Source organism: Pseudophryne corroboree, chromosome 11 (assembly GCF_028390025.1).
Source record: "Pseudophryne corroboree isolate aPseCor3 chromosome 11, aPseCor3.hap2, whole genome shotgun sequence".
NCBI lineage: Eukaryota > Metazoa > Chordata > Amphibia > Anura > Myobatrachidae > Pseudophryne > Pseudophryne corroboree.
In genome coordinates this window covers 289,425,857-289,570,035 of record NC_086454.1, presented here as the reverse complement: position 1 = coordinate 289,570,035, position 144,179 = coordinate 289,425,857, and the positions used below count along the sequence as shown (strand labels likewise).

At 46.7% G+C, this 144,179-nt stretch overlaps 1 protein-coding gene across 1 annotated transcript; it reads right to left on the bottom strand.

Moving 5' to 3' along the window:
• Window positions 1–33,702: 33,702 nt before the first annotated feature.
• On the bottom strand, window positions 33,703–141,367 carry LOC134968747 (5-hydroxytryptamine receptor 3A-like). The gene is made up of 9 exons (XM_063944241.1): window positions 141,172–141,367; window positions 121,371–121,528; window positions 84,394–84,438; window positions 80,393–80,502; window positions 59,030–59,202; window positions 49,870–50,030; window positions 47,348–47,555; window positions 34,069–34,275; window positions 33,703–33,977 (listed from the first exon to the last, which is right to left on the bottom strand). Exons 1-9 carry the CDS (start codon window positions 141,365–141,367, stop codon window positions 33,703–33,705), a joined length of 1,533 nt encoding a protein of 510 aa, XP_063800311.1.
• Between the last annotated feature and the right edge of the window lie 2,812 nt (window positions 141,368–144,179).

Below are 144,179 nucleotides of genomic sequence, written 5' to 3'. Positions count from 1 at the left end.
AGTGCATTGGTCCCCAAAATAGATTTCCTTTATCTCAAAAAAATACCCAATGGGTTCTTTTTATTAAGCCCATTAGGGGCCAAAGTCCCCAGCTTAAAAATCCATCTTGCTTCCAATTTCCTCAGGATAAGAGCACGGTCTCCACCTCTCTCAGGGTCTGGTACCCAATCTATAATACGGCATCTAAGCGCTGATACCTGATGCCCTGCTGTAAGGAAATGTTGTGCGACTGGTTTGTCTGACGTCCCAGATGTGATCACTTGATGAATTGAACTCCTGTGGTTAGCCATGCGCTCTCTGAATGTACAAGTAGTCATCCCGACATATGCCAGGCCGCACGGGCATAACAGCATATAGACCACAAAAGTCAGCCTACAGTGAAGCTTATATCGGATGTTAATCGGTCTGCCAGTGTGTGGATGTGGAAATGTGCTACCAGGTAGCAACGAGCAGCATGTCACACAACCCGTGCACCTGAAGCACCCTGGTTTTTTGGTGTTTAACCAAGTAGCACCTTCCTTCACCACAAGGCGTCGAGCTGGTTGCATAAGAATCTGCTTTAGATTTCTGCCACGTCGGTAGGCCATCATAGGTGGATTATCCAGAGTGCCTTTAAATTTCGGCTCGGTCTTAAGCAATGGCCAATGCTTTTTAATGGTTTTTTAAATAATAGGAGACATATCATCGTATTGTGTCACAAAAATCATCCGATTTTGTATGCGATCCTGTTTCTGGTTAAGCCTCAATCTGGCTTTAGTAAGACAGCTCTCCACAACACTCCTTCTGTATCCCCTATCGAGGAAACAATCTTTCATTTGTGCAATCTGAACTTCTGCAACAGCAGGGTTTGTATTGTTCCGAAGAACCCTCATAAATTGAGAGATAGGGAGACTCGCCTTGAAGGTAGGTGGATGCTTACTGGTGGCGTGTAGGAACGTATTCCTATCCGTCTCTTTTCTATATAATGTGGATCCTAATTTCGTTCCATCCCGGAAGACTGTCACATCCAGAAAATTGATGGAATTAAGATTACAGGTCCCAGTAAAGCGAACCGTGGAATCCAGAGAATTAAGTTCATTCAACATTGAATGAAACTCCCCCTCAGTGCCATCCCACAGTAGGAATATGTCATCTATATACCTTTTATAATAGGTAATCTTATTACCAAATTTTGGATAGATGTTATTTGTTTCGTAGTCATGCATAAAGATACCTGCGTACATCGGGGCCACATTTGAACCCATAGCGGTCCCCGAGCGCTGAATGTAATAGTCACCATGATATATGAAATGGTTATGGACCAATATTAACTCAAGTAACTCAAGTATACATTCACAAGGGGGATGCGTTTTTCCATGTTTTATCATCAATTTCCTAACTGCATCAATTCCTTCAGAGTGGGGAATAAGGGTGTATAATGATGATACATCTAAAGTTGCAAACAACACATTTTCATCAATATTCCCCAAACCAAGAATATGTTCCAAGAAGTCACTTGTATCACGGAGATAACTTGGTATATATGGGATGAGTTCCTGCAGAAGGCTGTCCACAAAGATAGCAAGAGGCTGTAACAAGGAACCCCTGGCGGAGATGATAGGTCTGCCAGGGGGATCCACTAGAGATTTGTGGACCTTAGGTAGTGTATAAATCAATGGACAGATCGGATAATCCACCTTTAAAAATGAAGCAACTTGTTCAGTCAACCAGCCACTCTGGACAGCCATATCAATCACCCTATCCACCCGTTTCTTTATACCTGGTATGGGATTCATGGTACACTTCATATATGTCGTCACATCTGCCAACTGACGCCTGACTTCCTTGTCATAATCCACTGTGTTTTGTATAACAATTGCCCCGCCCTTATCAGCGGGGCGAATCACAATTGTATCATTATCTCTCAGGGTTTTAAGCGCCTGCCTTAGTGAAAAGTTCAAATTATCAAAGGCCCTTTTATCCTTAGGTGTCCTACATTCATGTTCTGTCATCCTCAAATAAGTACGTATACTAGCATTAGTTGTCTGAGGATCACCAATACTCCAACTATTGGTAGAACCAATGCTGTATTTTGCCAGATTGAGGCTTAACCAGAAACAGGATCGCATACAAAATCGGATGATTTTTGTGACACAATACGATGATATGTCTCCTATTATTTCTAAGACCATTAAAAAGCATTATACAAAATAAAATTTGATATCTAATGCGCCCAACATTATTATTTTGTATATTGTTGCCTGTTCCAGTTTTGATAACACTGGTAGATATCCATTTGCTGCCTACATTATCCAGCGCAGGGGTCCACTTATTTGTTTTTTGCCATTAAAAAGCATTGGCCATTGCTTAAGACCGAGCCGAAATTTAAAGGCACTCTGGATAATCCACCTATAATGGCCTACCGACGTGGCAGAAATCTAAAGCAGATTCTTATACAACCAGCTCGACGCCTTGTGGTGAAGGAAGGTGCTACTTGGTTAAACACCAAAAAACCAGGGTGCTTCAGGTGCACGGGTTGTGTGACATGCCGCTCGTTGCTACCTGGTAGCACATTTCCACATCCACACACTGGCAGACCGATTAACATCCGATATAAGCTTCACTGTAGGCTGACTTTTGTGGTCTATATGCTGTTATGCCCGTGCGGCCTGGCATATGTCGGGATGACTACTTATACATTCAGAGAGCGCATGGCTAACCACAGGAGTTCAATTCATCAAGCGATCACATCTGGGACGTCAAACAAACCAGTCGCACAACATTTCCTTACAGCAGGGCATCAGGTATCAGCGCTTAGATGCCGTATTATATATTGGGTACCAGACCCTGAGAGAGGTGGAGACCGTGCTCTTATCCTGAGGAAATTGGAAGCAATATGGATTTTTAAGCTGGGGACTTTGGCCCCTAATGGGCTTAATGAAAAGAACCCATTGGGTATTTTTTTGAGATAAAGGAAATCTATTTTGGGGACCAATGCACTCTGTGATTTTTTTCTATTTTTCTTGTTTATGTGTAGGTGATTTGTATAACTGTTTAGGTATATATATGTATATTTTATAGTTTTGTTTATTTGATTCTGTCATATGAAGCACTTTCTTCCATACCTTACTGGCTCCTACTACCAATATACTCTAACCTAATGTAGGCACTTGGTGCCTTACATCAATTATACCTGGTTTAAACTTGAGATCTGCCTGGTGATAAACTTTGGTTATATGATATAGTTGTATTAATTATGCTTACCTATGGATTGGATTTGTTTCTCTAAAGTCTAAGTATTAAAATGTATAATGCCCTTTTGGGTGGGTGGAGATGTTTCCCACTGTTTAAAAGTGTAACTCCATGGGTATGTATTCCATATGGCTAAAGGCACGGAACAAGTACTATTTGTTGTGATTATTCTGTATAGACGCCTGGGGGGTTGCTTGGCAACTGCCCGATACGTCACTTCCGTCTACGCACATTGCGGCTGTAATGGAGCGTTGACGGATCGTGGTTGTTTCTGGTGATGGTAGCTTGGCAACCGTCAGTGAACGTCATCTCCGCCTCCACGTGGTGTGGACCACGGAGGCTGGAAGCAGTGGGGGCGCCCTGTTTGGGTGCACTGATCGCTACTGTGAGATCTATTTGGTAGGTGCATTGTTCTGGATTATGTAAGGGGAATATCTATTTAATAAGATGTGGAATATACTGAGGATGGTAACTCCCATTGGGGAGTAAATAGTCCAGGCTGGCTCCGCCCAGCCTGTGACGTCATTTTTGGCGCCGTTTATCGAATAGAGGGTAGAAAAGGAGCCGGTAAGGCAGGGTTAGATAAGTTGCTGGTGTTTTTAACTGTGATGGGACAGCCTCTTGCACAATTTTGTATCTCCTGATGACGGTCTATGTTTGACCGAAAACGTTTGAGAGGACATATGAATCTTTGGTGGACTGCAATGGACAGTCAGTTTATGCTGTCTGGTGAATAAAACCCTGCTGATGTTTAATTAGGTAGAGACTGGTGAGTGCTCCATTTCTTGTCTCTCTCTCTCTCTATATATATATATATACACTATATAATAGCCCAGATCTGTGACTCTCTGACTGTGTGTATAACGCTGGGCGTGGCTAGAAGCTCTCATTGGCTTAGCGGCAGGTCTATCACACCCAGTCCTCAGCTGATTGGGCGAGAAATGCCGTCATGACGTCTCTCCCATAGCAGCGCCGCACTGATACTAGGGGTCAATTTTGACCTCTAGCGTCAGTCAGCGATGCCGGCTTCAGCGGGCGCACACGGCGCTCGCTGCAGCCGGGGAGCGGGGAGGGTGGATTAGTAGCGGCTCTTGCCACTGTGGCGTTGGCGCCCTCAGGGTAGCGGCGCCCTGGGAAAAAAACCTGCTTGCCCGTGGCAAGAGCCGCTACTGAGCTCTGGACAACTGCTGGTATTCAGTGCTGTCTCCTGACCAAGGGCTGTTTCCACCTCTGCTAATAGCTGGCACTTCACAGATATTTGCTGCTCGTTATGCTTTGTGGCAGATCCACGGGCATAGACGCATTACTATCCAGGTCATGCTGATAGCACAGGTGTTGTTCGAGTCACAGGCCACACCTGTATGCATTTTGTCATAGGACTTCATCAGAGGGTTGGCCACTGTGACTCCACAGACTCTCTTTATACCCAAACTACCAATCATGTTTTCTTACTCAGTAATTAAGTAATTAAGTTCCCCTGGTTTCTGCTTTACCATTTGTTTGTGTACCACATTGTCAAGCAAGGTTATATGGTATTTATTTTTTGTTTATCCTAATATTGTGAACCATTAAACTAATGTATTGGACCAGGTTACAATTGTAGCAATGCTTGTTTCATAATAAAAATGTATTTTGTTTATTCAGCATATTCTCATGTTCATTCAACAATAAACAATAAAAACTCATGTTTCTCTGACGTCCTAAGTGGATGCTGGGGACTCCGTCAGGACCATGGGGAATAGCGGCTCCGCAGGAGACAGGGCACAAAAATAAAGCTTTAGGATCAGGTGGTGTGCACTGGCTCCTCCCCCTATGACCCTCCTCCAAGCCTCTGTTAGGTTTTTGTGCCCGTCCGAACAGGCTCACTGCATCGAGGGACTTAGGGGAGAGAAGTTCAACTCACCTGCGTGCAGGATGGATTGGCTTCTTAGGCTACTGGACACCATTAGCTCCAGAGGGAGTCGGAACACAGGTCTCACCCTGGGGTTCGTCCCGGAGCCGCGCCGCCGACCCCCCTTGCAGATGCTGAAGATTGAAGGTCCAGAAACCGGCGGCAGAAGGCTTTTCAGTCTTCATGAAGGTAGCGCACAGCGCTGCAGCTGTGCGCCATTGTTGTCACACACTTCACACCATAGGTCACGGAGGGTGCAGGGCGCTGCTGGGGGCGCCCTGGGCAGCAATGTATAATACCTTTTATGGCTAAAAAATACATCACATATAGCCCTTGAGGCTATATGGATGTATTTAACCCCTGCCAGATATCTCAAACTCCGGGAGAAAAGCCCGCCGGAATAGGGGGCGGGGCTTATTCTCCTCAGCACACAGCGCCATTTTCCTGCTCAGCTCCGCTGTGAGGAAGGCTCCCAGGACTCTCCCCTGCACTGCACTACAGAAACAGGGTAAAACAGAGAGGGGGGGCACTTTTTTTGGCGATATTTTATATATTTAAGCTGCTATAAGGATACAACACTTATATAAGGTTGTTCCCATATATATTATAGCGCTTGGGTGTGTGCTGGCAAACTCTCCCTCTGTCTCCCCAAAGGGCTAGTGGGGTCCTGTCTTCGATAAGAGCATTCCCTGTGTGTCTGCTGTGTGTCGGTACGTGTGTGTCGACATGTATGAGGACGATGTTGGTGTGGAGGCAGAGCAATTGCCGATAATGGTGATGTCACCCCCCAGGGAGTCGACACCGGAATGGATGGCTTTGTTTATGGAATTACGTGATAATGTCAGCACATTACAAAAATCAGTTGACGACATGAGACGGCCGGAAAACCAGTTGGTACCTGCCCAGGCGTCTCAGACACCGTCAGGGGCTGTAAAACGCCCTTTACCTCAGTCGGTCGACACAGACCCAGACACGGACACTGAATATCTAGTGTCGACGGTGAAGAAACAAACGTATTTTCAAGTAGGGCCACACGTTATATGATCACGGCAATGAAGGAGGCTTTGCATATCTCTGATACTGCAAGTACCACAAAAAGGGGTATTATGTGGGGGGTGAAAAAACTACCTGTAGTTTTTCCTGAATCAGAGGAATTGAATGATGTATGTGATGAAGCGTGGGTTAACCCAGATAGAAAAGTGCTAATTTCAAAAAAGTTATTGGCATTATACCCTTTCCCGCCAGAGGTTAGGGCGCGCTGGGAAACACCCCCTAGGGTGGATAAGGCGCTCACACACTTATCAAAACAAGTGGCGTTACCGTCTCCTGATACGGCCACCCTCAAGGATCCAGCTGATAGGAGGCTGGAAACTACCCTAAAAAGTATATACACACATACTGGTGTTATACTGCGACCAGCCATCGCCTCAGCCTGGATGTGCAGTGCTGGGGTGGTCTGGTCGGATTCCCTGACTGAAAATATTGATACCCTGGATAGGGACAGTATTTTATTGACTATAGAGCAATTAAAGGATGCTTTTCTTTATATGCGAGATGCTCAGAGGGATATTTGCACTCTGGCATCGAGAGTAAATGCGATGTCCATATCTGCCAGAAGAAGTTTATGGACGCGACAGTGGTCAGGTGATGCGGATTCTAAACGACATATGGAAGTATTGCCGTATAAAGGGGAGGAATTATTTGGCGTCGGTCTATCGGATCTGGTGGCCACGGCAACTGCCGGAAAATCCACCTTTTTACCTCAGACCCCCTCCCAACAGAAAAAGACACCGTCTTTTCAGCCACAGTCCTTTCGGTCCTATAAGAACAAGCGGGCAAAAGGACAGTCATATCTGCCCCGGGGCAGAGGAAGGGGTAAGAGAGGACAGCAAGCAGCCCCTGCCCAGGAACAGAAGCCCTCCCAGGGTTCTGCAAAGCCCTCAGCATGACGCTGGGGCTTTACAAGCGGACTCAGGAGCGGTGGGGGGTCGACTCAAGAATTTCAGCGCACAGTGGGCTTGCTCACAGGTGGACCCCTGGATCCTGCAGGTAGTATCTCAGGGTTACAGGTTGGAATTCGAGAAGTCTCCCCCTCGCCGGTTCCTAAAGTCTGCTTTGCCAACGTCTCCCTCAGACAGGGCGACGGTATTGGAAGCCATTCACAAGCTGTTTTCTCAGCAGGTGATAGTCAAGGTACCCCTCCTACAACAAGGAAAAGGGTATTACTCCACGCTATTTGTGGTACCGAAGCCGGACGGCTCGGTAAGACCTATTCTAAATCTGAAATCTTTGAACCTGTACATACAGAAATTCAAATTCAAGATGGAGTCACTCAGAGCAGTGATAGCGAATCTGGAAGAAGGGGACTTTATGGTGTCCCTGGACATAAAGGATGCTTACCTGCATGTCCCAATTTGCCCTTCACATCAAGGGTACCTCAGGTTCGTGGTGCAAAACTGTCATTATCAGTTTCAGACGCTGCCGTTTGGATTGTCCACGGCACCTCGGGTCTTTACCAAGGTAATGGCCGAAATGATGATTCTTCTTCGAAGAAGAGGCGTATTAATTATCCCTTACTTGGACGATCTCCTGATAAGGGCAAGGTCCAGAGAACAGCTGGAGGACGGAGTAGCACTAACCCAATTAGTGCTGCAACAACACGGGTGGATTCTGAATTTTCCAAAATCTCAGTTGACACCGACAACACGTCTGCTGTTCCTGGGAATGATTCTGGACACGGTTCAGAAAAAGGTGTTTCTTCCGGAGGAGAAAGCCAAGGAGTTATCCAAACTTGTCAGGAACCTCCTAAAACCAGGAAAAGTGTCTGTGCATCAATGCACAAGAGTCCTGGGAAAGATGGTGGCTTCTTACGAAGCGATTCCATTCGGCAGATTCCACGCACGAACTTTTCAGTGGGATCTGTTGGACAAGTGGTCCGGATCGCATCTGCAGATGCACCAGCGGATAACCTTATCACCACGGACAAGGGTGTCTCTTCTGTGGTGGTTGCAGAGTGCTCATCTGTTAGAGGGCCGCAGATTCGGCATACAGGACTGGGTCCTGGTGACCACGGATGCCAGTCTGAGAGGCTGGGGAGCGGTCACACAGGGAAGAAACTTCCAGGGAGTATGGTCAAGCCTGGAGATGTCTTTTCACATAAATATACTGGAGCTAAGAGCGATTTACAATGCTCTAAGTCTGGCAAAACCCCTGCTTCAGGGTCAGCCGGTGTTGATCCAGTCGGACAACATCACGGCAGTCGCCCACGTAAACAGACAGGGCGGCACAAGAAGCAGGACAGCAATGGCAGAAGCTGCAAGGATTCTTCGCTGGGCGGAAGATCATGTGATAGCACTGTCAGCAGTGTTCATTCCGGGAGTGGACAACTGGGAAGCAGACTTCCTCAGCAGACACGATCTACACCCGGGAGAGTGGGGACTTCATCCAGAAGTCTTCCACATGATTGTGAACCGTTGGGAAAAACCAAAGGTGGATATGATGGCGTCCCGCCTCAACAAAAAACTGGACAGGTATTGCGCCAGGTCAAGAGACCCTCAGGCAATAGCTGTGGACGCTCTGGTAACACCGTGGGTGTTCCAGTCAGTGTATGTGTTCCCTCCTCTGCCTCTCATACCAAAAGTACTGAGAATTATACGGCAAAGGGGAGTAAGAACGATACTCGTGGCTCCGGATTGGCCAAGAAGAACTTGGTACCCGGAACTTCAAGAGATGCTCACGGAGGATCCGTGGCCTCTACCTCTAAGACGGGACCTGCTTCAGCAGGGACCGTGTCTATTCCAAGACTTACCGCGGCTGCGTTTGACGGCATGGCGGTTGAACGCCGAATTCTAAGGGAAAAAGGCATTCCGGAAGAGGTCATTCCTACACTGGTAAAAGCCAGGAAGGAGGTGACTGCACAACATTATCACCGCATTTGGAGAAAATATGTTGCGTGGTGTGAGGCCAGGAAGGCCCCCACGGAGGAATTTCAACTGGGTCGATTCCTACATTTCCTGCAAACAGGATTGTCTATGGGCCTCAAATTGGGGTCCATTAAGGTTCAAATTTCGGCCCTGTCGATTTTCTTCCAGAAAGAATTGGCTTCAGTTCCTGAAGTCCAGACTTTTGTAAAAGGAGTACTACATATACAGCCCCCGGTTGTGCCCCCAGTGGCACCGTGGGATCTTAATGTAGTTTTGGATTTTCTCAAATCCCATTGGTTTGAGCCACTCAAATCGGTGGAGTTGAAATATCTTACATGGAAAGTAACCATGCTACTGGCCCTGGCTTCAGCCAGGAGAGTATCAGAATTAGCGGCTTTATCATATAAGAGCCCATATCTGATTTTCCATTCGGACAGGGCAGAACTGCGGACGCGTCCTCATTTTCTGCCTAAGGTGGTGTCAGCGTTTCACCTGAACCAGCCTATTGTGGTGCCTGCGGCTACTAACGATTTGGAGGATTCCAAGTTGTTGGACGTGGTCCGGGCATTGAAAATATACATTTCAAGAACGGCTGGAGTCAGAAAGTCTGACTCGCTGTTTATATTGTATGCACCCAACAAGCTGGGTGCTCCTGCTTCTAAGCAGACGATTGCTCGTTGGATTTGTAGCACAATTCAACTTGCACATTCTGTGGCAGGCTTGCCACAACCAAAATCTGTCAAGGCCCATTCCACAAGGAAAGTGGGCTCATCCTGGGCGGCTGCCCGGGGGGTCTCGGCATTACAACTCTGCCGAGCAGCTACGTGGTCGGGGGAGAACACGTTTGTAAAATTCTACAAATTTGATACCCTGGCTAAAGAGGACCTGGAGTTCTCTCATTCGGTGCTGCAGAGTCATCCGCACTCTCCCGCCCGTTTGGGAGCTTTGGTATAATCCCCATGGTCCTGACGGAGTCCCCAGCATCCACTTAGGACGTCAGAGAAAATAAGATTTTACTTACCGATAAATCTATTTCTCGTAGTCCGTAGTGGATGCTGGGCGCCCATCCCAAGTGCGGATTGTCTGCAATACTTGTACATAGTTATTGTTACAAAAAAATCGGGTTGTTATTGTTGTGAGCCGTCTGTTCAGAGGCTCCTACGTTTGTCATACTGTTAACTGGGTTCAGATCACAAGTTGTACGGTGTGATTGGTGTGGCTGGTATGAGTCTTACCCGGGATTCAATATCCTTCCTTATTGTGTACGCTCGTCCGGGCACAGTATCCTAACTGAGGCTTGGAAGAGGGTCATAGGGGGAGGAGCCAGTGCACACCACCTGATCCTAAAGCTTTATTTTTGTGCCCTGTCTCCTGCGGAGCCGCTATTCCCCATGGTCCTGACGGAGTCCCCAGCATCCACTACGGACTACGAGAAATAGATTTATCGGTAAGTAAAATCTTATTATTTCTCACCACGATTCAGACTTATTTCTTAAAGGTAAAAGTGTTTTACATAAAACTTACTAATATACTGGTGGGTTTTTGCACAGGCGTTTAAGGGGTGGCACTTGATATGCCGGCTGTCAGCATACCGGCACCGGAATCCCGACAGCCGGCATACCGACAACTATTTTCCCTCTTGGGATGTCCACGACACCCCTGTAGAGAGAATAAATAGCGTGGCGCACGTAGCGCCACCGTGCCCACAGTGCGGCGAGCGCTGCGAGCCTGCAAGGTTCTCTTTTTCGCTCGCCAGCTGCTGGCATACTGGTGGTCGGAATCCCGACCATTACATCTGACTGGCAGCTCTCACATAAGGACTCCGACCATTACATCTGACTGGCAGCTCTCACATAAGGACTCCGACCATTACATCTGACTGGCAGCTCTCACATAAGGACTCCGACCATTACATCTGACTGGCAGCTCTCACATAAGGACTCCGACCATTACATCTGACTGGCAGCTCTCACATAAGGACTCCGACCATTACATCTGACTGGCAGCTCTCACATAAGGACTCCGACCATTACATCTGACTGGCAGCTCTCACATAAGGACTCCGACCATTACATCTGACTGGCAGCTCTCACATAAGGACTCCGACCATTACATCTGACTGGCAGCTCTCACATAAGGACTCCGACCATTACATCTGACTGGCAGCTCTCACATAAGGACTCCGACCATTACATCTGACTGGCAGCTCTCACATAAGGACTGTTAACATATTTGTGGATTTTTAAAACTAAAGGGCCCTACACACTGGGCGATGGTGACGGGCAATATGAACGATATCGCTCAGAAATTAACGCTATATCGTTCAAATCGTTTAGTGTGTAGGCACAAACTATGCGCGTCCCCGCGACATCATCGTTGGTTTCCCTTCATTTTGCAATGCAAAACAATTTGGACGATAACGATCATCATTCAGATCATTCATCGTCCAAATTGTTGCCGTCGCCCAGTGTGTAGGACGCTTAAGATTAAATGAAAATGACTACAAGACAAAGGCCCTCATTCCGAGTTGTTCGCTCGCTAGCTGCTTTTAGCAGCATTGCAAACGCTAGGCCGCCCCCCTCTGGGAGTGTAACTTAGTTTAGCAGAATAGCGAACGAAAGATTAGCAGAACTGCTACTAAATAATTCCCTGCAGTTTCTGAGTAGCTCCAGACCTACTCCTAGACTGCGATCACCGCAGTCCGTTTAGTTCCTGGTTTGACGTCACAAACACGCCCTGCGTTCGGCCAGCCACTCCCCCGTTTCTCCAGCCACTCCTGCGTTTTTACCTGGCACGCCTGCCTTTTTTAGCACACTCCCTGAAAACGGCCAGTTTCCGCCCAGAAACACCCACTTCCTGTCAATCACACTACGATCACTCGAGCGATGATAAAACGTCGCTCGACCTTGTGTAAATCTACAAAGTTTTGTGTGAAAGTATTTAGCGCATGCACGCTGCGTACCATGCGCATGTGCATTTTTGCCGTTTTTTCACTTGATCGCTGCACTGCGAAAATCGTCAGCGAGCGAACAACTCGGAATGACCACCAATATACCATACATACCTAACTATTAATGCTGACTGGCAGCTCTCACAGCTAATGTATATAGGGAGTAATTCCAAGTTGATCGCAGCAGGAAATTTTTTAGCAGTTGGACAAAACCATGTGCACTGCAGGAGGGGCAGATATAACATGTGCAGAGAGTGTTAGATTTGGGTGGTGTGTGTTCAAACTGGAATCTAGATTGCAGTGTAAAAATAAAGCAACCAGTATTTACCCTGCACAGAAACAAAATAACCTACCCAAATCGAACTCTCTCTGCAAATGTTATATCTGTCCCCCCTGCAATGCACATGGGGGTCATTCCGAGTTGTTCGCTCGCAAGCGGATTTTAGCAGATTTGCTCATGCTAAGCCGCCGCCTACTGGGAGTGAATCTTAGCATCTTAAAATTGCGACCGATGTATTCGCAATATTGCGATTACACACCTCGTAGCAGTTTCTGAGTAGCTCCAGACTTACTCGGCATCTGCGATCATTTCAGTGCTTGTCGTTCCTGGTTTGACGTCACAAACACACCCAGCGTTCGCCCAGACACTCCTCCGTTTCTCCGGCCACTCCTGCGTTTTTTCCGGAAACGGTAGCGCTTTTTCCCACACGCCCATAAAACGGCCTGTTTCCGCCCAGTAACACCCATTTCCTGTCAATCACATTACGATCGCCAAAACGATGAAAAAGCCGTGAGTAAAATTACTAAGTGCATAGCAAATTTACTTGGCGCAGTCGCAGTGCGAACATTGCGCATGCGCATTAAGCGGAAAATCGCTGCGATGTGAAGATTTTTACCGAGCGATCAACTCGGAATGAGGGCCATGGTTTTGCCCAATTGCTAACAAACTTGGTGCTGTGGTCAACTCAGAATTACCCCATAGCTAGAAATTCATTAACGGAAAACATTTATATTGAAGGAAAAGTGTAAAAGGAAAAAAGAAAAGAAAAAATCACTATATGTATATAGAATACAGGTTTATTTTTTTAGGACTCTGAACAATTGCATAGCCCGATCTTAAAAAGGTCAATACCCTATCAGTGGACATTTTCAAAGGAAGGGGGTTATTTCATACCCTTCATTTAGTCCATTTGATTGGGGCATAATGTATTTAAAGTGATTATCCAAAACGTTTCTCGTATTAGTTGGTTTAATATGTCACCATCTTTTTTTAATCTGGTTCTATTACTTGTATTCCTTTACATTTTAGAAGATCCAGATTCCACTTGTGCTTTCTTTTAAAATTATAGGAAGATTGTTGTTTTTCAAACCATGTTTAAAATTCTAAGGATGGAATTCAATTGTTTGAGGAGTCAATTGGGTGTTTTTTTTCCTGTCTATTAGGGTATCCAGTCTCTAGATCGACAGTAACTAGGTCGAGAGTGTCTAGGTCGACCACCATTGGTCGACAGTAACTAGGTCGACATGTTCTCTAGGTTTCTAGGTCGACATGTTCTAGGTCAACAGGTTGACATGCTTTTTTCACAATTTTTTAACTTTTTCATACTTAACGATCCACGCGGACTACGATTAGGAATAGTAACCTGTGCCGAACGCAGTGAGGCACCTTGTCTGAAGCTCGCCATGCGAGGGGACACAGTGGACTAATTGGGGTTCCTGGTCACTGTACGGAGAAAACTACACCAAAAAAAACATAAAAAAACTCATGTCGACTTTTTGACCTGTCGACCTAGACCATATCGACCTACAGATCCTGTCGACCTAGCATCCCTGTCGACCTAGTTACTGTCGACCAATAGTGGTCGACCTGGACACTGTCGACCCTCCATGCCACACCCGTCTATTAGATAGGAAAAAACAGACACCCAACTGACTTTTCAAACAATTGAATACCCCTATAAGTGTGCGCTAAGATAAAGATTTTCAGAGCCCTTTTTGTCCTGTAAAAATACCGTAATCCACGCGGACAGGTTATCATATAACATAGAAATGTGGAGAAGTAGTGATGTGCACCGGAAATTTTTCGGGTTTTGTGTTTTGGTTTTGTGTTCGGTTCCGCGGCCGTGTTTTGGATTCGGACGCGTTTTGGCAAAACCTTACCGAAAAATTTTTGTCGGATTCGGGTGTGTTTTGGATTCGGGTGTTTTTTTCAAAAAACCCTCAAAAACAGCTTAAATCATAGAATTTGGGGGTCATTTTGATCCCATAGTATTATTAACCTCAATAACCATAATTTCCACTCATTTTCAGTCTATTCTGAACACCTCACACCTCACAATATTATTTTTAGTCCTAAAATTTGCCCCAAGGTCGCTGGATGGCTAAGCTAAGCGACCCAAGTGGCCGACACAAACACCTGGCCCATCTAGGAGTGGCACTGCAGTGTCAGGCAGGATGGCCCTTCCAAAAAATACTCCCCAAACAGCACATGATGCAAAGAAAAAAAGAGGCGCACCAAGGTCGCTGTGTGACTAAGCTAAGCGACCCAAGTGGCCGACACAAACACCTGGCCCATCTAGGAGTGGCACTGCAGTGTCAGGCAGGATGGCCCTTCCAAAAAATACTCCCCAAACAGCACATGATGCAAAGAAAAAAAGAGGCGCACCAAGGTGGCTGTGTGACTAAGCTAAGCGACACAAGTGGCCGACACAAACACCTGGCCCATCTAGGAGTGGCACTGCAGTGTCAATCAAGACAGGATGGCACTTCCAAAAAATACTCCCCAAACAGCACATGATGCAAAGAAAAAAAGAGGCGCTCCAAGGTGGCTGTGTGACTAAGCTAAGCGACACAAGTGGCCGACACAAACACCTGGCCCATCTAGGAGTGGCACTGCAGTGTCAATCAAGACAGGATGGCCCTTCCAAAAAATACTCCCCAAACAGCACATGATGCAAAGAAAAAAAGAGGCGCACCAAGGTGGCTGTGTGACTAAGCTAAGCGACACAAGTGGCCGACACAAACACCTGGCCCATCTAGGAGTGGCACTGCAGTGTCAATCAAGACAGGATGGCCCTTCCAAAAAATACTCCCCAAACAGCACATGATGCAAAGAAAAAAAGAGGCGCACCAAGGTGGCTGTGTGACTAAGCTAAGCGACCCAAGTGGCCGACACAAACACCTGGCCCATCTAGGACCACAGGTATACAATGTAGATGGATGGATACTAGTATACTTTATGGATGACGAGTGACGACACAGAGGTAGGTACACAGCAGTGGCCTACCGTACTGCTATATACAGTATACTGGACCTGGTGGACACTGTCAGCGAACTGCTAAACTAGTCTAAAAAAAAGGCACCACAGGTATACAATGTAGATGGATGGATACTAGTATACTTTATGGATGACGAGTGACGACACAGAGGTAGGTACACAGCAGTGGCCTACCGTACTGCTATATACAGTATACTGGACCTGGTGGACACTGTCAGCAAACTGCTAAACTAGTCTAAAAAAAAGGCACCACAGGTATACAATGTAGATGGATGGATACTAGTATACTTTATGGATGACGAGTGACGACACAGAGGTAGGTACACAGCAGTGGCCTACCGTACTGCTATATACAGTATACTGGACCTGGTGGACACTGTCAGCGAACTGCTAAACTAGTCTAAAAAAAGGCACCACAGGTATACAATGTAAATGGATGGATACTAGTATACTTTATGGATGACGAGTGACGACACAGAGGTAGGTACACAGCAGTGGCCTACCGTACTGCTATATACAGTATACTGGACCTGGTGGACACTGTCAGCGAACTGCTAAACTAGTCTAAAAAAAAGGCACCACAGGTATACAATGTAGATGGATGGATACTAGTTTACTTTATGGATGACGAGTGACGACACAGAGGTAGGTACACAGCAGTGGCCTACCGTACTGCTATATACAGTATACTGGACCTGGTGGACACTGTCAGCGAACTGCTAAACTAGTCTAAAAAAAAGGCACCACAGGTATACAATGTAGATGGATGGATACTGGTATACTTTATGGATGACGAGTGACGACACAGAGGTAGGTACACAGCAGTGGCCTACCGTACTGCTATATACAGTATACTGGACCTGGTGGACACTGTCAGCGAACTGCTAAACTAGGCTAAAAAAAAGGCACCACAGGTATACAATGTAGATGGATGGATACTAGTATACTTTATGGATGACGAGTGACGACACAGAGGTAGGTACACAGCAGTGGCCTACCGTACTGCTATATACAGTATACTGGACCTGGTGGACACTGTCAGCAAACTGCTAAACTAGTCTAAAAAAAAGGCACCACAGGTATACAATGTAGATGGATGGATACTAGTATACTTTATGGATGACGAGTGACGACACAGAGGTAGGTACACAGCAGTGGCCTACCATACTGCTATATACAGTATACTGGACCTGGTGGACACTGTCAGCGAACTGCTAAACTAGTCTAAAAAAAAGGCACCACAGGTATACAATGTAGATGGATGGATACTAGTATACTTTATGGATGACGAGTGACGACACAGAGGTAGGTACACAGCAGTGGCCTACCGTACTGCTATATACAGTGTACTGGACCTGGTGGACACTGTCAGCAAACTGCTAAACTAGTCTAAAAAAAAGGCACCACAGGTATACAATGTAGATGGATGGATACTAGTATAGTTTATGGATGACGAGTGATGACACAGAGGTAGGTACACAGCAGTGGCCTACCGTACTGCTATATACAGTATACTGGACCTGGTGGACACTGTCAGCGAACTGCTAAACTAGTCTAAAAAAAAGGCACCACAGGTATACAATGTAGATGGATGGATACTAGTATACTTTATGGATGACGAGTGATGACACAGAGGTAGGTACACAGCAGTGGCCTACCGTACTGCTATATACAGTATACTGGACCTGGTGGACACTGTCAGCGAACTGCTAAACTAGTCTAAAAAAAAGGCACCACAGGTATACAATGTAGATGGATGGATACTAGTATACTTTATGGATGACGAGTGACGACACAGAGGTAGGTACACAGCAGTGGCCTACCGTACTGCTATATACAGTATACTGGACCTGGTGGACACTGTCAGCAAACTGCTAAACTAGTCTAAAAATAGGCACCACAGGTATACAATGTAGATGGATGGATACTAGTATACTTTATGGATGACGAGTGACGACACAGAGGTAGGTACACAGCAGTGGCCTACCGTACTGCTATATACAGTATATACTGGACCTGGTGGACACTGTCAGCAAACTGCTAAACTAAAATGCACCACAGGTATAGGAATGTAGATGGATAGTATACTTAATGGATGACGACACAGAGGTAGGTACAGCAGTGCACTCTGCACTGTACTCCTCCTATATATAATATTAATTATACTGGTGGTCCCCAGTCCCCACAATAAAGCAGCACACTGTGAGCACAGATATGGAGTGTTTTTCAGGCAGACAAACGTATACTGGTGGTCACTGTCAGCAAAACTCTGCACTGTACTCCTGCTATAGCTGCTCCCCAGTCCCCACAATTAAGCAGTGTGAGCACTCAGCACAGAGATATCATGCAGCACACTGAGCACAGATATGGTATGGAGCGTTTTTTTCAGGCAGAGAACGGATAAAAAAAACTAAACTCTGCACTGTACTCCTCCTAACAGCTGCTCCCCAATCCTCCCCACAATTATAGTAATAAACAAGCAATCAAATCAACTGTCTTCTACTAAACGGAGAGGACGCCAGCCACGTCCTCTCCCTATCATCTCCAATGCACGTGTGAAAATGGCGGCGACGCGCGGCTGCTTATAGAATCCGAATCTCGCGAGAATCCGACAGCGGGATGATGACGTTCGGGCGCGCTCGGGTTAGCCGAGCAAGGCGGGAGGATCCGAGTCTGCTTGGACCCGTGTAAAAAAGGTAAAGCTCGGGGGGGTTCGGTTTCTCGGAAACCGAACCCGCTCATCACTATGGAGAAGATAATGCTGTGGCATTTTGAACATAAAACTCCTTATTTTCTATATTGGAGTGCTGTGCCTGGTGTGTTAGCTTTAGTTGCATAAATAACATCTGTCTGTCTGTCTGTCTGTCTGTCTATCTATCTATCTATTTTACATTGCTTACATCAAATCTTAGCCTGTATGCCCCACTTTGTCCACTTTTATAACCCTCTTCCATTCTAGTGTCAGTGTATTATTTACCATCACACAATATATTGCTAACAAGTCAGTCACTAACCATTAGGTTACTAGTCGGGATCGCTGTAACTGTGCTGGCTGGGCTTCAGGCTGATTGTGCTTCGTCTCTCTGGCTCCTCAGCTGAATGACATGACTCTGACTGTGGTGCCCTGCCAGGCCCGCCTCTTTCCTCCCTGCATTCTATGGCGTGTGAGCCCAGTGTGCCAACTGTTATAGAACAGTACTTTCTCAGCCAATGCTTAACAAGCTTTTATGTTCACATTTATTTATTATGGTACAAATAAATATTCCCAGTTTTCCAGATGCAATGAACATGCAAAGATATAATTATAATTATTGCTTTCAGTTCAGCTTCATTTACAAGACAGTGGTTTCTGCAAATGCATCACTATCTATGCCAAATAGCATGAGGAATTCCCACACCCCAAAAAAGGTTGCAAAATGCAGAGTCATAACTAGACATTTGGTGCCCTGTGCAGTGGCGGAACTAGCGAGTGGTGGGCCCATGTGCGACAAAATGCTTTGCCGCCCCCCTTCCCCCCCCCTCCCCCCCCCATCCCATCCAAGTCCAAGGATCTGGTGAGGGGGACCTGCTCAGGGGCAGGGAAATGGATACCTAGCAACAGTGCCATAATTAGACATTTTAGCGCTGTGTGCAAGAAACGGTATCGGAGCCCCCCCCCACTCCATGCAAAACAGGGGCAGTGCGCGCCGCAGGCTTTGTGGGGAAGGGGTGTGGCCACGAAATAATACCAATTCATATAACTGTGCACAGTAGTCTCCATTATTCAAATTACGCCGCACGGTAGCACCACTACACCAGGTAGAGCCCCTTTTACACCTTACGGCGGACAGATTCCCCTTTTACACATTACGCAGACAGCGTCCCCTTTTTTTTACACATTACGGCAGACAACGTCCTCATTTTTACACATTACGGAAGACAGCGACCCCATTTTTACACATCACGGCAGACAGCGTCCCCTTTTTTTACACATTACAGCAGACAGCGCCCCCTTTTTTACACATTACGGCAGACAGCGTCCCCATTTTTACACATTACGGCAGACAGCGTCACATTTTTACACATTACGGCAGACAGTGTCCCCTTTTTTTACACATTACGACAGACAGCGTCTCCTTTTTTACACATTACGGCAGATAGCGTCTCCATTTTTACACATTACGGTATACAGCGTCCCATTTTTGGCAGACAGCGTCCCCTTTTTCACACATCACGGCAGACAGCGTCCCCTTTTTTACACATTACGGCAGACAGCGTCCCATTTATACACATTACGGCAGACAGAGTCCCCTTTTTTTACACATTACGGCTGACAGCGTCCCCATTTTTACACATTACGGCAGACAGCATCCCATTTTTACAAGGCAAGAGATGCAAACTCAATATAAAAATAAATTATATATATATATATATATATATATATATATAATTGTGTTTATACATATGCAACACAATTAAAGACATTTAAAACAACTAATTCCTACCGGGGGCTGTTGCTGCAGGCAGCAGTGCAAGCAAATGGCTGACTCACCATGCACACAGAGAATGACCAGCAGCTCCTGCTCCTCTCCCTCCCTCCCTCCCTCCCATTATGACAGTGGGGGGCAGCATTTTATTACAATGCAGGAGGGCGTGTGGAGGAGGAGGCGCTGGAGAGAGGAGGAGATAGGAGAGTGTTCCCTCCTTACAGCAGCAGCCAGTGAGACCAGTAAGTTTGTATGAGGGAGGGACGGCCCCTCCTCCCTCTCCGGCCGGGACTCCTCTTCCCCCTTCAGCCGGTCTGCCGCAGGCGCTGACTGTGTTAACACAGGCGGCGGGCGGCAGCGTAGCTGGTGCCTGGTCTGTGTGTGACACGGGCGGCGGGCGGGAGTGTAGCTCTCGGCCGCGGCGGCATGATACAATGAGTCTGTGGGCCCCTTGAGTGCGGCGAGGCCCCAGTGCAATGAAGAGAATTGCCCCCCCCCCTTCCTCCCTCCCTAATTTTTCCAACAGGGACATAAGTTGCATGCCTTACAGGGAAGTGGCACGACAAAATTGATCCCAAAGAAAGCCCATGCTATAATGCCCATTCACACATAACACATTTCAGTATCCTGCCATACCCAGGGCTCAAACCCACAACCTGTTGCATCCCAGCCAAACACCCTACCCACAGATCCACTTGATCCTGCATAAAATCTATGAAATTTCTAACTATCTGAAGCTACCTGTACCCCATAACAAAAAAAAATAACCAGTACTATAATCGGGCAAATCTATTCAGTGTGCAGCCACACATCTAATCCCTTGCAGCCACACACGACATAGATCTGCCCTGCCACAACGCTGATCAACCCTTCACAAAGTACAAGGTGAGCTTTAAATAGTTAGAACTCTCCAGCTTGGAATTTTCTATCTTTCTACGCAAGGACATATGGCTTAATGAATAGAGTGTCCGACTGCAATTCCATAGGCAACAGGTTCGAATCCCAGGCACATCAGCATCCCGAAATGTAATAAAGGACAATGCAACTAAAGAACAAAGAGTAATCAAGTCAAGTCCATAAATTCTGTATAGGTATTAGTGACAGAAGTGATGGGGGTATGAGACAGGGCTGGTCAGGAGATGCTGGGTTTCAAAAAAGGGGGGAAGTTACAAGTGAAAGTAATTAAAACAGTTAATTGACAAGTGCTGCCATCCACGCCCCCTACCCTGCAGCGCTATGTGCGGTGCCCCTTCTGCACACACAGGGTCGGACTAGCCCACAGTGGTACAGGGGAAACCACCTGAGACCCCAATCCCTCCTCTAGGGATCAGGTTCCAGACTGTGCATTTGAATTATACATTATACATATGTTACCTTATACTGCACACTATGATGTGTTCTCTTCAGTGCATTCCTGTTATTAATCTGGTGCATTATCATGTAAGCACTAGCAGTACTTACTATATATATTTATCAAGGGGCCCAGACCATGCACTCTCTCATGGTTAGCTAATGGTTAGCTACGCCTCTGTGGTGGCTGGCCACACCCCCTCAGGAGACTGACCAAAAACCCCCTCAGGAGACTGAACACACCCCCTCAGGAAACTGACTACACACCCAAATCTTGTCCCAGTCCGACACTGCGCACACAACCTAGTTACGGCCCTGGCAAAATGCAATAAAAGCGGTAAACCATTTTTTAAAGTGCAGCTACACACACCTCTCTCAGGGCATTAGGTCCTATAAGACTCGCCCCACCAGGTGTCTCTCTCGCTGAAAATGTATAACAAAACTACATTGCTAGCTTGTGCGACATTAGTACATCTGTGTGTGACCAGGAGTTAAAGTGGAACGGAATGAGGTGGAACTGCGTTCCGGTTGCCCACTTCACACAGCACTACACGTGGAGAGTGCTCTACTGGGCTGCGACAAGTCAGCAGGCAGCCAATATCACCAGCGCCAGTCTGTTCAGCTGACACGGCAGCAGCGGCTTATTTGCATGTAATGTTCGGCGTGATGTCATGACGTCACGCCGCAAATTATAACAAGTGCAAAGTGTACTGGGGCTGAGCGCCACCGTAGAAAGACATGAAGACATGTTTGAGTGTGTGACCCACCTGTTCACCTCCCTAGCAGCTGAACAACAGATGGTAGACTCTGTATTTCAGACACTAAGGTTTCTGTGCATCACAACCAACCTCCTTCCTATGGGGTGAGAGTAACAAGCAGTGACATCCTAGTGTAAGGGGCACTACTACTGTGTGTATTATATGTAAGCGGCACTACTACTGTGTGTATTATAGGTAAGCGGCACTACTACTGTGTGTATTATATGTAAGGGGCACTACTACTGTGTGTATTATATGTAAGTGGCACTACTACTGTGTGTATTATATGTAAGGGACACTACTACTGTGTGTATTATATGTAAGGGGCACTACTACTGTGTGTATTATATGTAAGGGACACTACTACTGTGTGTATTATATGTAAGGGGCACTACTACTGTGTGTATTATATGTAAGGGGCACTACTACTGTGTGTATTATATGTAAGGGGCACTACTACTGTGTGTATTATATGTAAGTGGCACTACTACTGTGTGTATTATATGTAAGGGACACTACTACTGTGTGTATTATATGTAAGCGGCACTACTACTGTGTGTATTATATGTAAGGGACACTACTACTGTGTGTATTATATGTAAGGGGCACTACTACTGTGTGTATTATATGTAAGTGGCACTACTACTGTGTGTATTATATGTAAGGGACACTACTACTGTGTGTATTATATGTAAGGGGCACTACTACTGTGTGTATTATATGTAAGGGACACTACTACTGTATGTATTATATGTAAGGGGCACTACTACTGTGTGTATTATATGTAAGGGGCACTACTACTGTGTGTATTATATGTAAGGGACACTACTACTGTGTGTATTATATGTACGTGGCACTACTACTGTGTGTATTATATTTAAGCGGCACTACTACTGTGTGTATTATAGGTAAGCGGCACTACTACTGTGTGTATTATATGTAAGGGGCACTACTACTGTCTGTATTATATGTAAGGGACACTACTACTGTGTGTATTATATGTAAGGGGCACTACTACTGTGTGTATTATATGTAAGGGACACTACTACTGTATGTATTATATGTAAGGGGCACTACTACTGTGTGTATTATATGTAAGGGGCACTACTACTGTGTGTATTATATGTAAGGGACACTACTACTGTGTGTATTATATGTACGTGGCACTACTACTGTGTGTATTATATTTAAGCGGCACTACTACTGTGTGTATTATAGGTAAGCGGCACTACTACTGTGTGTATTATATGTAAGGGGCACTACTACTGTCTGTATTATATGTAAGGGACACTACTACTGTGTGTATTATATGTAAGGGGCACTACTACTGTGTGTATTATATGTAAGTGGCACTACTACTGTGTGTATTATATGTAAGTGGCACTACTACTGTCTGTATTATATGTAAGGGAAACTACTACTGTGTTTATTATATGTACGTGGCACTACTACTGTGTGTATTATATTTAAGCGGCACTATTACTGTGTGTATTATAGGTAAGCGGCACTACTACTGTGTGTATTATATGTAAGGGGCACTACTACTGTGTGTATTATATGTAAGTGGCACTACTACTGTCTGTATTATATGTAAGGGACACTACTACTGTATGTATTATATGTACGTGGCACTACTACTGTGTGTATTATATTTAAGCGGCACTACTACTGTGTGTATTATATTTAAGTTGCGCTACTGTGAGCATTATGTGTAAAAAGCACTACTACTGTGGGCACTATGTGTAAGCGCAAGGCCGACTTTGCAATTAGGCAACATTAGCCAGCTGTTCAGGGTGCCAGGATCTGAGGGGGCAGCCCTGAGTCTACTTATCACAAAATTAAAGATTACTCTGAGAGATGTATCCTTATTAAACTTAATTGAGACGGCATCTGTTGAAATTCTAAGATGCTACCTACACACTTTAATCTGACGGGCTGGAAAGTGGGTGCTGGTGTGTGGTTTGGGGGGAAAGGACCAGCTGAAGTTTTGCCTAGGGTGTTGAGAAACCTTGCACTGGCCGTGGTGGCGGGATGCTTGATGCGTCCCACCCTATGTATCATTCTAGGGGCATGTTGCTGCTGAGTCTATGCTTTGCATATAGCTTGATGGTGCTTTTGTATGAACATGAAACTTTGGAACCATTATGATGATAGCTACTGTGCTCATCTGTTAGTGACAGTGTCTGTCCTGCGAGTATGAACAAAGTGCATTTCATAATCTATATATACTGTATATATAAATGTGAAAGCCCTCACTGACTGAATGACTGACTCATCACTAATTCTCTTACTTCCCGATATGTTAGGAAGCTGACATTTCACATAGGTATTCTTCAGGTGGGAAATAGGAAAACTATGTAATTCAAATTGTAATAAACCTCCCTAAGGGGATGAAAAGGGGGCTGACATAGTGACATCATCAACGATGCATGGCTAGCATTGCGTGAACGATAACGCCCAAACGGACAATCGGATCAAAATTTAGATTGCACCTCCCGTGTGTAGAATCTAATAAACCAAAAAAAATGGTCCTTTTACTTTTTACCGTATCTGCTACGGGTGCTCCTCGGGTAACGCCAAGAACCATGGATTAATATTTACTTACATTAACATGTCTCAAATTTACATCTCTATAGATTTACCAAATTTTTAACACTCATTTATATTTACAACCGTGAACTTCAGAAACTCCCATGCGAAGAACGGTTAGAACAGCTAGTCTGTTACATAAAAGAGATGAGTGATAGAAATGACTACATACATAGCATTACACGCATGTGCACGTCGTCTTTAACATGCACGGTACTTGCAGTGGGAGATGACGGGCAGAAGACTCAGCACCAAGAGAAGAGGACTGGGAAAAGGGGCTAAGTACAATGGGATGGGACAGGACTGGGTGGGGTGGCTGAGGTGACCAAGCAGATGCAGCGTCAATTTAGTACAGGTTGAATATCCCATATCCAAATATTCCGAAATACGGACTTTTTTGAGTGAGAGTGATATAGTGAAACCTTTGTTTTTTGATGGCTCAATCTACACAAACTTTGTTTAATACACAAAGTTATTAAAAATATTGTATTAAATGACCTTCAGGCTGTGTTTATAAGGTGTATATGATACATAAATGAATTGTGTGAATGTAGACACACTTTGTTTAATGCACAAAGTTATAAAAAATATTGGTTGAAATGACCTTCAGGCTGTGTGTATAAGGTGTATATGTAACATAAATGCTTTCTGTGCTTAGATTTAGGTCCCATCACCATGATATCTGATTATGGTATGCAATTATTCCAAAATACGGAAAAATCCCATATCCAAAATACCTCTGGTCCCAAGCATTTTGGATAAGGGAGACTCAACCTGTAGTATCATAGTAGCAAATAGATTACTGTAATGAGGTACTGGTTATGCCTTTGGATACATACCCTATTTCAAGTAATTCTTATAATTAATTAGCTTGGAAGTTACAAGCCAAAGTAATAGCAATCACCCACTGAAGCTCCCAAAAGAACAAAGGCATTTTCAGACCCAAATCTGTGGAAAGGGCACATAGGGCTGGAGTGGCATAATGTCAGGAAGGGCAGACTATAACTTGCAACCTATTTTTGTTATTTATGTTCCTTATGTATAATTATAATCATAGAAAAATTAATGTTAATTTCTTTTACTAGTAGAATAAATGTATTTGTTTTTATCACATGGCATATAGGGTGGGTTGGAGTTAGTGGCTCTGCATGGGATGGCACTGTGGGCCCAAAAAAAGTGCCCTATGGGAATTAAATGTGGGCCTGCACAATTCCAAGTGGGTATGTACAACACCTACCCCAACAACTCCAATGTCTCCCTAAATATGTTGGTCGCACCATAGAAACTTGCACCAGCCCTATGCTATGTACAGATTCTCTGTCAGATTATGGCCTCCAGTGTGAGTAATGAAGTGTCTATGGGCCTAATTCAGCATGAGTTGTAGTTATGCAAAAAAATCACAAAAGTACAACTCTTTACACTAACATGCGGGGGGACGCCCAGTACAGCGCAAGTCCGCCCTGCAATGCCAGGTACTGGCCCCCCCCCCTGCTAACATGCAAACGCTTCACTAAGTAGCAAAGTGCTCGCATGATAAGGGTAGTCCCCTGCCTTCTAGCTGCGAAGAATGATGGCTTCCCGTCATGTTTAGGCTCGCAGCGGCTGCATGTGATGTCACACAGTCGTCGTGGCCCGTCCCACTAACGGTCCGGTCATGCCTCCGTTGTCCAGACTGCACCCCCCAAACGGTGCATCGATGCCTACAAAACTCGACATCGATGCCCTGTTATCACCCGCCAGGACTTAGACTGCATTCTGAAGAGAATGCAGTTCCAGACCTTGCATATGCGTGCACCTGTGTACGCGCATGCACACACGTGCTCAAATAGCGTTTTCAGCACAATAGCGATCCATGCTGAATTGGGCCCTATGTATGCACCAACTGTCAGAGACACACCCACGATACTTCCATATGGTGCAGCATCTCTGTGCGTCTGATTAGCCACCTCTTGTCACCCCATCACCTCCCTGTCACCGACCAGCAATGACCAATACATTTCTAATACGGACTTTGTGCGCTAACAATCAGGATGGATGCACAGCGCGACTTAGATGCATGTGCAGTAGAAAAACCACTCTACTGTGTCCGACTTAAGCAGTGCATGCGACTCCGAATCAGGACAAAAGAGTTTTAGGGTCAGTGTTTCGAAATGTCATTAACTTTTGGGAAGTCTAGAAAAATAGATGCACTGGTATCAGGGATGGACTGAAATGGTCCCCGCAAACTAGAACGTGTGCACAGCTAACAGCAGCGTTGCCTAGAGGCATGCCCCTGTCTTTCTGTATGTCGGGTGGCTTATGAGAGCACGCGGAGGCGGAGCTGCTCAGCCAGCCCCTACCTCTGAGAACCGGCAGCAGAGCGGAGCACCAGGAGGCAGGTTTACTTGGGCTGCCAAGAGAAATCCTGGGCCTGGGTACAACAGCATGCTGGGGGCATGGCCATACCTCTTTGTGGGCATGTCTAGCACATGATACACCCATTCACAGGAGCATGGCATGCCTTCCAGCCAGGGCTGTAGAGACCCTGGCTGGGCCAGGTACTTTTTAGGGTGCATGGCCTAATCACAGGAAGCCATGCACCCTTAGAAAAAAATACAGATTTTTATTTTTATTTTAAGCACTTCCCTGGCCACACTACATGCTGCTGTGTGCTGGGCTGAGAAGAAAAGTTGCAGCTGCTGCTTTAAGGTAAGATGTGTGTGTGGGGGGGGGGACCCTGGGCCTTCACTGGGCCCCTGCATCAGACCTGGGCCCAGGTAATTTGTACCCTCTCACCCCCTTTCTTGGCGCACAGCGGCCAGCCCCTGCCTCTGAGAGCCATGCAAATTAGCGGAGCTCCTCAGTGCCTGGCTCTCTGTCTGCCATATGGCTGAGCACAGCTTGTGGGTCAGAAATTTGAGGTGGACCAGCCCATCAACCCTTCTGGCATTTGCCAGAAGTGCCAGATGGCCAGTCCTGTCCTGACTAGTATCTTGTAATATCAATGCTCAATCAAAATTGCTTTTCAAATGGTGTAAGGGGCTCAAGTTATTTTTTTTATTTTCAGTGATTCTGAATATGCACTTAATGAATTGAGTCAATAAAGTCAATAGAGTCAATAAAGCTATGTAACTGAGACAATAACGCTATATGTCACATATAACTGAGACAATAACGCTACATGCCACATATAACAGAGACAATAACGCTATATGCCACATATAACTGAGACAATAAAACTATATTGTATCCCACATATAACTGAGGCAATAATGCTACATGTAACTGTTGAACTTTCAATATTTTCATAGTGATGAATAAAGGTGCCCATACACCTAAAGATTTATCTTCCAATCTGGCTGGTTGGAATGAAAATCTGGTAATGGATGGGAGCAAATGACATCGATGGGAGCAAATGACAGTTGACCATTTCAAATGGTCAACTGTCATATGCTCCCATCCATTACCAGATTTTCCAGCCAGATTGGAAGATAAATCTTTAGGTGTATGGGCACCTTAAAAAACTTTTCAAATGAAAGCGTAAACATAAAAGTCCCTTAATATGATAGTGCATAATAATATGTACCATTTCAGTGTTGATCAGAGTATGCCTTAAGGGCCCTACATACTTAGCGAGATTGACAGGCAATATGAACGATCTCGTTCAGAAATGAACGATATATCATTCATATCGTTTAGTGTGGAGGCATCGACGACCCCCATAGTCGTTCATCGTTGGTTTTCCATAGTTTTTCAATGCAAGTCAATTTGGATGATAACGATCCTCATTCAGATCGATCATCGTCCAAATCGCTGACATCGCTAAATGTGTAGGGCCCTCTATATTTGATTGCAGTTGGTAATATATAATAACTATGTGGACGCTTAGGTGGTTGCATGAGATGCCGTAGAAATAAATACACAATTCAGCCTTTATATATTAAGAAAATACAGTATGGCGTTATGGCTTCAAACTTATCGGTGTTGTAAGCAAGAAATTTTATATACTATGATGGAGATGTATCAAGCTATCTAAAGATGGCAAATGGAGAAGTTGCCCATAGCAACCAATCATATGTGAGATATAATTGATTTAGTTAATTCTATAAAGCAATAGGTAGAATCTGATTGGTCGCTATGTGCAACTCTGTGTATAGGGTATATATTTCCAGTCTGGACTTTCTGTATATATGCTACAGCAACTATCATACACTTTAATAGTCATGATCATAATACTTAAGTTGGGCATGCACTATACAATTAACTTGGTGATCCACCCAATATCAGTGGATTAACCAGATAATTGTATAGTGTATGCTGGTGACTGATCCTAAAATTATTGATTTGTTGGGCATGAAAGATCATGTCCGTACGATGTGATATTGAAATTCAACAATATCGGGTATTGTATGCCCTGCCGTGGCCGAGCGACAGACATCTCCCCTGTTCCTTCACGTTGTAAGGAGTGCTGATATTGGGTACCATACACTGTGACTTTATGGCTATGATATCTTCATTACATATATTTGCGCAAATGTGTGAATAAGCCCCAAAGCCGCATCAAGGCGTCTCTGTATATTTGGGGTCCCTAGCGCTATATCTAGGTGCAGGGTGTGGCACCCCAAAACACCAGCATAAGCCAGAAAGCCCAGCGTAGCATACCAGTGAAAAAACTATAGTGTTAATAAATTAGTATTTAGGAAGCCGAAGCTATAGAGAAAGTGATACAAAATGAAATGCAATTAAAATAGAGAAATAGTGTTCAAAAATTAATAAGTGAAAAGTGTTAATAGAATGTAAGGGTATGCCACACTAAGGCCATCCAGCTCAGCCAGTCCAGAGGCACCACACCTCACACCTCCATTACCCCAATCTGGGTCTAAGATTAACCAGCAAGGAGCCACATGATAATGGCTCCTTACTACAATATGTCTAAGCTAAGAGCTACCTACCTTGGAGCAACCCCATAATGCTCCATGTGGCATGTCAGGGCCTGCACCTCCTAATGCAGGAACCTCTCTGCCTCTCACAACAAACATATATATTGGTAGATGCTCAATTAGCTTAGTGATATCATTCAGGTGCTCGAAAGGGAGGGGTATTTCTAAGCAAGAAAAAAAACCATTTGTTTCCCCCAGCACCCTGAATGATAACCGTAACCAGATATAAATTCCACATAATAATAGAATTCTGGTTACAGTTACGGTTATCATTCAGGGTGCTGGGGGAAACAAATGGCTTTTTTTCTTGCTTAGAAATACCCCTCCCTTTCGAGCACCTGAATGATATCACTAAGCTAATTGAGCATCTACCAATATATATGTTGGTTGTGAGAGGCAGAGAGGTTCCTGCATTAGGAGGAGGTGCAGGCCCTGACATGCCACATGGAGCATTATGGGGTTGCTCCAAGGTAGGTAGCTCTTAGCTTAGACATATTGTAGTAAGGAGCCATTATCATGTGGCTCCTTGCTGGTTAATCTTAGACCCAGATTGGGGTAATGGAGGTGTGAGGTGTGGTGCCTCTGGACTGGCTGAGCTGGATGGCCTTAGTGTGGCATACCCTTACATTCTATTATCACTTTTCACTTATTAATTTTTGAACACTATTTCTCTATTTTAATTGCATTTCATTTTGTATCACTTTCTCTATAGCTTCGGCTTCCTAAATACTAATTTATTAACACTATAGTTTTTTCACTGGTATGCTACGCTGGGCTTTCTGGCTTATGCTGGTGTTTTAGGGTGCCACACCCTGCACCTAGATATAGCGCTAGGGACCCCAAATATACAGAGACGCCTTGATGCGGCTTTGGGGCTTATTCACACATTTGCGCAAATATATGTAATGAAGATCTCTGAATTCTATTATTATGTGGAATTTATATCTGGTAACGGTTATCATTCAGGGTGCTGGGGGAAACAAATGGCTTTTTTTCTTGCTTAGAAATACCCCTCCCTTTCGAGCACCTGAATGATATCACTAAGCTAATTGAGCATCTACCAATATATATGTTTGTTGTGAGAGGCAGAGAGGTTCCTGCATTAGGAGGAGGTGTAGGCCCTGACATGCCACATGGAGCATTATGGGGTTGCTCCAAGGTAGGTAGCTCTTAGCTTAGACATATTGTAGTAAGGAGCCATTATCATGTGGCTCCTTGCTGGTTAATCTTAGACCCAGATTGGGGTAATGGAGGTGTGAGGTGTGGTGCCTCTGGACTGGCTGAGCTGGATGGCCTTAGTGTGGCATACCCTTACATTCTATTATCACTTTTCACTTATTAATTTTTGAACACTATTTCTCTATTTTAATTGCATTTCATTTTGTATCACTTTCTCTATAGCTTTGGCTTCCTAAATACTAATTTATTAACACTATAGTTTTTTCACTGGTATGCTACGCTGGGCTTTCTGGCTTATGCTGGTGTTTTAGGGTGCCACACCCTGCACCTAGATATAGCGCTAGGGACCCCAAATATACAGAGACGCCTTGATGCGGCTTTGGGGCTTATTCACACATTTGCGCAAATATATGTAATGAAGATCTCTGAATTCTATTATTATGTGGAATTTATATCTGGTTACGGTTATCATTCAGGGTGCTGGGGGAAACAAATGGCTTTTTTTCTTGCTTAGAAATACCCCTCCCTTTCGAGCACCTGAATGATATCACTAAGCTAATTGAGCATCTACCAATATATATGTTTGTTGTGAGAGGCAGAGAGGTTCCTGCATTAGGAGGAGGTGCAGGCCCTGACATGCCACATGGAGCATTATGGGGTTGCTCCAAGGTAGGTAGCTCTTAGCTTAGACATATTGTAGTAAGGAGCCATTATCATGTGGCTCCTTGCTGGTTAATCTTAGACCCAGATTGGGGTAATGGAGGTGTGAGGTGTGGTGCCTCTGGACTGGCTGAGCTGGATGGCCTTAGTGTGGCATACCCTTACATTCTATTATCACTTTTCACTTATTAATTTTTGAACACTATTTCTCTATTTTAATTGCATTTCATTTTGTATCACTTTCTCTATAGCTTCGGCTTCCTAAATACTAATTTATTAACACTATAGTTTTTTCACTGGTATGCTACGTTGGGCTTTCTGGCTTATGCTGGTGTTTTGGGGTGCCACACCCTGCATCTAGATATAGCGCTAGGGACCCCAAATATACAGAGACGCCTTGATGCGGCTTTGGGGCTTATTCACACATTTGCGCAAATATATGTAATGAAGATCTCTGAATTCTATTATTATGTGGAATTTATATCTGGTTACGGTTATCATTCAGGGTGCTGGGGGAAACAAATGGCTTTTTTTCTTGCTTAGAAATACCCCTCCCTTTCGAGCACCTGAATGATATCACTAAGCTAATTGAGCATCTACCAATATATATGTTGGCTATGATATCTGCAGGATGTCAGGTTGCCAGATAAAATGGCTGTCGATCTGATAGGTGATTTAGCTGGCCATGTATTCCCAGCATTAGTGGAAACACAGCTATGTGTGAAAAGGACTCTATGGGGGATCAGGTCAGGATCCCAACGTTCAGGATCTCGGCTGTCAAAATACAGACGCCGGAATCCTGACACTGATCAGAATGCCTGTGCCGGCATCCCGAATGAAATCACAATGCTGGCACTAGCATCCAGGATCCCGATCGAGTGCCGGGCCGCCGGAGAAGTATGCTTCGGGGAAGTGGTGGGTGTGTGTTAGGTTTAGGCTGCGGGGTGAGGGTTAGGCTGTGAAAGGGGGGGGGGGGGGTTAGGTTTAGGCTGCAAGGAGGGGGGGTTAGGTTTAGGCACTATCGGTTAGGGTTAGGCTGTGGGGGTGGTGGTGGGGAAGGGTCAGTGGTGCAAGTGGGCGGGTACGGGTGGGTACGGCGTACCCGTAAGAATTTCGCCGTGGGTACGCCGTACCCACACCGACGGGCCGCCGCTCCTCTTCCTTCCCTCCCTCCCCTGCTCCACGCCGCACCCGCCGTCCCCGCCGCACCGCCGCTGATGTGAGGGAAGGAGAGCGCAGCCTGGACTCTCCTTCCCCTCAGTCTCCGGTGGGTGTTTCAGTTTACTTCAGCGCCGATCCGTGAGCCAATCAGAGCTCGCACCCGCGAGCTCTGATTGGCTCACGGATCGGCGCTGAATTAAACTGAGACACCCGCCAGAGACTGATGGGAACGAGAGGCCAGGCTGCACTCTCCTTCCCTCACATGACAGACAGGACGGCGACGGCAGCGGTGAGTAGGGGAGGGGGGCATGTTTACCTGGCACTGGGGGGGCATGTTAGACCTGGCACTGGGGGCATATCTGGCACAGGGGGGCATATATACCTGGCACTGGGGGATATCTGGCACAGGGGGGGTATATATACCTGGCACTGGGGGATATCTGGCACAGGGGGGCATATATACCTGGCACTGGGGGATATCTGGCACAGGGGGGCATGTATACCTGGCACTGGGGGATATCTGGCACTGGGGGCATATCTGGCACAGGGGGGCATATATACCTGGCACTGGGGGATATCTGGCACTGGGGGCATATCTGGCACAGGGGGGCATATATACCTGGCACTGGGGGATATCTGGCACAGGGGGGCATGTATACCTGGCACTGGGGGCATATCTGGCACTGTAGGGGCATTTCTGTATCTGGCACGGGGGGCAATGTATATCTGACACAGTGGGGGCATTTGTGTATCTAGCACTGTGGGGCAATGTGTATCTGACACTGTGAGGCAATGTACGGCACTCTGGGGGCATTTCTGTATCTGGCACTGTGGGGCAATGTGTATCTGGCACTGTGGGGCAATGTGTATCTGGCACTGTGGGGCAATGTGTATCTGGCACTCTGGGGACATTTGTGTATCTGGCACTGTGGGGCAATGTGTATCTGGCACTGTGGGGTTATATGTATCTGGCACTGTGGGGCAATGTATATCTGGCACTGTGGGGCAACGTGTATCTGACACTATTGGGGTCATACGTGTATCTGCCCCTCCCCCATATGTGTATCACGCCCCCATTTTCATTGGCCACGCCCCATGTGGCATTTGGCCACACCCATTTTTTTGCACGCGCGCGCCTTCGGCGCGCGCACACAGTACCCGTAAGACATTTTTTCTACTTGCACCACTGGGAAGGGTTAGGTTTGGGCTGCAGTAAGGGAGGGTTCGGGATTCTAATCAGTGGGATGCCGAGATCGGTGATCCCTACCGCTGGCATTTCAGCCTCAACCTTAATATGGGGTAAAGCTGTGGTTTGGCTTCTGGTCAGTGTTCTACTGTCAAGTGTGTATCATGTGACCCACATGCAGATGACAACTACAAACATGACAATGACAATGATGATATGTAGTATGAGGAAAAGCCTATCCACTATCAATGCTGCAATGTACCACCCAGACTTATCATCCGTGTTTCTAGAAAAGGCTAAATCCTGTTGGATCTGTAGAATTTCTGCCAGCAATCTTTTTAAGATGGTTACTTCCAAGTGGGTTCTACCCTTCTCCTCTATGTCCTTCCTCCACTGAAGGGGGGCAGCATAAGCTTTTACTCCATCATCATTGCCCCCTAGGAGAGAAGCAAGGGTTAGTAAGAAGTTATGTACTTAACCTTGCTCAACATGCTTATGGCTTGTGCCACCCATCCTGCCTGTACTTACCCATTCTGGCTCTAATGACATGAGCCTGGTCTTGTTTGGAGGACTGCACTCTGAAGCACAGGATACGGGCGAGATGTCTAATGATCAAGAATTTTATCCAGCCTGGAACATGTGGTTGAGTTTCAGACAGCATTAGCATGTAAGAGGTTGCAATAGTGCTCATTATACTGACTACCATGACAGCAAGGCACACACAGCAGAATATACCTGTGCAAAAACAACAAAAAGAAGCATGAAGCAAAACTGTGTACACAACTATTTTGTACAGTCAGAACTGGCAAAATGCTTCCCATATATATAGTAAGGCAAAAAATAAGAATTTACTTACCGATAATTCTATTTCTCATAGTCCGTAGTGGATGCTGGGAACTCCATAAGGACCATGGGGAATAGCGGCTCCGCAGGAGACTGGGCACAAAAGTAAAAGCTTTATGACTAGCTGGTGTGCACTGGCTCCTCCCCCTATGACCCTCCTCCAAGCCTCAGTTAGGATACTGTGCCCGGACGAGCGTACATAATAAGGAAGGATCTTGAATCCCGGGTAAGACTCATACCAGCCACACCAATCACACCGTACAACTTGTGATCTGAACCCAGTTAACAGTATGATAAACGTAGGAGCCTCTGAAAAGATGGCTCACAACAATAAACAACCCGATTTTTGTAACAATAACTATATACAAGTATTGCAGACAATCCGCACTTGGGATGGGCGCCCAGCATCCACTACGGACTATGAGAAATAGAATTATCGGTAAGTAAATTCTTATTTTCTCTGACGTCCTAGTGGATGCTGGGAACTCCGTAAGGACCATGGGGATTATACCAAAGCTCCCAAACGGGCGGGAGAGTGCGGATGACTCTGCAGCACCGAATGAGAGAACTCCAGGTCCTCCTCAGCCAGGGTATCGAATTTGTAAAATTTAGCAAACGTGTTTGCCCCTGACCAAGTAGCTGCTCGGCAAAGTTGTAAAGCCAAGACCCCTCGGGCAGCCGCCCAAGATGAGCCCACCTTCCTTGTGGAATGGGCTTTTACAGATTTTGGCTGTGGCAGGCCTGCCACAGAATGTGCAAGCTGAATCGTACTACAAATCCAACGAGCAATCGTCTGCTTAGAAGCAGGAGCACCCAGCTTGTTGGGTGCATACAGGATAAACAGCGAGTCAGATTTTCTGACTCCAGCCGTCCTGGAAACATATATTTTCAGGGCCCTGACTACGTCCAGCAACTTGGAGTCCTCCAAGTCCCTAGTAGCCGCAGGCACCACAATAGGCTGGTTCATGTGAAACGCTGAAACCACCTTAGGGAGAAATTGAGGGCGAGTCCTCAGTTCTGCCCTGTCTGAATGAAAAATTAGGTAAGGGCTTTTATATGATAAAGCCGCCAATTCTGAGACACGCCTGGCTGAAGCCAGGGCTAACAGCATGACCACTTTCCATGTGAGATATTTTAATTCCACAGTGGTGAGTGGTTCAAACCAATGTGACTTTAGGAGACTCAACACTACATTGAGATCCCAAGGTGCCACTGGAGGCACAAAAGGAGGCTGTATATGCAGTACCCCTTTGACAAACGTCTGAACTTCATGCACTGAAGCCAGTTCTTTTTGGAAGAATATTGACAGGGCCGAAATTTGAACCTTAATGGACCCTAATTTTAGGCCCATAGATAGTCCTGTTTGCAGGAAATGCAGGAAACGACCCAGTTGAAATTCCTCTGTAGGGGCCTTCTTGGCCTCACACCACGCAACATATTTTTGCCAAATGCGGTGATAATGTTTCGCGGTTACATCCTTCCTGGCCTTGATCAGGGTAGGGATGACTTCATCTGGAATGCCTTTTTCCTTCAGGATCCGGCGTTCAACCTCCATGCCGTCAAACGCAGCCGCGGTAAGTCTTGGAACAGACAAGGTCCCTGCTGGAGCAGGTCCTTTCTTAGAGGTAGAGGCCACGGGTCCTCCGTGAGCATCTCTTGAAGTTCCGGGTACCAAGTCCTCCTTGGCCAATCCGGAGCCACGAGTATAGTTCTTACTCCTCTCCTTCTTATGATTCTCAATACTTTGGGTATGAGAGGCAGAGGAGGGAACACATACACTGACTGGTACACCCACGGTGTTACCAGAGCGTCCACCGCTATCGCCTGAGGGTCCCTTGACCTGGCGCAATATCTGTCTAGTTTCTTGTTGAGACGAGACGCCATCATGTCCACCTTTGGTTTTTCCCAACGGTTTACAATCACGTGGAAGACTTCTGGGTGAAGTCCCCACTCCCCCGGGTGGAGGTCGTGTCTGCTGAGGAAGTCTGCTTCCCAGTTGTCCACTCTCGGAATGAACACCGCTGACAGTGCTGTCACATAATTTTCCGCCCAGCGAAGAATTCTTGCAGCTTCTGCCATTGCCCTCCTGCTTCTTGTGCCGCCCTGTCTGTTTACGTGGGCGACTGCCGTGATGTTGTCCGATTGGATCAATACCGACTGACCCTGAAGCAGAGGCCTTGCTTGACTTAGGGCATTGTAAATTGCCCTTAGTTCCAGGATATTTATGTGAAGAGACGTTTCCATGCTTGACCACAAGCCCTGGAAATTTCTTCCCTGTGTGACTGCTCCCCAGCCTCTCAGGCTGGCATCCGTGGTCACCAGAATCCAGTCCTGAATGCCGAATCTGCGGCCCTCTAGAAGATGAGCACTCTGCAACCACCACAGGAGAGACACCCTTGTCCTTGGAGATAGGGTTATCCGCTGATGCATCTGAAGATGCGATCCGGACCATTTGTCCAGCAGATCCCACTGAAAAGTTCTTGCATGGAATCTTCCGAATGGAATCGCTTCGTAAGAAGGCACCATCTTTCCCAGGACCCTTGTGCATTGATGCACTGACACTTGTCCTGGTTTCAGGAGGTTCCTGACTAGCTCGGATAACTCCCTGGCCTTCTCCTCCGGGAGAAACACCTTTTTCTGGACTGTGTCCAGAATCATCCCTAGGAACAGTAGACGTGTTGTTGGAATCAGCTGCGATTTTGGAATATTTAGAATCCACCCGTGCTGACGTAGCACTACCTGAGATAGTGCTACTCCGACCTCTAACTGTTCCCTGGACCTTGCCCTTATCAGGAGATCGTCCAAGTAAGGGATAATTAAGACGCCTTTTCTTCGAAGAAGAATCATCATTTCGGCCATTACCTTGGTAAAGACCCGTGGTGCCGTGGACAATCCAAACGGCAGCGTCTGAAACTGATAATGACAGTTTTGTACCACAAACCTGAGGTACCCTTGGTGAGAAGGGTAGATTGGGACATGGAGATAAGCATCTTTGATGTCCAGAGACACCATATAGTCCCCTTCTTCCAGGTTCGCTATCACTGCTCTGAGTGACTCCATCTTGAATTTGAACCTTTTTATGTAAGTGTTCAATGATTTCAGATTTAAAATCGGTCTCACCGAGCCGTCCGGCTTCGGTACCACAAACAGCGTGGAGTAATACCCCTTTCCCTGTTGTAGGAGGGGTACCTTTGATTATCACCTGCTGGGAATACAGCTTGTGAATAGCTTCCAATACTGCCTCCCTGTCGGAGGGAGACGTTGGTAGAGCAGACTTCAGGAACCGGCGAGGGGGAGACGTCTCGAATTCCAATTTGTACCCCTGTGATACTACCTGCAGGATCCAGGGGTCCACTTGCGAGTGAGCCCACTGCGCGTTGAAATTTTTGAGACGGGCCCCCACCGTGCCTGAGTCCGCTTGTAAAGCCCCAGCGTCATGCTGAAGACTTGGCAGAAGCGGGGGAGGGCTTCTGATCCTGGGAAGAGGCTGCCTGCTGCAGTCTTTTTCCCCTTCCTCTGCCCTGGGGCAGAAATGAGTGGCCTTTTGCCCGCTTGCCCTTATGGGGACGAAAGGACTGAGTTTGAAAAGACGGTGTCTTTTTCTGCTGAGAGGTGACCTGGGGTAAAAAGGTGGATTTCCCAGCCGTCGCCGTGGCCACCAGGTCCGATAGACCGACCCCAAATAACTCCTCCCCTTTATACGGCAAAACTTCCATATGCCGTTTGGAATCCGCATCACCTGACCACTGTCGTGTCCATAAACTTCTTCTGGCAGAAATGGACAGCGCACTTACTCTTGATGCCAGGGTGCAAATATCCCTCTGTGCATCTCGCATATATAGTAATGCATCCTTTAAATGCTCTATAGTCAATAATATACTGTCCCTATCCAGGGTATCAATATTTTTAGTCAGGGAATCCGACCAAGCCACTCCAGCGCTGCACATCCAGGCTGAGGCGATTGCTGGTCGTAGTATAACACCAGTATGTGTGTATATACCCTTTAGGATATTTTCCAGCTTTCTATCAGCTGGTTCCTTGAGGGCGGCCGTATCAGGAGACGGCAACGCCACTTGTTTTGATAAGCGTGTGAGCGCCTTATCTACCCTAGGGGGTGTTTCCCAACGCGCCCTAACCTCTGGCGGGAAAGGGTATAATGCCAATAATTTATTAGAAATCAGCAGTTTTTTATCGGGGGAAACCCACGCTTTGTCACACACCTCATTTAATTCATCTGATTCAGGAAAAACTATGGGTTGTTTTTTCACACCCCACATAATACCCCTTTTTGTGGTACTTGTAGTATCAGAAATGTTCAAAGCCTCCTTCATTGCCGTGATCATGTAACGTGTGGCCCTACTGGACATTACGTTTGTCTCGTCACCGTCGACGCTGGAGTCAGTATCCGTGTCTGGGTCTGTGTCGACCATCTGAGGTAACGGGCGCTTTAGAGCCCCTGACGGTGTTTGAGACGCCTGGACAGGCACTAACTGATTTGCCGGCTGTCTCATGTCGTCAACAGTTTTTTGCAAAGTGCTGACACTGTCACGTAATTCCTTCCATACGACCATCCAGTCAGGTGTCGACTCCCTAGGGGGTGACATCACTATTACAGGCAATTGCTCCGCCTCCACATCATTTTCCTCCTCATACATGTCGACACAATCGTACCGACACACAGCACACACACAGGGAATGCTCTGATAGAGGACAGGACCCCACGAGCCCTTTGGGGAGACAGAGGGAGAGTTTGCCAGCACACACCAGAGAGCTATATATATACAGGGATAACCTTATATAAGTGTTTCTCCCTTCTATAGCTGCTGTATTTGTATTATCTGCCAATTAGTGCCCCCCCTCTCTTGTTTTACCCTGATTCTGTAGCAGGACTGCAGGGGAGAGTCAGGGAGCCGTCCTTCCAGCGGAGCTGTGAGGGAAAATGGCGCTTGTGTGCTGAGGAGATAGGCTCCGCCCCCTTTTCGGCGGCCTTTTCTCCCGCTTTTTTTAGGAAAACTGGCAGGGGTTAAATGCATCCATATAGCCCAGGAGCTATATGTGATGCATTTCTTTAGCCATATAAGGTTTAAAACGTGTTTTATTGCGTCTCAGGGCGCTCCCCCCCAGCGCCCTGCACCCTCAGTGACCGGAGTGTGAAGTGTGCTGAGAGCAATGGCGCACAGCTGCAGTGCTGTGCGCTACCTTATTGAAGACAGGAACGTCTTCTGCCGCCGATTTTTCCGGACCTCTTCGCTCTTCTGGCTCTGTAAGGGGGCCGGCGGCGCGGCTCCGGGACCCATCCAAGCTGAGCCTGTGATCGTCCCTCTGGAGCTAATGTCCAGTAGCCAAGAAGCCCAATCCACTCTGCATGCAGGTGAGTTCGCTTCTTCTCCCCTTAGTCCCACGATGCAGTGAGCCTGTTGCCAGCAGGTCTCACTGAAAATAAAAAACCTATTTAAACTTTTACTCTAAGTAGCTCAGGAGAGCTACCTAGCATGCACCCTTCTCGGCCGGGCACAAAAATCTAACTGAGGCTTGGAGGAGGGTCATAGGGGGAGGAGCCAGTGCACACCAGCTAGTCATAAAGCTTTTACTTTTGTGCCCAGTCTCCTGCGGAGCCGCTATTCCCCATGGTCCTTACGGAGTTCCCAGCATCCACTAGGACATCAGAGAAAATAGAGATGCTGGAACTGTTTCAGCAAGTGCAGAAGTTGATGGAACCAGTCAGTTGGCCTTGTTAGTGGTGAATTGGGCCAAGTTGGCATTATTTGACCCAGATTTCTAAGGTCTTCTAGCAACCAGAAGTAGAACATGTACTGTACACTGAATGTCCTTTACTCATGTGTTTTCTAAAAGTGCTCTTCACACCCAGCGGAGCCATGCTGACGTTTGCTGAATATCATATACAGTATACACATGGAGTGTGTTCGGCAAATATGTTGCACATATGTCACTCAATATCCCACTTGATGGACGTCCAACACATCATAAAAAAACTTTGAGCTTCTTTCAGTCCAGAAAAACTTTGAGACTCTTTGAACTGCTCTGAACATGCTCAAGCCATGATTGGAAAAAAAATTGGGGAATTTCTATCAATACTTCAAATATTTGACAAGATTTAACAAATTAATTCAAGAACCATTTTTAAAGTGATTCTATCTTGTCCGTTGTAGAACACAAGGATAGTTACTTAAGAAGGTCTTGACCCCGTGGTGCAGTATGTGGGTATACAACATGTACAGCTGTACTGTTTTATAGTGCACACTTTCTACACATAGGTGCAATGGGCAGCCAAAGTGTGTGCTATTTATACAGGTTGAGTCTCCCACATCTGACATGCTTGGGACCAGAATTGTATTTTCCGAATTTTAGAATATTTACATATTATAATGAGATACAAGGGGGTATTCAATTAGCTCCGGTAATCTCTGAGCTAGTGAATTCACCCTCCATGCCTATTCAATAAAGGCCCGTTTTCACTTGTTTTTTTGCCAATACCTTTTCACCTTTTCTTCAGTGAAAATGCATTGGCGAAAAATCGTGTTTTTGCCGGCACAGGTGAGAAAACCTGTGGATTCGCCAATCCACATGTTTTTTGCTCCAGCTGAATTTTCCGTCTTTGTAAAAAAATGGTCCTGCTATTGAATAGGGCGAATCCCCATTCGCCCTAAAACTAGCGAAAAGTATTTTTTCGCCTAGGTAAAAAAAAACAGACCTAATTGAATACCCCGCCACAGTATCTTGGAGATGGGACTAAACACAAAATGCATTTATGTTCTATATACACCTTATACACATTAGGGGGTCATTCCGAGTAGATCGCTCGTTAGCAACGCTTTGCAGCGCTGCGATCAGGTTAAATCTCGGCAAAACTGCACATCCATATGCACTGCAATGCGCAGGCGCGTCGTACGGGTATAAAGAAGATCGGTGCTGGGCGATGGATTTAACGAAGAATCCATTTACACAGCCAATCACAAGGTGATTGACTGAAAGAAGGCGTTCGTGGGTGTTAACTGACCGTTTTCTGGAAGTGTTTGCAAAAATGCAGGCGTGTCCAAGCGTTTGCAGGGCGGGTGTCTGACGTCAATTCCGGGACCAAAAAGACTGAAGTGATCGCAGTGGCTGAGTAAGTCCGTAACAACTCAGAAACTGCAACAAACTTTTTCATGCCGTCAGCTGCCACAGCGTTCGCACACTTGCAAAGCAAAAATACAACCCCCCCATAGGCAGCGACTATCTGATCGCAGCGCTGCAAAAAGTTGCTAGCGAGCGATCAACTCAGAATGACCCCCATAGCCTGAAGGTAATTTTATACAATATTTGTAAAAATGTTTGGCATGAAACAAAACTAGTATCCAAAAAGTACTGATTACTGGTGTAATACCCCACTGAAAGGTGATCTGGTACAGTGCCGTAACTACCTGTGTGCCAGGTGTGCCTGGCACACAGCGTAGTTGCCCTCAGGGCTCACGGCCAGAGGCTTGTAATGAGTCAAATTTACTCAATACAAGCCGCCTGTTGTGTGCCGTGCGCCGCGCTGGAGGAGAGCAGCAGCGCCGGAGGCAGAGAAGGAGGAGGAGGGAGGGGGACTGGAGCCACAGCAGCGCTATGTCATTGGTAGTAGCGCCGCTGCAGCAGTCCCCTCTCCTTCTGCATTGTCTGCCCGGCGCTGCTGTGAATGCTTGGATGCGATTCCCTCATCCCAGCATTCACAGCGGCGGGCAGCCAATGCGGAAGGAGAGGGGGCTGCTGCAGCGGCGCCACTACCAATTACATAGCGCTGCCGCGGCTCCAGTCCCCCTCCCTCCTCCTCCTCCTCTGCCCGGGAATGGATCTGCCTGCACGAAGAGCCTGACTGCCAGCGGGGAGAGATGGTATCTCTCTCTCTCTTTCTCTATCTATTTCTCTATCTATTCTGTCTGCTGTAATGTGTAAAAAGAGGAACTGGCTGCCTTAATGTGTAAAAAGCAGGACTGTCTGCCGTAATGTGTAAAAAGGGGGACGCTGTCTGCTGTAATGTGTAAAAAGGGGGACGCTGTCTGCTGTAATGTGTAAAAAGGGGGACGCTGTCTGCTGTAATGTGTAAAAAGGGGGACGCTGGCTGCCGTAATGTGTAAAAAGGGGGACGCTGGCTGCCCTAATGTGTAAAAAGGGGGACGCTGTATGCCGCAATGTGTAAAAAGGGGGACGCTGCCTGCTGTAATGTGTAAAAAGGGGGATGCTGTCTGCCGCAATGTATAAAAAGGGGGACACTGCCTGCTGTAATGTGTAAAAAGGGGCCTTGTCTGCCCTAATGTGTAAAAAGGGGGACACTATCTGCCGTAATGTGTAAAAAGGCGCTCTACCTACTGTGCAGCGTAATTTTAATAATGGAGACTACTGTGCACCGTAGTATGAATTGGTATTCTTTTGTGGCCACGCCCCTTCCCCATTAAGCCACACCCCTATATATTTTCCTCGCGGCTGCGGCGCGCACTGCCCCTATCTTGCATGGGGGCGCCAATGCCGTTTCTTGCACACAGCGCTAAAATGCCTAGTTACGGCACTGATCTGGTGTGTGCGGGAGGTTGAACACCTTGCCGGGTTGCTGTAGTCCATGCAATAGGTACAGGTTCTTTAGATCTTCAGAGAGGTAGGGAGGATAAGTTGACAAAAAGAGTTTTACTAATAATTCTCTTAAATGAGAACACGTTTATTAAAGAAGGATTTTCTTCAGAAAACGTGCATGAAGATAATGGAAACAAGCTTGTTACAATAATATTCAATTGACAATTGGACATTTACAATAAATCACACAAGAAAACAAACAATTTTTATTTCACTGGAACTGTGGTTCTTGCACTGTCAGATTCTTTACAAAATGGTTAGTGCTTCTCATTAAAACACAAACACAGAATACCTTCGGCTCTCAGGATACCTTCCCTAATAATAGGTAAGTACTGTAGTTCTGTTATTCTCACTACCATTAGCTGCTTACTTACAAAATACCCTTACAGTCTAAGGTAAGTATTTCATCACACTAACGTTTACTTATAACACTAAGTAGCTTGAAATGCAGTTTCACAACTAAGGCTATAGGTGGGTATTCAATTACCCGTGAATAAGCATCGGGAGCGAAAAACGTTTTTGAGATATTTCCGGATTTGTCTTTGATTATTTTTTTTCATCGTATCCAATTAGATCACCCGGAAAAAAAATCCTTTTCACCTGAAAACACACAGGTTCAGTGAAACCTATGTGTTTTTGTTAGAAACATCCCTGTTTTTGCATGAATATGAGTCTATTCTTGAGGATTTTGCTTTGCCTGCCTGAGGCAGGTGAAACAAAATCCCCAATAAACCGCATCTCGCACCAGCTTATCAGGGCTAATTGAATAGCCTGGCAAGACAATTACCCACAATCAATGATCGCAGGTAACTGAATACCCCTCTATGTGTTCTGGCTTCTCGTTGATGCACATTAGATGTAATTAAAGGTATTATTTTTCCTAAAAGCAGATAAGGTTGAAGCTGTGATCCCTGTATGATAAGTGCTTCTCTGACGCAGATGTCTGATAATGGCTGACTTGTTTGCTTTACTGAGTGCTTGAATGGAGCAAACTAAATGAAGTAGATTCCTTCCTTAAAACAGCTGGGTTTTTAGCTACCCGGAGTATACGTCCTCTTTACTGTTCAGTCACTGACTACGTTGATTTCATTTACCTCAGAATAGATATGGCTGACATCTAAGATTGTCTTTTTTTTTCTGAGGGAGCTGTTTATTAAGTGAATAAGGGTCAGGCTTTCTTTATTAGCTGTGAGAGTTTATTCTGCTAATAATACTGGCTGTGCACTATTACAGTCACATACATAGAAGATAGGCTAGCTGCTCCTGAGCTCTTTAGGAGTGGACCTGTCTGAAAAAGTAATTTGTGTGCTTTGATGCAAGCTGTCAGACATGACCCTCGTAGCCAGTCAGAGGCGGAACTACCGGCAGGGCAAGCAGTGCGTTGCACTGGGGCCCGCCTCTGTCCAGGGGCCCAAGCATGTAATGAGTCAAACTGACTCATTACATGCCGCTGTGCGCTGCGGGCAACCGCTGCCCGCAGCGCACAGCCGCCCACAGAGGAGAAGAGCAGCGGCACGGACGGGTGGAAGGAGGAGGACGGAGGTGAAGGAGGGAGCCGCAGCAGCGCTTTGTTACTGGTGGAGGCGCTGCTGCTGCTGCCCCTCTGCTTCACTATAGGCTGTCTTCCGAGAACAGCCTATAGTGAAGCAGGGGGGCAGCAGCGCCTCCACCAATAACACAGCGCTGCTGCGGCTCCCTCCTTCACCTCGTCTACTGCCCGGGAATCGTCAAGCTGCACGAGGAGCCTGAGCCAGCGGAGAGGGTAAGTATGATTCTACTTTCTTTCTTTCTTTCTTTCTTTCTTTCTTTCTTTCTTTCTTTCTTTCTTTCTTTCTTTCTTTCTTTCTTTCTGTCTCTTTCTTTCTTTATTTGTTGGGACTGCCTGCCGCTATGTGTAAAAATGGGGGACTGCCTACCGCAATGTGTAAAAAGGGTGGACTGCCTGCCGCTATGTGTAAAAATGGGGGACTGCCTGCCGCAATGTGTAAAAAGGGGGGACTGCCTGCCGCAATGTGTAAAAATGGGGAATCTGCCTGCCGCAATGTGTAAAAATGGGGAATCAGCCTGCCGCAACATGTAAAAAGGGGGAATCTGCCTGCCGTAATGTGTAACAAGGGCACGCTGTCTGCCGTAATGTGTAACAAGGGCACGCTGTCTGCCGTAATGTGTAACAAGGGCACGCTGTCTGCCGTAATGTGTAACAAGGGCACGCTGTCTGCCGTAATGTGTAACAAGGACACGCTGTCTGCCGTAATGTGTAACAAGGGCACGCTGTCTGCGGCTATGTGTAAAAAGTGTACGTTGTCTGCCGTTATGTTTAAAAAGTGTACGCTGTCTGCCGTAATGTGTAAAAAGGGGACGCTGTCTGCCGTAATGTGTAAAAAGGGGGACGCTGTCTGCCGTTATGTGTAAAAAGTGTACGCTGTCTGCCGCTATGTTTAACAAGGGCACGCTGTCTGCCGTTATGTGTAAAAAGTGTACGCTGTCTGCCGTAATGTGTAAAAAGTGCACGCTGTCTGCCGCTATGTGTAACAAGGGCACGCTGTCTGCCGTTATGTGTAAAAAGGGGACGCTGTCTGCCGTAATGTATAAAAAGGGGGACGCTGTCTGCCGTAATGTGTAAAAAGGGGACGTTGTCTGCCGTAATGTGTAAAAAGAGGAATCTGTTCGCTGTAAGGTGTAAAAGGGTCTCTACCTGGTGTAGTGGTGCTACTGTGCGGCGTAATTTGAAGAATGGAGACTACTGTGCACCGTTTTAGGAATTGGTATTATTTTGTGGCCACACCCCTTCCCCGCGAAGCCACGCCACTATGTATTTTTGCGCGTGCCTACGGCGCGCACTGCCCCTGTTTTGCATGCAGGGGTGGGGCTCCGATGCCGTTTCTTGCACACAGTGCTAAAATGTCTAGTTACGGCACTGTTGCTAGGTATCCATTTCTCTGGCCCTGAGCAGGTCCCCCTCACCAGATCCTCTCAAGGGGTGAGGGGGTGGACTTGGATGGGATGGGGGGGGGGGCCCAAAGCATTTTGTCGCACCTGGGCCCACCGCTTGCTAGTTCCGCCACTGTAGCCAGTGGTATATAGTTCAGTACTATCAGGGACGGAACAGCGATTCTTCCTCCACTTGATGGCTCAGCTGTCACTTAACATGGAGGGTTGGCTCTGTAGGCGGCTACATACTTCCCTACTGGTGCAGCTCCCTGCCAATCTCTCTGGAAGTTCCTCACAGCACTGATAAGTAGCCGCAGTCCATTCTGAGGTAGCGCTCGTTCAGCGCATCTCCCCTTCTCTTGCCTGCTCCCTCAGCAGTTCTCCTGACAGGACTCATCACATTCAGGCTATATCGCTCCGCCCTCTCCTCAGGGTCAGATCACGCACACTGTTCTGTATCACTCCGCCCCTCTGTGCAGGATACATGTGTATATTTATGAACTTCAGTGTTCCAACAGTTTTTTTTTTATAAATGTATTTATAACAAATATATAAAGTCAGAGCCCATAGATTGCACATCATCCCTCTAGGGCTCCATCAACCTAATGGGGTGTCACACTGGCATCTTCAAGGTGGGTTATGATTCAAGTCAATTTGTAAGACTAAAACCACTTGCATGGTACAACAGGGTTGCACCTTGAAAATTCCATTTCATACTTGAGCATCATTTTCCTATCTCTAATTGATAAGAAAGCCCACATTCACCAATACTTGTGAGCATTTGCTTACTCCACAACATCCGTTGTTGATTGGCTGCTGACAACATGGATCCTAGTATCTATCTATCTTTCTTCTTGTGAGCATTTGCTTACTCCACAACATCTGTTGTTTATTGGCTGCTGACAAAATGGATCCTAGTGTAAATCTATCTATCTATCTATCTATCTATCTATCTATTTATAAACCTACACTACAGTATCAATCTATTTTTCTATCTATCTATCTATCTATCTATCTATCTATCTATCTATCTATCTATCTATTTATCTGTGTTTGTGTGTGTGGCATCCCTCTACAGAGCAGGGACTGATATGAATAATTTCATATTATTTATAAAGCACTGTGTAATATGGTTTTACAATATAAATAAATGATGATGTAATAAAATAATAATAATAATAATAATAATAATATGCATATTTTGCCCCATAAAGGTAAGTAAATGGCCTACAAAAGCACTGCAATGTCAAAGTGACATTGTAAATTGGAAATGAATGTGCTATTTAAAGTTACCTCATAGCCATAAAACACACTGTTTTAAGGATTGTAATTTAGTAACAGAATGCTAACATATTTGATGAGTCACTGACCAACTTTTCCCGCCAATAATGCAATTGTTCCTAGGGGGAAAAAAGATTGCACTGACCTAAAACTGGGGGCTTGTCCGAACTAGGAAGTATGTCATTGAGAATCAGCAGGAGCACAGAGAACCCCAAAATCACTGTCACTTTGAAGTTTAGTCTGGACCCATTTCCAATGTGAATAAACACGCTGATAATATCCAGAAGGACAAAGATGCATGCTGGGATAAAGATGTTTAGGATGTAGATTAGAGGGGTTCGTTGTAAACTGATCTAGAAAGGGGAATGTGAAAATAAAAAAATCAGTGACTGAATCTCTTTAGCCTATAGGTAACTAATTAATTTCTATTTTTTAACTTCTGAGTAAAAAAACCCAGTTGCATCATAATTGGGGAAACAAACCTACACACATATGCATACCTCTCAACTTTGATGATGAATGAAGAGGGACTCCTGCGCGGCATAGCCCCGGCCACCGTGAAGGGGCGTTGCTACAGACAAAAGGGGTTCGCAAGCCATACCCCTGTTCTCCGTCACTGTGGGGGCATGGCAAGCGCACAGTGAGCTGGTGGCATGCCCCCAGTCCCTCTGTCCCTGTGAATGCACACAGCGTCTCTTCACCACTGCTCTACAGCAGAGCAGCAAAATATAGGGAGCCTCCCAACTGCCTCCCCCCCCCCCACACACACACTGGCCCGTGTGGGGTGTGACAGCGAGACAGTCCCCAAAAAACGGGACTCTCCCGCAAAAATCAGGACAGTAGAGAGGTATGCATATGTGGTTATGCACTACTCACATTAGTTACACTAAACAGTATTTGCCATGACATTTACATATTGCCCCATGCTTCTTCCAGAATCTATATGATGACGCGTTTCCCCGCCTTAATAATGATCAGCAGCTTCCTCAGATCAGTATCGCGTCATCATATAGATTCTGGAAGCAGCAGAAGCCAGCTGTTGGAGCACAGTGGAGCCGCGGCACAACGCACACAGAGTGCCTATACAAGGAGTGGAGTGTGCTTCACTACAATATACAGCGGGAGTGCTGTATCCAAACCAATAGTGGAAATTTCACCCAAAACAAGTACAGCACATTGTGACGAGGAATTCTAGTGGAGACCTTTGTGAGAAGCCCTCTGGATATGGCCATTATGAAAGGTTAACAGCACCAGTGACCGTGAGGACTCTGTGTTCAATGGACTCAAGGAAGTGGTAAATACATCTACATTTCTCTCCATATGCACGTTGATAAATGCTAACTAACTCTTAGTGCTTTGCAACTGTACTATGTACTCTCGCTCATCAGCATTTTTTATACTAATTACTATTGTTGCTTTTTCTATGGTGAACTAACTGAACTTTTGGGCTCAATACGTGTTTGCTTCCAATTGCTTATAATTAATGTACAGGGATTTAAAACTACCCTTGCCGGATAATAACCAGTATTCTTATTGTTTGTCAGATTTATTTGTGATAACTTTTTAATATTACTGTAATTGCACCATAACTTATGTATTGTGCCGGCTGGCTAATGGCCCTCATTCTGAGTTGTTCGCTCCCTAGCTACTTTTTGCAGCCGTGCAAACGCATAGGCGCCGCCCACGGAGGAGTATATTTTCACTTTGCAAGAGTGCGAACGCCTGTGCAGCCGAGCGGGTACAAACACATTTTGTGCAGAACAAGACCAACCATGTAGTTACTTATTCTGTGCGATGTTTGCTGCGACGAAAGTCCCAGAATTGAAGTCAGATACCTGCCTGCATTTTTCCAAACACTCCAAGAAAACGGTCAGTTGCCACCCATAAACACCCTCGTCCTGTCAATCTCCTTGCGTTCGGCTGTGCGAATGGAATCATCGCTAGAAACAGTGCAAAACAACAATGCTCTTTGTACCCATACGCATGTATAGTTTTGAATTTTTTTAAATGATCGCTACGAAGCGAACAACGGCAGCTAGCGATCAACTCAGAATGAGGGCCAATGTTCATATACAAATTGTGGAATGTTGAGATATTTATATATCTTGATAATTGTTTTTTAAAATAAAACCAAATAAAAGCAAATAAAATAAAAGCAAATATATTTCTGACTAAAGGCCCATACACACTGGACGATGCACACGTCGCTAACGACCGTCGTTAACGACTTCCCTTGAACTTCCCTTGAACAGCTGAGCAAACGACATGAGCATACACACTACCAACGACCAAAGACCATTCATCGTTGAAGCATCCAAGCTGAACAGTTTATTAAAATAATGAGCTGGGAACAGGGCTGGTGAACAGTGGCTTGGTCGTTGGTCGATGGTCGTTCACACCATACACATTCAACGACGTCTCTGGTCGGTAACGACCATAGTGGAAATTGAGCATACATGCTCCACAGATAAGCGAGGGTCGTTAACGTCCCGCGGGGCCGCGCATCGGTGGTCGTCGGATGCATACACACTTGACGATATAATGAGCGACGTCGTTGATGAGGGCTGAAATGAACGACGTCGCTCATTTTATCGTCAAGTGTGTATGGGCCTTAACTCTGTAGCAGTGTTTTTTCTATTATCATTTCTGTACAACAGCTATCCTCACCGTAAAGATCACTTGGCTGTACCCTGACCCCTCACTCCATAGTGTTGTGTTGCTTACACTGATGTCCAACAGGGACCATTCTCCTTTGCTGACAAAAATATCCTGAGTGTTTTTGCCCACCTGAGAGGAATTGGATTTTGGACACATGACGATGTCTGCGACTGTGTAAAGAAGAAGGAATGCATCAGACATTTAGAGGTACGTTTACTAAGCAGTGATAAGAGCAGAGAAGTGACCCAGTGGAGAAGTTTCCCCATCAACCAATCAGCAGCTCTGTATAATTTTATAGTATGCAAATTATAGATGTTACTTCAGTGCTGATTGGTTGCCATGGGCACTTCTCCACTGGCTCACTTCTCCGCTCTTATCACTGCTTAGTAAATGTACCCCTTAGAGACATGCGCCCCTACAGAATGTAAATACAATATGTTACTGAATATTCCTTTCTGATAGGTTTCAAAATAAGCCTTACAATGTGACAGATGTACTACAGTAGGCACTGTGTTTATTTTCTTGATTTTATTACAGTACATTGGGTTTTGAAAATAGGTAAGGGGGGGAAGGGGCAATAATATTGTGCCTAGGGGCAGCCTGGCTCTTAAATCTGTCACTGCCTCCTGAAAGTTTCCCTTTGGGTTAATAGAAGACTGTAATATTCAATGTCCATAGGCCACTTACAACTCTTCCCAAAATTGTATTCTTGTTTTTACATACTATATTGTATTTGGACCTTTAATTCCTGACTATGGTAACACCATATTTGTTAAGTTGTGCTGGAAGGGTGCTTAAACCTATTTTTTTCTAAAATAGTATTAGGTGCTTTATACCACAGTATGCAGAGATCTGGAAATACTGTACATAAGAACAACAATGTATGTATTAAAATTAGAGATGAGCGGGTTCGGTTTCTCTGAATCCGAACCCGCCAGAACTTCATGTTTTTTTTCACGGGTCCGAGCGACTCGGATCTTCCCGCCTTGCTCGGTTAACCCGAGCGCGCCCGAACGTCATCATGACGCTGTCGGATTCTCGCGAGGCTCGGATTCTATCGCGAGACTCGGATTCTATATAAGGAGCCGCGCGTCGCCGCCATTTTCACACGTGCATTGAGATTGATAGGGAGAGGACGTGGCTGGCGTCCTCTCCGTTTAGAATAGATTAGAGAGACACTTGATTTACTAATTTTGGGGAGCATTAGGAGTACTCAGTACAGTGCAGAGTTTTGCTGATAGTGACCAGTGACCACCAGTTTTATTTATAATCCGTTCTCTGCCTGAAAAAAGCGATACACAGCACACAGTGACTCAGTCACATACCATATCTGTGTGCACTGCTCAGGCTCAGGCCAGTGTGCTGCATCATCTATTATCTATATATAATATTATATATATCTGTCTGACTGCTCAGCTCACACAGCTTATAATTGTGGGGGAGACTGGGGAGCACTACTGCAGTGCCAGTTATAGGTTATAGCAGGAGCCAGGAGTACATAATATATTATATAGTGAGTGACCACCAGACACACAGTGCAGTTTATTTAATATATCCGTTCTCTGCCTGAAAAAAGCGATACACACAGTGACTCAGTCAGTCACATACCATATCTGTGTGCACTGCTCAGGCTCAGGCCAGTGTGCTGCATCATCTATATATATTATATATCTGTCTGACTGCTCAGCTCACACAGCTTATAATTGTGGGGGAGACTGGGGAGCACTACTGCAGTGCCAGTTATAGGTTATAGCAGGAGCCAGGAGTACATAATATTATATTAAAATTAAACAGTGCACACTTTTGCTGCAGGAGTGCCACTGCCAGTGTGACTAGTGACCAGTGACCTGACCACCAGTATATATAATATTAGTAGTATACTATCTCTTTATCAACCAGTCTATATATTAGCAGCAGACACAGTACAGTGCGGTAGTTCACGGCTGTGGCTACCTCTGTGTCGGCACTCGGCAGCCCGTCCATAATTGTATATACCACCTAACCGTGGTTTTTTTTTCTTTCTTTATACATACATACTAGTTACGAGTATACTATCTCTTTATCAACCAGTCTATATTAGCAGCAGACACAGTACAGTGCGGTAGTTCACGGCTGTGGCTACCTCTGTGTCGGCACTCGGCAGCCCGTCCATAATTGTATATACCACCTAACCGTGGTTTTTTTTTCTTTCTTTATACATACATACTAGTTACGAGTATACTATCTCTTTATCAACCAGTCTATATATTAGCAGCAGACACAGTACAGTGCGGTAGTTCACGGCTGTGGCTACCTCTGTGTCGGCACTCGGCAGCCCGTCCATAATTGTATATACCACCTAACCGTGGTTTTTTTTTCTTTCTTTATACATACATACTAGTTACGAGTATACTATCTCTTTATCAACCAGTCTATATATTAGCAGCAGACACAGTACAGTGCGGTAGTTCACGGCTGTGGCTACCTCTGTGTCGGCACTCGGCAGCCCGTCCATAATTGTATATACCACCTAACCGTGGTTTTTTTTTCTTTCTTTATACATACATACTAGTTACGAGTATACTATCTCTTTATCAACCAGTCTATATATTAGCAGCAGACACAGTACAGTGCGGTAGTTCACGGCTGTGGCTACCTCTGTGTCGGCACTCGGCAGCCCGTCCATAATTGTATATACCACCTAACCGTGGTTTTTTTTTCTTTCTTTATACATACATACTAGTTACGAGTATACTATCTCTTTATCAACCAGTCTATATATTAGCAGCAGACACAGTACAGTGCGGTAGTTCACGGCTGTGGCTACCTCTGTGTCGGCACTCGGCAGCCCGTCCATAATTGTATATACCACCTAACCGTGGTTTTTTTTTCTTTCTTTATACATACATACTAGTTACGAGTATACTATCTCTTTATCAACCAGTCTATATTAGCAGCAGACACAGTACAGTGCGGTAGTTCACGGCTGTGGCTACCTCTGTGTCGGCACTCGGCAGCCCGTCCATAATTGTATATACCACCTAACCGTGGTTTTTTTTTCTTTCTTTATACATACATACTAGTTACGAGTATACTATCTCTTTATCAACCAGTCTATATATTAGCAGCAGACACAGTACAGTGCGGTAGTTCACGGCTGTGGCTACCTCTGTGTCGGCACTCGGCAGCCCGTCCATAATTGTATATACCACCTAACCGTGGTTTTTTTTTCTTTCTTTATACATACATACTAGTTACGAGTATACTATCTCTTTATCAACCAGTCTATATATTTGCAGCAGACACAGTACAGTGCGGTAGTTCACGGCTGTGGCTACCTCTGTGTCGGCACTCGGCAGCCCGTCAATAATTGTATACTAGTATCCAATCCATCCATCTCCATTGTTTACCTGAGGTGCCTTTTAGTTGTGCCTATTAAAATATGGAGAACAAAAATGTTGAGGTTCCAAAATTAGGGAAAGATCAAGATCCACTTCCACCTCGTGCTGAAGCTGCTGCCACTAGTCATGGCCGAGACGATGAAATGCCAGCAACGTCGTCTGCCAAGGCCGATGCCCAATGTCATAGTACAGAGCATGTCAAATCCAAAACACCAAATATCAGTAAAAAAAGGACTCCAAAACCTAAAATAAAATTGTCGGAGGAGAAGCGTAAACTTGCCAATATGCCATTTACCACACGGAGTGGCAAGGAACGGCTGAGGCCCTGGCCTATGTTCATGGCTAGTGGTTCAGCTTCACATGAGGATGGAAGCACTCAGCCTCTCGCTAGAAAAATGAAAAGACTCAAGCTGGCAAAAGCAGCACAGCAAAGAACTGTGCATTCTTCGAAATCCCAAATCCACAAGGAGAGTCCAATTGTGTTGGTTGCGATGCCTGACCTTCCCAACACTGGACGTGAAGAGCATGCGCCTTCCACCATTTGCACGCCCCCTGCAAGTGCTGGAAGGAGCACCCGCAGTCCAGTTCCTGATAGTCAGATTGAAGATGTCAGTGTTGAAGTACACCAGGATGAGGAGGATATGGGTGTTGCTGGCGCTGGGGAGGAAATTGACCAGGAGGATTCTGATGGTGAGGTGGTTTGTTTAAGTCAGGCACCCGGGGAGACACCTGTTGTCCGTGGGAGGAATATGGCCGTTGACATGCCAGGTGAAAATACCAAAAAAATCAGCTCTTCGGTGTGGAGGTATTTCACCAGAAATGCGGACAACAGGTGTCAAGCCGTGTGTTCCCTTTGTCAAGCTGTAATAAGTAGGGGTAAGGACGTTAACCACCTCGGAACATCCTCCCTTATACGTCACCTGCAGCGCATTCATAATAAGTCAGTGACAAGTTCAAAAACTTTGGGTGACAGCGGAAGCAGTCCACTGACCAGTAAATCCCTTCCTCTTGTAACCAAGCTCACGCAAACCACCCCACCAACTCCCTCAGTGTCAATTTCCTCCTTCCCCAGGAATGCCAATAGTCCTGCAGGCCATGTCACTGGCAATTCTGACGAGTCCTCTCCTGCCTGGGATTCCTCCGATGCATCCTTGCGTGTAACGCCTACTGCTGCTGGCGCTGCTGTTGTTGCCGCTGGGAGTCGATGGTCATCCCAGAGGGGAAGTCGTAAGCCCACTTGTACTACTTCCAGTAAGCAATTGACTGTTCAACAGTCCTTTGCGAGGAAGATGAAATATCACAGCAGTCATCCTACTGCAAAGCGGATAACTGAGGCCTTGGCATCCTGGGTGGTGAGAAACGTGGTTCCGGTATCCATCATTACTGCAGAGCCAACTAGAGACTTGTTGGAGGTACTGTGTCCCCGGTACCAAATACCATCTAGGTTCCATTTCTCTAGGCAGGCGATACCGAAAATGTACACAGACCTCAGAAAAAGAGTCACCAGTGTCCTAAAAAATGCAGCTGTACCCAATGTCCACTTAACCACGGACATGTGGACAAGTGGAGCAGGGCAGGGTCAGGACTATATGACTGTGACAGCCCACTGGGTAGATGTATGGACTCCCGCCGCAAGAACAGCAGTGGCGGCACCAGTAGCAGCATCTCGCAAACGCCAACTCTTTCCTAGGCAGGCTACGCTTTGTATCACCGGTTTCCAGAATACGCACACAGCTGAAAACCTCTTACGGCAACTGAGGAAGATCATCGCGGAATGGCTTACCCCAATTGGACTCTCCTGTGGATTTGTGGCATCGGACAACGCCAGCAATATTGTGTGTGCATTAAATATGGGCAAATTCCAGCACGTCCCATGTTTTGCACATACCTTGAATTTGGTGGTGCAGAATTTTTTAAAAAACGACAGGGGCGTGCAAGAGATGCTGTCGGTGGCCAGAAGAATTGCGGGACACTTTCGGCGTACAGGCACCACGTACAGAAGACTGGAGCACCACCAAAAACTACTGAACCTGCCCTGCCATCATCTGAAGCAAGAAGTGGTAACGGGGTGGAATTCAACCCTCTATATGCTTCAGAGGTTGGAGGAGCAGCAAAAGGCCATTCAAGCCTATACAATTGAGCACGATATAGTAGGTGGAATGCACCTGTCTCAGGCGCAGTGGAGAATGATTTCAACGTTGTGCAAGGTTCTGATGCCCTTTGAACTTGCCACACGTGAAGTCAGTTCAGACACTGCCAGCCTGAGTCAGGTCATTCCCCTCATCAGGCTTTTGCAGAAGAAGCTGGAGGCATTGAAGAAGGAGCTTAAAGGGAGCGATTCCGCTAGGCATGTGGGACTTGTGGATGCAGCCCTTAATTCGCTTAACAAGGATTCACGGGTGGTCAATCTGTTGAAATCAGAGCACTACATTTTGGCCACCGTGCTCGATCCTAGATTTAAAGCCTACCTTGGATCTCTCTTTCCGGCAGACACAGGTCTGCTGGGGTTGAAAGACCTGCTGGTGACAAAATTGTCAAGTCAAGCGGAACGCGACCTGTCAACATCTCCTCCTTCACATTCTCCCGCAACTGGGGGTGCGAGGAAAAGGCTCAGAATTCCGAGCCCACCCGCTGGCGGTGATGCAGGGCAGTCTGGAGCGACTGCTGATGCTGACATCTGGTCCGGACTGAAGGACCTGACAACGATTACGGACATGTCGTCTACTGTCACTGCATATGATTCTCTCAACATTGATAGAATGGTGGAGGATTATATGAGTGACCGCATCCAAGTAGGCACGTCACACAGTCCGTACTTATACTGGCAGGAAAAAGAGGCAATTTGGAGGCCCTTGCACAAACTGGCTTTATTCTACCTAAGTTGCCCTCCCACAAGTGTGTACTCCGAAAGAGTGTTTAGTGCCGCCGCTCACCTTGTCAGCAATCGGCGTACGAGGTTACATCCAGAAAATGTGGAGAAGATGATGTTCATTAAAATGAATTATAATCAATTCCTCCGCGGAGACATTGACCAGCAGCAATTGCCTCCACAAAGTACACAGGGAGCTGAGATGGTGGATTCCAGTGGGGACGAATTGATAATCTGTGAGGAGGGGGATGTACACGGTGATATATCGGAGGGTGAAGATGAGGTGGACATCTTGCCTCTGTAGAGCCAGTTTGTGCAAGGAGAGATTAATTGCTTCTTTTTTGGGGGGGGTCCAAACCAACCCGTCATATCAGTCACAGTCGTGTGGCAGACCCTGTCACTGAAATGATGGGTTGGTTAAAGTGTGCATGTCCTGTTTTGTTTATACAACATAAGGGTGGGTGGGAGGGCCCAAGGACAATTCCATCTTGCACCTCTTTTTTCTTTTCTTTTTCTTTGCATCATGTGCTGATTGGGGAGGGTTTTTTGGAAGGGACATCCTGCGTGACACTGCAGTGCCACTCCTAGATGGGCCCGGTGTTTGTGTCGGCCACTAGGGTCGCTAATCTTACTCACACAGCTACCTCATTGCGCCTCTTTTTTTCTTTGCGTCATGTGCTGTTTGGGGAGGGTTTTTTGGAAGGGACATCCTGCGTAACACTGCAGTGCCACTCCTAGATGGGCCCGGTGTTTGTGTCGGCCACTAGGGTCGCTAATCTTACTCACACAGCTACCTCATTGCGCCTCTTTTTTTCTTTGCGTCATGTGCTGTTTGGGGAGGGTTTTTTGGAAGGGACATCCTGCGTGACACTGCAGTGCCACTCCTAGATGGGCCCGGTGTTTGTGTCGGCCACTAGGGTCGCTAATCTTACTCACACAGCTACCTCATTGCGCCTCTTTTTTTCTTTGCGTCATGTGCTGTTTGGGGAGGGTTTTTTGGAAGGGCCATCCTGCGTGACACTGCAGTGCCACTCCTAGATGGGCCCGGTGTTTGTGTCGGCCACTAGGGTCGCTAATCTTACTCACACAGCTACCTCATTGCGCCTCTTTTTTTCTTTGCGTCATGTGCTGTTTGGGGAGGGTTTTTTGGAAGGGCCATCCTGCGTGACACTGCAGTGCCACTCCTAGATGGGCCCGGTGTTTGTGTCGGCCACTAGGGTCGCTAATCTTACTCACACAGCTACCTCATTGCGCCTCTTTTTTTCTTTGCGTCATGTGCTGTTTGGGGAGGGTTTTTTGGAAGGGACATCCTGCGTGACACTGCAGTGCCACTCCTAGATGGGCCCGGTGTTTGTGTCGGCCACTAGGGTCGCTAATCTTACTCACACAGCTACCTCATTGCGCCTCTTTTTTTCTTTGCGTCATGTGCTGTTTGGGGAGGGTTTTTTGGAAGGGACATCCTGCGTGACACTGCAGTGCCACTCCTAGATGGGCCCGGTGTTTGTGTCGGCCACTAGGGTCGCTAATCTTACTCACACAGCTACCTCATTGCGCCTCTTTTTTTCTTTGCGTCATGTGCTGTTTGGGGAGGGTTTTTTGGAAGGGCCATCCTGCGTGACACTGCAGTGCCACTCCTAGATGGGCCCGGTGTTTGTGTCGGCCACTAGGGTCGCTAATCTTACTCACACAGCTACCTCATTGCGCCTCTTTTTTTCTTTGCGTCATGTGCTGTTTGGGGAGGGTTTTTTGGAAGGGACATCCTGCGTGACACTGCAGTGCCACTCCTAGATGGGCCCGGTGTTTGTGTCGGCCACTAGGGTCGCTTATCTTACTCACACAGCGACCTCGGTGCAAATTTTAGGACTAAAAATAATATTGTGAGGTGTGAGGTATTCAGAATAGACTGAAAATGAGTGTAAATTATGGTTTTTGAGGTTAATAATACTTTGGGATCAAAATGACCCCCAAATTCTATGATTTAAGCTGTTTTTTAGTGTTTTTTGAAAAAAACACCCGAATCCAAAACACACCCGAATCCGACAAAAAAAATTCGGTGAGGTTTTGCCAAAACGCGTTCGAACCCAAAACACGGCCGCGGAACCGAACCCAAAACCAAAACACAAAACCCGAAAAATTTCAGGCGCTCATCTCTAATTAAAATCACTCCAGTGGTTCCCAAACTAGGTGCTGTGGCACCCTGGGACAGTCCTGGATTTCCCACCTGGGAACCTAGGCACCAGCGTAGGGCCCCGCTGGTTCCAAGGGGCCCATGGTCAGGCCTCATGAAATCCATCCCATCCATGATCTATCACAAAGGCTGGCTTCTAGTTAAATGTTTTACAAAGACTCAGTAAGGCTAAGCAAATAAAAAACATACATATGTTGATGTATATATTATATGTGCTGGCAGTGTATACAGGATTGGCAGTGGCACTGTATACCAAAGCTGCTATGCAGAACCCAGGACTGGGTATTAGGTTTCTCTTCCCTAAGCCCGCCCCCAGACTCCTGTGAATTAGCCAGTGAGAGTCTGGGGGCGGGCTTAGGATATGGAATCCTAATACTGAGTCCTAGGTTCTGCATGGTGGCTGTGGTATTCAGCGCCGCTACTTATCCTGAACACATGCCAGCACATTTATTACAAACATCTTCCCATGTATGCTTATATATCCTTAGTGTTACCCCCTGCACAAGGTTGATACTGTATAGTGTGTTTGTTTTTTCCTGTCGGGGGCCATTGTGTTTGATGTATTCCTGTAGTGACCAATGTGTGCCTGTCAGGGTCCAAATTGTTTTTTGTTTATTTTTCTGAATCAGGCCCTTGGTAATCTTAATAAACAATTTACAGTAGGCAGCATTTTTTAAAATTTGCCCTGGGCTCCTTCAACCCTAGTTATGCCTCTGTATTCAATATACTTACTTGTATGTATATAGGAGCCAAAGGTCAAAGAGCAGGTCTGTTTGTCAAATGGAAACTTAAAAGTGTCCAGTGTACAGGAACTCACAATTCGCATTGGCTTATAATCACTGATTAGCCCATCACTGGAGACAAAGACATATGGAATCACTGCAGAAGTTTGGTCTCCATCAGTCCTGTATAATTAAAGATATTTTGGAACTCAGCATTACTTATAAAGATTTTTTAAATCTGACATACAAGACAGAACAAAAATGTAACATTATCATAGCAATGCACCAGCAGGTTGCAGTCACCGCAGCTGTTAGCCGGGAGCTGCGGTGCTGCTGCTGAGTATGGTTCAGAAACAGATATAGTTAACCAGCCCTAGCCTGTGGCCTCACAGTACCCACCCTAATCACTACCATCAGAACACACTCATGAGGGCCAATGTATTTTTTTCCTGTGTGGGTCAATGTGTTTTATTTTTTTTACTGTTGGGGCTAAGAATGATTTTTTTTTTCTTTTTCTGCAGGGCCTAATGAGTTTTATTTCTCTTACGTCCTAGGGGATACTGGGAATCCATTTAGTACCATGGGGTATAGACGGTTCCACTTGGAGCCATGGACACTATTTCTGTGCCCCTTCTACAAGACTCAGTTTAGAAAATGTTCCTGACTTAGTCGGTCACATCTCTGGAAGCTCCTGAAGAGTTTTCTGCATTCATTTTTAAAGTTTGTTATTTTCAGGCAGGACTGGATGGCACCAGTCTGCCTGCTTCGTGGGACTTAGGGGGGAATGGTCCAACCCCACTAAGGGTTAATGGTCCCGTTCCCCGCTGACAGGACGCTAGCTCCCGAGGGAACTATTCGCAAGCAGCTTAAAAGGGGGCTTACTCCATTTTATGCACTTAGACACATAAAGCCAGTATAAAGAAGAGCGAGAAGACCGCGTGCCATTGCATGGGCTAGGCTTCAGACACTGACTGCAGGAACACACAGCTCCTCCAGAGAGGCTCCAGATTACCTCAGTGGTACCAAAGGGTTATAGCAGGGGGGGGGGGGGGGTTTATACTTGTGTACTAAGGTGGTCATCCCGAGTTGTTCGCTAGCTGCATTCGTTTGCTGTGCAGCGATGAGGCAAAAAAAGGCACTTCTAAGAATGCGTATGCGGCGCAATGCGCACGCATGGCGTACTATTACAACGAATGATGTAGTTTTACACAGGGTCTAGCGATGCTTTTCAGTTGCACAGGCAGCCGCAGAGTGATTGACAGGAAGAGGGCGTTTCTGGTGGTCAACTGACCGTTTTCAAGGAGTGTTCGGAAAAACGCAGGCATGCCAGGAAAAACGCAGGCGTGGCTGGGCGAACGCAGGGCGTGTTTGTGACGTAAAATCAGGAACTGAATAGTCTGAAGTGATCGCAAGCGCTGAGTAGGTTTGAAGCTACTCTGAAACTGCACAAAAATATTTTGTAGCCGCTCTGCGATCCCTTCGTTCGCACTTCTGCTAAGCTAAAATACACTCCCAGTGGGCGGCGGCATAGCGTTTGCATGGCTGCTAAAAACTGATAGCGAGCGATCAACTCGGAATGACCCCCTTAGTCTGCAACCTGGCTAAGCTTGGCTTTAGCCATAAGGGCGCCATGAGCTTGTTCTGCTTTTTCTCTTTGTCTCTCAGGAAGGGCTCTTTGTGGGTTAATTGTAATTTTAACCTTTTCCTGTGTGTGTGCTGTTACTGCTGCAGTATGTCAGGCAAAGAGTGTGTATCATGCAAGGCACAGTGTTCCTCTTCTCCAGGGGGTTCACTAGTGTGAAAAAAGGCATTTGTTTCCCCCAGCACCCTGAATGATAACCGTAACCAGATATAAATTCCACATAATAATAGAATTCAGAGATCTTCGTTACACATATTTGAATGATATCACTAAGCTAATTGAGCATCTACCATTATATATGTTTGTTGTGAGAGGCAGAGAGGTTCCTGCATTAGGAGGAGGTGCAGGCCCTGACATGCCACATGGAGCATTATGGGGTTGCTCCAAGGTAGGTAGCTCCTAGCTTAGACATATTGTAGTAAGGAGCAGTGGCGGAACTAGCGAGCGGTGGGCCCAGGTGCGACAAAATGCTTTGCCCCCCCCCCCCCCCCCCCCCACATCCCCCCCCCACACACATCCCATCCAAGTCCACCCCCTCACCCCTGGAGAGGATCTGGTGAGGGGGACCTGCTCAGGGCCAGAGAAATGGATACCTAGCAACAGTGCCGTAACTAGACATTTTAGCACTGTGTGCAAGAGACGGCATCGGAGCCCCACCCCTGCATGCAAAACAGGGGCAGTGCGCGCTGTAGGCGCGCGCAAAAATACATAGTGGCGTGGCTTCGTGGGGAAGGGGTGTGGCCACAAAATAATACCAATTCATAAAACGGTGCACAGTAGTCTCCATTATTCAAATTACGCCGCACAGTAGCACCACCACACCAGGTAGAGACCCTTTTACACCTTACAGCGGACAGATTCCTCTTTTTACACATTACAGCAGACAGCGTGCACTTTTTACACATAACTGCAGACAGCGTGCCCTTTTTACACATAACGGCAGACAGCGTACACTTTTTACACATAACAGCAGACAGCGTGCCCTTTTTACACATAACGGCAGACAGCGTGCACTTTTTACACATAACGGCAGACAGCGTGCCCTTTTTACACATAACGGCAGACAGCGTGCCCTTTTTACACATAACGGCAGACCGCGTGCCCTTGTTACACATAGCGGCAGACAGCGTACACTTTTTACACATAACGGCAGACAGCGTGCCCTTGTTACACATTACGGCAGACAGCATCCCATTTATTACACATTACGGCAGACAGCGTCCCATTTTCACACATTACGGCAGACAGCGTCCCCTTATTACACATTACGGCAGACAGCGTCCCATTTTTTGCACATTACGGCAGGCAGATTCCCCATTTATTACACATTACGGCAGACAGCGTCCCATTTTTTGCACATTACGGCAGACAGCGTCCCATTTTTTGTACATTGCGGCAGACAGCGTCCCATTTATTACACATTACGGCAGACAGCGTCCCATTTTTTGCACATTACGGCAGACAGCGTCCCATTTATTACACATTACGGCAGACAGCGTCCCATTTTTTGCACATTACGGCAGATTAGATAGATAGATAGATAGATACATAGATAGATAGATAGATAGATAGATAGATAGATAGATAGATAGATAGAAAGATAGATAGATAGATATACTTACCGTTTCCACTGGCTCAGGCTCCTCGTGCAGCTTCTGGCAGCCTTCTGGCAGGGGAGAAGAAGGAGGAGGGGGGTGGAGGAGGAGGGGGGTGGAGGGCTCCCTCCTCCACCCCCCTCCTCCTCCCCCCCCCCCCCCGTAGCCGGTGCGCATCCTCTCCTCGGCGGCGGCACACAGCGGGAGCCAGGCGGCATGTAATGAGTCAGTTTGACTCATTACATGCCGCTCTGGCTTTGGGCCCCTTCACAGTGGCGGGCCCCAGTGCAAGGCACTGCCTGCACTGCCGCTAGTTCCGCCTCTGGTAAGGAGCCATTATCATGTGGCTCCTTGCTGGTTAATCTTAGACCCAGATTAGGGTAATGGAGGTGTGAGGTGTGGTGCCTCTGGACTGGCTGAGCTGGATGGCCTTAGTGTGGCATATCTTTACATTCTATTAACACTTTTCACTTATTCATTTTTTAACACTATTTCTCTATTTTAATTGCATTTCATTTTTGTTTCACTTTCTCTATAGCTTCGGCTTCCTAAATACTAATTTATTAACACTATAGTTTTTTCACTGGTATGCTACGCTGGGCTTTCTGGCTTATGCTGGTGTTTTGGGGTGCCACACCCTGCACCTAGATATAGCGCTAGGGACCCCAAATATACAGAGACGCCTTGATGCGGCTTTGGGGCTTATTCACACATTTGCGCAAATATGTGTAACGAAGATCTCTGAATTCTATTATTATGTGGAATTTATATCTGGGTACGGTTATCATTCAGGGTGCTGGGGGAAACAAATGCCTTTTTTTCTTGCTTAGAAATACCCCTCCCTTTCGAGCACCTGAATGATATCACTAAGCTAATTGAGCATCTACCAATATATAGGTTCACTAGTGTGTACTCAGTGTAGTATCCCTTCTCAGGCTAGTGGGACGGAGCTGGCATGGCTGGACACCATTTCCACTATCTCTACTAAATTATCTCATAATGAGAAGGAGACGCAATACTTAAGACAGTCTATGACTGAGTTTATGCAAAAGGACTCAGTACTCTGACCAGCGTCTCAGTCCTCTACCATTTGTACTCTAGCCCATATCCTGCATTCTGTCTCTGATAATGAAGGGTCAGAAATGGAGGAAGGTGAGGTGGACATAGAGATAGGGGAGGGTACTCTGTCGCAAGGTGTTGAGGCTCTCATAGACTCTATCAGGGAAGTCCTAAATATTCCTGATAAGGTGACAGAGGTGTGTGAGGAGTCTTTCTTTAATGTGAAGAAAAAATCCTCAGCCACTTTTCCTGTGTCAAGGGAACTAAATACCCTGTTTGAAGAACCGTGGGTTAATCCAGATAAGAAATTTCAAATTCCTAGGCGTTATTATCATAGTATCCAGATAGTGGATACATCAGTCTCCAGACTATCACATAAAATAGTATTGCCTGTTCCTGGTGCAGCCTCCCTAAAATGCAGCTGATCGTAAAATTGAGACTACACTCAAATCTTTGTATACAGCTGCAGGGGTGGCCCAGAGACCAACTATAGCATGTGGGTGGATTACGCGGGCCATTGCTAAATGTTCTGGTAATTTAACTGAGGGGTTAGACACCTTACCTCAAGAGGAAATTGTTTTACTCCTGCAACACATACAAGACTCTGCGAACTTTATGGTTGAAGCCATTAAGGAGATAGGTTTGCTTGATGCATGCACCACAGCTATGGCAGTTTCGGAACGCAGGGGATTATGGCTACTGATGCGGACTCCCAAAAACTGCATGGAATGCCTGCCTTTCACAGGTGAGGCCTTATTTGGCGAAGAACTCAATGAGTGTATTTCACAAGCTACTGCGGTTAAATCCACCTATCTACCTTCTGCAGATTCGCCAGTTAGGAAGGCCTACTCAGGACCCAATTAGCAGTCCTTTCAGACTGCAAAGTTTCGGGGCAAGGCCAGAGGCTCTTCTACCACAGCCAGAGGTTCTAGAGGTAAACCATGCAAACCAGCGGCTGCTGGTTCTCAGGAACAGAGCTCCGGCTCTGTCTCTTCAGAGCCTTCCACATGACGGTGGTCCGTGATACCTGGGACACAGGCAGGTGGGAGCCCAGCTAAAATTCTTCAGTCACACCTGGACAAGATCTTGCCGGGATCCCGGGATCATAGACCTTATATCCCAGGGCTACAGGCTGGAGGTCCAGGATCTGCCACCTCACAGATTCTTCAAATCAGGCTTACCAGTTTCATAAGAAGCAAGAGTAACCTTTCAAGAAGCCATTCAAAAACTGTTACAGAAACAGGTCATTGTTCCAGTTCTACCTCATCTACAAAACAAGGGATACTATTCCAGCTAGTTATGAAACCGGAGGGTTCGGTAGGTTTCCTGCTTTTTCTGCAGTCTGGAGTGGATGTGGGCCTACGTCTAGGTGCCATAAAAGGTCCAGATTTCAGCCTTGTCTATTTTCTTTCAGAAACAATTGGCTTCTCTCCCTGACTCTCTTCTCTCCAGACGTTCTTGAAAGGTGTTCTGCACATCCAACCTCCCTTTGTTCCTCCCACGGCACCTTGGGATCTCAATTTGGTGCTGCAGTTCCTCCAATTGGACTGGTTTGAACCGTTACAGGAGGTTGACGTAAAGTATCTTACGTGGAAGACTGTCACACTGTTGGCCTTGGCTTTGGCAAGGCACGTATTGTAGCTGGGGGGGTTGTCTAAGAGCCCCTACTTGATTTTCCATGAGGACAGAGCTGAACTCAGGACTCGTCAGCAATTCCTTCCTAAGGTGGTGGCAGCGTTTCACATCAACCAGCCAATTGTGGTTCCAGTGGCTACTGACACCTCTACTACTTCGAAGTCCTTGGACATTGTAAGGGCTTCGAAAGTATATGTAAAGCGAACTACTTGTCACAGGAAATCGGACTCACTGTTTGTTGTATATGATGCCAACAAGATTGGGTGTCCTGCTTCAAAGCAGTCTATTGGATGCTGGATCAGGCTCACTATCCAGCATGCTTATTCCATGGCAGGTTTGCAGATTCCGAAATCTGTACAGGCCCACTCTACTAGGTCGGTGGGTTCCTCTTGGGTGGCTGCCCGGGGTGTCTCAGCATTACAGCTCTGCTGAGCAGCTACTTGGTCGGGTTCAAACACGTTTGCCAAGTTTTACAAGTTTGATACCTTGGCCTCTGAGGACCTTCAGTTTGGTCGATCAGTTCTGCAGGAACATCAGCACTCTCCCACCTGGTTTGGGAGCTTTGGTACTTCCCCATGGTACTAAATGGATTCCCAGTTTCCCCTAGGACGTAAGAGAAAATAGGATTTTAATTACCTACTGGTAAATCCTTTTCTCGTAGTCCATAGGGGATACTGGGCGCCCGTCCGGTGCTTTGTTCCTCCAGCACGATTGTTTGATTCACTGTTGTTTGGTTCAGCTGTTGCTGTTCCTGTTTTCAAGTTTGGTTAGCATGGTTTTCCCCTTGTTCTGGTTGTGCTGGTTCGAAATCTCACCACTTTCCTTGTCTATTTCTATCTTCTTCTATTTCCTTCTCTCAAAGTATGTCTGTCTCATCCGGCAGTTTCCTAGACTGAGTCTAGTAGGAGGGGCATAGAGGGAGGAGCCAGCACATGTTATCAAATTTTTATAGTGCCCATGGCTCCAAATGGACCCATCAATACCCCATGGTACTAAATGGATTCCCAGTATCCCCTAGGAATACGAAAAAAGGATTTACCGGTAGGTAATTAAAATTCAATTTTTTTTCTGTGGGGGACAATATGTTTTTTTCCCTTGTGTGGGCTAATGCGTTTTTTTCTGTCAGGGGCCAATGTGTTTGTGTTTTTTTTCTGTGAGAGCCAGTGTGTTCTATTTTTTGTCTGCGGGGGCCAATGTGTGTTTTTTTGTGGAGGCCACATAGGTTTTATTTTATTCTTGTGCAATATTTTTCATTTGCGCAAGCATCTAAGTTGCACTCTGCATGTGTCTCGATGATGTTCGTACAGAGGCCCTCATTCCGAGTTGTTCGCTCGCAAGCTGCTTTTAGCAGCTTTGCACACGCTAAGCCGCCGCCTACTGGGAGTGGATCTTAGCTTATCAAAATTGCGAACGAAAGATTCGCAATATTGTGAAAATACTTCTCTGTGCAGTTTCTGAGTAGCTCGAGACTTACTCTGCCAGTGCGATCAGTTCAGTGCTTGTCGTTCCTGGTTTGACGTCACAAACACACCCAGCGTTCGCCCAGACACTCCTCCGTTTCTCCAGCCACTCCCGCGTTTTTCGCAGAAACTGTAGCGTTTTTTCAAACACTCCCATAAACGGCCAGTTTCTGCCCAGAAACACCCACTTCCTGTCAATCACATTACGATCACCAGAACGAAGAAAAAACCTTGTAATGCCGTGAGTAAAATACCTAACTGCATAGCAAATTTACTTGGCGCAGTCGCACTGCGGACATTGCGCATGCGCATTAGCGACTAATCGCTCCGTTGCGAGAAAAAAATAACGAGCGAACAACTCGGAATGACCCCCAGAGTTTTACAGAATCAGAATCCATTTACCTAGAAGTGTATTAGAAATGTGCTGACTGTTTCTAGCCGGTTATAGGGGGTTGCCTAATCAGATATAGATGTAATGTAGTATGAGTGTGTTACGAATAGAGATGCTGAATTGCTCACATTGAAGGCTATATTTAAACAGATGATCTGCACCTAGTATAGGGCTTTTTTTTTCCTGTAGGAGCTAATGTTTTAATTTTTTACTGTGAGGGCCAATGCATTTGTTTTCATGCAGAGTCCAATGTATTTTATTTTTTCCTGCGGGGGCAAATTTTTATTTTATGTTTTATGTCAGGGACCAATGTGTTTTGTTTTTTACCTGTGGGGGCCAATGTGCTTTTTGTCCCCTGTAGGAGGCAATGTGTTTGTTTCTTGTCTGTGGGTATCAATGTGTGTGTTTTTCCTGTGGGGGCCAGTGTGTTTTATATTTTCTTGTGCATGTTTTTCGTTACATGCTCCTTGATGGTGTTCATACAGAGTTGCAGTACAGATTCAGATGCACGCACCAGTAGAAATGTATTGGACATTCCTTGGTGAGTACAGTGGATTGCACAGACTACAGGGTGCTTGTCTAAAGCAGCTAAAGGACGCTCTGGACAGCACTACAGCTGAGATTCTGGCTGCAGTGTGCTGTTCTAGCCAGATCCTAGACAGATTTAGTGACTCTGTTGCAACACATGTCGCACACCCCTAATTATAGCCCTGTATACAAAATATGTTGAATTCAGTTTTAGGGAGAACTGGTGGAATTGAAAATTGGAATTAAAGGAGGCCTACTTGTCATTCAATATTTATGCCATATTCCCCGAACTCACAAGTTTTCAAAGGATACCTGCAAATATGAAGTATCACCCCAATGTGCCATGAAGGGACCTTAGGGTTGCTCAGAAGTCCATTGGTCCACACAATGTTTCTAATATTTCTCCAGTGCCACATATTTGGATCCATAGAGCAGATCTGAGAAGCTCATGGTGGGTTTCTCATCACAAAAGACGGCACCTGTAGCATTAGCATAACTTCTCAGATCCACTGTGACGAAAGATGCAGGACCATCCCCATTTTAGTCCAGCTCTGAATCACGGCTCCAGGAATTTCTGACTCAGGCCACCAAAGCAGCTATGACCCATCAAGGCATGGACTCCACAAGGCCTCTGAATGTGTCCTGTGGCATCTGGAACCAAAATGTTAGCAGCAGATCCTTTAAGTCCTGTAAGTTGTGAATTGTGGCCTTCATGGCTCGGACTTTCCAACAAAATCCAACATTGCTTGATCAAATTTAGATCTGGGAAATTTGGAGGCTAAGTCACCACCTTGTACTCTTTGTCTTGTTCCTCATGAAATTCCTGAACATTTTTTTTTATTGTGGTAGTGTGTATTAGCCTGCTGAAAGAGACCACCGTCATCAATGAATACTGTTGCCATGAAATGGTGTACTTGGTTGGTGTAGGTAGGTGGTACATGCCAAAGTAACATCCACATGAATGCCAGGACCAGGTTTCCTAGCAGAACATTGCTCAGAGCATCACACTGCCTCTGGTGGTTTACCTTCTCCCATAGTACATCTTAGTGCCATTGCTCCATGGTCCAGTTCTGATGCTTACGTGTCCATTGTAGACACTTTTTGTGGTGGATAGGGGTCAGCTTGGGTACTCTGACTAGTCTGCAGCTATGCAGCCCCATACACTACAAGCTGCAATGCACTGTATGTTCTAACACCTTTCAGTCATAGCCAGCAATAACCTTTTTTGCAATTTGTGCTACAGTAGCTCTTCAGTTATGCTAACCTTCGCTTCCCACGGTCATCAATAGCCTTGGGCGCCTATGAGTCTTTGCCAATGTCACACCTGAGCATTAAATCTGGTTTGGGTAGGCATGGGATGCTGAAGCAGGAGTTGAAGGTGTGTGGATGGCCCAAAGGCATGTATAGAACTAAAAATAACTTTATTGTACAGGAAACTGGAACTGGAGAGTGAATTGGACAGAAACTAGATGATGACTCAACTGGAACCAGATTGAGTGGGACCAGAATATTAACTGGAGCTGGACTGGAACTGGAATAGTAACTGGAGCCAGATTAGTAACTGGAGCCGGAATAGTAACTGGAGCCGAACTGGAACCAGAATAGTAATGAATTGGACTGAAACCGGGAGTTGGCCATACTGGAACTGGCGAGTGGCCAGACGAATTGGCGGGATGCCGGACTGGAACCAGCAGGTGACCGGACTGGAACCGGCAGGTGACTAGAAGTAAGTCTAACAGAACAGACTGGAGTACAGTGATAATTGGAGACTTGCATTAACCAGACTAGAACTGGACTTGAATGGACTGGATCTGTACAGATACCTGGAAATCAGCACAAAGCTGTAACTTCAGCAGAAGCGACTTTGTACTGGCAATTTGAGCCAGCCAGGAAGTGGAACTTATAGGGCTGAGCATGAGGTGATTGAATGCTGTGGTCAGCTGGTGTTAGAGCAGCATCCATATTGGCTATGGAGAGTCAGCTGACTGAATCTAACATGGCTGTGTCCCTGACTGGGTTTGGAAGGAACTCTGGTATTCAGTCTGTGAGTCAGGATACTGAGTGGAGGCGGAGCTCTGCGGAGAGACACACTTAGGATTATACACAAAATGCTGAGAGCGCTGTGCAGGGACAGTATGTACAGACTTCACTGAAAGCTGGCAACAATAAGCAGAGAGACCAGCTGCTGAACACAGGAACCTACAGATTGCTCACACAGGGAAATTCTCACTAAGGTGGCTAATCAGGAGTTTCAGCAGCAAGTAACACAGACTGCAGCTTGAATGCCGAACAGACTTTTCAAGTAATGAACTCAGCAAGGCAGAATATACTTGGAACTGGAGTGCTGGCCTAAACCCAGCTTGCAGGATAGACTGAACTGCAGGAGTAATGGCAGAGGTAAGACACAAGGTATTTAGTCAGGATTGTGACAGCCAGTTCACAGGATGTACTTCCTTGGACCACTTTTAGTAGGTACTAACCACTGCAATACCAGGAACACCCCAGAAGACCTGCCATTGTATAGATGATCTGACCAGGTCATCTAACCATCACAATATAGCCCATGTCAAAGTTGCCCAGATCCTTCCTTCTGCCCATTTTTCCTACTTCCAACACCTCTACTTCAAGAACTGAGGGTAAATGTAACAACAATTGATATTCTTGTTATCACGCGTTACAAATGTCGAAATTAAATAGCGCTTCAGCCAATCAGCTCCTTAGTATCAAGTGTTTGAAAAAATGACAGGAGCTGATTGGTTGGAGCACTATTTAATGTTCGTAACAAGTGATAACAAGAATATCACTCATTGTTAAATCTGTCCTTGAGTGTTCACTTGCTGTCTAATATATCCCAGGCCTTGCCAGGTGTAATTGTAACAAGATAATCAATGTTACTTCACCTGTCAGTGGTTTTACTGTTATGGGTGATGGGCAGAAGCTGGCTGGCAAAGGGGGCAGGGTGCCATCTGCCCCATGGCCAGTAAAATTTAAGTGATCCAGGGCCGCCTGGCTGCGGGAGGCAAACAGAAGTCCGACTGCTCTGAGTCATAACGTTTAACCCCCCCTGCCTGGCTGCTGGACAGCAAGGACTGGCAGAAAATGGCTGCCCCCATAGTAGGCTATAAGAAAACGGCCAGCATTGACTAATGGGAAGCCAGGAGTCCTTTCCCAGGACCCTAAGCACTAGAGAGTGGATAAAGGGGTCGCGGCTTATTGGACAAGTTGGGCTGCTCTTCCTTCTGCTGGAGTATATACAGGGAGAGGACGGCAGAGGCCAGTACAGTTAGGAGCAGTCTAGAAAAGTGCTATGTGAACTCCCTGCAGAAAGAGTGAACTTCTGGGCCAGCTTCACCTCTGGAGAGATTGTATTGGGAGTTAGCAGCTGTCTGCAAACTACAAACTACAGCAGACAAAAACTAGTACACTGGTATTGTACTGTAAAGCCGAACCTCATGTACACTGACACTGTGCAGTCCCACCTGTTTCCCCACTTGGTATATTCTGTCACTGTGCAGCACTCCTCTATCCCCACCCTGTGTACACTGGTACTATGCAACCCCACCTGTGCCCACAGACACCATGCATTCCCTATGCCCCCACCCTGTGTACACTGGTACTATGCAACCCCACCTGTGCTCACTGACACCATGCATCCCCCCCTGTGCCCCCACCCTGTGTACACTGGTACTATGCAAACCCCACCTGTGCCCACAGACACCATGCATCCCCCCCTGTGCCCCCACCCTGTGTACACTGGTACTATGCAACCCCACCTGTGCTCACTGACACCGTGCATCCCCCCCTGTGCCCCCACCCTGTGTACACTGGTACTATGCAACCCCACCTGTGCCCACTGACACCGTGCATCCCCCCCTGTGCCCCCACCCTGTGTACACTGGTACTATGCAACCCCACCTGTGCCCACTGACACCGTGCATCCCCCCCTGTGCCCCCACCCTGTGTACACTGGTACTATGCAAACCCCACCTGTGCCCACAGACACCATGCATCCCCCCCTGTGCCCCCACCCTGTGTACACTGGTACTATGCAACCCCACCTGTGCTCACTGACACCGTGCATCCCCCCCTGTGCCCCACCCTGTGTACACTGGTACTATGCAACCCCACCTGTGCTCACTGACACCGTGCATCCCCCCCTGTGCCCCCACCCTGTGTACACTGGTACTATGCAACCCCACCTGTGCCCACTGACACCGTGCATCCCCCCCTGTGCCCCCACCCTGTGTACACTGGTACTATGCAACCCCACCTGTGCCCACTGACACCGTGCATCCCCCCCTGTGCCCCCACCCTGTGTACACTGGTACTATGCAACCCCACCTGTGCCCACTGACACCGTGCATCCCCCCCTGTGCCCCCACCCTGTGTACACTGGTACTATGCAACCCCACCTGTGCCCACTGACACCGTGCATCCCCCCCTGTGCCCCCACCCTGTGTACACTGGTACAATGCAACCCCACCTGTGCCCACTGACACCGTGCATCCCCCCCTGTGCCCCCACCCTGTGTACACTGGTACTATGCAAACCCCACCTGTGCCCACAGACACCATGCATCCCCCTCTGTGCCCCCACCCTGTGTACACTGGTACTATGCAGCCCACCTGTGCCCACTGACACCATGCATCCCCCTTGTGCCCCCACCCTGTGTACACTGGTACTATGCAGCCCACCTGTGCCCACTGACACCATGCATCCCCCTTGTGCCCCCACCCTGTGTACACTGGTACTATGCAGCCCACCTGTTACCACTGACACAGTGCATCCCCCTTGTGCCCCCACCCTGTGTACACTGGTACTATGCAGCCCACCTGTGCCCACTGACACCGTGCATCCCCCCCTGTGCCCCCACCCTGTGTACACTGGTACTATGCAACCCCACCTGTGCTCACTGACACCGTGCATCCCCCCCTGTGCCCCCACCCTGTGTACACTGGTTCTATGCAACCCCACCTGTGCCCACTGACACCGTGCATCCCCCCCTGTGCCCCCACCCTGTGTACACTGGTACTATGCAACCCCACCTGTGCCCACTGACACCGTGCATCCTCCCCTGTGCCCCCACCCTGTGTACACTGGTACTATGCAACCCCACCTGTGCCCACTGACACTGTGCATCCCCCTTGTGCCCCCACCCTGTGTACACTGGTACTATGCAACCCCACCTGTGCCCACTGACACCGTGCATCCCCCCCTGTGCCCCCACCCTGTGTACACTGGTACTATGCAACCCCACCTGTGCCCACTGACACCGTGCATCCCCCCCTGTGCCCCCACCCTGTGTACACTGGTACTATGCAACCCCACCTGTGCCCACTGACACCGTGCATCCCCCCCTGTGCCCCCACCCTGTGTACACTGGTACTATGCAACCCCACCTGTGCCCACTGACACCGTGCATCCCCCCCTGTGCCCCCACCCTGTGTACACTGGTACTATGCAACCCCACCTGTGCCCACTGACACCGTGCATCCCCCCCTGTGCCCCCACCCTGTGTACACTGGTACTATGCAACCCCACCTGTGCTCACTGACACCGTGCATCCCCCCCTGTGCCCCCACCCTGTGTACACTGGTACTATGCAGCCCACCTGTGCCCACTGACACCATGCATCCCCCTTGTGCCCCCACCCTGTGTACACTGGTACTATGCAGCCCACCTGTGCCCACTGACACCATGCATCCCCCTTGTGCCCCCACCCTGTGTACACTGGTACTATGCAGCCCACCTGTGCCCACTGACACCATGCATCCCCCTTGTGCCCCCACCCTCTGTACACTGGTACTATGCAGCCCACCTGTGCCCACTGACACCGTGCATCCCCCTTGTGCCCCCACCCTGTGTACACTGGTACTATGCAGCCCACCTGTGCCCACTGACACCATGCATCCCCCTTGTGCCCCCACCCTGTGTACACTGGTACTATGCAGCCCACCTGTTACCACTGACACCATGCATCCCCCTTGTGCCCCCACCCTGTGTACACTGGTACTATGCAACCCCACCTGTGCCCACTGACACCATGCATCCCCCTTGTGCCCCCACCCTGTGTACACTGGTACTATGCAGCCCACCTGTGCCCACTGACACCATGCATCCCCCTTGTGCCCCCACCCTGTGTACACTGGTACTATGCAGCCCACCTGTTACCACTGACACCGTGCACCCCCCCTGTGTATTGTTCTTAGACATAATGATTTTTCAGATATTTCGCTACACATTTAAACAGCATCCCCATTAGATAAACCACGCCTGCAGTTTTTTATCTGCCACATCCACTTTGCCATTGCCATGCGCTGGTAGCCCCTGCTGATGGGTGTATACTACTATTTTTTTCCTAGCTACTCTCTGGAGCATATATTCCAATTATTTCTTGGTATAAAAACTTCATTTGCATCCAGTTCAAAATGGGTCTTTTTGGGGAGGGGGGACCACACAACAGCCTAATAGTTTTCTTACAGTTACCTCTGTGATGTGTGCCGTACATCAATGTTGTCTGTATGGGCAAAATATGTTACACACATCCTAAAGATCAACAGATCTCTATTCTGTTCCCTTGTGGCGAAACTCTGACCTGGTTTAGTGGTCTATTTACTAAGTCTTGGATGGAGATAAAGTGGACGGAGATAAAATACCAGCCAATCAGCTCCTAACTGCCATGTTACAGGCTGGGTTTGAAAAATGACAAGTAGCAGCTGGTTGGCTGGTACTTTATCTCTGTCCATGTTTTCTCCACCCAAGGCTTAGTAAATAGACCCCTTATACTTTTCATTATAGGCAAAAATAAATCGATTTTTTAAAATTTTCTTCAAACAAAGACCAAAATTAAAGTTGCATAAGACACTGGTTAGGTCTTCAATAATTAAAAATATAGGAAACTTGGAAGGATACAGGATAAAAATAATTAGCCAGGGCACCAGAGAGCTAAGGAGACCCAGACAATATATCACAGTAACACGAGTAAAATCTTGACAAGAGATAAAGTAAAGAACTGAGGTGAAGGGTTTAGAGTAGTCTATGTATACTGTACATGGGCACCCGGAGTGGGTGTGGTACAGAAGGTAGACAGTGAAAAGATACACAGTCAATAGGTCAGCACCATATGGTCGACAGTCAAAAGTTCGACAGGATCAAAAGTTTGAAGGCCAAAAGTTAGACAAAAGTTAGTGAAGGTCAAAATTTTTGATGTTATTTTGTGTTTTAAATTTTTTTTATCCAGATTTGTTGAGATGCACCCCTTCGCTCGCCACGCTTCGGACACAGTGGCTGGCTCCACTTTGCTCGTCACAAGTTTACTAAAGGTAATGGTTTGTGACATGGATAGTAACTTTGTTAAAATACGTCCCCTTGCAGGCTCGCTTCGCTTGCCATGCTTCCGGCATGGTGGATTGCTACATTGCTCTATACATTGGAAACCGGAATATAAACCAATGAATCTGCTGTATATTGCAAATATTTGAAAGAAGATTAATCAAACCCTCTACCTGGAGATGTTGCCCACAACAGCCAATCAGATTCTATATATATATATATATATATATATATATATATATACACATACATATATATATATATATATATATATATATATATAATTTCTTTGAAAGTCCGCACTCACATCAGAAAAATCCATATATAGGGGTGCTCCTCAAAAAACCCCAAGGAGAGTTTCACATATACCAGGTATCCGAGACCAAAGAGATCTCAAAAGAGAGCACTCACCAGTCCAATAAATTAAAAGGCTTTTATTAGTTCATCGCAGTCATCAATAAATAGTCGACGTTTTGACCTATAAGGTCTTTTTCAAGACAGTCACCGCAGACATCCAGTCAGCATGCCAGCTAAAAAAACGAATAGATCAGGTCATTGATAGGGCCATGCAGAATGGCTGGCTTACTGAACAGGTATCCTCGTATTTAAGGGTTGATCATCCAATATGCCCATTGATTTATACGCTACCTAAGGTCCACAAGTCATTGGTGGACCCCCCTGGCAGACCTATTATTTCTGCCAGGGGTTCTCTACTACAGCCTCTCGCCATTTTTGTGGACAGTTTTCTACAAGAACTCATCCCTTATATACCGAGTTATCTCCGTGATACAAGTGATTTTTTGGATAATATATTTGCCTTTGGAGATCTTAATGAAAAAATGTTGTTTGCAACCCTGGATGTATCATCTTTATATACTATCATCCCTCACATTGAAGGGATTGAGGCGGTTAGGAAATTGATGATCAGGCATGGTAATATGCATCTTCCATGTGAATTTATTCTTGAGCTGCTTGAGTTAATTTTGATACATAATCACTTTATCTATCAGGGCAATTATTACCTTCAGTGTTCGGGGACCGCAATGGGGTCTAATGTGGCCCCGATGTACGCAGGTATTTTTATGCATGATTACGAGTCTAGGAACATCTATCCTAAGTTTGGGAATAAGATTGCATATTATAAGAGATTTATAGACGACATATTTTTATTGTGGATTGGCACCAGGGAGGAATTTCATTCTATGTTGAATGAACTTAATAGTCTAGAGTCCACGGTCCGCTTTACTGGGGCTTGTGAATATGACTCCATTAATTTCTTGGATGTGACTATATTCCGAGATGGAACAAAACTGGGCTCCACACTATACAGGAAGGAAACTGATAGAAATACCTTCTTGCACGCGACCAGTAAGCACCCACCCACCCTTAAATCAAGCCTCCCTATCTCCCAATTTATGAGGGTTCTACGTAATAATACCAATCCTGATTCCGCGGAAGCACAGATCAGACAGATGAAAGAACGTTTCCTTGAGAGGGGATACACAAGTAGTGTGGTTGAGAGCTGTCTGACAAAAGCTAGATTGAGACTTCACCAGAAACGTGATCACGGACAGAATCGGATGATATTTGTGACACAATATGATGATATGTCTCCTGTTATCTCCAAAACCATGAAAAAACATTGGCCATTAATAAGGTCGGACCCGAAGTTCAAGGGTACCCTGGAGAATCCCCCAATGATGGCCTACAGACGTGGAAGAAACTTGAAGCAGATCCTTATGCAACCGGCTCGACGCTTTGATGCTAAGGAAAGTAACACGTGGCTAAATTCTAAGAAGCCAGGTTGTTTCAGATGTGTGGGGTGTGTGACGTGCCGCTCGCTAATGCCGGGTACTTCCTTTCCACACCCCCATACTGGCAAACTGATTAACATCCGATATAAGCTTCATTGTAGGCTCAGCCATGTTGTTTATATGCTTCTATGCCCATGTGGCCTGGCATACGTTGGGATGACGACCTGCACTTTTAGAGAACGAATGGCAAACCACAGGAGTTCGATTCATCAAGCAATCACATCTGGTACATCTGATAAACCGGTTGCACAGCATTTTCTCAAAGCGGGACATCATGGTTCAGCACTTAGATGTCGCATGATTGATTGGGTACCGGAACCCGAGAGGGGTGGAGACCGTGCTCTTATCCTGAGGAAATTGGAGGCAAGGTGGATCTTCAGATTGGGAACTCTAGCCCCAAATGGGTTAAATGAGAATAATCATTTAGGGATTTTTCTCAGATAATGGACATGGCTTTTTGTCCTTTAAGACCAATGCACTGCATAGGGATTATGAAGTATATATATTTTTATAAATTTTTTGGTGTATATACATAATTTTTTGTTAGCTATTCACACATGTATGTGTTTTTTATATATACATATGTGTATGTTTGATTATATATATATATGTATGTTTTGTTGTTGTTTATTTTTTGTTATGTATATATATTTTTTTTGTCATGATTAGTTGTCGGCCGTACTTCACTGGCTCCTTACTACCCACAGTATCTAAATTGCACCACTATAACGGGTCCTCTATAAATCACAATGATTAGGTGATTAGTCTCTTGCTTAATGCTAATTTTTATGCTACGATCTCCGAATGTGGCACTGATTGGTTGCTGAGTATCTGCCCCGTAATACTATGGCTATGTTGCCGTAAACTATTGGTTTGGTGTGCGGTAGTTCGGCTACCTCCAAGAGATGATGTTTTTGTTTGCTTCTGGGACTGCCCTGTGAGGCATCCGGTGGGTTGCTTGGCAACCGCATGAAAGTTTCACTGCCTTCCATCATGGAATGAATGCGAGGTGACGCTCGGAAGGTTGCTTGGCAACCAGTCCGATGCGTCACCTCTGCTTATGTGTTTATTGGCCATATGTGGGGAGACGCTCGGATGGTCACTTGGTAACCAGCCCGATACGTCACTTCCGCCCAGGTACTCATTGGCGGCTGGCGGATATGGGACGACCTCGTGGTGGTTGCTAAGCAACCGTGGCGGAACGTAACGATCGCCCGTCTATGTCCATCTAGTTTGGTGTGGAAGGTTCTACCCCTCATGGTAACATATTTGACACTGGAGACATGGGTTGAGGTAGGAGACGCTGGCATTAATACATATACATAATGATTTAAGGGTTGTACCTGTATATGGTGTTTTGAATATATTGGGCTAACTCCGCCCATTTGATGACGCAACTTTGGCGCGTTTTTTGAATAGAGGGTAGATAAGGAGCCGGTGAGGTAGGGTCAGTTAGGCTGCTGGTTCTCTTACTGTGATGTGACAGCTCTCTGATGTTCCTTGTGTCCCCTGATGACGGTCTGGACATGACCGAAAACGTTTGGGCTTTATATAATAATTATATTGGACTGCAGTAAACAGTCATGCTGTGCTGTCTGGAGAATAAAATTTCCTTTTGATATTCTAATCAATGAAAAGTCTGGTGAGTGCTCCATTTGCCTTTTCCTGGTATATATATATATATATATATATATATATATATATAGAAAATAGGAGTATAGCGCCACGTGTGAGGGAAAAAAACACCTAAAAATGAAAAAATATTTATATGTAAAAAACACTCCCTTATGAGTAATAGGGTGTCAGCCGTCCCCTAAAATTTCAGCACTGGTAAGATGCTGTGTAAGATTAAGGTGAATATGGGTAGGTAGGGGCTCTGGCGACCAACTGGTGTTTATAAAAAAAAAAAATATTAAGACATAAAAAGAATAAAGAAATTTGTAATTAAAAAAACTGCTTAACTTAAGATGGAGGGTCATACAGGATATCCCAACGCGTTTCGTCTATCTGACTTCATCAAGGGGTAGTGACTGAATGTGCAGAGCAGGCTTATATACCTACTGATAAGGGGTTTACTAATTGTGACATCACTTCCTGTCAATTAACAATATGAAAGTGTATCAAATACATAGTTGGTATTAAAAGCGAAGAAACAAATGATGGAGCAGTACTAATAGGCTAGGGAGAGGCATCCCATGATAGTTATATTAGAAAACGAGTTTAGTAAGTTGTTTAAATGGTGTATTGAATGATTCCTATTGTTATTCCGCACTTCCGCCACACTTCCTGTGTCGGCGGCTGCGGAGTGCGCATGCGCGAATGCCCCACTTCCGGTATTTTTATGTCTTAAGATTTTTATACATCCGTTTCTTTTTAGTATACATTCTGTTTTACTATATATTTTTTATCATATATGTAGTTCTGTGCAAAAAAGCAGTTTTTAAAAAAAAATTAGTGTTTTTTTACGTTTTTTACGTTTTGCAAAATAAATGTTTTTTATTCTTTTACAAAAAAAGGTCTTTTTATCATGTCCTTCGTAAATTGCATTTTAGTCCGCTAAATATTTTTTTTTTTATAAACACCAGTTGGTCGCCAGAGCCCCTACCTACCCATATTCACACATATATATATATATATATGCTATAAAATGAAAATCTAGAATCTGATTGGTTCTTATGGGTGACAATTCTTCCTATCCTTTTAGTAAAGGTAAAGTAAGGGGTTTTTCTGTACATTTATAAGTGATTTAGCTAATCACTTATAATAGCTTTTTAAACATGATTTAATATTATTTTATTGAGAAATCTGCACATACTGCACAGTTTAGCTGTTAAAAGAGATTGTTGTAATTTTATGTTTATTAATTATTTCATTTCAGAAAACTTGTCATTAATTTTAAAAAAGGGGTCTCTTTCTGAAAGTGAGATGGGCATGGATAAGAAATCTCCCTAGGGCCAGATTAAGCCTTGGGAGTGCCCAGGGCACTTAAGACAGAGGGGCCCCGCTGGAAGGTGGGGGATGTATATAAGATTGTGCATAAATCCCAACATGGCCAATTTTAGGAGGGACAATATGCTCTCTACATGGACTTACCCCTTAATATATAATTGGCGTCACCTATGTTGAAATATTTAATTGATAAGAAAGGTATTTCAACACAGGTTTTTGCAATCATAAATTAAGAAGGAAGTCCAGGTAGAGAGCATTTTGTCCCTCCTGGAATGGGTCATGGTGGGAGGTATATATTGTGTATATTAAATTTAAACCAATGGAGTATATTAGTTTTATACTAATAGTTTAATAATGCCTGGGTACTGTTTATACAGTAGCTCCACCTAATTGAAAGACAACTATTTTATACAATTTTCTTGTAGTGGAACAAAGACAACTTAAACAACCCTAAAATACACATAGAAAAATAAAAAATGTATCTTGTCATAAGCAAGAATAGCATCAGCCTCTGTACTACTTACATACTGGGACAGGACTCGGGAGGATTGTTTGTGTGTGTCTCTATCTCTAAACCCAAATGGTTTAGTTGCATAACAGTTTATACAGGACTGAGATACCCAGGCAGAGAGGAGGAGAAGCTAGGATCCCTGTATTACTTACAGCTCTCTCCACCCTCCTATCTCTCCTCTGGTCAGAAATCTCCATCGGTAGCTCATGAAACATGATACTCCTGTGTCTCTGCCTGCACTGCATACTGTCCTGTTCGCATTCTGGATCTCGCATTAAGAGAGAAAGCTAGTGATATCAGTCTGCTCTGGCTGGGGGGCCCCCTGACAAAGAGGGGCCCAGGGTACAGTATGCCCTGCATCCCCCCCTTAATCTGCCTATGAATCTCCCCCTATGCCCAACACACATACACATGATATGTATATAATAATGGTAGAGAACACTAATCATAGGCTTACAGTTCATAGATATAGAGGTCTGGAAGCCATAGGTTTGTACCCGGAGTTGCAAAGCTATCAATCCCGCAAAAGTAATCAGGATTCCAACTTATAAATTCATTTTGCCATTCCTAAAATGAGAAAAAAAATAGGTATTAATTGATTTAAAAACACAGTGGTCACATTTTCCATAATACTTGTATGTTGCTTTAAAATTGTTCAGGGTAGGTATTTCAAATTAACATAATTATTTGAAAATCTGTATCTCTTAATATAAAGTGTAAGAAACAAGTACACTGCTCAAAAAAATAAAGGGAACACTTAAACAACACAATGTAACTCCAAGTCAATCACACTTCTGTGAAATCAAACTGTCCACTTAGGAAGCAACACTGATTGACAATCAATTTCACATGCTGTTGTGCAAATGGAATAGACAACAGGTGGAAATTATAGGCAATTAGCAAGACACCCCCAATAAAGGAGTTGTTCTGCAGGTGGTGACCACAGACCACTTCTCAGCTCCTATGCTTTCTGGCTGATGTTTTGGTCACTTTTGAAAGCTGGCGGTGCTTTCACTCTAGTGGTAGCATAAGACGGAGTCTACAACCCACACAAGTGGCTCAGGTAGTGCAGCTCATCCAGGATGGCACATCAATGCGAGCTGTGGCAAGAAGGTTTGCTGTGTCTGTCAGCGTAGTGTCCAGAGCATGGAGCATTGTCCCCAAACAGCACATGATGCAAAGAAAAAAAGAGGCACACCAAGGTCGCTGTGTGACTAAGCTAAGCGACACAAGTGGCCGACACAAACACCTGGCCCATCTAGGAGTGGCACTGCAGTTTTCTAGCAAGAGGATGAGTGCTTCCATCCTCATGTGAAGCTGAACCACTAGCCATGAACATAGGCCAGGGCCTCAGCCGTTCCTTGCCACTCCGTGCCGTAAATGGCATATTGGCAAGTTTACGCTTCTCATCAGACGCTTTCAATTTTGATTTTTGGGTCATTTTACTGAACTTTTGTTTTTTGGATTTTACATGCTGTCTACTATGACATTGGGCATCGGCCTTGGCAGACGACGTTGATGGCATTTCATCATCTCGGCCATGACTAGTGGCAGCAACTTCAGCACGAGGTGGAAGTGGATCTTGATCTTTCCCTATTTTAACCTCCACATTTTTGTTTTCCATTTTTTAATGTGTGGAATTATATGCCAGTATCAATAGCAATGGCCTACTACTATATATACTGCACACAACTGAAATGCACCACAGGTATGGATGGATAGTATACTTGACGACACAGAGGTAGGTAGAGCAGTGGCCTTCCGTACCGTACTGCTATATATACTGGTGGTCACTGTCAGCAAAACTCTGCACTGTACTCCTCCTATAAAATATACTGGTGGTCCCCAGTCCCCACAATAAAGCAGTGTGAGCACAGATATATACAGCACACTGAGCACAGATATGGAGTGTTTTTCAGGCAGATAACGTATACTGGTGGTCACTGGTCAGCAAAACTCTGCACTGTACTCCTCCTATATAATATACTGGTGGTCCCCAGTGCCCACAATAAAGCAGTGTGAGCACAGATATATGCAGCACACTGAGCACAGATATGGAGTGTTGTTTAGGCAGACAACGTATACTGGTGGTCACTGGTCAGCAAAACTCTGCACTGTACTCCTCCTATATAATATACTGGTGGTCCCCAGTGCCCACAATAAAGCAGTGTGAGCACAGATATATGTAGCACACTGAGCACAGATATGGAGTGTTTTTCAGGCAGACAACGTATACTGGTGGTCACTGTCAGCAAAACTCTGCACTGTACTCCTCCTATATAATATACTGGTGGTCCCCAGTGCCCACAATAAAGCAGTGTGAGCACAGATATATGCAGCACACTGAGCACAGATATGGAGTGTTTTTTAGGCAGACAACGTATACTGGTGGTCACTGGTCAGCAAAACTCTGCACTGTACTCCTCCTATATAATATACTGGTGGTCCCCAGTGCCCACAATAAAGCAGTGTGAGCACAGATATATGCAGCACACTGAGCACAGATATGGAGTGTTTTTCAGGCAGACAACGTATACTGGTGGTCACTGTCAGCAAAACTCTGCACTGTACTCCTCCTATATAATACAGCTGCTCCCCAGTCCCCACAATTAAGCAGTGTGAGCACAGATATATGCAGCACACTGAGCACAGATATGGAGTGTTTTTCAGGCAGACAACGTATACTGGTGGTCACTGGTCAGCAAAACTCTGCACTGTACTCCTCCTATATAATATACTGGTGGTCCCCAGTGCCCACAATAAAGCAGTGTGAGCACAGATATATGCAGCACACTGAGCACAGATATGGAGTGTTTTTCAGGCAGAGAACGTATACTGGTGGTCACTGGTCAGCAAAACTCTGCACTGTACTCCTCCTATATAATACAGTTGCTCCCCAGTCCCCACAATTAAGCAGTGTGAGCACAGATATATGCAGCACACTGAGCACAGATATGGAGTGTTTTTCAGGCAGACAACGTATACTGGTGGTCACTGTCAGCAAAACTCTGCACTGTACTCCTGCTATATAATACAGCTGCTCCCCAGTCCCCACAATTAAGCCGTGTGAGCACAGATATATGCAGCACACTGAGCACAGATATGGAGTGTTTTTCAGGCAGACAACGTATACTGGTGGTCACTGTCAGCAAAACTCTGCACTGTACTCCTCCTATATAATACAGCTGCTCCCCAGTCCCCACAATTAAGCAGTGTGAGCACAGATATATGCAGCACACTGAGCACAGATATGGAGTGTTTTTCAGGCAGACAACGTATACTGGTGGTCACTGTCAGCAAAACTCTGCACTGTACTCCTCCTATGTAATATACTGGTGGACCCCAGTGCCCACAATAAAGCAGTGTGAGCACAGATATATGCAGCACACTGAGCACAGAAATGGAGTGTTTTTCAGGCAGACAACGTATACTGGTGGTCACTGTCAGCAAAACTCTGCACTGTACTCCTCCTATATAATACAGCTGCTCCCCAGTCCCCACAAGTAAGCAATAAGCACAAATATTATTAATAAACGGAGAGGACGCCAGCCACGTCCTCTCCCTAACATTTCCACTGTACGAGTGAAAATGGCGGCGACGCGCGGCTGTTTATATAGAATCCGAATCTCGCGAGAATCCGACAGCGGGATGATGACGTTCGGGCGCGCTCGGGTTAACCGAGCCATACGGGAGAATCCGAGTATGCCTCAGACCCGTGTAAAATGGGTGAAGTTCGGGGGGGTTCGGTTTCCGAGGAACCGAACCCGCTCATCACTAGTAATACCACATAGTGTGCCCAAGACGGCTGCCTCATCTGGTACCTTTTGCGGGTGGAATGGACAGCCTGTGGAAGTTGCCAAAAATGTCTGCACCAACTCAGCATTATGCTTATTTGCCCTCTAGACTTTTGTTGGTCTTAATTATTGCTGTATGTTTATGATGTATGTAAAGCAATTTTGAGTCCAGCTGGAGAAAAGCGCTATATAAATAAAGTTATTATTATTATTTATTTGTGCATGTGCAGTGTACAAATAATGCAAATGGGCTGTCAGAGGTGTCCAAGCTGTTCCATAAGACTGAGACGAGTGTATGTAAGAAATCTAATTTAAAAAGCATCCCTAATCAAGATGGCTGCTGCCCAAGTGGCCCTGCACATAACCGAAGATATCCAGCCAGGAATAGCAATTAACAGGTTCGGACGAGGACTGCAGGTTTGAAGTCGGATATTTTCAATTCCCCAGGGCCAATTTTCAAAAATCCGGTATCCCTGGAAAGAGGGGACCCTCAGCTATCAGTCCAGGGCCCTTCTGATCCTGTGACCCTTGGGCAACTGCCCATTATGCTCAATGGAAAAGAAGGCCCTGACTATATTAGTATATTGCAAATACACAGTATAACTGTTCTTTTATTGTAGGTGTAAAGGTGTAAATATATAAAGTATATAAGAGGTTATCTCACCATGGTAAACCAGATATATGTGCTTAAAGATTGCAGGGTTGTGTCCTAAAAGAAAAAAATAATAATTTGATCAGTTAGGTGATCATCTCAATGTGCACATAGTATACTTTTCTATGTATACATACCTTTGTATACATCACTAATCTCACAAGCTGTGGAATGTCTTGAAAACACCTTAGAGCGATTGAAGTCCCATACATACTAAGAAGTCAATTATACTTCCAAGACTTAGTGGTATATGTTTAGTTTTGATCAGCTAAAAAGTCGTTTTTTTTTGTTTTTTTTATCCAGGCCTTTTCCGTGGTATAATACGCTTACAGGTTTTTTGGGTTTTTTTTTTGTAAATTCCATTTTTTAAATGTTTCTTGCACTTTTCAAGTGAAAAGTGCAGGTGTATGATTGAACTTGTTTGTTACCAGACAGTGCTTATGTGGAGCAGCGGCGGAACTGGGGGTTGGTGACACATGGGGCATGACAGATGAGGGGAGTGGCCTCAGATAAAGGGGCGTGACCACATGGGCCAGTAGCCAGTTGCTGCAGACTAATGTCACACTTCAGTACCCAGCTCCTGTCACTGCAGAGGATCCGGCATTTTGTTGTCACGCTCTCTAAGAGTGACACCCGGGAGTGTCCCACACCCCCCTTGTGATGTCTGTGATGTGCATTTCCAATGAAGTCTATTTTTTTACAATAAGATCTCCAGTGTATGATTCTTAGATGGATGCACAACATCCATGTCTGCGTCTTTTGTGGTCTCCCGTCTGCGACTTTATGCAAGTACCGCTAAAAAGCCCTTCCCTGGTGCTCCTTTGTGTGTCCGAAGGTGTAAAGACTAAGATGCCCAATGGCAGTGTCCATAGCTACTTTAAGCTGGGTACACACTGAAGTGACAGGCATAAATTCCGAAATTGGAATGCCCCTGAGCCCAGATTATGTGTCCACACTGAAACGAGCTTAACATAAACAAGGTAACTAGTGATATTGCAGCACATCAAACCTTGCGTCCATCACTAGCGACCGTGGTAGCACGCACTCACACGTTAACACTGAGCAATGTAGGCAGTTTATCGTTACGAAACGGCAAATTAGCCCAACATCGCTCCAGCTTTAGTCAGAGCCCTAACTAGACTTGGTGCCCTGTGCCAGAGAGAGAATTGGCACCCCACCCCCCGCCCCCATTTTTTTCAATAGGGACATAAGGCGTGTGGTGAAGGGGCAGGACAAGATTAATCCTAGAGAAATCCCATGCTATGATGCCCTTTCCCACAACATATATATATATATATATATATATATATATACACATTTACACACACATTTATAGACCACTGCAAGCATATGGATTTAGACACACTTAACTTGAGAGCTCATTGTTATTTAGTTACAATCACAATACCCTTTATTAAATAACGTATTTCAATATTCAGCATTGTAATTGAGCAGATCTATGTAGTGTTCAGACACCCATCCAATCTCTCGCAGCCATACATTACATAGATCTGCTCAGTCGCAATGCTGATAATTTTTTTCACAAACTACAAGTTAAGCTTCAAATAGTTAGAATTCTCTATCTTAGAATTCTCTAGCTTTCTATGCAAGGGCAGAAAGATCATTGACTAGATTGTCTGACTGCAATACCACAGACAATGGGTTTGAATCCCGGGTATGTCAGCATCTCGAAATGTTATAAAGGACAGTGTGGCTGAATAACAGAAATCTCAATGTTGTATAGGTATTAGCGACAGAAGGGGTCAGGGTAGGAGACGGGCGGTCAGGAGATGCTGGTCTTCAAAAAGGCTGCAAGTGAAAGTGATTAAAACAGGTAATTGCAAATGCCGCCAACAGCGCCCCCTACCCTGCAGCACTAGGAGCCTAATTCAGACTTGATCGTAGCAGCAAATTTGTTAGCAAATGGGCAAAACCATGGGGGTCATTCCGTCCCGTTCGCACGCACGGTGCGAACGGGTCCGGAATGCGCGGCGGCCGCAATGCGCGTGCGTGACATTGCCAGACGACAATGGTCGCCGGGTTACGTTGCGTCCTACGATGGAAGCGGTCGCAGAGCCGACCACAAAGAAGATTGACAAGAAGAAGGTGTACCTGGGCGGATACGGACCGTTGGAGACCGTTTTCGGGGAGTAGTAAGGAAAACGCAGGCGACGTCAAAGCCTGCACCAGCATCGCAGAGATCGTCGCACAGGGTAAGTAGGTATAGGGCTGGTCTTCTTCTGCTTGAAATTTTTTTAGCTTAGCAGGGCTGCACAAGCGATCGCAGCCCTGCTAAGCTAAAATACACTTCCCCATAGGCGTGTACTAGTTCATTGCAGCAGCAGCAGCAAAAAGTTGACCACCCATGTGCACTGCAGGTGGGGCAGATATAACATGTGCAGAGAGAGTTAGATTTGGGTGGGGTGTGTTCAAACTGAAATCTAAATTGCAGTGTAAAAATAAAGCAGACAGTATTTACCCTGCACAGAAACAAAATAACCCACCCAAATCTAACTCTCTCTGCAAATGTTAAATCTGCCCCACCTGCAGTGCACATGGTTTTGCCCATTTGCTAACAAATTTGCTGCTGCGATCAACTCTGAATTACCCCCTATGGGGGTCATTCCAAGTTGATCGTAGCTGTGCTAAATTTAGCACAGCTACGATCTTCTTCCCTGTCATGCGGGGGGAAGCCCAGCACAGGGCTAGTCCGCCCCGCATGTCAGTCCGGTCCCCCTCGCAGAAGTGCAAAGGCATCGCACAGCGGCGATGCCTTTGCACTTCAAGAGTAGCTCCCAGCCAGCGCAGCTTTAGCTCGCTGGCCGGGAGCTACTCATCGCTCCCCGGCCCGCAGCGGCTGTGTGTGACATCACGCAGCCGCTGCGGCTCGCCCCCCGTTTGGTCCAGCCATGCCTGCATTGAGCAGACCAAACCCACGAAATGGCGGCCAAACGCCGCCGTTCCGCCCCCTCCCGCCCAGCGATCGCCTCTGCCTGTCAATCAGGCAGAGGCGATCGCATCCCTGCTACGGCCTTCGGCCATCTGGCATGGCGCCGGCGCATGCGCAGCAGGGACCCGTTCGCTCTGCTGCGTTAAAACGCAGCGAGCGAACGGGTCAGAATGACCCCCTATGTGCAGTGCCCGGTCCACACACACGTGCTGTAGTTATGGCCCTGGCTTTATTTGCAGCAGCCCTATAGCAGGTGCAGTTTCTCCATCCGAGTATGGCCTCCTGTGTGAGCATTGGTTAACACAACTACTTTCAGGGGGTGTAGTAAGGCTGACCGGTGGTCAGGAGACCGCCGGTCAGCATACCGACGCCGGGATCCCCGCAGCATACCGACGCCGGGATCCCGGCGGGGAGGGGCGAGTGCAGCAAGACCCTTGCGGGCTCGGTGGCGACCTGCGGTCACCACGGGTTCTATTCCCACTCTGTGGGTGTCGTGGACACCCACGAGTGGAAATAGTCCATGTTTGCCGGCATGCCGTCCATCGGGATAGTGAGGGGTCGGGATGCTGGAGGAGGTCATGTGACTGTCGGTCTTCCGACCGCCAGTCACATGAATACCACCCCTTTCAGGAACATGCTTGCATCAGTCCCATAATACGGACTATCTCCATATGCTGAGCCCCCGCTCAGGAATGCCCATTACATATTCAGCACATTTCTGGGACTGTGCATCTCCCATGCTCCTCAGTTGTTACTCTGACTCCCTGCCATGCAGTCATGCACAGTATGATATAGACCCAGCGTAAAAGAATAAAAGCTCCACTGCATCAGACATTGGCAGTATGTGTGACTTAAACCAGGCCCAATGTGTGTAACTCTCTTCAGTGTGCGGTGAGGTGCATTAGTGATACACCTCATGTTGCCCTAGGCTACCTCTCCATGGTAAGTAATAATGTATCCTAGGTGCTGAGAAGGAAGACACTTCAGCTACCAGTATTCAGCAGCTGTGATAAGGTAGCCAACCCAAAATACGAACAAAAGAATAACACAGCGCTCAAATATGGTATTAAGGGGGAGATGTACTAAGCAATGAAAAGAGTGGAAAAGTGAGCCAGTAAAGAAGTTGCCCATGGCAACCAATCAGCTTCTCTGTATGATTTTATAGTATGCAAATTATAAATGTTACTTCAATGCTGATTGTTTATTATAACATGCTATCTCTATAATGCTTGCTAATCACACCTATATACACACTGCACCTATTGTAAACTGTATAAAAGATAATTTGAAAGAAACAATGTGGCCACAATTTGTTAAAAAAAATTGTCAATATTGTTGCTATTGGCAACTCTCTCCACTATTAATATCTGTCAATCCCACAGTGACAAGGGGTCTTGCAAATGTGGACTTCATTATTGTGACCTTATAGAATGGTTTTCTCACCACATCACTTGCAGAATCTAGCTGCAGCTTGACCGGCCGTCCCGCCGCTTTCCCGACCTGACAGCATGGTTGGACTGGCCCACAGGGAAAACCCCCGGTGGGCCCCACTGCCTGGGTCCCACCTCCTCCTCTATGGAATCAGGTTCCAGACTGTGCACTTGAATTATACATTATATATATGTTACATTATACTGCATAGGACTATGGCGTTTTTACTACCTGGTATATTATCATGCATGCAGTATTTGCTTTATATATTTATCAAGGGGCCCAGACCATACATTCACTAATGGTTAGTCAAGCCTCTGTGTTGGCTGGCCACACCCCACCTGGAGACTGCCCACACCTCTAAATATGGGTCCCTCCCCTGGTGGGCCCTTCATGCCCCAGTCCGACACTGCCTGACAGTGTGGCTCCGGCACACTCGACTCCTGTGCCAGCCAAACTAATGACTGCGTGTTGATGGGTCAATGCAGAGCCGCAGCTCCGTGCTGCCAGATAGTCAGAATGTGCAGTTCCGGTGCACTCGACTCCCGTGCTAGCCGGACTGATGGTGTGCACACCGTGTGCTGGTAATCTGGTGGCTCTGGCTATGAATAGCAACATTTTGAAAGGGCCCTAGTTCAGTTTATGTCACATTGTAGGGCTGCTAGTACACATTATGCAACACAGAATCCTCAATTCACATTATGACATACAGTGCCTTTACTTCATATTCTGCCACATTATAGTGGCCCAGGTCATATTATACAACATTGTAATGCTCTCCAATTAATTTTATATTACACTGCAATGAGGAGGTCCAGGGGTGTAACTGGATATATTGCAGACCCCAAGGCATAAGTTTGAAAGATGCCCTATGTGCCACCCAGTAGTGAAAAATGTATATAACACATGTAACTGTGACAGGGTAAGTGGCCCCTCTCAGCTCTGGGCCCCATAGCAGCTGCACTGCCTGAACCTATGGTAGCTACGCCCTGTATATAACACATGTAACTGTGACAGGGAAAGTGGCCCCTCTCAGCTCTGGGTCCCATAGCAGCTGCACTGCCTGCACCTATAATAGCGAAGCCCTTGGGAGAAAATTAATATAAGATTCTGATGTGTTTCTAACTAGTAGATTTCTTCAAAGGAATTGGAAATTTGTGGCCCATTTATCCGAAAATATTTGTGGCTATTTCCTCATTTTTGGGGGTTAACTGCAAATACTATATATCCCTTTAATGTATGTAGAAGGGACCCCAGCAGATATCTCTGATACCTGCTGCAATGCCTCCATTCCCTCTATGGGGGGATGAAATGCTGCCAGATTTAGTAACTTCCGGAATGTAAAGCAACTTGCAGAATGACCCCCGCAGCTACCTATGGGCTACTCACTGCATATGTAGTTGTGGAGGGTTCTCCTGGAACCATCCACAGAAATGGCTGCTGTGCATGTGTGTTCAGTGGGATCGCACATGCGCAACAGCCCTGGCAGTTCACTGAACATATGGCAGGGGCGGGCTCAATTCGGAGCCCGTTCCCTGCTGGTGCTTCTTGATACATCCTGTCAACGTAATTGCATATTACAATGCGATCTTGGGCGCTAACAACATGTCCAGATCGCATTGAATATGCGATTAATGATAAATGGGCCCCTACAGTACATGTGGCTGATGTATGATTGCTGCACGTAGGGACCGTCGCGCTGACACATATTTCATCAGTTGTGCCCATGACCTCTATGTGTACAGCGTGCTATACAGTATATATTGGCAAAGACTGCATATGAAGGATAAATCACTGCCCCACCTCTGATCCTGCTAATCAACGGAGTATAACCCCGGCAGGTGAGAAACAATAGCTGAGACTGTCTGTAAATTGGTGGCATTGGGCATTGTTTAGCGGTGTGTTGTTTCACAAAGTCTTTGTCAGCATGTATATTCCCCCATTATTTATGGGAAGTATTGCATTGCTAACAGTGGGCCCTATTTAGACCTGATCGCTGTGCTGCAAATTACACTGTCCTGCGATCAGATAGTTGCCGCCCAGGGGGAGTGTAAGTTCACCCCGTGCAGGTGTGCGAATGAATGTGTACACTGTGCGAAAATTCCCCTCAGTCAGTGGACAGCTGCAAAACCGTTCGCATCACACTCCCCATCGAATGTTTCTCTTACGTCCTAGAGGATGCTGGGGACTCCGTAAGGACCATGGGGCATAGACGGGCTCCGCAGGAGATAGGGCACCTAAAAAGAACTTTGACTATGGGTGTGCACTGGCTCCTCCCTCTATGCCCCTCCTCCAGACCTCAGTTAGATCTTGTGCCCAGAGGAGAATGGGTGCACTGCAGAGAGCTCTCCAGAGTTTTCTGTGGAAAAAGAATTTTGTTAGGTTTTTTATTTTCAGGGAGTCCTCTTGGCAACAGGCTCCCTGCATCGTGGGACTGAGGAGAGAGAAGCAGAGCTGGCTTGTCAAGTTGGGCTCTGCTTCTTAGGCTACTGGACACCATTAGCTCCAGAGGGAGTCGGAACACAGGTCTCACCTGGGGTTCGTCCCGGAGCCGCGCCGCCGTCCTCCTCACAGATGCCGAAGATAGAAGCCAGGTGAGTATGAGAAGGCAGAAGACATCTTAGGCGGCAGAAGACATCAGATGTTCATGAGGTACTGCGCGGCATTGCTCCCAGTCACACACACACAGCAGCACGGAAGGGTGCAGGGCGCAGGGGGGGCACCCTGGGCAGCAATATTCCTCACTTTTGGGCAAATTCAGATAGATTAGGCTGCGGAGGCAGTAAATCTAAGATCCCCCGCCATTTTAATAGAAAAGTCACTGGGACCGAAGCCCGCCATCGGGTGGGCGGGGCTTGATCCTCAGCAATAACCAGCGCCATTTTCTCCACAGAAGCTGCATGCATGAACGCTGGCTCCCTGGTCTCTCCCCTGCTGAACTTCACAGGCTGGAAAAAAGAGGAGGGGGGCACATTAGCGACGCAGTGAGTGGGGATTGGTATATTATATATAAGAAAGCGCTGTCTGGTCATATTTTTTCCAGTGTTTTTAAGCGCTGGTGTGTGCTGGCATACTCTCTCTCTGTCTCTCCTAAGGGCCTGGTTGGGGTTTTGTCCCCTTATAGGTTAATCCCTGTGTGTGGGGGGTGTCGGTACGTGTGTGTCGACATGTCTGATGCGGAAGGCTTCTCCAAGGAGGAGGTGGAGCAAATGAGTGGTGTGTCCCAGTCGGTTGTGCCGACTCCGGATTGGATTGGACATGTGGCATATGTTGAATGCAAGTGTGGCATCTTTACATAAAAGGCTTGATAAGGCTGATTTAGGGGGGACATCAGGGGGTCAATCCTCGGATTGGACCGACTCACAGGGCCCGTCGGGGTCTCAAAAGCGTCCCTTAACACAAGACACTACTACCGACACGGATTCTGATTCCAGTGTCGACTACGACGAAGTAAAATTGCACCCTAGGGTGACTAAAACCATTCAGTGTATGATTGTGGCAATAAGGGATGTGTTGCATATTGAGGATGAACCCTCGGTCCCCGACACAAGGGTACACATGTTTAAGGGAAAGAAACAGATTATTAATTTTCCCGCATCTCATGAATTAAATGATTTCTTTGGAAAAGCTTGGGAGACTCCGGAAAAGAGACCGCAGATCCCCAAAATAATTTATATGGCATACCCCTTCCCTAAGCAGGACAGGGAGATTTGGGAATCATCCCCCACTGTGAACAAGGCCCTGACGCGCTTGTCCAAGAAAGTGGCGCTACCATCTCCTGACACAGTGGCCCTTAAGGACCCTGCAGATCGCAGGCAAGAAACTACCTTAAAGTGTATTTATTCTCATACGGGTGCTGTGCTAAGACCGACAATTGCGAGGGCATGGGTGTGTAGCGCAATTGCAGCTTGGACAGATGATACTATATTCTTAACTCTAGCCCATATAAAAGACGCAGTCTTATTTATGAGGGATGCTCAAAGGGACATTGGATTGCTAGTAGAGATGAGCGGGTTCGGTTCCTCGGAATCCGAACCCGCCCGAACTTCAGGTTTTTTTACACGGGGCCGAGCGACTCGGATCTTCCCGCCTTGCTCGGTTAACCCGAGCGCGCCCGAACGTCATCATCCCACTGTCGGATTCTCGCGAGGCTCGTATTCTATCGCGAGACTCGGATTCTATATAAGGAGCCGCGCGTCGCCGCCATTTTCACACGTGCATTGAGATTGATAGGGAGAGGACGTGGCTGGCGTCCTCTCCGTTTAGACTAGAGTACTAGAGAGAGACACAAATTTTGGGGAGCATATTATTAGGAGGAGTACTACTTGCTGCTGATAGTGTGACCAGTGACCACCAGTTTAATTAATCCGTTCTCTGCCTGAAAAAAAACGATACACAGTGTGACACAGTCACATACCATATCTGTGCTCAGCCCAGTGTGCTGCATCATATGTAATACTGTATATCATTATCTGACTGTGCTGAGTGCTCACTGCTCACACAGCTTAATTGTGGGGGAGACTGGGGAGCAGTTATAGCAGGAGTACATATTTTAAGTACAGTGCACACTTTTGCTGCCAGAGTGCCACTGCCAGTGTGACTGACCAGTGACCACTGACCACCAGTATTGTGATTGTCTGCTGACCACCAGTATATTGTGATTGTCTGCCTGAAAAAGTTAAACACTCGTCGTGTGGTGTTTTTATAAACGCATTCTGCAGACAGTGTCCAGCAGGTCCGTCATTACATAATATATACCTGTCCGGCTGCAGTACTAGTGTGATATATATATATTTTAATTTTATCTCATTATCATCCAGTCTATATTAGCAGCAGACACAGTACGGTAGTCCACGGCTGTAGCTACCTCTGTGTCGGCAGTCGCTCGTCCATCCATAATTGTATACCACCTACCCGTGTTTTTTTTTTTTTTTTCTATCTTCTTGATACTAGTAGCTTACTTTAGGAGTCTGCAGTGCTGAGTCTGACAGACAGTGTCCAGCAGGTTCGTCATTACATAATATATACCTGTCCGGCTGCAGTACTAGTGTGATATATATATATATATATTTTAATTTTATCTCATTATCATCCAGTCTATATTAGCAGCAGACACAGTACGGTAGTCCACGGCTGTAGCTACCTCTGTGTCGGCAGTCGCTCGTCCATCCATAATTGTATACCACCTACCCGTGGTTTTTTTTTTTTTCTATCTTCTTGATACTAGTAGCTTACTTTAGGAGTCTGCAGTGCTGAGTCTGACAGACAGTGTCCAGCAGGTCCGTCATTACATAATATATACCTGTCCGGCTGCAGTACTAGTGTGATATATATATATATATATTTTAATTTTATCTCATTATCATCCAGTCTATATTAGCAGCAGACACAGTACGGTAGTCCACGGCTGTAGCTACCTCTGTGTCGGCAGTCGCTCGTCATCCATAAGTATACTAGTATCCATCCATCTCCATTGTTTACCTGAGGTGCCTTTTAGTTGTGCCTATTAAAATATGGAGAACAAAAATGTTGAGGTTCCAAAAATAGGGAAAGATCAAGATCGACTTCCACCTCGTGCTGAAGCTGCTGCCACTAGTCATGGCCGAGACGATGAAATGCCAGCAACGTCGTCTGCCAAGGCCGATGCCCAATGTCATAGTACAGAGCATGTAAAATCCAAAACACCAAATATCAGTAAATAAAGGACTAAAAAATCTAAAATAAAATTGTCGGAGGAGAAGCGTAAACTTGCCAATATGCCATTTACCACAAGGAGTGGCAAGGAACGGCTGAGGCCCTGGCCTATGTTCATGGCTAGTGGTTCAGCTTCACATGAGGATGGAAGCACTCAGCCTCTCGCTAGAAAAATGAAAAGACTCAAGCTGGCAAAAGCACAGCAAAGAACTGTGCGTTCTTCGAAATCCCAAATCCACAAGGAGAGTCCAATTGTGTCGGTTGCGATGCCTGACCTTCCCAACACTGGACGTGAAGAGCATGCGCCTTCCACCATTTGCACGCCCCCTGCAAGTGCTGGAAGGAGCACCCGCAGTCCAGTTCCTGATAGTCAGATTGAAGATGTCAGTGTTGAAGTACACCAGGATGAGGAGGATATGGGTGTTGCTGGCGCTGGGGAGGAAATTGACAAGGAGGATTCTGATGGTGAGGTGGTTTGTTTAAGTCAGGCACCCGGGGAGACACCTGTTGTCCGTGGGAGGAATATGGCCATTGACATGCCTGGTGAAAATACCAAAAAAATCAGCTCTTCGGTGTGGAAGTATTTCAACAGAAATGCGGACAACATTTGTCAAGCCGTGTGTTGCCTTTGTCAAGCTGTAATAAGTAGGGGTAAGGACGTTAACCACCTCGGAACATCCTCCCTTATACGTCACCTGCAGCGCATTCATAATAAGTCAGTGACAAGTTCAAAAACTTTGGGCGACAGCGGAAGCAGTCCACTGACCAGTAAATCCCTTCCTCTTGTAACCAAGCTCACGCAAACCACCCCACCAACTCCCTCAGTGTCAATTTCCTCCTTCCCCAGGAATGCCAATAGTCCTGCAGGCCATGTCACTGGCAATTCTGACGAGTCCTCTCCTGCCTGGGATTCCTCCGATGCATCCTTGCGTGTAACGCCTACTGCTGCTGGCGCTGCTGTTGTTGCTGCTGGGAGTCGATGGTCATCCCAGAGGGGAAGTCTTAAGCCCACTTTTACTACTTCCACCAAGCAATTGACTGTCCAACAGTCCTTTGCGAGGAAGATGAAATATCACAGCAGTCATCCTGTTGCAAAGCGGATAACGGAGGCCTTGACAACTATGTTGGTGTTAGACGTGCGTCCGGTATCCATCATTACTGCAGAGGCAACTAGAGACTTGTTGGAGGTACTGTGTCCCCGGTACCAAATACCATCTACGTTCCATTTCTCTAGGCAGGCGATACCGAAAATGTACACAGACCTCAGAAAAAGAGTCACCAGTGTCCTAAAAAATGCAGCTGTACCCAATGTCCACTTAACCACGGACATGTGGACAAGTGGAGCAGGGCAGGGTCAGGACTATATGACTGTGACAGCCCACTGGGTAGATGTATGGACTCCCGCTGCAAGAACAGCGGCGGCACCAGTAGCAGCATCTCGCAAACGCCAACTCTTTCCTAGGCAGGCTACGCTTTGTATCACCGCTTTCCAGAATACGCACACAGCTGAAAACCTCTTACGGCAACTGAGGAAGATCATCGCAGAATGGCTTACCCCAATTGGACTCTCCTGTGGATTTGTGGCATCGGACAACGCCAGCAATATTGTGTGTGCATTAAATATGGGCAAATTCCAGCACGTCCCATGTTTTGCACATACCTTGAATTTGGTGGTGCAGAACTATTTAAAAAAACGAGAGGGGCGTGCAAGAGATGCTGTCGGTGGCCAGAAGAATTGCGGGACACTTTCGGCGTACAGGCACCACGTACAGAAGACTGGAGCACCACCAAAAACGCCTGAACCTGCCCTGCCATCATCTGAAGCAAGAAGTGGTAACGAGGTGGAATTCAACCCTATATATGCTTCAGAGGTTGGAGGAGCAGCAAAAGGCCATTCAAGCCTATACAATTGAGCACGATATAGGAGGTGGAATGCACCTGTCTCAAGCGCAGTGGAGAATGATTTCAACGTTGTGCAAGGTTCTGCTGCCCTTTGAACTTGCCACACGTGAAGTCAGTTCAGACACTGCCAGCCTGAGTCAGGTCATTCCCCTCATCAGGCTTTTGCAGAAGAAGCTGGAGACATTGAAGGAGGAGCTAACACAGAGCGATTCCGCTAGGCATGTGGGACTTGTGGATGGAGCCCTTAATTCGCTTAACAAGGATTCACGGGTGGTCAATCTGTTGAAATCAGAGCACTACATTTTGGCCACCGTGCTCGATCCTAGATTTAAAACCTACCTTGGATCTCTCTTTCCGGCTGACACAAGTCTGCTGGGGTTCAAAGACCTGCTGGTGAGAAAATTGTCAAGTCAAGCGGAACGCGACCTGTCAACATCTCCTCCTTCACATTCTCCCGCAACTGGGGGTGCGAGGAAAAGGCTCAGAATTCCGAGCCCACCCGCTGGCGGTGATGCAGGGCAGTCTGGAGCGACTGCTGATGCTGACATCTGGTCCGGACTGAAGGACCTGCCAACGATTACGGACATGTCGTCTACTGGCACTGCATATGATTCTCTCCCCATTGAAAGAATGGTGGAGGATTATATGAGTGACCGCATCCAAGTAGGCACGTCAGACAGTCCGTACTTATACTGGCAGGAAAAAGAGGCAATTTGGAGGCCCTTGCACAAACTGGCTTTATTCTACCTAAGTTGCCCTCCCACAAGTGTGTACTCCGAAAGAGTGTTTAGTGCCGCCGCTCACCTTGTCAGCAATCGGCGTACGAGGTTACTTCCAGAAAATGTGGAGAAGATGATGTTCATTAAAATGAATTATAATCAATTCCTCCGTGGAGACATTGACCAGCAGCAATTGCCTCCACAAAGTACACAGGGAGCTGAGATGGTGGATTCCAGTGGGGACGAATTGATAATCTGTGAGGAGGGGGATGTACACGGTGATATATCGGAGGATGATGATGAGGTGGACATCTTGCCTCTGTAGAGCCAGTTTGTGCAAGGAGAGATTAATTGCTTCTTTTTTGGTGGGGGTCCAAACCAACCCGTCATTTCAGTCACAGTCGTGTGGCAGACCCTGTCACTGAAATGATGGGTTGGTTAAAGTGTGCATGTCCTGTTTATACAACATAAGGGTGGGTGGGAGGGCCCAAGGACAATTCCATCTTGCACCTCTTTTTTCTTTAATTTTTCTTTGCGTCATGTGCTGTTTGGGGAGTATTTTTTTGAAGGGCCATCCTGCGTGACACTGCAGTGCCACTCCTAGATGGGCCAGGTGTTTGTGTCGGCCACTAGGGTCGCTTATCTTACTCACACAGCTACCTCATTGCGCCTCTTTTTTTCTTTGCGTCATGTGCTGTTTGGGGAGTGTTTTTTGGAAGGGCCATCCTGCGTGACACTGCAGTGCCACTCCTAGATGGGCCAGGTGTTTGTGTCGGCCACTAGGGTCGCTTAGCTTACTCACACAGCTACCTCATTGCACCTCTTTTTTTCTTTGCGTCATGTGCTGTTTGGGGAGTGTTTTTTGGAAGGGCCATCCTGCGTGACACTGCAGTGCCACTCCTAGATGGGCCAGGTGTTTGTGTCGGCCACTAGGGTCGCTTATCTTACTCACACAGCTACCTCATTGCGCCTCTTTTTTTCTTTGCGTCATGTGCTGTTTGGGGAGTGTTTTTTGGATGGGCCATCCTGCGTGACACTGCAGTGCCACTCCTAGATGGGCCAGGTGTTTGTGTCGGCCACTAGGGTCGCTTAGCTTAGTCATCCAGCGACCTCGGTGCAAATTTTAGGACTAAAAATAATATTGTGAGGTGTGAGGTGTTCAGAATAGACTGAAAATGAGTGGAAATTATGGTTTTTGAGGTTAATAATACTTTGGGATCAAAATGACCCCCAAATTCTATGATTTAAGCTGTTTTTTAGGGTTTTTTGAAAAAAACACCCGAATCCAAAACACACCCGAATCCGACCAAAAAAATTCGGTGAGGTTTTGCCAAAACGCGGTCGAACCCAAAACACGGCCGCGGAACCGAACCCAAAACACAAAACCCGAAAAATTTCAAGTGCACATCTCTAATTGCTAGCTTCTAGGGCCAATGCCATGTCTATCTCAGCGAGAAGATCCTTATGGACTCGCCAATGGACGGGTGATGCGGATTCCAAAAAACATATGGAAGTACTACCCTATAAGGGTGATGTATTGTTTGGGGATGGGCTGACGGACCTGGTTTCCACAGCTACAGCAGGTAAATCAAATGTTTTACCATATATTCCCCAACAGCAAAAGAAAGTAACACCCTATCAGATGCAGTCCTTTCGGTCGCACAAGTCCAGAAGAGGTCGGGGATCCTCTTTCCTCGCCAGAGGTAAGGGCAGAGGCAAATGAGCACCTGCTTCGGCAGGTGCCCAGGAACAAAAGTCCTCCCCGGCTGCTCCAAAACCCACAGCATGACGCTGGGGCTCCCCTGAGGGAGTCTGCACCGGTGGGGGCACGTCTTCGACTTTTCAGTCAGGCCTGGGTCAGTTCAGACCTGAATCCCTGGGTGTTGGAAATAGTTTCCCAGGGTTACAAATTGGAATTCGAGGAGGTGCCCCCGCGCCGATTTTTCAAATCGGCCCTACCAGCTTCCACATCGGAAAGGGATATAGTGTTAGCTGCAATTCAAACGCTGTGTATACAGCAAGTGATAATCAAGGTTCCCCTGCACCAGCAGGGAAGAGGTTACTACACACAAGAGCCCCTACTTGATTTTTCATGTGGATCGAGCTGAATTGAGGACACGTCCGCAATTTTTGCCTAAAGTGGTTTCTTCATTCCATATGAATCAACCTATTGTGGTGCCTGTGGCTACAAGTGACCTGGAGGATTCCAGATCCGTGGATGTAGTCAGGGCCTTAAAAATTTATGTAGCCAGAACGGCTAAAATTAGGAAAACAGAGGCTCTGTTTGTCCTATATGCTGCTAATAAGTAGTGATGAGCGGGTTCGGATCCTCGGAATCCGACCCGCCCGAACTTCACCTTTTTTTTACACGGGTCCGAGCGACTCGGATCCTCCCGCCTTGCTCGGTTAACCCGAGCGCGCCCGAACGTCATCATCACGCTGTCGGATTCTCGTGAGATTCGTATTCTATATAAGGAGCCGCGCGTCGCCGCCATTTTCACACGTGCATTGAGATTGATAGGGAGAGGACGTGGCTGGCGTCCTCTCCGAGTCCGTTGTATTATATTAGAACTTAGTTAGTTATAATTGTGGGGAGGATTGGGGACGGGGAGTAGCTGTTAGGGAGTACAGTGCAGGGTTTTGAGTTTAATCCGTTGTTTCTCTGCCTGAAAAAAAACGCTCCACCATATCTGTGCTCACTCAGTGTGCTGCACTGCTGCATGATATATCTGTGCTGAGTGCACTGCTCACACTGCATAATTGTGGGGACTGGGGAGCAGTTATAGCAGGAGTACAGTGCACAGTTTTGCTGACAGTGACCACCAGTCCAGTATACGTTTGTCTGCCTGAAAAACACTGTGGTGTTTTTTGTTTTCTTTCTTCATGCTAGTTTGTTTAGCAGTCTGCTGACACTGCAGTGTCCACCAGGTCCGTTATACAGTATATTATATATATAATTAAGCACTAAGCAGCAGTACGGTAGGCCACGGCTGTACCTACCTCTGTGTCGACTCGTCACTCGTCGTCCATAAGTATAAGTAATACTATCCATCCATCTACATTGTATACCTGTGGTGTTTTTTTTTTTCTTTCTTCATACTAGTTTAGCAGTCTGCTGCTGACACTGTCCACCAGGTCCGTTATACAGTATATTATATTTATATATAAGCACTAAGCAGCAGTACGGTAGGCCACGGCTGTACCTACCTCTGTGTCGTCACTCGTCCATAAGTATAAGTAATACTATACTATCCATCCATCTACATTGTATACCTGTGGTGTTTTTTTTTTTCTTTCTTCATACTAGTTTAGCAGTCTGCTGACACTGTCCACCAGGTCCGTTATACACACAGTATATTATATTTATATATAAGCACTAAGCAGCAGTACGGTAGGCCACGGCTGTACCTACCTCTGTGTCGTCAGTGCACTCGTCGTCCATAAGTATAAGTAATACTATACTATCCATCCATCTACATTGTATACCTGTGGTGGTTTTTTTTTCTTTCTTCATACTAGTTTAGCAGTCTGCTGACACTGTCCACCAGGTCCGTTATACAGTATATTATATTTATATATAAGCACTAAGCAGCAGTACGGTAGGCCACGGCTGTACCTACCTCTGTGTCGTCACTCGTCGTCCATAAGTATAAGTAATACTATACTATCCATCCATCTACATTGTATACCTGTGGTGTTTTTTTTTTCTTTCTTCATACTAGTTTAGCAGTCTGCTGCTGACACTGTCCACCAGGTCCGTTATACAGTATATTATATTTATATATAAGCACTAAGCAGCAGTACGGTAGGCCACGGCTGTACCTACCTCTGTGTCGTCACTCGTCGTCCATAAGTATAAGTAATACTATACTATACTATCCATCCATCTACATTGTATACCTGTGGTGGCTTTTAGTTGTGCGCAAAATATGGAGAACAAAAATGTGGAGGTTAAAAAAATAGGGAAAGATCAAGATCCACTTCCACCTCGTGCTGAAGCTGCTGCCACTAGTCATGGCTGAGACGATGAAATGCCATCAACGTCGTCTGCCAAGGCCGATGCCCAATGTCATAGTACAGAGCATGTAAAATCCAAAACACAAAAGATCAGTAAAAAAATGACCCAAAAATCAAAATTAAAAGCGTCTGAGGAGAAGAGTAAACTTGCCAATATGCCATTTACGACACGGAGTGGCAAGGAACGGCTGAGGCCCTGGCCTATGTTCATGGCTAGTGGTTCAGCTTCACATGAGGATGGAAGCACTCATCCTCTCGCTAGAAAAAAGAAAAGACTTGCGGCAAAAGCACAGCAAAGAACTGTGCGTTCTTCGAAATCACAAATCCCAAAGGAGAGTCCAATTGTGTCGGTTGCGATGCCTGACCTTCCCAACACTGGACGGGAAGAGCTTGCGCCTTCCACCATTTGCACGCCCCCTGCAAGTGTTGAAAGGAGCACCCGCAGTCCAGTTCCTGATAGTGAAATTGAAGATGTCAGTGTTGAAGTACACCAGGATGAGGATATGGGTGTTGCTGGCGCTGGGGAGGAAATTGACAAGGAGGATTCTGATGGTGAGGTGGTTTGTTTAAGTCAGGCACCCGGGGAGACACCTGTTGTCCGTGGGAGGAATATGGCCATTGACATGCCTGGTGAAAATACCAAAAAAATCAGCTCTTCAGTGTGGAAGTATTTCAACAGAAATGCGGACAACAGGTGTCAAGCCGTGTGTTGCCTTTGTCAAGCTGTAATAAGTAGCGGTAAGGACGTTAACCACCTCGGAACATCCTCCCTTATACGTCACCTGCAGCGCATTCATAATAAGTCAGTGACAAGTTCAAAAACTTTGGGCGACAGCGGAAGCAGTCCACTGACCAGTAAATCCCTTCCTCTTGTAACCAAGCTCGCGCAAACCACACCACCAACTCCCTCAGTGTCAATTTCCTCCTTACCCAGGAAAGCCAATAGTCCTGCAGGCCATGTCACTGGCAAGTCTGACGAGTCCTCTCCTGCCTGGGATTCCTCCGATGCATCCTTGAGTGTAACGCCTACTGCTGCTGGCGCTGCTGTTGTTGCTGCTGGGAGTCGATCGTCATCCCAGAGGGGAGTTCGGAAGACCACTTGTACTACTTCCAGTAAGCAATTGACTGTCCAACAGTCCTTTGCGAGGAAGATGAAATATCACAGCAGTCATCCTGTTGCAAAGCGGATAACGGAGGCCTTGACAACTATGTTGGTGTTAGACGTGCGTCCGGTATCCGCCGTTAGTTCACAGGGAACTAGACAATTTCTTGAGGTAGTGTGCCCCCGTTACCAAATACCATCTAGGTTCCACTTCTCTAGGCAGGCGATACCGAGAATGTACACGGACGTCAGAAAAAGACTCACCAGTGTCCTAAAAAATGCAGTTGTACCCAATGTCCACTTAACCACGGACATGTGGACAAGTGGAGCAGGGCAGACTCAGGACTACATGACTGTGACAGCCCACTGGGTAGATGTATTGCCTCCCGCTGCAAGAACAGCAGCGGCGGCACCAGTAGCAGCATCTCTCAAACGCCAACTCGTTCCTAGGCAGGCTACGCTTTGTATCACCGCTTTCCAGAATAGGCACACAGCTGAAAACCTCTTACGGCAACTGAGGAAGATCATCGCAGAATGGCTTACCCCAATTGGACTCTCCTGGGGATTTGTGACATCGGACAATGCCAGCAATATTGTGAGTGCATTACATCTGGGCAAATTCCAGCACGTCCCATGTTTTGCACATACCTTGAATTTGGTGGTGCAGAATTATTTAAAAAACGAGAGGGGCGTGCAAGAGATGCTGTCGGTGGCCAGAAGAATTGCGGGCCACTTTCGGCGTACAGGCACCGCGTACAGAAGACTGGAGCACCACCAAAAACACCTGAACCTGCCCTGCCATCATCTGAAGCAAGAGGTGGTAACGAGGTGGAATTCAACCCTCTATATGCTTCAGAGGATGGAGGAGCAGCAAAAGGCCATTCAAGCCTATACATCTGGCCATGATATAGGCAAAGGAGGTGGAATGCACCTGTCTCAAGCGCAGTGGAGAATGATTTCAACGTTGTGCAAGGTTCTGCAACCTTTTGAACTTGCCACACGTGAAGTCAGTTCAGACACTGCCAGCCTGAGTCAGGTCATTCCCCTCATCAGGCTTTTGCAGAAGAAGCTGGAGGCATTGAAGGAGGAGCTAAAACAGAGCGATTCCGCTAGGCATGTGGGACTTGTGGATGGAGCCCTTCATTCGCTTAACCAGGATTCACGTGTGGTCAATCTGTTGAAATCAGAGCACTACATTTTGGCCACCGTGCTCGATCCTAGATTTAAAACCTACCTTGGACCTCTCTTTACGGCAGACACAAGTCTGCAGAGGTTCAAAGACCTGCTAGTGACAAAATTGTCAAGTCAAGCGGAACGCGACCCGTCAACATCTCCTCCTTCACATTCTCCCGCAACTGGGGGTGCGAGGAAAAGGCTACGAATTCCGAGCCCACCCGCTGGCGGTGATGCAGGGCAGTCTGGAGCGACTGCTGATGCTGACATCTGGTCCGGACTGAAGGACCTGCCAACGATTACTGACAAGTCGTCTACTGTCACTGCATATGATTCTCTCACCATTGAAAGAATGGTGGAGGATTATATGAGTGACCGCATCCAAGTAGGCACGTCAGACAGTCCGTACGTATACTAGCAGGAAAAAGAGGCAATTTGGAGGCCCTTGCACAAACTGGCTTTATTCTACCTAAGTTGCCCTCCCTCCAGTGTGTACTCCGAAAGAGTGTTTAGTGCCGCCGCTCACCTTGTCAGCAATCGGCATACGAGGTTACTTCCAGAAAATGTGGAGAAGATGATGTTCATTAAAATGAATTATAATCAATTCCTCCATGGAGACATTCACCAGCAGCAATTGCCTCCAGAAAGTACACGAGGACCTGAGATGGTGGATTCCAGTGGGGACGAATTAATAATCTGTGAGGAGGGGGATGTACACAGTGAAAGGGGTGATGAATCGGACGATGATGATGAGGTGGACATCTTGCCTCCGTAGAGCCAGTTTGTGCAAGGAGAGATTGATTGCTTCTTTTTTGGTGGGGGCCCAAACCAACCAGTCATTTCAGTCACAGTCGTGTGGCAGACCCTGTCGCTGAAATGATGGGTTCGTTAAAGTGTGCATGTCCTGTTTTTACAACATAAGGGTGGGTGGGAGGGCCCAAGGACAATTCCATCTTGCACCTCTTTTTTCTTTCATTTTTCTTTGCGTCATGTGCTGTTTGTGGAGTATTTTTTTGAAGGGCCATCCTGCGTAACACTGCAGTGCCACTCCTAGATGGGCCAGGTGTTTGTGTCGGCCACTAGGGTCGCTTAGCTTAGTCACACAGCTACCTCATTGCGCCTCTTTTTTTCTTTGCGTCATGTGCTGTTTGGGGAGTATTTTTTTGAAGGGCCATCCTGCGTGACACTGCAGTGACACTCCTAGATGGGCCAGGTGTTTGTGTCGGCCACTAGGGTCGCTTAGCTTAGCCATCCAGCGACCTCGGTGCAAATTTTAGGACTAAAAATAATATTGTGAGGTGTGAGGTGTTCAGAATAGACTGAAAATTAGTGGAAATTATGATTATTGAGGTTAATAATACTATGGGATCAAAATGACCCCCAAATTCTATGATTTAAGCTGTTTTTTAGGGTCTTTTGAAAAAAACACCCGAATCCAAAACACACCCGAATCCGACAAAAAAAATTCGGTGAGGCTTTGCCAAAACGCGTCCGAACCCAAAACACGGCCACGGAGCCGAACCCAAAACCAAAACTCAAAACCCGAAAAATTTCTGCTTCGAAGCAGACTATTGCGCGCTGGATCTGTAATATGATTCAGCAGGCTCATTCTACGGCTGGATTGCCGGTACCAAATTCGGTTAAAGCCCATTCCACTAGGAAGGTGGGCTCTTCTTGGGCGGCTGCCCGAGGCGTCTCGGCATTACAGCTTTGCCGAGCGGGGTCTTGGTCGGGGTCAAATACTTTTGCTAAATTCTACAAGTTTGATACCCTGGCTGATGAGGACCTAGCGTTTGCTCAGTCGGTGCTGCAGAGTCATACGCACTCTCCCGCCCGATTGGATGCTTTGGTATAAACCCCATGGTCCTTACGGAGTCCCCAGCATACTCTAGGACGTAAGAGAAAATAAGATTTTAAACCTACCGGTAAATCTATTTCTCCTAGTCCGTAGAGGATGCTGGGCGCCCGTCCCAGTGCGGAAACTCTGCAAGACTTGTATATAGTTGTTGCTTACATAAGGGTTATGTTACAGTTGGAATCGGTCTTGGACCGTTACTGTTGTTTGTTCATACTGTTAACTGGTTATGTATGTTCCAGGTTACATGGTATGATTGGTGTGGGCTGGTATGAATCTTGCCCTTGGATTGCTAAATCCTGCCTTGTTCCATCTCCTCTGGGCACAGTTCTCTAACTGAGGTCTGGAGGAGGGGCATAGAGGGAGGAGCCAGTGCACACCCATAGTAAAAGTTCTTTTTAGGTGCCCTATCTCCTGCGGAGCCCGTCTATACCCCATGGTCCTTACGGAGTCCCCAGCATCCTCTACGGACTAGGAGAAATAGATTTACCGGTAGATTTAAAATCTTATTTTTTCCCATTCTGTGCAGTCTGTGCGCAGCTCAATACTTACTCCTCCAGTGCGATGAAATCAGGCTGATCGGGTCCGGAGCTGACGTCACACACCCTCCCTGAAAACGCTTGGGCACGTTGTTTGGCGACGTGGGTGTGCATTGCAGTGCATATGCAGTCATTCGATAATTGCCCGCTGTGTGATTTCGCACAACAGCAATCGGGTCTGAATCGGGCCCTGTGTGCGCTGACTCATATTGGTGAGAGACTTCTCTATTGATATGATTATTATGGGAATTTCTGCAGATATTAGTAGTGGTGGTCTGACATTAGCAACAGTACTGACTATTTTATAACCAATTGTGGCCACATTGTTTCTTTCAAGTGATCTTTTATACATTTTACAATAGGTGCAGTGTGTATATGTGTGATTAACATTACAGAGATAGCATGTTATAATAGAGTGATTTTTTTTACATCACAGTAGTATATTTACTTTATACCATATTTGAGCGCTGTGTTATTCTTTTATTAGCTCTCCTGGGTGTGGGCAATACCTGAGATAGGGGGTCTCTGCCCATGGAGGCTTTATTACAGTGACACACACTGTATAGACACAGGTACAGACATACGGGATGTAGTTATGATCCCGGCAGTCAGCATACCGACGCCGGGATCCCGGCTGCCAGAATACCGGCAGGGGGCCCAGGACTATTCCCACTTGTGGGTGTCCACGACACCCACAGAGTGGGAATAGAACCTGTGGCGAGTGCAGCGAGCCACTGAGCCCGCAAGGTGCTTCGTTGTGCTCGCTCCCCTTTCGGCATTCCGGCAGCCGGGATCCCAGTGTTGGTATCCTGACCGCCGGGATCCCGACCGCCAGTCACCCGTACCCAATGCAGACATACTGTATGCAGTCCTTGTTGAATAATTTGGGCGCCAGACATTCTCTTATAAATATATGCTTCTTTATTTCTCTCCTCCTGCACATGACGTTTAGAACAATAAGATTATGGCTACAGCTAACTTCTCCCTCCTGCTCAAATACTTCACATGTCAGATGGCATAGACAGTCCCTCTAAATGTTCTTCCTTTTTCTCCCAAATCCCTGCTCATTGTGGCATCTCTTATGCCACACAAGATAAGAATTTAAAAAAATGAAAGCACCTACAGTACTACAGTCTGTGCATCAGGGCCAGTTTAATGTATAGGCACACTGGGCAGTTGCCCAGAGCCCCACAATTCTAGGGTCCTTTAAGCAGGGGTGTGTGGGGGTCAAACAATCAGAGCGGCCAGGCAGCATTCTCTAACTGCCTCCCAGCCTGCATCCAGACAGTGAATGGCTGTCAGCATGCTGATTGGTGGAGGACAGCAGGAGGTTCATATTATAATTTTTTTATTGATGCCTGTGAATGGGTGTGCAGGGGTCCCAGTACATTGCTTTGCCCAGGGCTTAAAATGCTGTTAAGACAGCCCTGTTGTGCATTTCACCTACTCTCAGCCACCATCAAATAATACAGTAGGTCTGTCAGAGTCATTTAAGTTTTTGAAGAGTATATCAATGGGAATGGTGCTCCTTTTTGTTCTTTATGTTCCTCAGAAAAAAAAGAAAATAAAGATCATAGCATAGTATGTTCTTAATCAGGTGTATCCAAATAACCCAATTCCACAAGAAACGCACACCTTTTCTTCCCTAATGGTTAAAGTGTTACCTTTTCTAACCTCAAATTTATGAGGTATGTGAAGCACATAAATATCTCTTTTAAGGGTAATCCAAGGTTAATTAACACCTCCGGTGAGACAAACCACTTAACTTAATAGGGTGTAACAATAGGAGAAAGCGCCCAATTCTATAAGAGTAGAAAGACACACCTTCGGCTTCTAGAACCTCTTAGGTCATATGGTTACCTTAAATAACCTCAAAATTATGAGGTATATGTTGCGCATTCAGATATTCTTCAAAGGCAAATCAGGATAACCATGATATTCCTTTTAACACTTTTATTTTTCACTCCACCAATCCATAGAGGAGAAAAATACTTAACATTATTATTATGTGTATTATTGTATAAAAATTACATTTATTAAAAAGTACATAAAACAGACACAGATAAAATGGGTCCCAGTAAATTATTGCTCATACCAGATGGTAAAACGTCTGAGCAGATTCAGACCAGCATTTGTAATTAGAGTCCCGGTTTACTCCAAAACAATTGGATCCATAGTGCTCACCAAGTCCAAGGAGTCAAAGTCCACATGGGGTCCCCAGCGCTAGCAACACGTTTCAGTTTTTCCCCGCAGCCTGAGGAAGGGAAACTGAAACGTGTGTGTGTGTGTGTGTGTGTGTGTGTGTGTGTGTGTGTGTGTGTGTGTGTGTGTGTGTAATTGGGTGATTTGGATACCCCTGATTAAGAACTAGAGATGTGCGGCGGGCACTTTTTTCGTGTTTTGGTTCTGGTTCCATCCTTGTGTTTTGGATCTGGATTGGTTTTGCTAAAACCACCCTTTATTGTTTTGGTTTTGGATCTGGATGATTTAAAAAAAAAACATAAAAACAGCTAAAATCACAGATTTTGGGGGTAATTTTGATCCTACGGTATTATTAACCTCAATAACATTCATTTCCACTCATTTCCAGTCTATTCTGAACACCTCACAATATTGTTTTTAGGCCAAAAGGTTGCACCAAGGTGGCTGGATGACTAAGCACGACACAAGTGTGCGGCACAAACACCTGGCCCATCTAGGAGTGGCACTGCAGTGGCAGACAGGATGGCAGATTTAAAAAATAGGCATCAAACAGCACATCATGCAAAGAAGTAAAAGAGGTGCAATGAGGTAGCTGTATGACTAAGCTAAGCAACACAAATGTGCGGCACAAACACCTGGCCCATCTAGGAGTGGCACTGCAGTTGCAGACAGGATGGCACTTAAAAAAACTAGTCCCCAAACAGCACATCATGCAAAGAAGAAAAAGAGGTGCAATGAGGTAGCTGTATGACTGAGCTACGCGACACAAGTGTGCGACACAAACAACATGGGACGTGCTGGAATTTGCCCAGATATAATACACACACAATATTGGTGGCACAGGAGAGCGCACCCCTAAATCACACACACACATGGCAAAGCCTGTAAAATAAATTTTGATGATAACTCTTTTATTTGGAGCTATTATAATAATATGCAGCACAGGACACCACCACTGGATTTATGGCAGCACAAGACACCACCACTGGACTGATGCAGCACAAGACAGCACTACTGGACAGGACTTATACGGCAGTACCCCTGGAGTTGTACGGCAGTGTCAGACAGGATGGCACTTTAAAAAACTAGTCCCCAAACAGCACATGATGCAAAGAAGAAAAAGAGGTGCAAGATGGAATTGTCCTTGGGCCCTCCCACCCACCCTTATTTTGCATAAACAGGACATGCACACTTTAACAAACCATTCATTTCAGCGACAGGGTCTGCCACACGACTGTGGCTGAAATGACTGGTTTGTTTGGGCCCACACCAAAAAAGAAGCAATAAATCTCTCCTTGCACAAACTGGCTCTACAGAGGCAAGATGTCCACCTCATCCTCCAACTCCTCGCCCCTTTCAGTGTGTACATCCTCCTCCTCCTCACAGAGTATTAATTTGACCCCACTGGAATCCACCATCACAGGTCCCTGTGTACTTTCTGGAGGCAATTGCTGGAAAAGATCTTCCCGGAGGAATTTATCATTAATTTTGATGAACATCATCTTCTCCACATTTTATGGAAGTAACCTCCTATGCCGATCGCTGACAAGGTTACTGGCTGCACTAAACACCCTTTCGGAGTACACACTGGAGGGGGGGCAACTTAGGTAAAATAAAGCCAGTTTGTGCTAGGGCATCCAAATAGCCTCTTTTACCTGCCAGTATACATACGGACTGTCTAACATGCCTACTTGGATGCTGTCACTCATATAATCCTCCACCATTCTTTCAATGGTGACAGCATCATATGCAGTGACAGTAGACATGTCAGTAATCATTGGCAGGTCCTTCAGTCCGGACCAGATGTCAGCACTCGGTCCTGACTGCCCTGCATCACCGCCAGCAGGTGGGCTAGGAAATCTTATCCTTTTCCTCCCCAGTTGCAGGAGAAAATGAAGGAGGAGCTGTTGACGGGTCACGTTCCGCTTGAGTTGACAATTTTCTCACCAGCAGGTCTTTTAACCTCTGCAGACTTGTGTTGGACGGAAAGAGAGATACAATGTAGGCTTTAAACCTAGGATCGAGCACGGTGGCCAAAATGTAGTTCTCTGATTTCAGCAGATTGACCACCCTTGAATCTTGGCGAATGAAGGGCTCCATCCACAAGTCCCACATACTTTGTGGAATCGCTCCGTGTTAGCTACTCCTTCAATTTCTCCAGCTGCTTTTGCAAATGCCTGATGAGGGGAATGACCTGACTCAAGCTGGCAGTGTCTGAACTGACTTCACGTGTGGCAAGTTCGAAGGGTCGGGGAACCTTGCACAAGATGGAAATCATCCTCCACTGCGCTTAAGTCAGGTGCATTACCCCTCCTTTGCCTATATCGTAGGTGGATTATAGGCTTGAATGGCCTTTTGCTGCTCCTCCATCCTCTGAAGCATATAGAGTGTTGTATTCCACCTCGTTACGACCTCTTGCTTCAGGTGATGGCAGGGCAGGTTCAGGTGTGTTTGATGGTGTTCCAGTCTTTGGTACGCGGTGGCTGAATGCCAAAAGTGGCCCATAATTTTTCGGGCCACCGACAGCATCTCCTGCACGCCCCTGTCTTTTAAAAAAAAAATCTGCACCATTACATTAATTGTATGTGCAAAACATGGGACGTGCTGGAATTTGTCTAGATGTAATGCACGCACAATATTGGTGGCATTGTCCGATATCACAAATCCCCAGGAGTCTAATTGGGGTAAGCCATTGTGCGATGATGTCCCTCAGTTTCCGTAAGAGGTTGTCAGCGGTGTGCCTTTTACGGAAAGCGGTGATACATAGCGTAGCCTGCCTAGGAACGAGTTGGCATTTGCGAGATGCTGCTACTGGTGCCGCTGCTGTTGTTGCTGCAGGAGGCAATACATCTACCCAGTGGGCTGTCACAGTAATATAGTCCTTAGTCTGCCCTGTTCCACTTGTCCATATGTCCGTGGTTAAGTGGACAGTGTGTACAACTGCATTTTTTAGGACACTGGTGACTCTTTTTCTGAGGTCTGTGTACATTCTCGGTATCGCCTGCCTAGTGAAGTGGAACCTAGATGGGATTTGGTACCGGGGACATACTACCTCAAACAATTCTCTAAGTCCCACTGAACTAATGGCGGATACCGGATGCACGTCTAACACCAACATAGCTGTCAAGGCCTCAATTATCCGCTTTGCAACAGGATGACTGCTGTCATATTTCATCTTCCTCACAAAGGACTGTTGGACAGTCAATTGCATAGTTGAAGCAGTACAAGTGGTCTTCCGACTTCCCCTCTGGGATGACAATCGACTCCCAGCAGCAACAACAGCAGTAGGCATGCCACTCAAAGATCCTACGGAGGAATCCCGGTTAGGAGAGGACTCCTCAGTCTTGCCAGTGACATGGCCTGTGTTACGTTCCCTGTACTCCAGAGACTGGGCGGATGAGCCCCAAGTACGGGAACGTGATGCTGCGGTAGGAACAGGAGTTCAGCAGCAACCCCTACAGAACCCTGACTCCGTTGTCTCGCCTACGTGGTCAGTCTATGCCTGCCAGACTATATTTGCTTGGGCCCACGGCAGCTGCGTTTGAAGGGCGGATTAGGTCTGCCCAACTTCGATGCCCCCCAGTCTTAGTTTGAGACAAGGCGTAAACCGAGATGTGGCTAGAACAAGTGGAACCTCTAACTAAATGGAAACACAGGAGGCAGGGGAAGGCTACTGGAACTACCACAAAAGGTATGTGCGGCGCGGCCGCCAAAACAAACAGTAACAAAGGTGACGCTGTCCTGACGCCAAACACGACACCTGTCATATCTCTCCGAGGACAGCGTAAAGCGAAAACCTCCGCAGAAAAAGGTCAAAGTAAAACTAAGAGAGTGATACGGCCAAGGCCGTAAGGTACGGCAATGCCGCTACTCACAACACCGATATAGGTGCACGCAGGTGAACAGGAACCCCACAGCTGCAGACACTGGCACAGAGGACTGGAAGGCTGGATCGTCACCAATAGCAGACTCCGGACACCAGAACTCAGGACAACAGGATCACAGGGGAACAGGATCACTCCAAGGCAGGAAGCAGCTCAACAAGAAGCTATCACCGGCAGGGCTGTGCTAATCTGGCTCCCATAAAAAGCCCCTGTGGCCCAATCAGCAGGCAGCCCAGCCCCTGATCCAAATTAGCCAGCTGTTAGCTGGCGCGCAGCGTCCCGGCTGCTTAGTAACAGCCGGGACTGCAGTGCCGAGCGGCCGCCCGGCGTCTTCGGTTGCTAGGCAACCGGCCGGGAGCAGGGAGTTAGCGACGGAAGTGACGCGCTGGCCCCGTTGCCTAGCAACGTCCGGGAGCCGGCGCGACCCGCCGCTAACAGCCTGCAGGACTACTGACGTTCCTGACTGAGGAGGAAGTTGACGTTGGGGGAGTTGGTGGTTTGGCTTGCAGGAGCTTGGGAACTAGTGATGTGCACCGGAAATTTTTCGGGTTTTGTGTTTTGGTTTTGGATTCGGTTCCGCAGCCGTGTTTTGGATTCAGACGCGTTTTGGCAAAACCTCCCTGAAAATGTTTTGTCGGATTCGGGTGTGTTTTGGATTCGGTTGTTTTTTTTTTCCAAAAAACCCTCAAAAACAGCTTAAATCATAGAATTTGGGGGTCATTTTGATCTTATAGTATTATTAACCTCAATAACCATAATTTCCACTCATTTCCAGTTTATTCTGAACACCTCACACCTCACACCTCACAATATTATTTTTAGTCCTAAAATTTGCACCGAGGTCGCTGGATGACTAAGCTAAGTGACCCAAGTGGCCGACACAAACACCTGACCCATCTAGGAGTGGCACTGCAGTGTCAGACAGGATGGACAATTTAAAAAATAGTCCCCAAACAGCACGATGCAAAGAAAAAAAGAGGTGCACCAAGGTCGCTGGATGGCTAAGCTAAGCGACCCAAGTGGCTGACACAAACACCTGGCCCATCTAGGAGTGGCACTGCAGTGTCAGACAGGATGGCAGATTTAAAAAATAGTCCCCAAATAGCACATGATGCAAAGAAAAAAAGAGGTGCACCAAGGTCGCTGGATGGCTAAGCTAAGCGACCCAAGTGGCCGACACAAACACCTGGCCCATCTAGGAGTGGCACTGCAGTGTCAGACAGGATGGCACTTAAAAAAATAGTCCCCAAACAGCACATGATGCAAAGAAAAAAAGAGGTGCACCAAGGTCGCTGGATGGCTAAGCTAAGCGACCCAAGTGGCCGACACAAACACCTGGCCCATCTAGGAGTGGCACTGCAGTGTCAGACAGGATGGCCGATTTAAAAAATAGTCCCCAAACAGCACATGATGCAAAGAAAAAAAGAGGTGCACCAAGGTCGCTGGATGGCTAAGCTAAGCGACGCGACCCAAGTGGCCGACACAAACACCTGGCCCATCTAGGAGTGGCACTGTAGTGTCAGACAGGATGGCCGATTTAAAAAATAGTCCCCAAACAGCACATGATGCAAAGAAAAAAAGAGGTGCACCAAGGTCGCTGGATGGCTAAGCTAAGCGACGCGACCCAAGTGGCCGACACAAACACCTGGCCCATCTAGGAGTGGCACTGCAGTGTCAGACAGGATGGCACTTAAAAAAATAGTCCCCAAACAGCACATGATGCAAAGAAAAAAAGAGGTGCACCAAGGTCGCTGGATGGCTAAGCTAAGCGACCCAAGTGGCCGACACAAACACCTGGCCCATCTAGGAGTGGCACTGCAGTGTCAGACAGGATGGCCGATTTAAAAAATAGTCCCCAAACAGCACATGATGCAAAGAAAAAAAGAGGTGCACCAAGGTCGCTGGATGGCTAAGCTAAGCGACGCGACCCAAGTGGCCGACACAAACACCTGGCCCATCTAGGAGTGGCACTGTAGTGTCAGACAGGATGGCCGATTTAAAAAATAGTCCCCAAACAGCACATGATGCAAAGAAAAAAAGAAGTGCACCAAGGTCGCTGGATGGCTAAGCTAAGCGACCCAAGTGGCCGACACAAACACCTGGCCCATCTAGGAGTGGCACTGCAGTGTCAGACAGGATGGCCGATTTAAAAAATAGTCCCCAAATAGCACATGATGCAAAGATAAAAAGAGGTGCACCAAGGTCGCTGGATGGCTAAGCTAAGCGACCCAAGTGGCCGACACAAACACCTGGCCCATCTAGGAGTGGCACTGCAGTGTCAGACAGGATGGCACTTCAAAAAAATTGTCCCCAAACAGCACATGATGCAAAGATAAATGAAAGAAAAAAGAGGTGCAAGATGGAATTGTCCTTGGGCCCTCCCACCCACCCTTATGTTGTATTAACAGGACATGCACACTTTAACAAACCCCTCATTTCAGCGACAGGGTCTGCCACACGACTGTGACTGAAATGACTGGTTGGTTTGGGCCCCCACCAAAAAAGAAGCAATCAATCTCTCCTTGCACAAACTGACTCTACAGAGGCAAGATGTCCACCTCCTCCTCACAGATTATTAATTCGTCCCCACTGGAATCCACCATCTCGGGTCCCTGTGTACTTTCTGGAGGCAATTGCTGGTGAATGTCTCGACGGATGAATTGATTATAATTCATTTTGATGAACATCATCTTCTCCACATTTTCTGGAAGTAACCTAGTACGCCGATTGCTGACAAGGTGAGCGGCTGCACTAAACACTCTTTCAGAGTACACACTGGAGGGGGGGAGGGGAGCAATTTAGGTAAAATAAAGCCAGTTTGTGCAAGGGCCTCCAAATTGCCTCTTTTTCTTGCCAGTATACGTACGGACTGTCTGACATGCCTACTTGGATGCGGTCACTCATATAATCCTCCACCATTCTTTCAATGGTGACAGAATCATATGCAGTGACAGTAGACGACATGTCAGTAATCGTTGGCAGGTCCTTCAGTCCGGACCAGATGTCAGCACTCGCTCCAGACTGCCCTGCATCACCGCCAGCGGGTGGGCTCAGAATTCTTAGCCTTTTCCTCGCAGCCCCAGTTGCGGGAGAATGTGAAGGAGGAGCTGTTGACGGGTCACGTTCCGCTTGATTTGACAAGTGTCTCACCAGCAGGTCTTTGCACCTCTGCAGACTTGTGTCTGCCGGAAAGAGAGATACAATGTAGGCTTTAAACCTAGGATCGAGCACGGTGGCCAAAATGTAGTGCTCTGATTTCAACAGATTTACCACCCGTGAATCCTGGTTAAGCGAATTAAGGGCTCCATCCACAAGTCCCACATGCCTAGCGGAATCGCTCTGTTTTAGCTCCTCCTTCAATCTCTCCAGCTTCTTCTGCAAAAGCCTGATGAGGGGAATGACCTGACTCAGGCTGGCAGTGTCTGAACTGACTTCACGTGTGGCAAGTTCAAAGGGTTGCAGAACCTTGCACAACGTTGAAATCATTCTCCACTGCGCTTGAGTCAGGTGCATTCCCCCTCCTTTGCCTATATCGTAGGTAGCTGTATAGGCTTGAATGGCCTTTTGCTGCTCCTCCATCCTCTGAAGCATATAGAGGGTTGAATTCCACCTCGTTACCACCTCTTGCTTCAGATGATGGCGGGGCAGGTTCAGGAGTGTTTGCTGCTGCTCCAGTCTTCAGCACGCGGTGGCTGAATGCCGAAAGTGGCCCGCATTTCTTCGGGCCACCAGCAGCATCTCTTGCACGCCCCTGTCGTTTTTTAAATAATTCTGCACCACCAAATTCAATGTATGTGCAAAACATGGGACGTGCTGGAATTTGCCCACATGTAATGCACGCACAATATTGGTGGCGTTGTCCGATGTTACAAATCCCCAGGAGAGTCCAATTGGGGTAAGCCATTCTGCGATGATGTTCCTCAGTTTCTGTAAGAGGTTGTCAGCTGTGTGCCTCTTATGGAAAGGGGTGATACAAAGCGTAGCCTGCCTAGGAACGAGTTGGCGTTTGCGAGATGCTGCTACTGGTTCCGCCGCTGCTGTTCTTGCTGCGGGAGGCAATACATCTATCCAGTGGGCTGTCACAGTCATATAGTCCTGAGTCTGCCCTGCTCCACTTGTCCACATGTCTGTGGTTAAGTGAACATTGGGTACAACTGCATTTTTTAGGACACTGGTGACTCTTTTTCTGAGGTCTGTGTACATTCTCGGTATCGCCTGCCTAGAGAAGTGGTATTTGGTACCGGGGACACACTAACTCAATAAATTCTCTAATTCCCTGTGAATTAACGGTGGATACCGGACACAAGTTTAACACAACCCAGGCTGCCAAGGCCTGAGTTATCTGCTTTGCAGCAGGATGACTGCTGTGATATTTCATCTTCCTCGCAAAGGACTGTTGGACAGTCAATTGCTTACTGGAAGTAGTACAAGTGGTCTTCCGACTTCCCCTCTGGGATGACGATCGACTCCCAGCAGCAAGAACAGCAGTGCCAGCAGCAGTAGGCGTTACACTCAAGGATGCATCGGAGGAATCCCAGGCAGGAGAGGACTCGTCAGACTTGCCAGTGACATGGCCTGCAGGACTATTGGCTTTCCTGTCTAAGGAGGAAATTGACACTGAGGGAGTTGGTGGTGTGGTTTGCAGGAGCTTGGTTACAAGAGGAAGGGATTTAGTTGTCAGTGGACTGCTTCCGCTGTCACCCAAAGTTTTTGAACTTGTCAATGACTTCTGATGAATGCGCTCCAGGTGACGTATAAGGGAGGATGTTCCTAGGTGGTTAACGTCCTTACCCCTACTTATTACAGCTTGACAAAGGCAACACACGGCTTGACAAATGTTGTCCGCATTTCTGTTAAAATAATTCCACACGGCGAGGTGATTTTTTTTGTAATTTGACCAGGCATGTCAATGGCCATATTCGTCCCACGGACAACAGGTGTCTCCCTGGGTGCCTGACTTAAACATACCACCTCACCATCAGAATCCTCCTTGTCAATTTCCTCCTCAGCGCTATCAACACCCATATCCTCATCCTGGTGTACTTCAACAGTGACATCTTCAATTTGACTATCAGGAACTGGACAGCGGGTGCTCCTTCCAGCACTTGCAGGGGGCGTGCAAATGGTGGAAGGCACCACATCTTCCCGTCCAGTGTTGGGAAGGTCAGGCATCGCAACCGACACAATTGGACTCTCCTTGGGGATTTGTGATTTAGAAGAACGCACAGTTCTTCGCTGTGCTTTTGCCAGCTTAAGTCTTTTAATTTTTCTAGCGAGAGGATGAGTGCTTCCATCCTCATGTGAATCTGAACCACTAGCCATGAACATAGGCCAGGGCCTGAACCGTTCCTTGCCACTCCGTGTCGTAAATGGCACAGAGGTAGGTAGAGCAGTGGCCTACTGTACTGTACTGCTATATATTATATAATGATGGTCAGCAAAATTCTGCACTGTCCTCCTATATAATACTGTGCACAACTAAAATGCACCACAGGTATGGATGGATAATATACTTGACGACACAGAGGTAGGTAGAGCAGTGGCCTACTGTACCATACTGCTATATATTATATACTGGTGGTCAGCAAAATTCTGCACTGTCCTACTATATATACTGCGCACAACTAAAATGCATGACAGGTATGGATGGATAGTATACTTGACGACACAGAGGTAGGTAGAGCAGTGGACTACTGTACCGTACTGCTATATATTATATACTGGTGGTCAGCAAAATTGTGCACTGTCCTCCTACTATATAATACTGCGCACAACTAAAATGCACCACAGGTATGGATGGATAGTATACTTGACGACACAGAGGTAGGTAGAGCAGTGGCCTACTGTACCGTACTGCTATATATTAAATACTGGTGGTCAGCAAAATTCTGCACTGCCCTCCTACTATATATACTGCGCACAACTAAAATGCACCACAGGTATGGATGGATAGTATACTTGACGACACAGAGGTAGGTAGAGCAGTGGACTATTGTACCGTATTGCTATATAATACTGGTGGTCACTGGTCAGCAAAATTCTGCACTGTCCTCCTATACTACAATGCAGCAAAGATATAGAGCATTTTTCAGGTAGAGAACGTAGATATTTTCAGCACACTGAGCACAGATATTTGCAGCACACTGAGCACAGATATTTGCAGCACACTGAGCACAGATATTTGCAGCACACTGAACACAGAAACTGAGAGAACGCTGCATGTCCTCTCCCTATCATCTCCAATGCACGAGTGAAAATGGCGGCGACGCACGGCTCCTTATATAGAATACAAATCTCGTGAGAATCCGACAGCGGGATGATGACGTTCGGGCGCGCTCGGATTAACCGAGCAAGGCGGGAGGATCCAAGTCTGCCTCGGAACCGTGTAAAATGGGTGAAGTTCGTGGGGGTTCGGATTCCGAGAAACCGAACCCGCTCATCACTATTGGTAACAAGAGGAAGAAGGGATTTAGGTGTCAGTGGACTGATTACACTCTTAACCAAAGTTTCACAACTTGACACTGACTTCTGATGAATGCGCAGCAGGTGACGTATAAGGGAGGATGTTCCTAGGTGGTTAACGTCCTTACCCTTACTTACTACAGATTGACAGAGGCAACACACGGCTTGACACCTGTTGTCCGGATTTGTGGAGAAATAATTCCACACCCAAGAGGTGGCTTTTTTGGTATTTTGCCCAGGCATCAGAATGGGCTTATTCATCCCACGGACAACAACTGTCTCCCCCGATGCCTGATTTAAACAAACCACATTCCCATCAGAATCCTCATCGTCAACTTCCTCCTCAGCGCCAGCAACACCCATATCCTCATCCTGGTGTACTTCAGCAGTGACATCTTCAATTTGAATATCATAAACTGGACTGTGGGTGCTACTTCCAGCACTTGCAGAGGGCGTGTAAATGGTGGAAGGAGCCACCTCTTCCGCCCAGTGTTGGGAAGGTCAGGCATCGCAACCGCCGACACACTTGGACTCTCCTTGGGGATTTGTGATACCATTTTAGAACGCACAGTTCTTTGAAGTGCTTTTGCCAGTTTAATTCTTATCATTTTTCTAGCGGGAGGATGAGGGCTTCTATCGCCATGTGAAGCTGAACCACTAGTCATGAACATAGGCCAGGGCCTTAGCCGTTTCTTGATACTCCGTGTCGTAAATGGCATATTGGCAAGTTTACATTTCTCCTCAGAACATTTTAATTTTATTTTTTTGGGTCATTTTACTGAACTTTTGCTTGTTGGATTTAACATGCCCTCTACTATGACATTGTTCATTGGCCTTGGCAGACGACGTTGATGGCATTTCATCATCTATGTCATGACTAGTGGCAGCAGCTTCAGCACTAGGAGGAAGTGGTTCTTGATCTTTCCTTATTTTATCCTAAAATTTTTATTCTACATTATTTTTCTGGAGTTATATAACAATATGTGGTACAGGAGAGCATACCTCTACACCACACAGGGCAAATCCTGTGAAAATTATTTGGATTAAATATTAATAGCCCCTTTATTTGGAGTAAATAATATACAGCACAGGACAACACCACTGAATTTATATGGCAGCACCACTGGACTGGATTTATACGGCAGTACCACTGGAATTATACGCCAGTACCACTGGAATTATACAGCAGAATCACTGGAATTATACAGCATTATCACTGGAATTATACGGCAGTACCACTGGATTTATACGGCAGTACCACTGGACATATATGGCAGTATCACTGGACTGGATTTATACGCCAGTACCGCTGGAATTATATGGCAGTACCACTGGAATTATACGTCAGTATCACTGGATTTATATTACAGTACCACTGGAATTATATGGCAGGATCTCTGGAATTATACAGCAGTATCACTGGAATTATACGGTAGTACCACTGGAATTATACGGCAGTACCACTGGACATATACGGCAGTATCACTGGACTGGATTTATATGCCAGTACCGCTGGAATTATACACCAGTACCACTAGAATTATACGGCAGTATCAGTGGAATTATACGGCAGTACGACTGGAATTATACGGCAGTACCACTGGACATACTGTATATATGGCAGTATCACTGGACTGGAATTATACGCCAGTACCGCTGGAATTATACGACAGTACCACTGGAATTATACGGCAGTATCCCTGGAATTAAACGGCAGTACCACTGGAATTATACGACAGTACCACAGGACATATACAGCAGTATCACTGGACTGGATTTATACGCCAGTACCGCTGGAATTATACGTCAGTACCACTGGAATTATACGGCAGTACCGCTGGACATATATGGCAGTATCACTGGACATATACAGCAGCACAGGGACACCACCACTGGACTGATGCAGCACCACTGCAATGGACTGGATTTATACAGCAGCACTGGACATATGGCAGCAGAGGACACCACCACTGTCACTGGACTGATGTAGCACAAGACACTACCACTGTACTGATGCAGGACAACACAGCACCACTGCAATGGACTGGATTTATACAGCAGCACTGGACATATGACAGCAGAGGACACCACCACTGTGCCTGGACTGATGCAGCATGATACACCACCACTGAACTGATGCAGCACAACACAGCACCACTGGACTGGACTTATACAGCATCACTGGACATATGGCAGCAGAGGACACCACCACTGTGACTGGACTGATGCAGCACAAGACACTACCACTGGACTGATGCAGCACAACACAGCACCAATGGACTGGACTTATACAGCATCACTGGACATATGGCAGCAGAGGACACAACCACTGTGACTGGATGATGCAGCACAAGACACTACCACTGTACTGATGCAGGACACTGAGGACGGAGACACGTCTTCTCTCTACACTCTCCAATGCCGGAGTGAAAATGGCTGCGAAGCTCGGCTCCTTATATGGAATCCAAACCCTGTGAGAATTCGACAGCGGGATGATGACGTTTTGCCTCGTTCTGGCTTCCGAGTCGGGCGGGAAAACCCGGGCCGGGCTCGGATCCGGGCTCGGATGGTGAAGTCCAGTAGGGTTCGGTTCTCAGGTAACCCAACCCGCTCATCTTTATTAAGAACATACTATGCTATGATCTTTTATTTTCTTTTTTTTCTGAGGAACATAAAGAACAGAAAGGAGCGCCATCCCCATTAATATATTCTTCAGAATGTTGTATCTGTAAAAGAATGGTGGTATTCTTTTCTTATCTTTGGAGGCTGTACCCTGTATTTTGTTCTAGAGCGCTAAAAAATGACTTTGCATTTTTTGCACAGTCATCTAAGTGTCTAACTGCATGTGTTTGCAATAGCTCATACAGGTCTTTACTGTACTTAGGCTACATTACAACACCCTCCTCCCCAGCTATAGAATCACACAAATCTGTATAGGCATAGGCTCACCCTCCAGATGCCCCGCAGAAGCTAATAAATGAAAACAAGCAAATGTTAGCCAAATCTTTTAAGAACAGAAAAAGATTTTAAAAATACAACTATGACACTGAAAGCCTCACCAAGGTGATGACTGTATACAGGGACATATCGATAAACACTGTGGTTGGAGTTTTCCAGTCTCTTGCTGGACGAATGTTGGCTCCTGGAATGTCTTTATCATTAGTTAGGTTTTGTTCCAGGTTGAAGTAACTGCAGACAAGACTCTCATGGGATGTACCTAGGGCATAATGCAGATACTGCTAGTTAGTATACGGATAATATCCATGTCAATAAAGTTTCCAGGAACACTTGGAAAACTGACTTGACAAATTAATGTATACACAAACAGCAACTGTCTCCAAACCTTCATTGCATGGTACGCAGCACATCCAGCATTAAATGAGCACTCATTATAATTATAATATACTTATTGTATTTCTGAACAGTAATATGGTAAGTGGAATTTTCATGCCATAGAGCCACTTACTCACTCTTAATTTACTAACGACATGTAAATAATACAAGATTTATCAGCCTGCAACAAGACATCTAACAGGACAGAAGAAAAGGAGTGAAGAACTGCGCTATTCCTGCACTCCCTCTAGCTGGTTGCTGCTGTATAACACTTTGTGGGTATACTATAGGATCCCACTAAGGACATAACAGATATGATGGATGTAGTGTTTAGCGCACCCAGGGCCGGATTAACAATGGGGCTAATGGAGCTGCAGCTCCAGGCCCACCCTCCAAAATAGGCCCACGGTATCTGCAAATGTCTATGCTGCTGTAATGTAAACAGGATTTTTTTTCCTGCTACTGCAGCGCCCCCTAGGGCCCGCCCCCTCCGGCAGCAACAACACCAGCCTCCTCTCCTCCTCCTCCTACTCCTCCCACTCCCATCCCCCCCCCCCCCCCCCCAACGGCAGCGGCGGTCAGTGTCACATGCGGGGGACCTGATAGACAAAGTTTTTTTCATGTTCACGGCCCGGGATCGTAGCTCCGCCCCCTCGCGGCATTAGACCATGCCCCCTCGCGGCATTATGCCCGCGATTTGCTTGCCAGCTGCTGGCAGGTCCCCAATGGCAGGAACGGAGAAGGAGACATAACTGAAGGAGCTTCATCAGCAGACTTCCCAGCAATAGCCCTGGTGCCAGGACAGGAGCTCTATTCAGCAGTAGTGCAAACGAATTGTGGCTCTGTACTTTCATCCTCCTCATTTACTACAAGCACAGTGGGCAAGTCAGAACTCTGGTGACCAGGGCCGAATTGGTCATTAGTTCTACCAAGCAGAGGCCCAGTGGGCTGATTGGGGTGTGGTCCCGCCTATCATCTGTGGCCCCGCCCTCCCACGCATCACTAACTTAATGTACTTTGCCTTGTGCGCTGCGGCCACCGGCCACTAACAGGAGAAGAGATCCCGTCCCCACACCACCCGGCTGTCAGGAAGAGAAGGAGATCTGCGCGCCAAACTCCGTTGACGTTATTGCGCAGACCTCAGAGGAAGAGACAGTGCGGCCGCGATGGATCCAGCAGGAGAGGTGAGTATGAGTCTTCTCTAATCTCTCTGACCTCTGCCTGCAAACAAAATGCTCTTGTGATAGAACAGTTCTATCGGCACCCCCACCCGCGGTGTAATGTGAGTAACAGACGCCGCTGGGTGGTGTAATGTGAATAATGGACGCCTCTGTGCGTTGTAATGTGACGCCGGTGTACGCTGTAATATGAATAATGTGACACCGCTGTACTCTGTAATGTGAATAATGTGACACCGCTGTCCAGTGTAATGTGAGTAACAGACGCTGCTGGGTGTTGTAATGTGAATGACAGTTGCCGCTGTGCGGTGTAATGTGAGTAACCGAAGTCGCTGTGCGCTGTAATGTGAGTAATGGAAGTCGCTGTGCACTGTAATGTGAATAACGCAAGTCGCTGTGCGCTGTAATGTGAGTAACGGAAGTCGCTGTGTGCTGTAATGTGAGTAACGGAAGTCGCTGTGCGGTGTAATGTGAGTAACGGAAGTCGCTGTGCGGTGTAATGTGAGTAACGGAAGTCGCTGTGCGGTGTAATGTGAGTAACGGAAGTCGCTGTGCGGTGTAATGTGAGTAACGGAAGTCGCTGTGCGGTGTAATGTGAGTAACGGATGTCGCTTTGCGGTGTAATGTGAATAACGGATGTCGCTGTGCGGTGTAATGTGAATAACGGAAGTCACTGTGCGCTGTAATGTGAATAACGGAAGTCGCTGTGCGCTGTAATGTGAGTAACGGAAGTCGCTGTGCGGTGTAATGTGAATAACGGAAGTCGCTGTGTGCTGTAATGTGAGTAACGGAAGTCGCTGTGAGGGGTGATGTGAGTAACGGAAGTCACTGTGCGCTGTAATGTGAATAACGGAAGTCGCTGTGCGCTGTAATGTGAATAACGGAAGTCGCTGTGCGCTGTAATGTGAGTAACGGAAGTCGCTGTGAGGGGTGATGTGAGTAACGGAAGTCTCTGTGCGCTGTAATGTGAATAACGGAAGTCGCTGTGCGCTGTAATGTGAATAACGGAAGTCGCTGTGCGCTGTAATGTGAGTAACGGAAGTCGCTGTGAGGGGTGATGTGAGTAACGGAAGTCGCTGTGCGGTGTAATGTGAGTAACGGAAGTCGCTGTGCGGTGTAATGTGAGTAACGGATGTCGCTTTGCGGTGTAATGTGAGTAACGGATGTCGCTGTGCGGTGTAATGTGAATAACGGAAGTCACTGTGCGCTGTAATGTGAATAACGGAAGTCGCTGTGCGCTGTAATGTGAGTAACGGAAGTCGCTGTGCAGTGTAATGTGAATAACGGAAGTCGCTGTGCGCTGTAATGTGAGTAACGGAAGTCGCTGTGAGGGGTGATGTGAGTAACGGAAGTCGCTGTGCGCTGTAATGTGAATAACGGAAGTCGCTGTGCGCTGTAATGTGAATAACGGAAGTCGCTGTGCGCTGTAATGTGAATAACGGAAGTCGCTGTGCTCTGTAATGTGAGTAACGGAAGTCGCTGTGAGGGGTGATGTGAGTAACGGAAGTCGCTGTGCGCTGTAATGTGAATAACGGAAGTCGCTGTGCGGTGTAATGTGAGTAACGGAAGCCTCTGTGCGGTGTAATGTGAGTAACGTGTAAGTGTGCTTTAGTGTGACACCACTGTGCGCTATAATGTGAATAATGTGACGACGCTGTGCGGTGTAATGTGAATAACGGATGTGTCAGTGCAGTTTAATGTGAATAATGGACGCCGCTGTGCATTGTAATGTGATGATCGGATGCCGCTGGGCGGTGTAATGTGAATGACGGATGTTGGTGGTCATTCCAAGTTGATCGCTCGCTGGCTAGTTTTAGCAGCTGTGCAAACACTAAGCCGCCGCCCACTGGGGAGTGTATTTTAGCTTAGCAGAAGTGCGAACGCCTGTGCAGCCGAGCTCTGCAAAAACCAGTTTGTGCGGTTTCAGAGTAGCTCTGAACCTACTCAGCGCTTGCGATCACTTCAGCCTATTCGTGTCCGGATTTCACGTCATACACCTGCCCAGCGAACGCCCAGCCACGCCTGCGTTTTTTCAGACACGTCTGCGTTTTTGCAAACACTCACTGAAAATGGTCAGTTGACACCCAGTAACGCCCCCTTCCTGTCAATCTTCTTGCGGCCGTCAGTGCGAAGAAAAACTTTGCTAGAACCTGAGCACAGCCACAACGGGCTTTGTACCCGTACGTTGCGCGTGTGCATTGCAGCCCATACGCGTGCGCAGAAATGCCGTTTTTTCACCTGATCGCTGCGCTGCGAAAATCGATCAATTCGGAATGACCCCTATGTGCTTGCAATACTGACTATGTGCGATTTTGGCTAAGTGTCAATTTTAACTATCTCTTCTATAGAGATAGTCAAAATTGACTTGCCTACACAGTCTATCTATTCTTGTGATGCCGACCACGCGGGACCGCGCATCGGCATCGCAAGGTGACTTTCACCTTGCGATCTGCACTAACTTTTCTTACGATTTTGACTTTATAGTCAAAATCATAAGAAAAAATCTCACCGGGTGTACACGCCATAACACTTCCTGCTTTGCCTTATTACCGAGGTGAAGCAGGAAGAGACATTAGCAAGATGTATTAACATCTTGTCTGTCGAAGCGCTCCCCCCTCAGGCGATGCCCTCCTGAGCTTACAGCGCGTCAGCTCAGTGCTGATGCACTGTCTCCCCCTGCCCGGCCGGCTCCACTGTGCATGTGCGGGATGTCATACTCACGCGAGATCCCCTACGCAGTCCGGAGCCGGCGCCCGCCACAGCCAGGGATAGCTCTGTCCCTGCTGTGGTGTATGGGCATCGCCACCTGCAGCTGTCGAAACTGACAGCTGCAGGTGTCAGAACGGTCAGCAATGCTGACTGTTCATACATTGCCCCCTCATATCGGTGTGCTATCTGTAATGGTGCCCATACACTTGTGCGATGCCCCGCGACGTGACATCGCGGGGCATCGTACCGGCAGTTCAGGTGCAATGAAATCGCACCTGAACTGCCAAAGTGATTACCATGCGATCATGCGATAGATCGCATGGTAATCACGTGATGGGCACGTCACACTCCCGGCGTGTGCCAATCACGCATCGCGGTGCGATATATCGCATGGGTTTTTAAAAACACATGCGATCGCACTGCGATTCGATAAATATTAAGTGCAGCACATACTATCATGAGACGCGATATTCGACCGGCGTGCCCACGCATGGGTGTGGTATGGAAGGTAGATAGTAACTACTATTGGTCGACAGTATCTAGGTTGACAGGGTCTCTAGGTCGACAGGTCAAAAGGTGGATATGAGTTTTTTATGGGGGGTTTTGGTGTCATTTTCTTCGTAGAGTGACCGGGAACCCCAATTAGTGCACCGTGTCCCCTCGCGAAGCTCGCCATGCTTCGGGCAAGGTGCCTTGCTCCGCTAGCGCTTCGCTCGGCACAGGTTACCGTTAAAATCGTAGTCCACGTGGAGCGTTAAGTATGAAAAGGTTCAAAAAAAGAAAAAAATCGTGAAAAACTCATGTCGACCTAGAGACCCTGTCGACCTAGTTACTGTCAACCTAAAGACCGGATCCCCCTGCGCATCGCGTTGTAAGGTACCTAAAATGTGCATACAATCCTTCGATTTCTCTCACAGATGCGGTCGAAATGGAAGGATTGTACCTGATATCTCACAAGTGTATGGGCTACATTAGATAGCAGCGCCGATATGGACAGGGGCGCTATCTGAGCCAGCACCGCAACAGTAATAGAAGGGGGAGAAGCAGTATCAGTGCGCTGATACTGCTCCCCTATAACGCAGGGTAATACATTTACTCCTATAATCTAAATTGCAGTGTAAAAATGAAGCTGTCCAGTATTTGTGGGATACAACCCACTCAAATCTAAATCTCTCTGTACATGTTATATTAGCCCCACACGGTTTTGCCCAGTTGTGTTCTTTTTGGCTTTGCTTGCAACTCTGAATCAGGCCCTGTGTCTGTTTTTACTTCTGCCTGATTGAAAGACTGAGGGCCTAATTCAGATCTGATCGCAGCAGCAAATTTGTTAGCTAATGGGCAAAACCATGTGCAGTGCAGGTGGGGCAGATGTAACATGTGCAGAGAGAGATAGATTTGGGTGGGGTGTGTTCAAACTGAAATCTAAATTGCAGTGTAAAAATAAAGCAGCCAATATTTACCCTGCACAGAAACAATATAACCCACCTAAATATCTCTGCACATGTTACATCTGACCCCCCCCCCCCCCCCCCCTGCAGTGCACATGGTTTTGCCCAAATGTGCTGCTGTGATCAGATCTGAATTACCCCCTGAGTGACACCACCACTTCCATATGCTGTTTGATGCATTGGATGAGCACCAGAACATGTTGGTCAAATATTGAGGTGTGTCGAAAACGCTGTTACTGGTTTTGTAATTCTTCCAAAAAATGACAAAAAAGTTAGAATCACATAATTTGGGCCTTGTTTTGTTCCCAGAGTATTACTAACCTCAATAACATTAATTTTATTTTATTAATAAACCATAGGTTGTGTTTTTTGTGTTTTTGTTTAGACAGGTATATGTTTCACATAAGCAAAGAGGAGAGGGAGATTGCAGTGGGTAAAAGAAGGTGGGTAGCTATGCCCTCCTTGGTGCTAGTCACACCTCACGGCACAGACCACACCCCCATATCAGTAGTCACACCCCCTGCGGCAGCCCCCAATAGGCCCTTTATAAATTTCAGCTCCAGGCCCACCAGGACCTTAATCTGGCACTGAGCGCACCCCTAGCTGAGTGTCAACATATTATACTTTGTACCTATAAAAAATGTCCACAATGAGACAGGAATGTGAATAAAATCTCAATTTATTTGTATAAATAAATAAAAACCGGGTGAATTATAAATGCCGGTTTACTGTGTATTCCTAAAAAATCTCTCTACATACATATAAATTGCCTGTGGGCACACTTGATTGTGTTTTACCCCACTGGTGATTGAATAAGGAAAATTACTGGTAGTTTTATGACAGTCTCTGTCCAAAGGAAAATGTTTTATTTCCGTTTCCTTAATGGGTTAAACAGTGGGGGTCATTCCGAGTTGTTCGCTCGTTGTTTTTTTTCCGCAACGGAGCGATTAGTCGCTACTGCGCATGCGCAATGTCCGCAGTGCGACTGCGCCAAGTAAATTTGCTATGCAGTTAGGAATTTTACTCACGGCATTACGAGGTTTTTTCTTCGTTCTGGTGTTCGTAATGTGATTGACAGGAAGTGGGTGTTTCTGGGCGGAAACTGGCCGTTTTATGGGTGTGTGCGAAAAAACGCTACCGTTTCTGCGAAAAACGCGGGAGTGGCTGAAGAAACGGAGGAGTGTCTGGGCGAACGCTGGGTGTGTTTGTGACGACAAACCAGGAACGACAAGCACTGAACTGATCGCAGATGCCGAGTAAGTCTGGAGCTACTCAGAAACTGCTAAGAGGTGTGTGGTCGCAATTTTGAGAATCTTTCGGTCGCAATTTTAAGAAGCTAAGATTCACTCCCAGTAGGCGGCGGCTTAGCGTGTGTAAAGCTGCTAAAAGCAGCTTGCGAGCGAACAACTCGGAATGAGGGCCAGTGTCTGGTGATTACCACTAGGAATAACGTCTCTGCAATTATGAGGCTTGTTCCGTCACTGCATTAAATTGTCCCAAAAATGGAGGCAAATTGCTGATATATAGCCTCTGTATTTGACAGAACTTTTCCCCGTGTTACTGCTTATAAAGGTATGTAGGTGGTCTGAGGTGTGCCCTCTGCCTACCGTTACCTCCTCAAATCCAGCTACTTCTGCATGGGGATCCTCATTGGTGGTGTAGTGGAATAGACTGTGGTCTGCCGGCAGAATCCTGTTGCTCCGTGTCTTCGTCTGTGCGGTCATTGGAGCGGGATCGATTACTCCGCAATCAACACGTTTCGCCTGTCAATAGGCTTCCTCAGGATGGCTGCGGATGAAGACACGGAGTAACGGGAGTACCCATAAACCCCCCTCAGTTGCCAGATTTCTGCCTAGATACCACTCATAGTAGTTATTCACTGCTGAATGGCAAACAGCAAGGTGAGAACAGTGCAGACCTCACCACTCTTTTTCCTTTCACTATAAGCAAATAGCAGAGACATCTGCCTTACTTGAGTGTAATCCCAGAATGAGGATAAATTATGTTTTATTGGGGTGTAGTATCTGAATCTTGATGCACCTTCTGACATTGTGATATATGCAACAAATGGACTACTACGGTACATGTTTTTTTCCCTGTGGGTTTGATTACTAATTTGTTGTATGCTAGCTGATATACCACTAGCTGAATACCCGTGCTTCGCTACAGAATTTCAAGTATAATCACAAAGATATGAAAAGCACTGGTATTTAACCACTTAACTGATGACTTTTTCCCCTAAAAACCGCTCCGAAATTGTCAGGGTTTTTTTATGAGTGAATTAGGTGAAGAACAAGAATTTAACCCTATCCAAAATGATTTTAGTTAAAAATATATATTTTTTAATTCTTTCAAACATCGAAACATCGATCAGAAACATCACGGCCATTGGAACATCGAAAACATCGCAACCATTGCGGCTTTCATTTTGAAAGCTGGGATAGCCTCCAGCTATACGGGGGGGGGGGGGGGGGGGTCTGGGGGTGGCTTGGGGGGTTAATTTACACTCCCCATCGGCTGCTATTGTCTGCAGCCGCTGGAGGGGGGGATCCTGCCATGCTGACTGATCAGCAGTGATCGGCAGCACGGCAAACACTGGGGGAGAGTGCGGAGAGGCTGAGGGACCTTCTGGTCCCGCTGACAGCAGCAGCGGAGGGAAGTTTCCCTTCCCTGCCGCTGCCTACACTGTTTATCTGACTGGTCGCATCCTGTGTGACCAGGTCAGATAAAGCACTTGCAGGCATGGTCACATCTGATGCGATCATGCCTGGCAAGTGGTTAAGAAAATTTAATATTGCTTTTAAAAATGTTTACATATAAAACACAAAACTACACTTGCCATTGGCAGATGCAGAGTAGTCCATTATTCAAATAGGGGAGCCACACCCAGCGATGTTTGACAATGTTTAGGGATGGCAGTTGATGTGGTTTCCCTGTTTGAATAATAGAGTGTTCTGCAACTGCCACTGGCAAGGAGGTCCAGGTACATAGCATTGTGTCCTCCCCCGTCCACAACTTCGCCGGCAACATGCATTCTTTATAGCCCTGGCTGGGTGGGCTATCTTAAATCTCCTCTGTGAGGGGGAAATTCACAATAATCATCTCACCCCTTTTAACCTCTTTGTGGGTGGAATTTTGAAAAATCCCTTCTTAGTGGGTGCCGAAGTCACAAAAGCAAACTACTGTCCAAATTTCAAATTACTAGTCCATATATATATATATATATCGCCTATATATTTGCCTTGTGACTCTGTGTCTGGCATTCTAATGCTGGGTGGAGTCACAGGGCTGGGTGGAGTTAGCAGCTCCTAACAGTCCCAGTACACCACTAGCAAAACGGAGCAGCAGCCACTGAATCCACCCACCATCCCCAGCCTGAAGCCACCAGTGGACGGACCCACCACACTGCCCGTAAGTATGGATCCCTCCCTTGGTTCCCCCACACAACCACCACACCCCCCCAAACCCACCCTCCACCAGCTCCTAATTGCAGCCACTGATGCCCCTGCCAACCCCGGACCCCACGTCCGCATAACGGACCAGCACACACTAGGAAACCTAAGGCCACAGCACTGAAACCACCCGCACAACCCCAGCAACCCCCGCCGTCCGCACCACGGGCGGCCAGACAGCCGCAGCCAACACCACCCCCTCCCGTCAGCCACACAAACCCACCACCACGCACGGCCACACAGTCGCAGCCCACACCGCCGGCTACCCCACCCTCCGCACAACCCATCTCTCGCCTTGCAGCCGCGGACACACTCTAACGGGAACACGCCATGCGCACCACGGACGCACAGACTGCTCCAGTCCTCCACACAACCACCGCACCACCTCTCTCATTCACCTGCCCCCGGGCCACACTACCAAGAGACGCCATCAGCACAACGGAGTCACCACACGTAACAGTGTGGATATTGTCTGCCTCCAAGTTCCTGTACCTGTGTAGAAGTGAGTCACCCACATCTCTCTGTACCGCAGACATGTCTCTCGCCACTCCTGCCCCCAGCTCCACATACACCAAGTCGTTCCCCTCCCAGCACCACACACCCGCACCCCCACTCAGCCAACAGCTAGGCACACACACAATAGATGCCCGGCCACCCCTATTACCCATCCCCCGATGTGCATACATGTGCATGCCTCCCTTTTGCCCCAAACTCCACTCACAGGACACTCATCTCAAGGGAGGGGGAGGGGTGCTGCCTCATAGAGCCACATATACCATGGCTTCCTACCTTACATACACACACACACACACACTCTGCCTGCACACTCCTAACAACACGCACGCACCCTACACCCCCTTCCAACCACAGACAAAACACCTTCCCCATCTTTACAACACCACCACCCACCAACTTTCATACCTGTCCCCATCACCCTCACACCACAATAACATACACAAAGCACACACACACACAACATCTTACACCAACACTCACACCCACCCAAACACCTCTCCTACACATCCCACACACCCTAAGCCCATCCCACACCCACCGTAACCCCATACCTGCCAACCACCCACCACAAATACACCACACATCCAGCTCTCCCCCCCACAAAAAAAACACTCTTAATTCAACAACTGCCCCCCCTTCCATGCACACACACGAACCCCCACAAAACCCACCACCATCCACCCATCCATCACATGTCGACACACTCCACCCATGCACACCTCCAACTCCATCCCCCTTAACACCCACAACCACAACTCCATCACACACTGCATGTCCTGTCACCACCCCCATCCCTCACCCCTAGACCAATACATATAGAGGCAGCCACCCACCCCCACGCAATTACACAACCACCATACATCAGTACCCACCACTTTTTATTAACCCACACACACAACCACGTACCCCTCCAAAATAACACTCCACCACCCACATTCCCTTCCACACCCGCCACAATCCAGCCCAACACCACCCTACCCCTATCACACACCCACCTCCCTCTCTATACAGCCCATGGATTCTGTCAAACCATCACAAGAACAATTGACCCACAACAGTACCCGTCTCACCTACAAGCACCAACATGCCAATTGCAGCTCCCCCCAACCTCCCATCCACACACCACAATACCCTACACAAAGCACCGTATGCAGAAAACACACAGCCATGCCATGTTCCAACAAACTCACAATACAGCCCACACGTACAACTCCACCAACTACTACACCTCCTAACACCTCACCCACCCCTCACCCCTAGCCCAACTCATACACTGCCCAGACCACATCCACCGTCCAGCCACACTCTGGTCAGCCATCAACCACACCATTTTCTCTACACCCTGCACAATCTGTACCCCTTCCAAAAACAAAATCCACCAAATACTGTTCCTTCACCCCCCTCCACAATGCAGCATGCAATAAATACACCACCCACCACGTACACACTCTGACCCTCAATGCGAATTAGGTCAAACCACAACAACAGTTACCCCACAACACTACCCATCTACCCAACAAGCAACCACATGCACTACCCACATCATTACAGCCCCACTTCAAAAAATCCACTTAACCCTTCCTACCACCACTCCAAAAACCACACTTTCCTCACCCTGCACAATCCCGATCACAAGACACCATAACACACAACTCATGCCTACTATGCCCCTACCCCTAATCCACCTACATTTACACAAGAACAGCATCTATGCACCCCCTCTACCATACCCAACAACCCCATTTAAACCCCACCATACACCAAACCACACACACACACACACACACACACACACACACACACACACACACACACACACACACGAAACCTCCCTTCAGTCTCACACATTCACAGCCTCCACACAGGACAAACGCCACCACTGACTACACCTACATAGGCCATTTTACACTACACCTCTACAATAGCAAACCCATCCACATGTCACCTTCTATAACCACAAACACATCCCACGCACAACCTTCACCACCATCCCTCCCCACAAGCTGTCACAACCTACATAGCACTCCCACAGCCACATGTTAACACAATTCCACCTCACTAAACCACACCCGCAACAACAATGCCTACTTCTCCAACACCGACAGCACCTCGCCCACCACCCAAAGACACTACACCCATACCTAACACACACCTTTCACAAGTACACCACCCCTCCACCATTTTCCACAACACAACTTTACCAATCGCTACACCCCACTCACACAAAAACACCACCACTGCCCACACCAACCTCACAATACCCTACCCCAAAAATAACACACAACACATATAAACCTCACCCACCCATGATCACTCACCCCTAGGGCACAACATATACAGACACCGGACACCATCCACACCCCTGGACATTCACGACCCACACCATCTTGCCCTCACCCTACCCCTGCCAAACACCACTCCACCATCCACACCACCCGACCCAATACATCACATCAACAACCAAACAATAATACATACAACCAAAACGCCCACCATCCACCCACATAACCCATGTTAAACCACACCCCAATGCCACCTTCACACACAGCCACCCATTCCCCTGGCCCACACAGCCACAACTCCTCCAACTTTAACACCTCCTGCCTGCTCACCCATCCCTCCCCCCAAGCCCACACCAACTATACATTACCCATCCTTCTTCCTGACCGCTTCCCAATAACCACTACCCTCACAATTACAGCCCCACTCCAAACAATCCACTTAACCCTCCCTACCACCACTACTATTTCACAGAAAGGGTAGTGGACAAGTGGAATAGCCTCCCATCAGAGGTGGTAGAGGCTAAGACAGTAGAGCAATTTAAACATGCATGGGATAGACATAAGGTTAGTGATAAAAAATAATATAAAAAAAAAAAAAATAAGGGGCAGACTAGATGGGCCAAGTGGTTCTTATCTGCCGACAAATTCTATGTTTCTATGTTACCAAAACCACACCACTTTCGGCAACCTCAACAATCCCTATCACAACACATCACTAAACACCTCACATACCTATGTCTGTAGCCCTAATCCACCTTACTTTACCCAACTACAGCACCTATGCACCCCCTTCACTATAGCCAACACCCCCATCTAAACCCCACCATACACCACACACACACACACACACACACACACACACACACACACACACACACACACACACACACATACACACACACACACACACACTACCTCCATTCAGTCTCAAACATTCTTAACCTCCCCACAGGACACCCGCCACCACTGACAACAGGTACATAGGCCATTTTACATTGCACCTCTACAATAACAACCCCATCCACATTTCCCCTTCTATAACCACACAGACACCACACGCACAACCTTTACCACCATCTCTCCCCACAAGCTGTCACAACCTACATTGCAGTCCCACAACCTCACGTTAACACAACTCCACATCACTAAACCACACCGGCAACAACAATGCACCTGCCTCTCCAACACCACCTCACAAGCCCACCCCTCAAACACAGTTGCCCCATACCTAGCAAACACCTTTCACAAATCCATTTTCAACAAAACTTTCACCACCTCCACACACCAATCACCCAAAACCACCACCACAGCACACCTCACTATACCCTCCCCAAAAATAACGCACAACACAGGTAAACCTCAACCAGCCATGACCACTCACCCCTAGCCCACAACATATACACACACTGAACAACATCCACACCCCTGTCCACAGCCGGACATCCACGACCCACACCATCTTTCCCTCACATAGCACAATCCCCCTACCCCTTCCCAACCTGCACTCCACCATCCACAACACCTTCGCCACCCTACCCAATCCATCACAACACCAAGCAAACAATAATACATACAACCCACGGCCCTGCCCATCCCCCACCTACCAGCACCTACCACCTCTGCCATACGCTGCACCCTCTGTCAACCTACCTTCCACCACCCATTTCGCAGTCAACACACACCACTACCATTCCCCTACCCCATTTCCAAAGGCCCCTCAGTCAACCCTCCACCAGTAGGAACCATGTTCAGACCACATTTTACACACCTGCAAACAAAAAACCCAGCCACAGGCCACTTTTACAACCAAACATCCTCCACACGCACCCTCTTCAACACCATCCACCCCTGAAAGCTGCCAATCCCTACATCATAACTAGTGATGTGCACCGGACATTTTTCGAGTTTTGTGTTTTGGTTTTGGATTCGGTTCCGCGGCCGTGTTTTGGATTCGGACGCGTTTTGGCAAAACCTCCCTGAAAATTTTTTGGCGGATTCGGGTGTGTTTTGGATTCTGGTTTTTTTTTTACAAAAACCCCTCAAAAACAGCTTAAATCACAGAATTTGGGGGTCATTTTGATCCCATAGTATTATTAACCTCAATAACCATAATTTCCACTAATTTTCAGTCTATTCTGAACACCTCACACCTCACAATATTATTTTTAGTCTTAAAATTTGCACCGAGGTCGCTGGATGACTAAGCTAAGCGACCCAAGTGGCCGACACAAACACCTGGCCCATCTAGGAGTGGCACTGCAGTGTCAGACAGGATGGCACTTCAAAAAAATAGTCCCCAAACAGCACATGATGCAAAGAAAAAAAGAGGCGCAATGAGGTAGCTGTGTGACTAAGCTAAGCGAACCAAGTGGCCGACACAAACACCTGGCCCATCTAGGAGTGGCACTGCAGTGTCAGACAAGATGGCACTTCAAAAAAATAGTCCCCAAACAGCACATGATGCAAAGAAAAAAAGAGGTGCACCAAGGTCGCTGGATGGCTAAGCTAAGCGACACAAGTGGCCGCCACAAACACCTGGCCCATCTAGGAGTGGCACTGCAGTGTCAGGCAGGATGGCACTTCAAAAAAATAGTCCCCAAACAGCACATGATGCAAAGTAAAATGAAAGAAAAAAGAGGTGCAAGATGGAATTGTCCTTGGGCCCTCCCACCCACCCTTATGTTGTATAAACAGGACATGCACACTTTAACAAACCCATAATTTCAGCGACAGGGTCTGCCACACAACTGTGACTGAAATGACTGGTTGGTTTGGGCCCCCACCAAAAAAGAAGCAATCAATCTCTCCTTGCACAAACTGGCTCTACAGAGGCAAGATGTCCACCTCCTCCTCATCGTCCGATTCCTCACCCCTTTCACTGTGTACATCCCCCTCCTCACAGATTATTAATTCGTCCCCACTGGAAATTACCATCTCAGGTCCCTGTGTACTTTCTGGAGGCAATTGCTGGTGAATGTCTCCACGGAGGAATTGATTGTAATTCATTTTGATGAACATCATCTTCTCCACATTTTCTGGAAGTAACCTCGTACGCCGATTGCTGACAAGGTGAGCGGCTGCACTAAACACTCTTTCGGAGTACACACTGGAGGGTGGGCAACTTAGGTAAAATAAAGCCAGTTTCTGCAAGGGCCTCCAAATTGGCTCTTTTTCCTGCCAGTATACGTACGGACTGTCTGACGTGCCTACTTGGATGCGGTCACTCATATAATCCTCCACCATTCTTTCAATGGTGAGAGAATCATATGCAGTGACAGTAGACGACATGTCAGTAATCGTTGGCAGGTCCTTCAGTCCGGACCAGATGTCAGCACTCGCTCCAGACTGCCCTGCATCACCGCCAGCGGGTGGGCTCGGAATTCTTAGCCTTTTCCTCGCACCCCCAGTTGCGGGAGAATGTGAAGGAGGAGCTGTTGATGGGTCACGTTCCGCTTGACTTGACAATTTTCTCACCAGCAGGTCTTTGAACCTCTGCAGACTTGTGTCTGCCGGAAAGAGAGATCCAACATAGGTTTTAAATCTAGGATCGAGCACGGTGGGCAAAATGTAGTGCTCTGATTTCAACAGATTGACCACCCGTGAATCCTGGTTAAGCGAATTAAGGGCTCCATCCACAAGTCCCACATGCCTAGCGGAATCGCTCTGTTTTAGCTCCTCCTTCAATGTCTCCAGCTTCTTCTGCAAAAGCCTGATGAGGGGAATGACCTGACTCAGGCTGGCAGTGTCTGAACTGACTTCACGTGTAGCAAGTTCAAAGGGTTGCAGAACCTTGCACAACGTTGAAATCATTCTCCACTGTGCTTGAGTCAGGTGCATTTCCCCTCCTTTGCCTATATCGTAGGCAGATGTATAGGCTTGAATGGCCTTTTGCTGCTCCTCCATCCTCTGAAGCATATAGAGGGTTGAATTCCACCTCGTTACCACCTCTTGCTTCAGATGATGGCAGGGCAGGATCAGGACTGTTTGCTGGTGCTCCAGTCTTCGGCACCCGGTGGCTGAATGCAGAAAGTGGCCCGCAATTCTTCGGGCCACCGACAGCATCTCTTGCACGCCCCTGTCGTTTTTTAAATAATTCTGCACCACCAAATTCAGTGTATGTGCAAAACATGGGACGTGCTGGAATTTGCCCAGATGTAATGCACGCACAATATTGCTGGTGTTGTCCGATGTCACAAATCCACAGGAGAGTCCATTTGGGGTAAGCCATTCTGCGATGATGTTCCTCAGTTTCCGTAAGAGGTTGTCAGCTGTGTGCCTCTTCTGGAAAGCAGTGATACAAAGCGTAGCCTGCCTAGGAACGTGTTGGCGTTTGCGAGATGCTGCTACTGGTACCGCCGCTGCTGTTCTTGCTGCAGGAGGCAATACATCTACCCAGTGGGCTGTCACAGTCATATAGTCCTGAGTCTGCCCTGCTCCACTTGTCCACATGTACGTGGTTAAGTGGACATTGGGTACAACTGCATTTTTTAGGACATTGGTGACTCTTTTTCTGAGGTCTGTGTACATTTTCGGTATCGCCTGCCTAGAGAAATGGTACCTAGATGGTATTTGGTACCGGGACACAGTACCTCAATCAAGCCTGTAGTTGCCTGTGAATTAACGGTGGATGACGGAAACACGTTTCTCACCACCCAGGCTGCCAAGGCCTGAGTTATCCGCTTTGCAGCAGGATGACTGCTGTGATATTTCATCTTCCTCGCAAAGGACTGTTGGACAGTCAATTGCTTACTGGAACTAGTACAAGTGGTCTTCCGACTTCCCCTCTGGGATGACGATCAACTCCCAGCAGCAACAACAGCAGCGCCAGCAGCAGTAGGCGTTACACTCAAGGATGCATCGGAAGAATCCCATGCAGGAGAGGACTCGTCAGACTTGACAGTGACATGGCCTGCAGGACTATTGGCTTTCCTGTGTAAGGAGGAAATTGACACTGAGGGAGTTGGTGGTGTGGTTTGCAGGAGCTTGGTTACAAGAGGAAGGGATTTAGTGGTCAGTGGACTGCTTCCGCTGTCATCCAAAGTTTTTGAACAGACTTATGATGAATGCGCTCCAGGTGACGTATAAGGGAGGATGTTCCGAGGTGGTTAACGTCCTTACCCCTACTTATTACAGCTTGACAAAGGCAACACACGGCTTGACACCTGTTGTCCGCATTTGTGTTAAAATAATTCCACACCGAAGAGGTGATTTTTTTTGTAATTTGACCAGGCATGTCAATGGTCATATTCGTCCCACGGACAACAGGTGTCTCCCCGGGTGCCTGACTTAAACAAACCACCTCACCATTGGTGTTAGAACAGAAATTATTCTGAGGTGGAATTTCATCTGGGACGTTTCCTGCTTTTTCTGCAGTCGGGCGTGGATGTGGGGCTGTGACTGGGCTTCATAAAAGTCCAGATTTTGGCCTTGTCCATTTTCTTTCAGAAACAATTGGCTTCTCTCCCTGAGGTCCAGACGTCCTTGAAAGGTGTTCTGCACACCCAACATCCCTTTGGGTCTCCCACGGCACCTTGGGATCTCAGTGTGGTGCTGCAGTTCCTCCAATCGTGAAGCGTTAAGGTACATTGAATGGGAAATTCTGTTTCAAGGAAAAAATACTACAGCGAAATGGGATGTATTAAAATCACTGCTAATTAATAATACTCATAAATGTATTCCCACCAGCAGCAAAAAAAGGAATAAAAATCCCAAACCAATGTGGTTTAATAAAAATATAAAGGAATTAATGGACAAAAAAAGACGAGCATTTAAAAAATACAAATCTGAGGGGGATACGGAGTCATTTCAACACTATAAGGACTGTAACAAAATATGCAAAAAAGAAATAAGAGCGGCTAAAGTAGAAACTGAAAGACTATTAGCAAAGGAAAGCAAAGCGAATCCCCCCAAAAATTTTAAGTACATCAACAGTAAGAGACTAAAGAAGGAGAGTATAGGCCCTTTAAAGGACAAGAGGGGAGTCTTAATCAAAAATGATAATGACATAGCAAACAAACTAAACCAAATGCTGGGTCTAACACAAAATCTCAACAAAAATAATGTCCCACTGCTAAATGCTTATTTGTGTGAGGAGGTAGTCTGTGACCGATTAAAAAAGTTAAAGATTAATAAATCACCTGGTCCCAATGGAATTCACCCGAGGGTTCTTATGGAGCTGCACGCTGAACTAGCAAGACCTCTATTTTTGATCTTCATGGATTCGGTTAAATCGGGTATGGTTCCCAAGAACTGGGGTATAGTGGAGGTAGTGCCGATATTTAAAAAGGGGAGCAAAGCTGAACCAGGTAGTTATAGACCAGTTAGTCTTACATCTATAGTGGGGAAAGTATTGTAAGGTATTCTAAGGGACAGTATTCAAAAGTTCCTTGAAGCAAATAAGGTCATTAAAAGGAACCAACATGGATTTGTGAAGGACAGATCATGTCAGACCAACTCACTTGGCATTTATGAAACCGTAAGTGCGAACCTGGATCAGGGTAAGGAGGTGGATATAATCTTTGCCAAAGCTTTCGACACTGTACCACACATGCGTCTTATCTATAAGCTACAAGAAATAGGGCTAGGGAGCACAATATGCACTTGGGTCAGTTATTGGTTATATAATAGGGAGCAGCGCATTGTGGTCAATGGATCATTTTCAAATTGGACCAAAGTACTAAGTGGTGTGCCACAAGGGTCTATACTTGGACCACTTTTGTTCAACATTTTCATCAACGACCTAACAGTAGGTCTAGAGAGCATGGTGTCAATTTTCGCAGACAATACCAAATTGTGTAAGGTTATAAATACGGAGGGGGATGCTGAGTCTCTTTAGAACGACTTGACTAAACTGGAAGCATGGGCAGCAAAATGGAGAATGAGATTCAACACAGACAAGTGTAAGGTAATGCACTGTGGGGGCAAGACCAAAAATTACACCTACATACTAAATGGTGTAATATTAGAGGATTCTGTACTGGAAAAAGACTTAGGGGTTCACACAGATAACAAATTAAGCAGCAGTACCCAAAGTAGGAGTGCAGCAAAGAAGGCTAATAGGATATTAGCATGCATAAAACGGGGAATTGATGCAAGGGACGAGAGTATTATACTCCCATTATATAAATCACTAGGTAGGCCACATCTTGAATACTGTTAGCAATTTTGAGCACCATATTACAAAAAGGATATCCTGGAGCTAGAAAAGGTTCAGAGGCAGGCGACCAAACTAATAAAGGGCATGGAGACGCTGGAATACGAGGAAAGGCTTGCAAGGCTAGGCATGTTTACATTGGAAAAGAGGAGACTAAAAGGGGACACGATCAACATCTACAAATATATAAGGGGTCAATACACAGAACTTGGGAGGGACCTGTTTTCTATAAGATCAGCACAGAGAACACGTGGCCACTCATTTAGGTTAGAGGAGAGGAGTTTCCTTACATTGAGGCGAAAAGGTTTTTCCACAGTAAGGACAATACGTGTTTGGAATTCCCTGCCTGAGAGATTAGTAACTGCGGACTCAGTCAACACCTTTAAGAATGGGTTAGATAAATTCCTATTGGATAAAGATATTCAGGGTTATGGTGCGTAGGCACGCATTATAGTTAATTTAACTAGTCCTAACATAAAAATAACTAGTCCTATAATAAGACTGCATAGGAGACCACAAATAGGTTGAACTCGATGGACAATTGTGTTTTTTCAACCTTAGTTACTATGTTACTATATCATGCTGAAGTGTTTAAGGAAGCAGAGCCTGAGCTCTGTACCTGAGCACCTGCTGTTGCTGGTTTACGTGGTTTACCACTTGCGCCTCTGGAGGACGTAGAAGCACCTCTGGATTTGCCCTTGAACTTGGCCATCTGAAAGGACTGTAACTTAGAAGCTGAATAAGTCTTCTTGGTTGGGGGGGCTGCGGAAGGAAGATACGTAGAGTTACCCGCAGTAGCTGTGGAGATCCATTTGTCTAATTCATCTTCAAATAAGGCCTTTCCTGTGAATGGTAGGCCTTCCACGCCTTTCCTGGAGTCCGCGTCAGCAGTCCACTGGAGTAGCCACAAGCTCCTGCGTGCCGACACGGCCATAGCGGTGGTGCGTGCTTTAAGCACTCCTATTTCCTTTATGGCTTCCACCATAAAGTTCCCAGAGTCCTGTATATGCTGCAGGAGTAAGACAACATCCCCCCTAGATAAGGAATCTAACACCTCAATTAGGTTACCTGACCATTTAGCAATGGCTTTAGTGATCCACGCACATGCAATAGTGGGTCTTTGGGGCACCCCAGCAGCTGTGTACAATGATTTGACTGTAGTCTCAATTTTATGATCAGCCGTGTCTTTCAGGGAGGCTGCACCAGGAACAGGCAATACAATTTTACGTGACAGCCTAGAGACTGATGCGTCCACTATTGGTGGATTTTCCCATTTTTTCCTATCCTCCAGAGGAAAAGAAAAAGATGAGAGCAACCTTTTAGGGATCTGAAACTTCTTATCAGGATCAACCCATGGTTCTTCAAACAGGGTACTCAATTCCTTTGACACAGGAAAAGTAACTGAGGACTTCTTTTTTACATTAAAATAAGATTCCTCACACTCCTCTGACACCTTATCAGGAATATACAGAACATCTCTGATAGCCTCTATAAGAGCCTCTATTCACTGTGACAGAGCTGCACCTCCCCGAGTCCACCTCCCCTCCTCCATGTCTGACCTGTCAGCGCCAGAGCCAGACTACAGGATATGGGCCAGAGATCGCTTTTGCGGACAAATGGGTGGGGACTGAGACGCTGTTTTGGGGACTGAGTCTCTGTTCATAAACTCATCCACAGTCTGTTTTAAGTATTGCGTCTCTCATTGCGGGACAATTTTGTAGAAAAAGTGGAGAGCATTCCTTTAAGATAATTAACCCACTCCGGTTCAGCCCTGCTATTCTATGAACCCTGAGTACCCAGTAGTGAGCCCCCTGGTGAAGAGGAAAACTCCGCTGTACAAGAAACACACTCTTTGCCTGACATAATGTAAATGTGACAGCACACACCCACACAGGAAAAGGTTAAGCACAAGTAACCCACAACGAGCCTTTCAGGGAGACACAGAGTTGTGTGGAGCCAGCCCCCACCGCGCCCTTACCGCCAAGGCCAAGCTTAGCCGGGTCGCAGACTAAATACCCTGATAGGGTACTTAGAACACTAATAGTCACTGCCCCCCTGCTATGACCCCCTGGTACCACTGTGGTAATTTGGAGTCACACTGGAGGAGCTGCGCGTCCCTGTCAGTCAGCATCTGTGTCCACTGCAGAGGAAAAATGGCGCTGGTGAGCTGCTGGATCCTCTCATAGTGAAGCCCCACCCCTTTAATGGCGCGCTGTCTTTTTGCTTTTTTTATACTAGCTGAGGTAACTTTTGTGCTTAAAATGGAGCAGAACCGTTTTAAGGGTACTATGGGTAAGAAACATAGAAACATAGAATTTGACGGCAGATAAGAACCACTTGGCCCATCTAGTCTGCCCCTTTTTTATTTTATCCTTTAGGCAATCTCAACCCTTATAGAAACTATGTACAGTGTACTGAGATGCATTTGTGTACTGTATCTGGAAATGTATTCCGCCCCATTTAGAAGCCATGCGTCTCCGTACCCTTGTGCCGCCATAATGGCCAGCACCCACTAACCGGAACGCCGGCTCAGTACTCACCACTCTTCATTCTTCTGGCTCTGTTAGGGGTGGCGGCGTGCTGCAGAAATGTACGCTTGCTGTGGTGGGGCTTGCGAATAGTTCCCTCAGGAGCTCAGTGTCCTGTCAGCGGGGAACAGGACCATTAACCCTTCAAGAGGTTGGGCCGTTCCTTCCCCTAAGTCCCACGAAGCAGGCAGGCTGGTGCCAACCAGCCCTACCTGAAAATAACAAACAGAGAAAATAAATGCAGAAAACTCTTCAGGAGCTTCCTTCAGCGTGACCGGATCCTCCAGGCACATTTTCTAAACTGAGTCTGGTAGGAGGGGCATAGAGGGAGGAGCCAGCCCACGCTATCAAATTCTTAAAGTGCCCATGGCTCCAGGTGGACCTGTCTATACCCCATGGTGCTAAATGGACCCCAGTATCCTCTAGGACGTAAGAGAAAGGGGGACTGCCTACCATAATGTTTAAATTTGGTGACTGCCTGCCATAATGTGTAAATAGGGGGGCTGCCTGCCATACTGTTTAAAAATAAATACATGGGGACTGTCTGCCATAATGTGTAAATAGAAACATAGAAACATAGAATTTGACGGCAGATAAGAACCACTTGGCTTATCTAGTCTGCCCCTTTTTTTTTATCCTTTAGGTAATCTCAACCCTTTTTGAACCTTAATTCTTTGTAAGGATATTCATATGCCTATCCCAAGCATGTTTAAATTGCTCTACAGTCTTAGACTCTACCACCTCTGATGGGAGACTATTCCACTTATTCACTACCCTTTCCGTGAAGTCATTTTTCCTTAAATTTCCCCTGAACCTCCCCCCCTCCAGTCTCAGTGTATGTCCTCGAGTTCTAATATTTCTCTTCCTTTGAAGAATGTTTCCCTCCTGAACTTTGTTAAGACCCTTGATATATTTGAAAGTTTCTATCATGTCCCCCCTTTCTCTTCTCTCCTCCAAACTATACATGTTAAGATCTTTTAGCCTTTCCGGGTACGTTTTGTGATGTAGACCATGCACCATTTTAGTTTCCCTTCTTTGTACACTCTCTAATGTATTTATATCCTTCTGGAGATATGGTCTCCAGAACTGGACACAGTATTCCAGATGGGGCTGCACAAATGACCTATACAGTGGCATTATCACTTCTTTTTTCCTACTACTGATTCCTCTCCCTATGCAACCAAGCATCTGACTTGCCTTTCTCATTGCTTTGTTGCATTGCTTTCCTGCCTTCAAGTCACTTGAAATAGTGACTCCTAAATCCCTTTC

What these genes read in the sequence shown, in the direction of transcription:
- LOC134968747 (XM_063944241.1), bottom strand. Translation starts at nt 141,367, where the DNA reads ATGGTGGAAGCCATAAAGGAAATAGGAGTGCTTAAAGCACGCACCACC. An exon ending in CATATATCTGGTTTACCATG is followed by an intron (nt 80,503 to 84,393) that starts GTGAGATAACCT and finishes TTCTCATTTTAG; the next exon opens with GAATGGCAAAATGAATTTAT. An exon ending in GGACAAGCCCCCAGTTTTAG is followed by an intron (nt 34,276 to 47,347) that starts GTCAGTGCAATC and finishes GTTTTTGCACAG; the next exon opens with GTATATTCTGCTGTGTGTGC.